Below are 120,057 nucleotides of genomic sequence, written 5' to 3'. Positions count from 1 at the left end.
AGTCCAGTAACTTTTCTTCCTTTTGCAGGTTCGAGACCAACTCGTTGAAGGTGAATCCTCACCGCGAAGGCGTAATCTTCGCCGTGCCAAAGCAATGCGACCACGTTTGGACTCCCCACAGCAACGCCAAACCCCTCGCCTGCATATCGTTGCCGCTGTTAAACCCCCAATGACTTTGGCAATGTGACATTTCAAAAATAAAATAAATAAATAAAAACAATCGGTCCAGGCGGTCCGGTTCGGTCCGGTTCCTCCCTTGGAACAGGGAACTAGACCGCCCGAACAGCAGTTCCATTTTAAGGAACCGGGAACCGAACCAACACTCCCAGGAACCCGACCAAACCGACCGGTTCGATCCGGTCCAATCAGTCCATCTTACTCACCCTAATCGTTACGTATATATAAAGGATTGATTCCTGTAAAAATGACTGCTCACAAAGATATTTTGAAAGAAATTACGACAGAAAATGATGTACTCAGCTCGTAAAAGAAAATGATGAACCGAAATCTAAGGTAATTTTTTAAGAATATTTTTATTTATCAATCATTTTCTTGCATTAATTAACTATTTAAGATCGCATAATGAGTATCCAATTTTTGTTGTTTGAGCTTTTTTGTTTTTGGGAAAAAAACCACCAAAAACCCCAAACTTTATCACCTGTGACACATTTATCCCGAACTTTTTTTTGTGACACCAAAAACCCCAAACTTTGTTATTTGTGACACATTTACCCCAATGCATTTAGTCCATGGGCATTTTCGTCTTTTTTGCTTTTTCTTTTTTTTTTTCTTTTTTTCTTCCTTTCCGGCGAGGGCTGCCCTCGCCGGCGTCGGGCGAGGGCTGCCATTGCTCGACGCCGCGAGGGCCGCCCTCGCCGGATCTGGCGAGGGCCGCCCTCGCTCGACGCCGGCGAGGGCCCCCCTCGCCGGAAAGGAAAAAAAAAAGAAAAAGCAAAAAAGACGAAAATGCCCATGGACTAAATGCATTGGGGTATATGTGTCACAAATAGTAAAGTTTGGGGTTTTTTGTGTCACAAAAAAAAGTTCGGGGTAAATGTGTCACAGGTGGCAAAGTTTGGGGTTTTTGGTGGTTTTTTCCCTTTGTTTTTTGAGGCATTTTTCTTTCTACTCAATTGTTTTTGTTCACATTAGTATTTTATTTGTTACATTGTTTTATATATTATCGACAATCATTTATTCTGACATTTATATATCAGTTAATTTATTTTTCTCCATCTTCCGTATTTTCTCTCTTTTTTTATGGCAACCCGGGGTAAGTGACGGACTTCTTTTAAGATAAATGAGATGAAAATATACATTTACTCTTTAAAAACCATGTGTATTGCACAAACAAATGGAGAATATAACGGAGAGTTAACCGCAATAATAAAATGAAAAGCTCAAGGGAGTAATGGGTAAACAATCAAAAGTTTAGTGGCAAACGGTACTGCCCCCAAAATTAGGATCACTTTTGCAAAATTTTTCCACAAATCCATTCTGCGATGTTAGATTCCTGAAACGCTCGTAAGGAGATTAGGGTGTATTATTCGGGTACATTGGGAGTGCAAAAATATGAGGAACCCGAACTTATATATACTAATTCCAAACTCTCAAATTTTCCATTAATGTCACTCAGGAACCACAAAAAGGTAAAGTTCCATAATTTAGTGGGAGCCCAGGACAATTTGCGACCTAACATAACACTAACAGAAACGTTGCCAATTTAGAAAGAGGCACAGGAAGGCCCAATAGTGGCAATTTCTCGTCCTGTAACCTAAACTCGCGAGTCTGACTGTTCAACTTTTATAAGCTATCTGAAAGATTCTTTCCTCTGTCCCTGAGACGTTGGGCCAATTATCACTGATTGTATTGACCTCTTGGCTTTTTTTGAGAGTTTAAAATTGGTCATCTACACCCATGACTCAAATAAATTAACAGACTGAGTTGTAAAGGCGTCAAGATATAAGACCCTTCCTCGAAACTGGATTTCTAACCCTCCCTTCTTCTTTTTGAGAAATTCTGTATTGTAATACTCCTTACTTTTATAACTAAATTCGAATTTAATAGAATGATATCTCTATTTTGACCCAAAAAAAAAAAAAAACTTAGACTCGCGAGTCTTCTATTTTGGCCGTGAGAGCACGGAAAATCTGCCATCGAAATGACAAATGATTTGTATCGGAGCAATTGAACACGAAATAATGCCACGTAAGTCTTCCTTCCTTCCACTTGTTAATCTAATCCGATTGTAAAAAATCTAGCTTTCGTGGATATTACGTGGACACCGATTTCTTTTTAATTTACAAATATCTCTCTGAATTCTCCGCACCGTCGCTGCCTCCTCCCGAGAAAAATCAATCCCCTGTTCTTGACCGATCTTGGGCCGACTTTACACGTGTCCCAATCCCTGCACGTGTCAGATTCTATTCTAAAAAAATAACTTTTTAAGACAATAATGATCTCGGATAACGTCGTTCTTAGCCCGGGTGATGACCTGACCTTATCCATTGGCACCAATCATTTGACTCCATTAGCACGTGTTGATAATCTTCACACGTTCCTAATCATAAAATTCCGAACTGAACACGCGTTTGAGATAACGATTTAGCAATGGAAACATGGTTTGAGTTTTATAGCTGTACTCGTCTCAACATTTTCGCGTAAGGTCGGATTGATGGAAACGAAACCTTAATCTGTTGAGATAAAGGGCATTAAAGGTCCCTGAACTTTTTTCAAATTGTTCGATGGTGTTCTCGAACTTTTTATTATGTGGAATTGGGTCTCTAAGTTATAATTTTTTATTGTTCAACTTGGTCGTTTCGACAAAATTATGGACGAAAATGCTAACCTGATATCCTGCACTATGTTTGAGAAAATATTGAAAATAACAAATATTGAAAAAAAAAATAAGAAAATGAAGGAAATCTAGGGAGGTGGCGCGCCGGTGCAGTCGCCAAACCCGAGCAATTACTGGTCAGGGGTCGCCAGACCTCAATGACCTCGGGCTAGATTTGGTCTTGATTAGGATCTCGCGACCTCAATCAGGACAAGGGCCTAATATGGCCCTTGCACGGGACTCGCTTTGGCTTTTCAAGAAAATAGAAATATGCTAATATTGTATCGAATTAGCACGGAACTTGTACGTAAGCAATTATGCAGGAGAAAATATTCAATATAACTTTGGTGTAACGTTACTTATACAATAGCCCACTCATTATGTGACGCGTGTCAATTATATATTTTTTACTTTTTTTTCCTTCTTTTTCTTTTTTCTTTCTTTGTCATCTTCCTTTCACTCCATCGGGACGACGACAAACAAACTCAAACTCAAACTCGCGGTCACCTCACCGCTATCTCAATCCTCCGTCCATTACCACCTTGTGGCCTTCCGCCGCCATAGCACCATCCTTACTTCTGCCCTCAACCGCCAATGAGATCCTCATTTTTCCCAATCCCTTCCCACGGATCTCCACCACTAAAGCCTTCTACTCTCAGCCAATGGCCCCCGGTCTCCAATCTCCACTAGCCCGGTAGCAGGTCGAGCTCGGCCAACAAAATTGAGCCTCAAATTTTGGATCTAAGCTCGAGCGAGCCCTAGATTCGGGATCTAGAGCTCAACTCGACCTTGAACCAACCCAGATTCGAAGTCGACCAGTGTTGGCAGTAGCCATAGCTGGACTTTTTGGGTCTATGGCCATCGTTGATCACCACTGGATGAGTTCTCACGATGAGGATTTGATGGAAGAGAGAAATGGGGATTGGGGGTGTGAGGGGGACTGCCGGGAGTCATCCTCGCTTGGAGGAGAGCTATTGGATCATTGGGACGAGGTGGAGGCGGTTGGACGAGAGAGAGAGAGAGCAGAGCTAGGGCTACTCAGTCGCGAGTCGAGAGGGACGGGAGCGAGTTGGGAGGAAGGGAGGGAGGGAGAGAGCGGGGAGAGAGGCTTCCAAATTAGGCGAGCCAACATTGACACGGGTCGCACAACGAGTGAATGGACTATTGCGTAATCGACGTGGAGAATTGGTTTGGAAGAACTCGTGAACCCACGACGCACCTTCCATTCTTTATACGAAACGCGTGCCTAGAAAAGCATAGACATCGAATTAGAAAAATCAATTTACAATGCAAAGGAGATGCCTTATCACATCAGGTGACCCGCCCACGATACCGCACCGTCCAATTCGACGAAGCGAGAGGCAAAGGGGTCGCCTTCAAACACGCCAGCCCCCCACCTCCTTTCTATCCATACGTCTTCTTTACACATCATGTCCACATCTCTCTCTCTCTCTCTCTCTCTCTCTATCTCTTCTGTTTCACCGCTTTCGTTATCGACGAACATACCAGGAAAAGGCCAAATCCGAACCCTTTCGAACCCTTCCCCCGCTTTCGCATCCGCTTTCTCTCTATAAAATTCAAGCTTTCTCTCTCTTTCTCGTCACTGACCATCTCCATCGCCGGAAGGAAGATTCCGCAGAGAACGAGGAAATCAACTCCATCGCCCATTTGCCCCGCGCGTGTAATCGGAGCTCTTTCAGCCGCAGGCCGCGTCCTCCGCTTCGGTCGAGGGATCGGGGCGAGTTCGGATTTTTGAAAGTTCGTCGTTCTTGAAAAGAGCCCTGCACCGTTACGTTAAACCCAAGCTTTCGCTTTTTGCGTTCTCTCTCTACCGACTGCTCCGCGTGGGTGGGTGGGTGGGTGCGTTTCGTTAGCTAAGTTTAGCTCTCTTCAGGTGCAGGTAAGGAGGTGCTTCGCGTTGGGTTTCTCTTCCCTTTTTTCTCGTTTTTATTTTTTTTTCTGGGCGGTGGATGCTTTGGGATTCCTAGTGTGTGTGTGTGTGTGTGAGAGAGGAAGGGGCTAAAGTGTGAATAGGAATCGGTTCCGGGTTTGTCCGTGCCGTGTTGAGGCAGGTGATGAGGGTAGTTCGGACTTCTGAGGCACTGAGGCGTTTGTTTGGCCTTTTTTCGGTTTCCGATGCAGTTGAATGATGTAGGATCTTGAACGGACTCCTTGCATGGTTATGGTGTTTTGATCGCCGGTCCGATATGCACATCTTGGTGCCGAAAGAGGTTTGGGGAGGGAGGGAGAGTTGGCATTTTAAGGGTATCCTTGGGGATGTTAGTCTGATCTTAAGATTTTTCGAACTGTCATTCGTTTGGCAGTTTTATCGCCCGAGAGTTTGGTTGATGGACTCGAGCGACATCGTGACTCGGTTCTTGTTGATAACTAGAGGACTAGCATGGTGTTGTTTTTCCCTTTTGTCAAAATGATGGGATCCCCTGCTGCTTTCCTTTTCTTTTGCCGCTATCTCGTGTGATTAAGGATGTGCCGTTCCAATCATTTCCCGAATCATCGGAGCAGGTCGCTCTCATCTGGGGTCGTTATGGACAGTGTGTCAGGTGATGACTTGGCATGTTCGTTAGAGATTAGTTATGCCGGGATTCGATAACTCTGGAAATTACATCTTTTATGTAGGATCTGGTGAACAGCAAGGGGCACAGTCGCGTCGTTAGAATTTGATGTTGCAATGTGGTTGTTGATCGCAGAATGCAATGTAGTCTATTTAGGTTTCGCCAAGAAGTTTGATAGCAAACAAAGCTGTGTGGCTTTTTTTAACTAAGAAACAGGAGCCAAGGTGAACGCTGATGCAGATTCACCTAATTAAATAAGTTCTTTGCAAGAAGAGCAACACAAAAAGAAGAAAAGAAAGAAAAGAAAAGGAAGAAAAAAAACTTATTCTCAAAATTGTGCAGAGAAACAAGAAACAACTTTTTTTTACTTCTTGTTTCTTTTCCAAAACTGTTTCTCGGCACAAATATTTGCAAAAATATGCCTGGAACAAAAAGTTTACCAAACGCATTTCTGTTCCCAAACTATTTCTGGGAACAAAAGAACAGAAATTTTTACTGTTTTGCACGTTACCAAACGAGCCCTAAGCATCATGGCGTCGCCACTCGACCACAAACACCCTCACTCGTGAATTCTCACGACGCTAACTCCATCCGCCAAATCCAAATACATAGACCACAACTCGATTCAAGGGTCGCTCAGATTTGATAGAGTCACGTTTGCTTTTGAAAATCATGGCAAGCAAGCATGATGGAGAAGAACATTAAAAGTGTCAAAAATTATATACGACGTTCATTTTGGTGCCAAAATTTTTTTTTCGGATCACTTAAGTGCCGATTTTTTTAAAAACGATCACTTAAGTGTCAACTCTGATCAGGTTCGCCGGAAATCTGACATGATCATTTTTTATTAATTTCTCAATCCAATGTGGCTCGCCGGAGTGCCCAATAAGCAAATAACCCTAAACGACGTGGTTTTTCTCATAAATATAATCCCTAATTTAATTTTTTTTTGTTTGGAACCCTAAATCGATTATTTTTTGTCGGAAGAACCCTAAATTTTCACGTTCTTGGATGCGCTCTGCTCTCACGGAAATCAATCAGACGGACTGGTGGTGACCGGCGACGGAGACTAGACGCTAACAGATTTTGCTTCGCTTTGCCCTCTTCGCAGCGCGTGTCCATTTCCACCATGAGATCACCAAGAAGAAAGAGAGATTTTCAAGATCCCCAAAGTGGCTGATTCCCTTGCGGCAGCCAAGTCCGCAAAATCGCAGAAATCGGCCTCTAAAAACCCTAATCCGGTGAGTAATTGCTCCTCCCAGGAACAAGATTCGAGATCGGAAGTCTTTTTTGGCGAAGAGGAACGCAAGGAAAGGGGAATCCAAATATAAACGAGCGGCCTTTGCAGAACGAGATGGGCGAGGCCAAATCTGGACGAGCGGCTTGTGAGCGACGCATGCCCGTCCCTAACCGTTGTCGGCGTCGTCCGGCCAGATCTGGTCGGCTCGATTAGTGCCGGCGACTCGGCTGGTGGCAACGATGAGGGAGGGGCAAAAGTCGAACTCCGATGATTCGTGGGAGCAAGTAGCGCCATTGTTGCAGAGAGGAGCTTAGAGAGAGAGAGAGAGAGAGAGAGAGAGTAACTGAGGAGAGAGATGAAGAGATAAAAAAATGTCCATATTTTCTTTTCTTCTTCGTGGGACAGCAGACAAAGAGCCAACGTGGACTTGTCTTTTAATAAAAATTGCCAACTCATATTAATTTTTTTAATATAATTGCCACGTAATATTTTTGGCCGGAAATTCTCACCATTGACACTTAAGTGAGTTAACGAAAACTTTTGACACTAAAGTGAGCGCTACACATAATTTTTGGCACTTTTAGTATCATTCTCCCGCAAGCGTGTTAACCTCTACTATAAGTAGTGTTCCTTCTCTTTTTCGTTTCCTTGACTATTTGTTGGGGCTCTGTCCGTTTAATCGTTAGAGCTATCACAAGACAGTCTTGGACATTGGTAATCTGTCGCAAGGCATCAACGGTGCCCAACATTGCTTAAAACTAGGGAAGCTCGATGAACGTGGATTTGAGTTTGGTCCAAGGCCCATATGCGTGAGTAGACATGGTTCAACCCCTCCCTCAAATTAGGGGGAAATTATTTGAATTTGGGGCAAGTATAAGTTTGCCTATGAACCTTCAATTGTTACAAAGTATCACTGAACTCTCATTTCTGTTATCGCCATTGACACTCCATTATATTTGGGAAAATGACACAAATGGATTCTAAACTTTTGCCGAATGTGTAATGTCATTTTTAAACTTTTAAGATGTTTAATGCGGTCTATGAATATTTGATACATATTCAATTTAGTCCCTAAACTATATGGAAATTTTCAATGTTGTCCTTTCATTAATTCAAGTTCAAGGATAATATTGAAATTTTCATATAATTCAGGAACTAGATTAATACGTACCAAAAGTTTAGGGACTACATTAAACAAATTAAAAATTCAAGAACGGCATTGAACATGCGACCAAAATTCAAGAACCATTTGTGTAATTATCCTCTATTTATTCAGTTGGCATGTGCAATGCAATGGCTTTTAAAATTTTGCAGGAAATCTTTCTTTTGCCCTTAATTGATGTAGAAAATTAAAAACATAGAAAATGGAAAAAATATATATATTAATGTTATAATAATCGAAATTAAATATCGACAATAACATTAAATCTTTAATTGGGCCGATCGCCGACAGGCGTCGCCCTTCTCACCACGCCCAGACGTTGTTCGATGAAATCCCCCAGCGAGCAAAGGGATGTGGAGTCTTCAAACTCATCCTTTTTGGAGCTTGAGGCAGTGAGGGACGTGGAAGCCTGTGCCAGGAACGTGATACCCACGACATGGGTGTTTCCGTCCTTCTAACTTTTAAGGGTGTGTATGGAGCCAATATTAGGAGTGTATTTAGCGCCGCCCTAAATAATGTCGCCGGTCTATTTCGTAGGTTTTAGTTTTACATCTACACGATGTTATATAGGATGTGGAAGGGGTGTGAATAGTAAATTGGCGATGCTACTCCTTGATGAATTTGCAATGAATTTTTTTATCTTCTTTCTATCGATTCAACGCTTTACTGCTTTTCGCCTACAAATCAACTATTATCTCTGGGAAAAAATCTAAAAATGTATCAAGTGAAGTGGATTTGAATAGTGAAATAGTGATGAAGCAGGTTGAGGATTTTTTTTTCGTTTGTAATTTCAGACTTCACTTATTATATTCTTAGTTATAGTTATACCATTAAAGATTTGGGTTAATACTACAAAAAATTCCAAAATGGTACACTCGTGCCGCATTTACCACAACTAATTTTCATGTTACAAAAAACTCCAAACCGGTATGGTCACATCACATTTACTCCAAATCAATTGTCGTATAAAAAAAATCTCAAATTGGTACATTCGAGCCACATTTACCTCAAACTGGTGAAGAGATCCCAAAGTTTGGGGTAAATATGGCACGGATGTATTAGTTTGGAGTGAATGTGGCACAGGTGTATCAGTCTGCGATTTTTTGTGTCATGACAATTAGTTTGGGGGTAAATGTTGCACGGATATATCAATTTGGGGTTTTTCATGACACGAAAAATAGTTTGTGGTAAATGTGACATGGGTATACCAGTTTATGATTTTTTGTGGTATTAGTCCTAAACATTTTGCCATTGTTTTAAAAAAAATTATATATTAGATGAACTTTTGGATTATACGAAAGTTGTCTTACTTCTTGATCGGGGTTGCAGAAGTTTGATTACTTTCATATGTCACACTTTTTGGTAAATGTGTTCATACTCTTAGTATTCCTACCCTAAAGTTTTTATTCCCATGCATATTGCAGCGCAATATTTTTTTTTATTAAGGTGGAATGAGCAGTATGGAGTTATCGATTGCATTTGTCCTCTGAAGATAGTCGGTTGATTTTTTTTTCGAATTTGAAAAACTAGATAGTATAATATCATTTTATTCGTGGCAAAACCCAAATAGTATATGGTGACGTGGCTTTTAGAGTTTAGATTGGAAAGTATGCAGCCACTGATATTTTTTTCTTCTTACGGCGATTCTCCAGCCAAAAAATGAAGCCCTACTAATTGACAAGGTAAAAGATGATTAGTGTAATGAAAAGCCTGCTACATAAGAACTTTAGCTTTAAATATAACTACATTCTTCTCCTTTTTAATTGCGTATATTGCTCGAATTGGAAAGCGAAAGACGATTGGAAGAGTTATGGAAGGAATGATGTGGATTTTCATTCTGATTTTTACTTGGATGAGGGCAATGTTCCACGGCTGGAACTGCTGAGTAGTTGGAGGATCAGGTCTCCAGTTTTTACTAATGATAATGTCTATGAAATTGCTGTTGTTTTGCGATAAAAAGTCGATTTTTTAGAATAAAATGTCAGACTCTTCCACTGCTGGTGTTTTGCAATGAAAAATGATGTTTTTAGAATGACAATTTGTGGAATTTGTTAGGTTAGAAAAATCATGTCCTGCCTCTAAACAAGCTTGGCTTGTTATTGTGGACACAGCCTAGTCTTTAACACCGACAGAGAGGCTGAAATAAGGCCAACTGCACTTCTTTTCAAATATCAAATGTACTACCAAGAACAAAAGACTGCAGCCCAGAATGCTTGTGGCCTTAACACTATCATTGCCACATCTTATACACTCGAATATAGAAAACAAACTCCATCTCTTGATCTTAAATTGAAGAGTATCATAACAACAAAAGGTACTAGAACATTATCATACTTCCAACTCTTTAAACAGCTACTTCTGGTTGATTTTCCTCTTTCTTGGAGTTCTTGTTGATCCAACACTTCCAATGTCCTCCGAATGCTCCACCGCTTGTTTCCATTTCTCTTGCTTCTTTTTCATAATGTCTTCCTTTTGCTGCTGGACGAAAGAAATGCATGCTATAAAAATCAAATTTCAAATCTTTACATAACAACTCGTTTACAACCATAAAGCTGTACCTCTATTCCCACTATAGTGATAAATATGCGAGTTGCACTCTCTACCTTCTTAGCATTGACCAAAACATTGTTGGTATCTCTTAGTAGAGAAATGACTCGACTGCCTTCCCATCCAGGCTATTAAGAACCAAACAATGCTCAAGTTAAAATGGCTCTTATAATCGTTCAAGTGCATAGCCAGTTACTTAAAAGTAAGGTTGAAAGTACCTTTTGAGTGGTGACATTGTTATGATGCATCTTTTTGACTAGTTGGTTGGCTTCTCTTTGTCAGACTATCTCCTCATCATGTTCATTTAAGAAAAATAAAGTTAGAAAAAAAAGACCGCCACAGAGACCAGAAACACAAAATGAATAAACCTTACCTTCTCCTTTTGTTTCCATGGACAATTTCTTGAGTTGTGGCCTCGCTTGAAGCACAAATGGCATGTGATTTTTGTGCCTTGTATTGACACTTTGAATCCATTTTTGGATTCTCCTTCCTCTGTTATTCTCGTATCTTTAGGCCTACCAGGCATAATCCGAGGCGTTGGTGCGTCCTAAGCTTCTCTATCACTGGAAGGCCAAACGAGTGAACGGTGCACATTATTACCTGATGCCAAATGAGTAAACTGATTTTTAGACCTCCTACTGTTAGTACACTTAGTATCCAATTGGATATAATGCAAGCTGCAATAGAATTTCGACAAATAACATTTCAAGGGGAAAAAGAGAAAAAAAAAACATGGGCAACTCGTCGAAAAGACAGGTCAAGAAAAGTTTAAGCATAGGAAGTGCAGCAAGCAAAACTAATCAAAGTGCAACAGGGATAATAAGTAATCTGAGCACAGAAAGACTGCTCCAAATACTGACAAGGGACATGACAAATTATAGGGCATTTGTTTTTGCAAAACAAATGGTCAATTGGATTCCAAAATTGCATGTTCATGATAGCTGAACCTTTGTTACAATTGAGCTTCAATATCCCAAATAGAGCGCAATCTCAAATGCACATCACTGGACTCTGGCGACCTTGTTCTTCACACCAGAAAAATTTTCAAATTTGGTATTAACAGCAACCTCTATCATTTTGACAGCAAAATCAACTGCAATAAGATCTCAACCTCTCAAAACTTTGATTCCAAGACTTCCAACCGCAGTGGGTACAACCATGCCAAGCCAACTCTGACAGCAGCTTCCCAAAGTAACAACCTCTAAGTTCTTTATTAACCCAACAAAATTTAGCAGCCAAACAGAATAGCTTCAAAACCTGAATCACAACTACTCTCTGTGAATAAGACTCCAAAAGACCTCCATGCAGGTGCCAATTATTATACCAAATTGAAATACAATCGTCCAAATTATTGGGCACTATATCTGACTAATTGGCTGGACTTTCAGTATTTCAAAAACATCTTAACGGACAGTTTCAGCTCTGCAATGCTTCTGTTGATCGTAATCAGGGCAATGTGGGATAAAAATAGGCGAACATCCTTCACCTTTCCAAGGATGCATTGTCAGCGTTTGGAGCAGTCCAAGAAACATCGAGTTCGGATCCTTTGATGATTTTGTTTCCTTTTAGAAGAGCCTTTCCAAAGCTCCTTTGGATGATTCAGCATTTACATCACAATTGGTGGAATAATAACTAAATCCTGCCAGTGAATAAAATGAAATGAATCTAGCAACTAACATCAACAAACTACTAATAATACCCCAACGTTTACAGATCTTTGTTTGTCAAACTCAATATGAATTTTCTTTTTCAACTCTTTCAATCCAACTGATAGGCATCTAACATCAACAATTACAGAAGCTTTGATCAAGTTGTATAGTGAATTCAACTTAAGTTGCTTGTTTTTTTGGATATATAGTATGATTCTTTCCCTAACATTATGATTTGTTCACATATCAAAAAATGAATGCAAGACAGTTTTGTAATGGCATGTAGGATAAAGGAAAGTTTCCTCAGGAAACTTATGAAAACGCTTCCTGTGTTTTTTTTTTCCAGCAAGTAAACGCACTAATAAGAGCTTATCCATAATATAAGGGATCATTTCACAGTGCAGCCCATTATGTCAAAATACATTCTCGTTCCTGTCTGCCATCTTGATCATTTACTCGACTCAAAAGTTCTGGTAAAGATGGCATTACTAACTCTACAAACAGTACGAAGTATTCTTTGGGCTAATCTATTATTTGCCTTGGACTTTTAGGCATATCCTGGATTCAAAGCAAATGAACATGGATCCATAGTCGGCAAAATTCGAGTTGCAATTTTCTCGATCGATCCAAATAATTCACAATGGTTTTGCTTTTGGCCTAGTTCCTAGTTAATTCACAACCACACCACTAGGAGAAAAGTCTGTTCTTGCATTTATTGTTTCTCGACCGAAACGATTACCTTAATCGGTTAATGCAAACAATTTCGTGATAAAATGTGTGGAACACAATGGCTGGACAAATTTTGTCCCAAGCCAATAGCATATGCATACTAAGGGATGCCCTCTCGACATGTTCCTTTTGCATAGTAAATTCATTCTTAACCGTGCCTTAGAAACATGCAGTCATGAACTGCATGGTGATCGCAGAGAAAACTAAAAGCCAATATCATGAGCTCCATATAGGGTCATTCATTTAGCATTTCTTGACCTATACGATTACCTTTGCATGCGCCTGTATACATCAGTTTTTACTCAGTAATTCCAGCATTCCAAAATCTATCGAACGAGGAGAATCTTTATTTCTCTGCATAGGATTAAGAATCTTACCCGAAGGCTAATGAAAAATGATGCACTTAGAAGGCCTTTTGATCTATTTCCATTACTGGCATGATGAGCGTAAACATTTTGCCGAAGCACGCATTAACTTCCACGACATTTTCCCCATAGATTCCTTGAATTCAAGTAAGAAAACAATATCACTGTCCTAGGAAATACAATGCAAAGGTAATAAATCTTAAAAGAAATTGCAAACAGGAAATACAAATGAAAATTGGGTTACAGATCTCAAAAGAGAAAAGGTAGCTTACCTGCTTAATGTACCTTTGTCAGGAAATGTAGATCATCGTAACTATTCTGACTCATCCCATCGCAATATTCAAATTCTTTTCATGTATGATATGAGTCAAATGCTTCTTTCTCGTAATTTCGACAAATCCTTGTACTCGCTAATTCTGGTATTGTTTTGAGTGACTTGCATCCAGAAATGTCCAATAACATTAATTTCTCCAATTCCTCAAGCCCTTCAAGCTCAGTCAGTTTCTCACAATTTTGCAAAACCAGACTAATCAAGTTGGTACATAATGACAAATCAGGTAAGATCTCGATCGAGGAACATCCTGAGATATCAATATGTTTTAGAGACGAGTTTTCGCAAAATTCAATAGATAACTTCTTCAAACCCTTGGATTTTGAAAGGTCCAGCCTCTGAATTAAAATGCACTCAGAGATATCTATCTCTTCCAAGGACTTCAACCTATCAAGGCCTTGAATATCAACCAAGTTTTCGCAATGTCCAGCATTGAATATCTTCAGACCTTCGGATTTTGAAAGGTCCAGCCTCTGAATTAAAGTGCACTTAGAGATATCTATCTTTTCCAAGGACTTCAACCTATCGAGGCCTTGAATATCAACCAAGTTTTCGCAATATCTAGCATTGAATATCTTCAAACCCTCGGATTTTGGAAGGTCCAGCCTCGTAATTGAAGTGCATCCACATATATCTATTTTTTCCAAGGACTCCAACCTATCGAGACCTTGAATTTCAACCAAGTTTTTGCATTCTACAGCATAGAATATCTTTAGACCCTCGGATTTTGAAAGGTCCAGCCTTTCGATTGAAGTGCACTGAGAGATATTTATTTCTTCTAAGGACTCCAACCAATCGAGACCTTGTATTTCAACCAAGTTTTTGCATTCTTCAGCATTGAATATCTTTAGACCCTTGGATTTTGGAAGGTCCAGCCTCTCAATTAGAGTGCAACAAAAGATCTTTATTTCTTCCAGGGACTTCAACCTATCAAGGCCTTGAATATCAACCAAGTTTTTGCAACATCCAACATTGAATATCTTTAAGCCCTCGGATTTTGAAAGGTCCAGCCTTTCGATTGAAGTGCACCAACAGATATTTATTTCTTCCAAGGACTCCAACCTATCGAGACCTTGAATTTCAACCAAGTTTTTGCATTCTTCAGCACTGAATATCTTTAGACCCTCGGATTTTGGAAGGTCTAGCCTCGTAATTGAAGTGCATTTACATATATCTATTTTTGCCAAGGACTCCAACGTATCAAGACTTTGAATTTCAACCAAGTTTTCGCAATCAAAAACATTGAATATCTTTAGACCCTTGGATTTTGAAAGGTCCAGCCTTTCAATTGAATGGCACCAAGAGATATCTATTCCTTCCAAGGACTCCGACCTATCGAGGCCTTGAATTTCAACTAACTTTTCACAATCTCGAGCAATTAATTTCTTTAGACCCTTGGATTTTGGAAGGTCGAGCCTTTCAATTGAAGGACAATCTACGATTTCCAAGCTTTCCAAACATTTCAAATTGTCAAGACCTCGAATTTCAAGTATAAGATCGCAATACTTGACCGATAATGTCCTCAGATGACTAAATAGCGAAACGTTCAGTGTCTTGATACGCCCGCAAGAAGAGATTTCCAAGATATCCAATTCGAAGGGAGTGTTTAGTGCGGAGGGATGCTCCCAGAAGTGCTCGAGAATTGGGCAAGAATAAAGTTGTAGCACCTTGAGATGGGTTAGGTTGGAAAGTGAAGTCAATTTGCGACTTTGACAGGAGACGCCCAAATGTGTTAAGCTGGAAGGAAGCACCGGCAGCGATTGGAGCTTATCGCAAGAATACAAATATAGGCATTGCAGGGAAGAAAGATTACGGATGCTTTTCGGCAGTTCCCCTCCCAGTTGATAGCAATTTGCAGCATCTAAAACTCGGAGCTTTGTCAGCCTCCCAATACTATTGGGTAATTCTTTTACCTTAGTGCTTCTAATATTCAGAATTTCTAGATTCTGCAAATCCCCAATGCTGTTTGGTAATTGCCTTATTCCACTGCCGTCTAGACAGAGTTCCTCCAGTGCTCCTAATTTACCCAGTTCTGTTGGCAGCCTCTCGAGCCTCTTACAAAAAGTAAGGTCGAGATATTTTAGCTTCGTTGCCATCTGATAAAAAATATTATAAGTGTCGAAAGGTTAGCTCAGAGTGATTATGATTCAAAAGAAAAGAAAAATAGACTTGTTCTTCCATCTTACCATGATGGAACTCCATCCTTGCCATTCATCTGAAATCTCACTATGCGACATATCAAGTACAACTAATTCCTTTAGATGAAAATTGTTTGCTTCAAAAGTCAAGGGACAATTCCGCCATTGAAGCCATTTTAACTTCTTAAATGAATCCTTAAAATCTCCATTAAAATGTGCCCCTCTCGCTTCAAGGAACCTTAGATTCCTTAACTTCTTGAATTGTTGGCCCCCAAAGCCTCCTGAGCGGTTTGCGGTAAGATAAATGGCCTCAATCTTTTCTGTTCCCTGTAAGTAAGAATCAATGTTCATTAACACTATTTATATCCAATTAAAATAATCTGATATCATTGTTCATATCGCTATTAACATGCATCGATGTCTTTTAGAGACTAGCAAAGTGAACATATGATTCCTTCCTTAGCCAATAAACTGTATTCCTTCCATATTAGATATCCAAATGAACTATAATCACGTAGAGACATGGTTATTGTAATAATTGTGACAATTGGGAAAAACAAACTTCTCTTAAAATAAAGAAAATTTAACCTTATAAAGTCCTTTTCTTTTCCCTTTTCTTATGTATTTTCGTGTATATTACCCGACTTTGCTACTTACAATTAAAATAAAATATAACTGTTTTTGTTTTTGCCATTGGATTCGTAACTCATTATGAGTAACTAAACTTGTGATAGGTAGTTATATTAATATTTTCCGATGTGATTTTTCTTTTATTGATAGTAACTTGAAATAATAATTATATTTATGCTCTCTATTATTGTTAGCATATATTATTAATTGAAATTTTCTAGTATAATAAACAATCCTTATTTAACAACTTTGCTTTAATTTAAAATAATTCATTAATAAAAATACAAAGTCATTTTTTAATTATGAATTTTGAAGCTATTCTAGGTTTCATGGAATAGCTATTAGTTCCTTGGGCCCCTAGGAATAGTTATTCCTGATTTGAGAGAACAACTATTTCTAATCCATTTTTGAATCAATGGAACGAATAATTGCTTCATCAGAATAGATTTGAAATATTTCTAATCCAAATGTGCAGCAAGCTTTCACCAAGAAAAATCACTCATGCATGAGAAGTTTACAAGTAATACAGAAATTTCATGGATTTCTAAATCCGGGTCAGTTTCTCCGAACTAGAAAAATGTTTTAATTGTACTTCACAATGTTGTACAAGATTTCATGGATACACAGGGGAGAATGACATAATTAGCAGAGAATGGATTAGATCTCAACACCTGATAGGAATTCAAGAGAAGAGTAGTTATAACAAAAGGAAGCAACTTCCAAGAGAAGTAATCATGCTCAGATTAGTCATTTCCCTGATAAACGTCTCTCTTAAAATATTAAAGAAATCCTATCTATCATCAAAATTCTTTGTCTTCAAGGGTGTAATTTTTTAATCTTCAATAATCTATCGACAGAGTTTGAGTATACTCATGGCTAAATCTCATAAACAAGCCCGACCGTTTGTATTTGGGGCAAAAGTAATACAATCTTTCAAACTTTCCAAAAAAAAAAAGCCTAACCTTTTACATCTAGGACAAAAATAACACAACTTTGCGAACATACCAAAAAAAGACTCAACCTTTTATCGTGGAACAAAACGGAAACCGTTACAAGTTCTGTCCAAAATCATCATCAAATCACCATAGACACCCTACATGGCTCATTGTGCTGACACAAAAACGACGTCATTTTTTTTATTTATACTCTTTGTTACCAAATTTTTAGCATTTTGTAAATGTCTTTTGTGGTCATGATTAAAGGGGTTCATTGTGAATGTCAGTACCATGAGCAATGTAGGATGACGCTTGGCGACTTACGGTGAGAATAGACATAATTTGTGACGTGCGTCAATGTTTTTATCCTACAAATGAAAGGTTGAGTTTTTATCTGGGATGCTTGAAAAGTTATGTTATTTTCATCCTACGTGCAAAAGATTAGGCTTCTTTTTAGGATTTTTTAAGGTTGTATTATTTTTGTTCCTGGTTCTAAAGCTTGTGCCCTTTTTTATTTGGATGTATACTCACTAATATCCAAGGAGTGTGTTATGAATGTGTTTCAATTATGCTTTAAATGTCTTTCATTTTTTGTTTATTTGTAAGTCGTCCTAGTGCTCATGTCCATGCTTCGCACTTCACATGCTTTTTTTTTTTTTTTATCAAAGTTGATTGTACCTTTAGATAACACATGAAGATAAATTTATATATTTTGATTAAACGTGGGAATAAACTTAAAAGAAGATCTTGTATCAGTTTTATCAAAACTACTTTGATTTAAACGTAATGAACCCAACAAAAATACTGAAATAATTACGTCAAATAATGTGCCTTTTTAGTTATAAAAGTTAGTCATAACAATTTATTTAGATATAAAATTTACAGCGTATTAATTTTTCTTGTGGTTATTTTAGCTTATTTATGATGTAATACAAAAGACATAATAAATAGACATTAGCTTTGACATTGCTAGTACTTGAGATTATAAATAGGTTGCACGTTGAAAACACAAACAAGTGCTAGTCTTTTGAGCAACTTACTTTGAATCAAACTGAATGACGTATTCAAAGTAATAGAATACAATCACATACTTAATTATATACAAAATAGAATTTTAGAGTATTTATCTCTGGGACTTTTTATGTGGAAAAAATAAGACATTTCTCTTTTTAATGGTCATTGCGTGAAGTACGCTTAACGTTATGTATGTCTATACATGTTCCTGTTCTATCATGTGAATTTTGGTAAAAAGAGCAATTCCTAACCTAATATAACATAAAATAAAATACCCCTTCCATTCTCAATTAGGGTATAACGATTGAAATTTCATAAAACATGCGGGCACGATTACGCCAATTGTATTAATTCTAACACCGGGAGATTTGAATTCTATGATTTATATATCCTAAGTAGTTATTGTTCACAGTAGCATAGTCAAGTTATTTGTTACACGTGTCAAGGACGTAACCCAATCAATTATATAAATTCAGATTTTTTCAAAGTAGAATACCCCTATCAAGTATCTAATAAATTTTAAAGTACCTCATTCTTGGAAAAAACTTCGTAATGTACACTTATATAAGAAAAATCTCAGATAAGATGCAGCACTTACTAAGAGAGGGTAACCTCCTAATTTCTAATCATGTCAATGAAACGATATGAGGAAAATAATATTAGAAAGTTCTCTGTTCACTAGAGCAAGCACTAAGTAGAGGACCAACCTCACTTTGACAGTAGAACACGGACTAAGGGAACAAAAGAAAAGAAACGGTTACCTCATCTTCTTCCTCTAGTATTTTCAAGACTTCCTCGGAGTCCCATAACCTACTGCGATTCCGAGGCTCCTTCTTGTCTTCCTGGCGGACAATTTCTCGACCAAAATCTCGCAATTGGTCATGCATTCTAAGCTCATGATTCTCTCCGACTTTTATTAATGACCTTAATCTCAATACTACAATGCCTTGCTTTGGGTAAAGTTCACAAGCGTCCCACATGTAGGATGCGATTCTCAAGTCAGTGCCAATGAAAAAACAAGCAATATCCAGAAAAATCTGTTGTTGTTCATAATCTAAAGCGTCATAACTTATCCTTAGCTTTTCTTGCACTTCCTTAGGAGGGACATTTCTTAATTTTCTTAACGTATCTGTCCATACCACTAGCTCTTTATCGCACAAAAATGAACCTACAACCTTTAGAGATAAGGGAAGCCCTCCGGTAGCGGACACAACCTTACGAGTAAGGTCCTCAAATTCCTTTGGAGGAGCGTCCCTTCGAAACGCATGTCTACTAAACAGAATCAAAGAGCTATCCCCATCCATTTCCTCATGTTCATACTGGTAGTCCACCTTAGCATTGTCAAGAATACTTTTGTTTCGGGTGGTAATAATGATCATACTTCCTGAAGAAAACCAGTTATGCTTTCCAGCCAAAGCCTTCAATTGATCGTCATCATCCACATCATCGAGAAGAATGAGCACTTTCTTACCTACAAACTTGGATGAAATGAACTTAATCCCTTCATCCTTATTGGAAACTTGATTTTTTGGATTCAATATATCAGAGATTAATTGATTTTGCAAGTAGTCAAGTCCTTTACCCTTACATGACTCCCTTATATCAGCAATGAAGCTACAATGCTCAAATTGATTGGATAGCTTGTTGTAGATGGTTTTAGCAAGAGTAGTCTTACCAATGCCTCCCATTCCGTGGATGACAACAAATAGGGTGGCATGAGAATTATTATCGACAAATTCCATAACCTTCTTCATATGACTATCAATTCCGACCAAATTCTCAGGAAGAACCAACTCAAACTTTTCCTTCAGCTCGAATAACACTTGTTGAACAACTGATTTTACCAATTTTGCTTCATACCTATCAAATGTGACAAGAGTTCAAATACATGGCAATAGCAATTTTATATTGTTTAACTAATGATAACACAGCAAAAAAAAAATCGGAGGATAAATCGGAAAACTTAAAGAATTGTTTTTGCCACACCATCATATATTATCTTACACACTAAGATTAAAGCGGGAAATGGTGGTGGTTGCTTCACATGGCGTGCCCCATCCCATTATTACTCTGACATCATTTATTAAGCCATAAGAAACTTGAGGGTGTCACTATGAATCTTGAATATTACATGGATTATGGATTTGAATTAAAGTTTAAACTTGTTGTTTGTTAAAGACATCAGAGTTGATTTGGTCGTGACATTGAAAACTTTCTATAGCGTTTGAGTAGGCAAAAATCCAATAAGCAATCGTCATATCTACCAATGACATATTTCTTTCGTAAAAATAATTTACAGCAACTAATTAACGACATTAATAATGTAACAAATGTAACTTGGGAAGATAAAGAATTAAGGCTTTGACAATCAACTTGCACGGTACATGATGTTACGAGTTTTGATCAGGAACCACCAATAAGTTGTACTATTAATCTCAAATAAATACGTAATTAGAAAAGTTTATGATGAAGATTAATGTAGCTTATACTATAAACTAGAAAAAAAAAAGGCACAACATAACCAAATTTTTGGATATAAGAGTAAAAATTCATTTTAAAAAATCTTATATTATTCAAGTGAATGTGGTCATAACTATTAAAATCTATAGTTAGATTGGTCGATGTCATTAAATTAATTCTAAAAAAAGAATTAACTTATGGAACTCATGCATCGTAGGATCTTACTGCTAGCAAGATCTTACTGCTTTTTTTTCTTTAGAAAAAGAAAGAAAGAAGAAAAATGAAGCAGGTAGGAACGAGAACAACCAGAAAACACCCATACAAATTAAAAGAAAGTAGAGAATGCTTTCGGGAAAGATTTTACCCATTGGCGAATTTGGCGTCCCATCCGCTCAGTAAACCGACGTCAGTGAGCGCTTGCTTCCATTTCTCCAAAATCGTTGGGTCGGAACCCCTCTTACGCGAACGGCTTTCACGTTCATGAAATTTGTCTCCAAAAGTCCCGATTTGATGTCGCACATCAGCTGGTTCCACTTTGAAAAATATGGGCAACACTATATGCCCCGTGCTACTATTTTTGCACTCCATTATTTGAACCAGTTCATCAAGGCACCAACTGCTCTCACCATAATTCACGGAGAGAATGGGGATCAGGATCTTACTGTTCTCGATAGCTTCCAAAAGATCTGGTCCGATCTTCTTGCCTTTGCGGAGCTCTTTTTCGTCTTTGAAAGCATGAATTCCGGCATTGATTAGCCCTTCGGAGAGGTGACTCGTGAAGCCTTTTCGAGTATCTCGACCTCTGAAGCTCAAGAACACATCGTAACGGTTTCCAGTCGGCGCGGTCGACGACCTAGATGCACCATTGTTAGTTTCTGTCGAAGACGAAGTAGATCCACCAGCATTAGTTCCCGTTGGTGCAGTCAACGAACCAGATGCGCTAGTATCAGCATCTTCTGCTTTCCCACACACGCTAGCTTTCTTCCTATTGAGACGATGCATTTCGTCTTTGCTCTGACTCTGTCCTGGGTTTTTGCTTTCAAGTCTGACGGAGAAGAAAACCAGAATGCCTCTCAGGAAATACGAGATGCCTGCCTAGGAAGAAGACAATATGTGAGGAATAAGGATGCAGAACAATGGAAAGAAAGAAAACCAAAGGAAATAGACAAGTGCTGTTAAAATTTCAATACCCAAGTGTTGGAGAAGATGAAAAGTGGGGAGAGAGAGAGAGAGAGAGAGAGCTTCAAGTTGCAGAGCGGTTTCTCACTTGCCAAATAAGAAAAAAAGTAAGAGTTGGCCTGAACTGCACGTGACAAGCAATGAGTGCGGTCGCATGTTTCCAGAAAATGTGGTCAAAATAGACAGCGTTAGTCCCAGTGCTTTGCACCGTTGAACTTTCCTTTTTTTTGTTAATTTATTTTCCACAAGAAAAAGGTATTTTGGTGTATATATATAAGCTTTTGATCCCACTTGAAATTTTGCCCACTCACTTTGAGCTTATTACATATTGTAATATAAGATGGATAAACTCCATTTTATGATTGAAATGTTGTATTATCAACAATCACTTATGCGAAAAAAAATTTATCGCAACATATGTCAAGGATCATAAGTAATATATATGTTTCTTTTTTATTTCATTTGGCACCCATCTCTGTCCTTAATTTCGTAAGGAAATTAAAATGCCTTTATTCTTTTGGTTTTACTTTATTCTTGAAAACATCAAAGAGCAACCAAAAGTATCACATTAGTGACATTATGCATACATGGTAAGATTTTCTTGTTTATCGTGAAAGATGATGTAAGTTATGACCATAAATGTCGAAAAAAAGTACTTACTTGCAAGTCTTGGTCTGAATAGGAAAATGTTAGTTTTAGAAGTCTTAGCTTGAGGGGAAAAATTTTACATATAAAGTCTTTGGACAGAAACTCTAAATTGATCCATTTTACTTATTCATCGAATCTACGAAAATGGACATCATAAAGTTGAAAGGTCGGGACACTTTCCAAGAAAATTACGATTCCATGACATTCTAATGCATAACTGAAAGTTCATATTCCCCATGATAATGTTGACAGTGTAGGACAATTTTAATAGCAAGCGGAAAGCTCAAGATTGTCTAGAATATTAGCTTAAAGAGATGGAAAATTCACTTTTTTCTAAAAATGTTTGTTTTTTTTTTTGAAAAAAAAAAAGAAATGAGAGTTGTCCAAATTTCCACTCTAGTATAATTATTCCCACCTATGAATGCTAGTACCCAATCATTTACTAAAACACATTTATAATTATTCCCACCTATGAATGCTAGTGCCCAATCATTTAGAGCACATTTAAACCCATAGTTTTCAACTACTTATTTTTTTCCTACATCTGCCTTACTTTTTCTAGCTATAAATTTCTTGTTGAAATTAGAAAAAATAAAGCTTAAATAGTCAAAGTAAATATGATTATTATTGTAGCTAACGAAGATGACTACTTTTCAAAATATATATTTAATGAGTACCTTGATTATAGTCATCACATATATACACACACATTGTCAATCTCACCGATGGATCCTCTTTTAAAGAATATAACTGTAATTTCATGAGGCAATAAATCAAGAACATAGTTCTCAAGCTCAATTCTCACCCTCTCAAACCCTCTAATCCACAATTTCCATGAGAAAGCCCTAACTGGCATTTCTTCAAACAACGGAAGACGACGTAGCCGAAACAGTGCAATCCCGAAAGAGCAGATCTAAAGCAAATTAGGGACCAAAAACAAGGCAGCAAATGAGATCTAGGATTCAGGAAACCACGTTGGGGACAACGGCCGAGTCAACCATGCTGTGGGGGGAGACGACGTAGCCGAAACAGTGCAATCCCGAAAGAGCAGATCTAAAGCAAATTAGGGACCAAAAACAAGGCAGCAAATGAGATCTAGGATTCAGGAAACCACGTTGGGGACAACGTCCGAGTCAACTATGATGTGGGGGGACGAGGACGAGTTACCTTGTGATCTGACTCGGAGGCGAGAGCGGAGGAGAGCAGGACGAGAGGGAAGAGAGAGAGGAGAGAGAGAGGGATCGGCGGATGGGAACCACGGCGGTCGCCGGTGAGAGTCTGACTTGAGGGTTGGGAGTCGAGGCGTTCTCGTTCTCGTTCTCTCTGTACCTGAGCTTCCGCATCAACAAAAGAGATTTGCAGGTAGCTTGGGTTGGGTTAGGTAAAAATGTAGACCCATTTAAAACACATTTAATATCTGCATTTAATTGAGCTTTACAGCTCAAACCCATAATAACCCATTCATTAATAATAGGTCAACCCACATCGGACCCATTTCATCAAAAATAGGTTTAAAAATGGGTCATCAGCCTATTTTGACACCTCTAAATTGGTAAGTTATCCCCTTAAATGCCACCAAAACGTTTCTCCTTGCAAGTCTTGGTCTAAATTAGAAAACAATAATTTTATAAGTCTTAGTTTGAGGGGGAAAATTTTGCATCTAAAGTCTTTGGATCTGAATTGATCCACTGTACTCACTCATCATATCTACGATATGGACATCCTCCTTCAATTTCTAATTTAAATTGATAAAGTTGAAAGTTCAGGACATTTTCCAAGAAAGTTACGATTCCATGACATTTTAATACAGAAATGAAAGATTATACTCCCCATGATAAAGTTGAAAGTTCATCTTAAATGATAAGAATTTGTTAAAAATTAATGAATATAGCCATCTTAATATAACTAAATAAGATATTTTAACAAAAATAATAAACACAAATTTTATAAAATGGAAAAGGCATCAATAACAAAAAGGTCAAATGACAAAGTTGGTTAGTTGTTATTAGGGGTGATCGGTTCCCGGTCCAGTCTGGTCCCATCCCGGAACCGGGAACCGGACCGGAGGGACCGATTCTCAATTTTCGGAACTGTAGACCGGACCGGAGGGACTTAGAACTGGACCAGACCGGACCGCCGGTCTGGTCCAATGGAACCGGTCGAGAAGGAGGCAGGGAGGTTTGTGCTGGTTTCTCTTAAGGATCACTACGCGAAGAAGGCACTCACGGGAAGACTCAGAAAATTGACGAAGGAAAACGTGCACACAGAGAAGGCCTCCACTACTGCAATTCTCGCATTCAAAGAACGACTGGGACTGACATGGGGCTTTCTTCTCTCCTCTTCTCAACAAAGAGAGCTCGTATGTTTCACTAATGGAAACGCCAAAAAGAAAAGTCCAGTAACTTTTCTTCCTTTCGCAGGTTCGAGACCAACTCGTTGAAGGTGAATCCTCACCGCGAAGGCGTAATCTTCGTCGTGCCAACGCGATACGACCACGTTTGGACTACCCACAGCAACGCCAAACCCCTCGCCTGCAAATCGTTGCCGCTGTTGAACCCCCAATGACTTTTGGCAATGTGACATTTAAAAAATAAAATAAATAAATAAAAACAATCGGTCCGGGCGGTCCGGTTAGGTCCGGTTCCTCTCTTGGAACCGGGAACTAGACCGCCCGAACAGCGGTTCCATTTTAAGGAACCGGGAACCGAACCGACACTCCCGGGAATCCGACCAAACCGACCGGTTCGGTCCGGTCCAATCGGTCTATCTTACTCACCCCTAATCGTTATGTATATATAAAGGATTGATTCCTGTAAAAATGATTGCTCACAAAGATATTTTGAAAGAAATTACGGTAGAAAATGATGTACTCAACTCATAAAAGAAAATGATGAACCAAATCTAAGGTAATTTTTTAAGAATATTTTTATTTACCAATCATTTTCTTGCATTAATTAACTATTTAAGATCGCATAATGAGTATCCAATTTTTGTTGTTTGAGCTTTTTTGTTTTTTGAGGCATTTTTCTTTCTACTCAATTGTTTTTGTTCACATTAGTATTTTATTTGTTACACTGTTTTATATATTATCGACAATCATTTATTCTGACATTTATATATCAGTTAATTTATTTTTCTCCATCTTCCGTATTTTCTCTCTTTTTTTTATGGCAACCCAGGTAAGTGACGGACTTCTTTTAAGATAAATGAGATGAAAATATACATTTACTCTTTAAAAACCATGTGTATTGCACAAACAAATGGAGAATGTAACGGAGAGTTAACCGCAATAATAAAATGAAAAGCTGAAGGGAGTAATGGGTAAACAATCGAAAGTTTAGAGGCAAACGGTGCTGCCCCCAAAGTTAGGATCACTTTTGCGTAATTTTTCCACAAATCCATTCTGCGATGTCAGATTCCTGAAACGCTCGTAAGGAGAATAGGGTGTATTATTCGGGCAGACTGGGAGTGCAAAAATACGAGGAACCCGAACTTATATATACTAATTCCAAACTCTCAAATTTTCCATTAATGTTACTCGGGAACCACAAGAAGGTAAAGTTCCATACTTTAGCGTGAGCCCAAGACAATTTGCGACCTAACACAACACTAACAGAAATGTTGCCAATTTAGAAAGAGGTGTTGGAAGTAGGGGTGAGCATAATCCGGATGGGTGATTTCCATCCTAGAATCGGGAACCGCCCACTAAAGACCGGTTTCGAAAAATTGAAATCGGTAACAGCCCGTTGGTTCCATGGATACACCCGGAAACCAGACCGTTGGTCCGGTCCCATTCCCGGACAGGTCCATGGAACCTGTCCCACTAGCCAAGGACGGAGATGGAGATGGAGAGTCGGAGACAGTGAGGTGAGCATTGACCGAGAAGAGTGAGAGAGTGAGAGTGAGCGTGAGGCGAAAGCAAAAGAAGGTATTTCTCGGCTCAATGTGAGGCTATAAATGTCGAGCGGGTTAGGTTTAGTTTAAAGAGTTACGATTTTCTTTGTTTAAAAAAATAAAAATTAAATAAATATATTATATTTATTATTATATTATCGGTTCGATCCAAGTGGGCGAGCGGCCGGTTCCACGCTTGAAACCGGAAACTGGATCGATACCCACTAGTTCCCAAAAATTGCTCATTCCGGGCGATCCGGAAAAGCTTCCAATTCTTTTGCATTCCCCTAGCAAGACGGCCCATTAGCGGCAATTTCTCTATTTTGGCCGCGTGAGCACGGAAAATCGGCCATCGAAATGACAAATGATTTGTATCGGTGCGATGGAACACGAAACAATGCCACGTAAGTCTTCCTTCCTTCCCCACTCGTTAATCTAATCCGATTGTCAAAAATCCAGCTTTCGTGGATATTAGGTGGACACCGATTTTTTTTTAATTTACAATATCTCTCTAAATTCTCATCACCGTCCCTGTCTCCTCCCGAGAAAAATCAATCCCTCTTCTTGACCGATCTTGGGCCGACTTTACACGTGTCGCAATCCCTACACGTGTCAAATTCTATTCTAAGAAATAACTTTTGTAAGACAATAATCATCTCGGATAACGTCGTTCTTAGCCCGGGTGATGACCTGACCTTATCCATTGGCACCAATCATTTGACTCCGTTAGCACGTGTTGATAATCTTCACACGTTCCTAATTACAAAATTCCGAACTGAACACGCGTTTAAGATAACGATTTGGCAATGGAAACATGGTTTGAGTTTTATAGCTGTACTCGTCTCGACATTTTCGCGTAAGGTCGGATTGATAGAAACGAAACCTTTAATCTGTTGAGATAAAGGGCATTAAAGGTCCCTGAACTTTTTTCAAATTGTTCGATTACGTCCTCGAACTTTTTATTCTGTGGAATTGGGTCTCTAAATTATACTTTTTTACCGTTCAACTTGGTCGTTTCGTCAAAATTATGGACGAAAATGCTAGCCTGATATCCTGCACTATGTTTAAGAAAATATTGAAAATAACAATTATTGAAAAAAAAAAAAGAAAACAAGGAAATCTAGGGAGGTGGCGCACCAATGCAGTCGCCTAACCAGAGCAATTATTGGTCGGGGATCACCAGACCTTGATGACCTCGGGCTAGATTTGGTCTTGACTAGGATCTCGCGACGTCGACCAGGACAAGGGCCTAATATGGCCCTTGCAAGGGACTCGCTTTGACTTTTCAAGAAAATAGAAATATGCTAATATTTTATCGAATTAGCACAAGAAACTTGTACGTAAGCAATTATGCAGGAGAAAATATTACATATAACTTTGGTGCAACGTTACTTATACAGTAGCCCACTCATTGTGCGACACTTGTCAATTATATATTTTTTTACTTTTTCTTCCCTCTTTTTTTCTTTTTTCTTTTTTTTATCATCTTCCTTTCACTCCATCGGGACGACGACAAACAAACTCAATTCAAACTCGCGATCACCTCACTGCCATCTCAATCCTCTGTTCATCACCACCTCGTGGCCTTCCGCCACCATAGCACCATCCTTACTTCCGCCCTCAACCGCCAATGAGATCCTTAATTTTCCCAACCCCTTCCCACATATCTCCACCACTAAAGCCTCTACTCTCGGCCAATGGCCCCTGGCCTCCAATCTCCACTAGCCCGGTAGCAGCTCGAGCTCGACCAATAAAATTGAGCCTCAAATTTTGGATCTAAGCTCGAGCGAGCCCTAGATTCGGGATCTGGAGCTCAGCTCGACCTCGAATCATCCCAGATTCAAGGTCGACCAATGTTGGCAATAGCAATAGCTGGATTTTTTAGGTCTACGGCCGTCGTTGGCTGCCAATGGACAAGTTCTCGCGATGAAGATTTGACGAAAGAGAGACATGGGGATTGGGGGCGTGAGGGGGAACACTGGGAGCCGTCCTCGCTTGGAGGAGAGCTGGTGGATCATTGGAAAGAGGCGGAGACGGTTGGACGAGAGAGAGAGAGAGCAAAGCTAGGGCTTCTCAGTCGCGAGTCGGGAGGGAGGGAGAGAGAGACTTCCAAATTAGGTTGGCCGACATCAACACGCATCGCACAGCGAATGAACTGACTATTGCGTAATCGACGTGGGGAATTGGTTTGGAAGAACTCGTGAACCTACGACGCCCCTTCCATTCTTCACACGAAACGCGTGCCTAGAAAAGCATAGACATTGAATTAGAAAGATCAATTTACAATGCAAGAGATGGCTTATCATATCAGGTGACCCTTCCACGATACCGCACCGTCCAATTCGACGAAGCGGGAGGCAAAGAGGTCGCCTTCAAACACGCCAGCCCCCCCACCTCCTTTCTATCCATACATCTTCTTTACACATCATGTCCACATCTCTTTCTCTCTCGCCTGTTTTCACTGCTTTCGTAATCGACGAACGTACCAGGAAAAGGCCAAATCCGAACCCTCTGGAAACCCTCCCCCGACCTTTCGCATTCACGTTCTCTCTCTCTTAATTTCTCTCTCTGTCTTTCTCGTCCCTGACCATCTCCATCGCCGGAAGGAAGATTCTGCAGAGAACGAGGAAATTCACTCCATCGCCCATTTGCCCCGCGTGTGTAATCGGAGCTTTCAGCTGCAGGCCGCGTCGTCCGCTTCGGTCGAGGGATCGGGCGAGTTCGGATTTTGTAAGTTCGTTGTTCTTGAAAAGAGCCCTGTACCGTTACGTTGAACCCAGCTTTTGCTTTTTGCTTTTTTCGGATTTTAAAATCGAAATACGTGGTAGATAACGTGGAATTATTGATTTGATTTAATACCACCAAAAACCCCAAACTGGTACACGTGTGACAATTTTACCCTGAACATACCACAAAAAACCCCAAACTGGTACATACGTGACAATTTTACCCTTAATATTATTTTTTATTTTTTCGAATTTTTATTAATTTTTTTGTTTTGTTTTTTTTTTTTTCTTCATCTTCAACCTCTGGCCGGTCGCCGGACCGGCGACTGGCCGAAGGCGGCGAGGGCCGCCCTCGCCGGCGTCGGGCGAGGGCGACCCTCGCCTGAGTGGGGCAAGGGCTGCCCTCGCCGGATCTGGGCGAGGGCGACCCTCGCTGCGTCGGGCGAGGGCCGTCCTCGCCCACCCAGGCGAGGTCGGCCCTGCCCGACTCAGCGAGGGTCGCCGCCGACGCCGGCGAGGATGACCCTCGCCGGACGCCGGCGAGGGCCGCCCTCGCCGGATCCGGTGAGGGCGGCCCTCGCTTGAGTCGGGCGAGGGCGGCCCTCGCCTGCGGTCGGCGGGGCCGACCTCGTCGGCTTCCGCCTTTGGCCGGTCGCCGGTCCGGCGACCGGCCAGAGGTTGAAGATGAAGAAAAAAAAAAAGAAAAGAAAAGAAAAGAAAAAATAAAAAAAATTCGAAAAATAAAATATATTATTAAAAAATTATTAGTTCGGGGTAAAATTGTTACAGGTGTACCAGTTTGAGGTTTTTCGTGGTCAAAAAAATAGTTTAGGGTAAATTTGTCACGAGTTTACCAGTTTGGAGTAAAATTGTCACAGGTGTTCTAGTTTGGGGTTTTTTGTGGTAAAAAAAAAGTTTGGGGTAAAATAGTCACAAGTGTACCAGTTTGGGGTTTTTGGTGATAAAAAAAAAAGTTCGGGGTAAAATTGTCACATATGTACCAGTTTAGGGTTTTTGGTGGTATTAACCCTATTGATTTAGGCATTTGCCCATCGATAGGAACACTCACAAAAATAATTACTTGAGGATATTTTGGGAAAGAAAACGATTGTGATTCCTAAAAAGCATAGATACTAATTTTTATTAGTGAGCTATAAAGAGTTTCAAATATCAACGGCTGACGTAAATTTTTTTTCTCCTAGCCGGACAAGTCATATGGATATTGTGTTTTTAGTACAAAAGTGCTGAGCCTACTTTTAACAGTTTCATATAGAGACATCCCGTTTATAGTTAATTTATCAAAAAACCCTCTATTAATTTATCCATACTCACGTTTATCTTCTTCCTGATTTGTCTCTGAATTAAGGAGAAGATTGTAGCTTCACGACATTGATGCTGCACTCCGACCATCAAGGCATTGCCAGCCCGACCATAGACACCCTCACTCGCAAAGTGCCGCGACGCTAACTCCCTCTACCAAACCCAAACACGTAGACCAAATGACCCAGTCCAAGGGTACCCCAGATTTGATATAGTTGTGTTTGATTTTGAGCTGCTCCATCATAATTGAAACAAAAAAAAAGGGGGGTTTGGTAGGCATTTCTTGAGAAATTTAGCATTTTCATCTTGAAGTCAACTGGTCGGTGGAAAATTAGCAACATGGCATAATCATGGCCAGCCAGCATGACCCCCTCCACTATGAGCAGTTTTTTTTTTTCTTTTTGCCTTCTCCAAACTTTTTTTTAGGTTCTCTCGATTTGATCATTAAAGCCACCACAAGACGGCTTTGGACAATGCACCAATAGTGACCGACATCGTTAAAGATTAGTGACTGTCCACGAACGAGGATTGAATTTGGTCCGAGACCCATTTGTGAGTGGTTCAACCCTTTCCACTTCATCAGGATGGAATTACACGAAACCCCTCTGAATCTTTGGGGAAGCTTGTCCCCGAATTTTCTATTATTACACATTACCTCCTGAACTTTCATTTTGTTACAACTGTTAACACACCGTAATTTTTTCCGTTAACCTAAAAGGTAAAAGTATTTTTCATCTCATTTTTTAAAGAAAATCTCTCTTGTACCCTTAATTGGTGTAAAACAAATGAAAAATATAGAGAAATGAAGAAAAATAAATAGCTTATGATAATGAGAATCGAAAAAATAAATATCTGTAGTGATATTAAATGATACTAATTTGTTAACATTTAAAAAATATAGCCACCTAATAGCTTAATAAGAAATTTTGAGAAATATAAAAACCAACAACTAAATAAAAAGAAATTAACCGGTGCACGTGTGTGGTGGCTAGCACATGTCGCCCCCAGGGTTGACCTCCCGGCTGTCGGCCGTGCGGGGGTTCCCTGGATCATCAAAAAAAAAAAACAACTAAATAAAAAGAGAAAAGGTCTTGATAACAAAAGGATAATACGACAAAAATTGATTAATCGTTATGTATATTTAAAGAGCTAATTAATGTAAATATGATCGATTAACAAAAGAATTTTATATGGAGAGTAATCAATCCCTTGCAAAATGTGTCACTTTAAGAGGGAATCATTAAAGAAGAGCTTTACATTCGCGCACGCCGAACGTATATATGACGGGCATCTTGAATGAAAAGCGCCTTTGCATCTTTAATTACTCAAAAATTTCAAAAATCATCTTGGTTTTTAGATGAGTTTGCAAATTGGAACCTTTTCGGTTGCAAAGGCACACATAACTTGCTCCATTTACGGCTCATTCATTATTTTTTCCCCCCTTTAACCCCGAAAGACCAATTGCGGAACTAATTTTTTCAGCCTAAATCATATGAAATAACGAGGTATTGCTTTCTTTGTGCAAGCTGCTCTCACCTAATCATCTCAAATAGCAACCTCGTACTATCTTGCTAGTCCTACATATTTGCTTTTGTGAGTTTGGGCTATATTATATGTGGTAGATTTTCTCAATCTTCAAAATCTGTGACACGAAAAGGATATACATATAGTCGGGCCAAATGCTTTATTGATCTATCCGCACTCACACGTATCTTCTTCCTGGTTTGCCTTTGAATCAAGAAGAATACTGTAGCTTCACGACGTTGATGTTGCACTCTAAGCATCACAATGTCGCTGCCCAACCACAAACACACTCACTCGTGCATTCTCACGACGCTAACTCCATCCGCCAAATCCAAATGCATAGACCACGACTCGATTCGAGGGTCGCTCAGATTTAGTAGAGTCATGTTTGATTTTGAAATTCTAGTTATGATTGAAACAAAGGGTTTGATGAGCATTTCTCTTGCTCGAGAAATTTCTCTCCAACGGTTAAAGAGTGCAATCTGATTTTGGAGTCAATTTGTCGGTGGAAAATCGACAACACTATATAATCATGGCCAGCAAGCATGGTATTGGTAACCTCCACTAAAATTGGTGTTCCTTCTCTTTTTCCTTTCTTTAACTATTTTTTAGGGCTCTGTCCGTTTAATCACTAGAGCTATCACAAGACAGTCTTGGACATTGGTAATCTGTCGCAAGGCATCATCATTGCCCAACATTGCTTAAAACTGGGGAATGTCGATGAACGTGGATTGAGTTTGGTCCAAGGCCCATCTGAGTAAGTAAACATGGTTCAACCCCTCCCTCAAATTAGGGGAAATTTACCTGAATTTGGGGTAAGTATGAGTTTGCCTCTGAACTTTCAATTGTTATAGCCGTTAACGCTCCATTATTTTTTTGAGAAAATGACACAAATGGGTCTTGAATTTTTCCCAAATGTGCAATGTTGTCCCTGAACTTTTAATTTATTTAATGTGGTATTTGAACGTTTGATACATGTATAATTTTAGTTCTTGAACTGGATGACAATTTTTCAATATTGTCCTTTGATGTGGACATCGAACCCTATCGAGGAGGAGGTGCTAGGGACCCGTTGTTTTATCCGCTAGGCCCGATCACTCGAGCGAGAGCGAAGGAATTCAAACAAGCTGTCGGCATCATGGTTCAAGATATTTGGAATGGAGACAATCTGGATTCGAAACTTGAAGATTCTGAAGCTCCTTGGCGCAACATGATTACTCTTGGTCCAGCGAATTCCAAAGGAGCTTAGAATTGACAAACTCCGAATTAGCTCAAATTTGGATAAACACTTGGAAACGGGCCGCTGATCAATACTCACTACTTAAGTAGTGATTGATGATGTTTTTTAGCGATTTGGAGTCGTTTAGATGAACTTTTAGGCCTTTTTCCATTTTTGGACGAATTTTAGCAATTAAGGTTATTTTTGTAATTTTAATCCTAGTAGGATTAGGATTAGGGTTAGCACCCTATGTAAGGTTGCTTATAGATTTCTAAGAGGCAGAGACAGAATTTTATATAGAGAAGTTTTCTTCTTGAGTTCTCTTGAGGACTAGATCTTATCAAGGCTCCCTTGTGGCGATCGAAATTCAACTTATCGAGCAAGATCGCGAATTCTCTTATTCGTGGCGTTATAGCGTGGATTGGTTGACACAGGTTCGTCAACAAGTCGCGTTCATACCGAGATTACCAATCACAGGTTCGATTGGGGGTCGAGGACAGCAATTCGTAACTCAAAGATCTTCGTAGAACGATCATCTTCCGCACAGATTCATATCATCTGGTATCAGAGCTAGTTCTACAAGGTCTAGTTATCCTACTTTTATTGCTTTTCATTCATCAATCTAGGGTTTATAGAAACTAGGGTTTATAGAATTAGGGTTTCGTTATTAATCGAATTAGGGTTCTGAATTTGTTCTTGCTGTGATTTCAATTTTGATTTAGGGTTTTCGGTCCTAGTTGTTTTTTTTATATTGTACTTGAGTTCGTAAAAAAAAAACCAAAAAAAAAGCCAAAAAAAAAGAATTCTGCAAAAAAAAAAAACCAAAAAAAAAATCGGCCAAAAAAAAAAGTTTCGGCAAAAAAAAAATAAAAATTTCAAGAGGACGACTCGTTTGTTTTTATCATTGATAGTTGGACCGAATAGAAGAAAAAAAAATTTATGTAGTAGAAATTGAATCTGAATCCGAATTTAGCGAAAATTTGCTGAATTACTGAGTTGAGCAGTATATTGCTGAATTTGATCTTGCTTGGTGGTTTATCGATTGTTGTGAGGAGCTTGTGAGACTGGATTCAAGTCTGAAAAAAAGAGCTTGCTAGAAGGAAACGAGAGGTAAAAGGCAAGAGTGTGTGAGTCTAATTGAGGGAAGAAAAAACCGAAATTGAGTTAAACACGAGAGGAGTGACAAACACTTTGAGCGGAAAACGTGAGGGAGTGACTAGTGAGATTTCTTTTATCTCTAACATTTTCTTGCAGGTTTAAAAAAAAATGTCAGGCTCAGGCCAGGGAAGTGTGAATCAAAGGGAGGATCGCACTCATCCAAGGGATGATGCGATTCTAGCAGGCATCCAGCAATTGAGTTTACAAATTGAAGCACTTAGCAACAGAGTTGCAAGATGTGAGACGAGACTTGAAGATGACCGAGAGCCACCACGAGGAAGGCCACAAAATCAGCGAGAGGAGCCTAGGGCACAACCTAGATGGCAGCGGCAATTTGATGATGCATATGTGTCCGATACAGAAGATGATCGAGATGGTAGGTTTGAGAGGAGAAACGGACGCCAAGGATTTAGACGTCGAGAAGATGATGAGTTTGGCAACATCAAAATGAAGATTCCATCTTTTCAAGGAAAGAATGATCCTGATGCATATCTAGAATGGGAGAAACGGATGGAGATGGTATTTGATTGCCAGCGATATTCGGAGCTTAAAAAGGTAAAAATTACAGCTGTTGAATTCACTGATTATGCTATAATTTGGTGGGATCAACTTGTGACTAGCAGGAGATGCAATGGTGAAAGACCAATAGAAACGTGGGATGAGATGAAAGCAGTGATGAGGAGGCGCTTTATACCTAGTCATTACCACAGAGACTTGTTCCATAAGCTGCAAAATCTCACACAAGGCAATAGGAGTGTGGAAGAATACCATAAAAAGATGGAGATTGCTATAATCCGTGCTAATGTGGTGGAAGACCGTGAGGCCACAATGTCACGATTTTTGTGTGGTTTGAGCCGAGATATAGCAAGGGTGGTAGAGCTGCAACACTACGTTGAATTGGAGGAATTAGTGGACAAAGCCATCAAAGTTGAGAGGCAATTGAAGCTGGACCGAAATTACAAGAGTAGTGGAGGTTCAAGCTCGAATTGGAAGTCTAATTGGAAGAGAGACGAGAAGCCGAATTGGAAGGGAAATAATATCAAGATTGAAACTTTGAAGGAGAAGGAGAATGATGGCAAAGTTGGTTCGAATCCGGCTTCAGGTAAAACTGAAAACCCTAACACTAAGACTCGTGATATTAAATGTTTCAAGTGTTTGGGCAGGGGTCATATGGCAAATCAGTGCCCTAATAGGAGGGTGATGATCATGACTGGACATAATGATGTTGAATCAGAAAGTGAGAGGGAGGAAGAGGATGATGACATGCCACCATTGGAGGATTGTAGTGATGTTGAGATGCCAGCAAAGGGTGAATTGATGGTGGTTAGGCGTTCTCTTAGTGTTCAAGTCAAAGAGGAGGAGCATCACCAGCAACGCGATAACTTGTTCCATACAAGATGCTTGGTGAATGGTAAGATTTGTAGCTTGATTGTTGATGGAGGTAGTTGTACAAATGTAGCAAGTTGTACCATGGTGGAGAAGTTGGAAATGAAGACTACGAAGCATCCAAGACCATATAGATTGCAGTGGTTGAATGATAGTGGTGAAGTAAAAGTATCGAAGCAAGTCCGAGTTCCATTTGAGATAGGGCGATATAAGGATGAGGTGATGTGTGATGTTATACCTATGCAAGCAGGGCATCTTTTACTTGGTAGGCCATAGCAGTATGATCGAAAGGTACATCATGACGGGTACACTAACCGATATTCATTGGTGATGAATCAGAAGACATACACATTGGTGCCAATGACACCTACTGAGGTGTATGAAGATCAATTGAAACTACAACGTGAGGCTGAGAGAGAGAAAAAGTGATAAAACCGAGGGCCTGCATGGAAACTCTGAGACGCAAGTAAAAGGAGAGGAAGATAAGAGTAGAGTGGTAAAAACCGAGAGAAAAGGAGAGAGAAAAGAAAAGAGAGAAAAGAATTTATATGCAAAATCGAGCGAAGTGAGGAGAGCTTTGATTCTGGACCGACCGATACTTGTACTTTTGTACAAGGAGGCACTGTTTACTACTAACGAACTTGACTCGAATTTGCCAAGTTCTGTCGTGTCTTTGTTGCAGGAATTTGAAGATGTCTTTCCTGATGAGCTTCCTGGAGGTTTACCACCGATTCGAGGCATAGAGCATCAAATCGATTTGATTCCTGGTGCACCATTGCCTAACCGACCCGCATATCGAAGCAATCCTGAAGAGACAAAGGAACTTCGGCAGCAAGTTAGCGAATTACTAAAGCAAGGATATGTAAGAGAGTCTCTTAGCCCGTGTGCTGTTCCTGTTTTGTTGGTGCCAAAGAAGGATGGGTCTTGGCGAATGTGTGTTGATCGCCGAGCAATCAATAACATAACGGTAAAGTATCGACATCCTATTCCTAGGCTAGATGACATGTTGGATGAATTGCATGGAGCTTGCATATTTACTAAAATTGATCTGAAAAGTGGTTATCATCAAATTAGGATGAAAGAGGGGGATGAATGGAAAACTGCATTTAAGACCAAGTACGGGTTGTATGAGTGGTTAGTCATGCCATTCGGGTTAACTAATGCACCTAGTACTTTCATGCGACTTATGAATCATGTTCTGCGTGCTTTTATTGGTCGATTTGTAGTTGTCTATTTTAATGATATCTTGATATATAGTCGAAGCCTTGATGACCATATTAAGCATGTGCGAGCTGTTTTGCAGGTTTTAAGGGCTGAGCAATTATATGCTAACCTAAAGAAGTGTTGTTTTGTAACTGACAAATTAGTATTTCTAGGCTTTGTTATTGGTGCTGATGGAATACAGGTTGATGAAGAAAAGGTAAAAGCAATCCGTGAATGGCCGACACCTAAGACAGTAGGAGAGGTGCGCAGCTTTCATGGTTTAGCCAGTTTCTATCGTAGATTTGTAAAAGATTTCAGCACCATCGCCGCACCTTTAACCGAGGTTATCAAGAAGCACGTGGGTTTCACATGGGGAGAAGAGCAAGAGAGAGCATTCAATATGTTAAAGGATAAGTTGACTAATGCTCCTTTGTTATCTTTACCGAATTTCAGTACTACTTTTGAGATAGAATGCGATACTTCTGATACAGGAATTGGAGCTGTGTTGATGCAAGGAGGACGTCCTATAGCGTATTTTAGCGAGAAGTTAAGCGGAGCGACATTGAATTATCCGACTTACGATAAGGAAATGTATGCTTTGGTGTGAGCTTTGGAGACCTGGCAACATTACTTGTGGCCAAAAGAGTTTGTGATCTACACCGACCACGAGACCTTAAAATACTTGAGGGGGCAGCAAAAGTTGAACAAAAGACATGCCAAATGGATGGAGTTCATTGAGACTTTTCCATATCTAATCAAGTACAAAAAAGGTAAGGAAAATGTGGTAGCCGATGCACTTTCTCGAAGGTACGCAATTCTAACTACTCTAGGAGCAAAGTGTCTAGGTTTTGAGCATATCAAAGGTTTATACACTGACGATGATGATTTTGGAAGAGTATTTGAAGCTTGTGAGCATGCTGCGTTTGAAAAGTTTTATAGACATAATGGATATCTCTTTCGTGAAAATAAGTTGTGTTTGCCTAGATGCTCTTTGCGCGAGTTGTTAGTACGAGAGGCACATAGTGGTGGTTTAATGGGGCATTTTGGAATCAATAAAACTTATGAAGTGCTGCATGAACATTTTTTTTGGCCACACATGAAACGAGATGTCACACGAGTTTGTGAGAGATGTATCGCATGTAAGCGGGCTAAGTCTACGATTAAACCACATGGTTTGTATACACCTTTGCCTATCCCGACGCATCCTTGGGTTGATATCTCTATGGATTTTATATTAGGATTGCCTAGATCTAAGCATGGCAAGGATTATATTTTTGTGGTTGTTGATTGATTTTCAAAGATGGCTCATTTTATACCTTGTCATAAATCTGATGATGCATCGAATGTTGCTGAATTGTTCTTTCGTGAGGTTGTGGTTTTGCATGGCATGCCTAGGTCCATTGTTTCTGATCGAGATACTAAATGTCTAAGCTACTTTTGGAAGACATTGTGGAAGAAGTTAAGTACACAACTTTTATTCTCTACTACTTGTCATCCACAAAATGATGGTCAAACTGAAGTAGTTAATAGGACTTTAGGGACATTATTGCGTGCTATCATTAAAAAGAACATTAAGTCTTGGGAAGATTGTTTACTGCATGTTGAGTTTGCTTATAATAGGAGCGTGCATTCTGCTACTAAATTCACACCGTTTGAGGTTGTTTATGGTTTTAATCCCTTAACTCCGTTAGATTTAACCCCTTTGCCTGTTGCTAAGCGTGTGGATTTAGATGGTGCTAAGAAAGCTGAATTTGTGAAGACTTTGCATGAGAAGACGCGGCTGAATATTGAGCTTAAGACAGAGCAGTATGCAAAGCAAGCCAACAAAGGGCGCAAGAAAGTAGTGTTTGAGCCCGGTGATTAGGTTTGGGTTCATATGTGCACAGAGCGTTTCCCCAAACAGCGACTCTCTAAATTGCTACCGCGAGGGGATTGACCATTTATGGTATTGGAAAGAGTCGACGATAATGCTTACAAGCTTGACCTTCCAGGTGAGTATGGTATTAGTGCTACTTTCAATGTTTCTGATTTGACTCTTTTTGATGCAGACGCTGATTTGAGGGCAAATCCTTTGCACGGGGGAGGGAATGATGTGGACATCGAACCCTATCGAGGAGGAGGTGCTAGGGACCCGTTGTTCTATCCGCTAGGCCCGATCACTCGAGCGAGAGCGAAGGAATTCAAACAAGCTGTCGACATCATGGTTCAAGATATTTGGAATGGAGACAATCTGGATTCGAAACTTGAAGATTCGAAGCTCCTTGGCGCAACATGATTACTCTTGGTCATGAATTCCAAAGGAGCTTAGAATTGACAAACTCCGAATTGGCTCAAATTTGGATGGACGCTTGGAAACGGGCCGCTGATCAATACACACTACTTTAGTAGTGAGTGATGATGTTTTTTAGCGATTTGGAGTCGTTTAGATGAACTTTTAGGCCTTTTTCCATTTTTGGACGAATTTTAGCAATTAAGGTTATTTTTGTAATTTTAATCCTAGTAGGATTAGGATTAGGGTTAGCACCCTATATAAGGTTGCTTATAGATTTCTAAGAGGCAGAGACAGAATTTTATATAGAGAAGTTTTCTTCTTAAGTTCTCTTGAGGACTAGATTTTATCAATACTCCCTTGTGGCGATCGAAATTCAACTTATCGAGCAAGATCGCGAATTCTCTTGTTCGTGGCGTTATAGCGTGGATTGGTTGACACAGGTTCGTCAACAGGTCGCGTTCATACCGAGATTACCAATCACAGGTTCGATTGGGGGTCAAGGTCAGCAATTCGTAACTCAAAGATCTTTGTAGAACGATCATCTTCCGCACAGATTCATATCATCCTTTCATTAATTCAAGCCCATGGACAACATTGAATATTTTCATATAATTTGAGGACTAGATTAAACATTACATAAACTTTAGGGACCATATTGAACAAATTAAAAATTTAGGGACGGCATTATACATTATTTCGTTAGCATGTGCAATGTACATGGCTTTAAAAAAAAATCTAATTTTTGTAGGAAAAATCTCTTTCATCCTTAATTAATGTGGAAAATGAAAAACATAGAAAGTGGAAAAAATATATATTAATGTACTAATAATCGAAATTAAATATCGACAATAATATTAAATGATAAGAATTTGTTAAAAATTAATGAATATAGCCATCTTAATATAACTAAATAACATATTTTGACAAAAATAATAAACAAAAATTTTATAAAAATGGAAAAGGCCTCAATAACAGAAAGGTCAAATGAAAAATTTGGTTAGTCATTATGTATAACATAAAGGGTTGATTCATGTGAAAGTGAGCGCTCAACAAAGATATTTTGAAAGAAATTATAACGGAAAATGATATCCTCGACTCATAAAAGAAAATGATGAACCGAAATCTAAAATAATTTTTTAAGAATTTTTTTATTTATCAATCATTTTCTGGAATTAATTAACTATTTAAAGTCACATAATGAGTATTCAATTTTTGTTGTTTGACCTCTTTGTTTTTGAGGAATTTTCCCTTTCTACTTACTTGTTTTTGTTTATGTTAACATATTTTATTTGTTACATTGTGTTATATCTTATTGACAGTCATTTTTCTGGAATTTATATATTAGTTAATTTAATTTTCTCCATCTTCTGTATCTTTTCATTTTTTTAACGGAAACCAGGGGTAAAAGACGGATTTCTTTTTAGAAAAATGAGATGCAAATATACACTCACTCCTTAAAAATCATTATATTACACAAACAAATGGAGAATACAACCAAGAGTTAACTGCCGCAATAAAATGAGAGCTCAAGGGAGTAACGGGTAACAATCGAAAGATTAGAGGCAAACATTACTATCCCCAAAGTTAGGATCACTTTTGCGTAAATTTTTCCACAAATTCATTCTGCGATGCTAGATTCCTGAAACGTTTGTAAGGAGATTAGGGTGTATTATTCGGGTACATTGGGAGTGCAAAAATATGAGGAACCCGAACTTATATATACTAATTCCAAACTCTCAAATTTTCCATTAATGTCACTCAGGAACCACAAAAAGGTAAAGTCCCATAATTTAGTGTGAGCCCAAGACAATTTGCGACCTAACATAACACTAACAGAAACGTTGCCAATTTAGAAAGAGGCGCAGGAAGGCCCATTAGTGGCAATTTCTCGTCCCGTAACCTAAACTCGCGAGTCTGACTGTTCAACTTTTATAAGCTATCTGAAAGATTCTTCCCTCTGTCCTTGAGATGTTGGGCCAATTATCACTAATTGTATTGACCTCTTGGCTTTTTTTGAGAGTTTAAAATTGGTCATCTACACCCATGACTCAAGTAAATTAACAGACTGAGTTGTAAATGAGTCAAAATATAATACCCTTCCTCGAAATTGGATTTCTAATCCTCCCTTCTTCTTTTTGAGAAATTCTGTATTGTAATACTCCTTACTTTTATAACTAAATTCGAGTTTAATGGAATGATATCTCTATTTTGATCCAAAAAAAAAAAACCTAGACTCGCGAGTCTTCTATTTTGGCGGTGAGAGCACGGAAAATCTGCCATCGAAATGACAAATGATTTGTATCGGTGCGATTGAACACGAAATAATGCCACGTAAGTCTTCCTTCCTTCCCGCTCGTTAATCTAATCCGATTGTCTAAAATCCAGCCTTGGTGGATATTACGTGGACACCGATCTTTTTTTAATTTACAACATCTCTCTGAATTCTCATCACCGTCCCTGTCTCCTCCCGAGAAAAATCAATCCCCCGTTCTTGACCGATCTTGGGCCGACTTTACACGTGTCCCAATCCCTGCACGTGTCAGATTCTATTCTAAAAAATAACTTTTTAAGACAATAATCGTCTCGGATAACATCGTTCTTAACCCGGGTGATGACCTGACCTTATCCCATTGGCACCAATCATTTGACTCCATTAGCACGTGTTGATAATCTTCACACGTTCCTAATTATAAAATTACGAACTAAACACGCATTTAAGATAACGATTTAGCAATGGAAACATAGTTTGAGTTTATAATTGTACTCGTCTCAACATTTTCGCGTAAGGTCGGATTGATGGAAATGAAACCTTAATCTGTTGAGATAAAGGGCATTAAAGGTCCCAGAACTTTTTTCAAATTGTTCGATCGTGTCCTCGAACTTTTTATTATGTGGAATTGGGTCTCTAAGTTATATTTTTTTATTGTTCAACTTGGTCGTTTCGTCAAAATTATGGACGAAAATGCTAACCTGATATCCTGCACTATGTTTAAGATAATAGTGAAAATAACAAATATTGAAAGAAAAAAAAGAAAACAGGGAAATCTAGGGCGGTGGCACACCGGTGCGGTCGCCTATCCCGAGCAATTACTGGTCGGGGGTCGCGAGACCTCGGGGAAAATTATTCATCCGATTTATGTTAGAAATTCTACAAGGACTGAATATCCCGATTTTGCATGGACAAACAAAACTCATGCGTAATCAGAACCTAATGCGGAAACTTGAAAAATTCTTTATTAACCACCAGACATTGATTATCCTCCTCGCCCCCGAGTCCCCCGTCCCCCGCGCCGCCGGCCTCCGCCCCCTCCCCAGCCGCCACCCCTTCCTCGGCTCCCCCGAGCCCCTCGTCGCCTGCCTCTCCCCCTCCCGCCGCGACTTCGTCATCCAGCTCGCCTCCTCCGATTCCGACCTCTCCGCAGACCCCATCGCCGCCCTACCGCGAGAACGCACGCCATCTCCACCGCACTCAGAAGAGAATCGCAAAAACTCAAAAGGCCTACCGAGTCAAAAGCCGGAGGAAGCGAGCGACCGGCGAGGACCAGATCCAACACTCGAAACCTACAGGCGACGCGAGCGAGCGGCGGACACCGCCGTCGCCGGCGGACGCGCAGCCCCCTACGCATGCGGACACATACAGAAGCATATCATGGAGAGCGAGAGAAACCACGCGCGAGATAGAGAGAGAGAGAGACGGGGAGAGGGGAGGGAGGGGGGAGGAAGGGAAGCGAACCATCGCTGTCCTTGTCGAACAAGCTGAAGGCCTCCTTGAACTCGAAGATCTGGTCGTCGGTGAGCTGATCCGCCATCTCAAAACCTTCCTCCCTCCCTCCTCCTCCTCCTTCCGAAATGCGAACAGCGAACAGAGAACGCGAAACAGAGGAGAGAGAAAGAGAGCGCTAGAGAGAGAGAGAGAGAGAGGGTGGGAAGAGCTTTCGTGAATCTTACGAAGAAGACGAGGCTGAAGTCGACGCCTGCGGCGGCGGTGGTGGCGGGCTCGTCGACGACGCGAAGTCCTCCTGCTGCGGCAACAACGATGCTGGGACGACGGGCGCAGAAGGCGGTGATGCCGCGGCGGCGGTTGAATCGTTGAGGCTGGGGCGGTGATGCACGGGGTGCTGCAGGGAAAATGATGAATTCGGGATCCGCAACAATGGCCTCTCTCTCTCTCTCTATCTCTATCTCTGAATTCATTGTTTGAAACACAAAACCCGCCCCGATATGACCCGATCCGATCGTGTAGCTTTATCTTATTCGGGTCTTGTCTCGGGTCGGGTCGAACAAATATGTCCAATATTTGGATCGGGTCGGGTATCATGAAAACCCGACCCGTTGACACCCCTACTAGCAAGAAGGCCCATTATCGGCAATTTCTTGTCCCGTAACCTAAACTCGCGAGTCTTCTATTTTGGCCGTGAGAGCACGGAAAATCTGCCATCGAAATGACAAATGATTTGTATCGGAGCGATTGAACACGAAACAATGCCACGTAAGTCTTCCTTCCTTCCCACTCGTTAATCTAATCCGATTGTCAAAAATCCAGCTTTGGTGGATATTACGTGGACACCGATTTTTTTTAATTTACAATATCTCTCTAAATTCTCATCACCGTCCCTGTCTCCTCCCGAGAAAAATCAATCCCTCTTCTTGACCGATCTTGGGCCGACTTTACACGTGTCGCAATCCCTACACGTGTCAAATTCTATTCTAAGAAATAACTTTGTAAGACAATAATCATCTCGGATAACGTCGTTCTTAGCCCGGGTGATGACCTGACCTTATCCATTGGCACCAATCATTTGACTCCGTTAGCACGTGTTGATAATCTTCGCACGTTCCTAATTATGAAATTCCGAACTGAACACGCGTTTGAGATAACGATTTAGCAATGGAAACATGGTTTGAGTTTTATAGCTGTACTCGTCTCGACATTTTTGGGTAAGGTCGGATTGATGGAAATGAAACCTTAATCTGTTGAGATAAAGGGCAATAAAGGTCCCTGAACTTTTTTCAAATTGTTCGATCGTGTCCTCGAACTTTTTATTTTGTGGAATTGGGTCTCTAAGTTATATTTTTTTATTGTTCAACTTGGTCGTTTCGTCAAAATTATGGACGAAAATGCTAACCTGATATCCTGCACTATGTTTGAGAAAATATTGAAAATAACAAATATTGAAAAAAAAATAAGAAAACAGGGAAATCTAGGGAGGTGGCGCACCGGTGCGATTGCCTGACCCGAGCAATTATTGGTCGGGGGTCGTGAGACCTCGTTGACCTCGGGCTAGATTTGGTCTTGATTAGGATCTTGTGACCTCGACCAGGATAAGGGCCTAATATGGCCCTTGCAAGGGACTCGCTTTGACTTTTCAAGAAAATAGAAATATGCTAATATTTTATCGAATTAGCACGAAACTTGTACGTGAGCAATTATGCAAGAGAAAATATTCAATATAACTTTAGTGTAACGTTATTTATACAATAGCCTACTCATTATGCGATGCGTGTCAATTATATATTTTTAACTTTTTCTTCCTTCTTTTTCTTTTTTCTTTCTTTGTCATCTTCCTTTCACTCCATCGGGACGACGACAAACAAACTCAAACTCAAACTCGCGGTCACCTCACCGCCATCTCAATCCTCCGTCCATTACCACCTCGTGGCCTTCCGCCGCCATAGCACCATCCTTACTTCCGCCCTCAACCGCCAATGAGATCCTCATTTTTCCCAATCCCTTCCCACGGATCTCCACCACTAAAGCCTTCTACTCTCAGCCAATGGCCCCCGGCCTCCAATCTCCACTAGCCCGGTAGCAGCTCGAGGTCGGCCAACAAAATTGAGCCTCAAATCTTGGATCTAAGCTCGAGCGAGCCCTAGATTCGGGATCTAGAGCTCAACTCGACCTCGAATCAACTCAGATTCGAGGTCGACCAATGTTGGGGGTAGCCATAGCTGGATTTTTTAGGTCTATGGCCGTCGTCGATCTCCACTAGACGAGTTCTCACAATGAGGATTTGATGGAAGAGAGACATGGGGATTGGGGGTGTGAGGGGGACTGCTGAGAGTCATCCTCGCTTGGAGGAGAGCTATTGGATCATTGGGACGAGGCGGAGGCGGTTGGACGAGAGAGAGAGAGAGCAGAGCTAGGGCTACTCAGTCGCGAGTTGGGAGGGACGGGAGCGAGTCGGGAGGAAGGGAGGGAGGGAGGGAGCAGAGAGAGAGAGAGAGACTTCCAAATTAGGTGGGCCGACATCGACACGCGTCGCACAGCGAGTGAACTGGCTATTGCGTGATCGACGTGGGGAATTGGTTTGTAAGAACTCGTGAACCTACGACGCCCCTTCCATTCTTCACACGAAACGCGTGCCTAGAAAAGCGTAGACATTGAATTAGAAAAATCTAATTTACAATGCAAGAGATGCCTTATCACATCAGATGACCCTTCCACGATACCGCACCGTCCAATTCGACGAAGCGAGAGGCAAAGAGGTCGCCTTCAAACACTCCTTTCTATCCATACATCTTCTTTACACATCATGTCCACATCTCTTTCTCTCTCCCCTGTTTTCACTGCTTTCGTAATCGACGAACGTGCCAGGAAAAGGCCAAATCCGAACCCTCTGGAAACTGGAAACCCTCCCCCCCTTTCGCGTTCGCGTTCGCGTTCTCTCTCTATAAAATTCAAGCTTCCTCTCTTCCTCTCTTCCTCTCTTTCTCTATCTTTCTCATCACTGACCATCTCCATCGCGGGAAGGAAGATTTCGCAGGGAACGAGGAAATCACTCCATCGCCCATTTGCCCCGTGCGTGTAATCGGAGCTTTCAGCTGCAGGCCGCGTCTTCCGCTTCGGTCGAGGGATCGGGGGGCGAGTTCCGATTTTGAAAGTTCGTTGTTCTTTAAAAGAGCCCTGTACCGTTACGTTAAACCCAGCTTTTGCTTTTGCGTTCTCTCTACCGACGGCTCCGCGTGGGTGGGTGCGTGCGTTTCGTTACCTAAGTTTAGCTCTCTTCAGGTGGAGGTAAGGGGGCGCTTCGCGTTGGGTTTCTCTTCCTTTTTTTCTCGTTTTTATTTTTATTTTCCTGGGCGGTGGATGCTTTGGGATTCCTAGTGTGTCTGAAAGAGGAAGGGGCTAATTGTGAATAGGAATCGGTTCTGGGTTTGTCCGTGCCGTGTTGAGGCGGGTGATGAGGGTAGTTCGGAGGCATTGAGGCGCTTGTTTGGTCTTTTTTGCGATTTCCGATGCAGTTGAATGATGTAGGAGCTTGAACGGACTGCTTGTGTAGCTATGGCGTTGTTATCACCGGTCCAATATGCACATCTTGGTGCTGGAAGAGGTTTTTCTTAAGTTGGCACTTAATGGGTATCGTTGTAGATGTTAGTCTGCTCTTGTGATTTTCGAACCGCCATTCGTTTGGCAGTTTTATCGCCTTGAGATTTTGGCTGATTAACTTGAGCAACATCGTGTGGCTCGATTCTTGTCGGTAACTTAGAGGACTAGCATGGTGTTGTGTTTTCCCTTTGTCGAAATGAAGGAATCCCCTGCTGCTTTCGGTTCTTTTGCCGCTATCTCGTGCGATCAAGGATGTGCCATGCCAATCCAATCATTTCCCGAATCATTGGAGCAGGTGACACTCGTCCGGGTTCGTTATGGACAATGTGTCAGGTGATTGACTTGGCACGTACGAATAGATTAGCTATGCTGGGACTCGATAACTCTGGAAATTCCTTCTTTTATGTAGGATCTGGTGAAAAAGCTTGGCGCGCAGTAGCGTTGTTAGAATTCGAGGTTGCAATTTGGTCGTTGGTCACAGAATGCAGTGTAGTGTATTCAGGTTTCACCAAGCAGTTCGATAGTGAACGAAGCTGTGTGGCTTCCGTTAACTGAGAAACAGGAGCCAAGGTGAACGCTGGCGAATACCCTAATTAAATAAGTTCCTTGCAAGAAGATGATGAGGAGAATCAACTCACCTCCCTTCTGCACGGGATATTATCTATTTCCTATGGCTGGCCTTGTCTGATGATTCGATTCTCAAAGTGAAGAATGTTAATGACGGTTAAGATGTGAAAGCCAGCCTTTTCATCTTTTATAGGATGTAGTTTTCTCCCTTCAGGAGTCCTTGGAAATTTGGTATTTAGGGGAAGATGGAGTGGATCCAATTGCTTTGCATGCTTTCCTCTTTTCTACATATGACTGACTGCAGCGGTTTTTCCCCCATTTTTCCTGCCCCGGAAATTTTACTGGACAACGTAGAATCCAAACTTCACGAGACTGAACGATAAACATATCAAATGATATATAAGCCAACTTGAGGGTATTTGTTTAGTTGGAAGAGCCTTCTGACTGCAAAAGTAAAATGAGCTTCAGTACAGTCGAAAGTCTTAAGGCTTGAGTTATTAGCAGTTCTCAAAGAAAGCTTCAAGCAGAATTGCAGAAGGAGGTAGTATATCCTTGATGGACTAGTTTGCTCTTACAATCTTTCACCTTATTCTGTTATCTAACTACGTTTAAGAGCATTTAATCGTGTGATTTGTTGGCTTTCACCAGAGATTGGCTCGTTGATGGTCGTTTCTGGTATAGTTTGTTCCAGACTTCAAGGAATCAGTGATCATGACACACAATTCCTTATTATCCACTGCTGGATGCCCTGGAGTTCCTCAATGCTTCGCTTATGTTATTAGATGGGATTTTTTTAGATCTACTTGTTTCGATGATTCCTTCTGTTGGAGCACTGCTGATTGGAGCTGTTCGACATGCATTGGACTGTCTTGATGCCGATATCAAATGGTCTTGAGCCTTGTAGCAGAAATCAATGTTGCAGTGTCTCCTTGCTTGACTGGCCAAGTAAAATTCTTAGGAGGTTATGGAATGTAGCTAAGTTTGCTCATATCTGCAGGTGCTTCATCGCTAGCTTCTAGGTAGTTGGTAGTCTCAGCAGAGTCAAATAAAAATGGGTGAAGTAGCTATTGAACAGCAAGGGTTTCAACAGTTTGATGCGGAAAACCTTCAGCATGTCTTCTATAAAGAGAGTCAGACAGACAATGAGTTCACAGTCCTTCAGCAGATGAATGGGGAACCGATGCCTGTCGAGAAAACTAAAGATGATGCTAGTGCTACCGAGTTGCTAGAGAGAGGGTACTTGCAGTATGGGTAATGTCCGGCTCTTTCTTGAGCAGTATTCCTTCAATTTTAATTCCTGTCAACTTTCAGTTAATATCAAAGTTGCTACTGCTGCAGATGTCCTCATTACCGTCGAAGGTGCCGCATTAGAGCCCCCTGTTGCAACGAGATTTTTGATTGCCGTCACTGTCATAATGATGCAAAGGTGATTCTTTGTGCCCCTCATAGACTTAAGTATGCTTGATAACTTCCTTTATTATGACATGAAGAGGGTCGCTAGATATCTAGGAGATACTTTAGAGTGAGCTTAGCTGATTAACTTTTCACTTGCCATATACTAGAGAATGATCGTTAACCAAAATGTAAGTACCACTTCAGCTGCTTGTAGGTTTTGGGCTCTAGTGACATGAGTTATCTTAAGATGAGATTGCATTCTAACTCGTTGTTAACTTTGAAGTGTGTGTGCTTATATTGTGATATGTGCGGTTTCCCATTATTGTATGACGGATATCTGCGGAAGTTGCCCCTGATATTCTCTCGAAGTTAATTGACTTAATAATGGCATCAGAGTTTCTTTGCATCATAAATGAAAGTCGCCATGTGGATTGAGTTTGGATAAGTAGTCTAGTATATGGTAAATCTGACAAATTATATGATTCTTCAATCTTCTACCTATAGACATGCTCTTCATTACATGTCATACTGTTCTCTTATGTGCAGAACAATATCAATGTAAACCAAAAGGAGCGACATGAGTTGCCTCGCCATCAAGTTCAACAGGTGGATGCTATTAAATTTCTGGCATGTTTAAATACTGACTTATTACTCGATGTTCCCATTAACCTACTTTTTTTGTTTCAGGTTGTATGTTCACTCTGCGGTACTGAACAAGAGGTAAGTTTAAACATTCTATACTTCATTACCAATTTTGGTTGCACTAAGAGCTTTTCAAAGGAGGTAAAAAATGTGAAGTTGTTTGGAAAGACTAGCCAAAAATGAGCTGCAGTGCAGTATCGCACTTTGCCATCAATATGTTAGGTTTTGAAGATGTTGATTCTCAAGCTTTGGTTCCCATGTTCACAGGTCCGGCAGGTGTGCATCAACTGTGGTGTTTGCATGGGGAAGTACTTTTGTGGGACTTGTAAGCTTTTCGACGATGATGTGAGTCAAATCTTTTTTATCTGGCTGCTCAATTTCTTTTGTGCGTCTAGGACAGTGACATTGGTCGAGTCTCTCTTTATGTCAGAAGTAGTCTCTTTCTGCCCTCTCCCCCTAGCAAATAGCATAAAAATGCTGTATAATGCGCAAGCATGTGAAAAAGGAAGTTTCTTATTTGCATTTTACAGATTGTCAAAAGTGTGAGGTGTTATATCCTGCAGTGGAGACGGTATGATCACATGGACCTGATATCTTACTTTATTTTTTCTGCAGACATCCAAAAAGCAGTATCATTGTAATGGATGTGGCATTTGCAGGTATGGCAACCGTTAACCTTAATACAGTGTCAAAGCGGTTATCCTTGTGACTAATGGAAGTTTTTTGGTATCTCAATGCATGGCATCACTATTCGCCAATTAAATCTCACGGTGGGCAGTGTTAGTTATTGTGAGAAAATAAGAACAAATCATTAACATTTGGCACAAGGAGACTGGTCAGAGTAGATGAAAATGTCATGTTTCGAGAGAACCTAAAATTTATTCACAAATAATAGCTAGATGACTAGATATGATATGTCTGATCAAAAAAAAAAAAGACTAGATATGATATGAGTCTATGACCCGAACTAGTAGTTTCAGGATGTATAGATGAAATTTGTGGATGCATCTCATTTTCTGTCCATCATCACCCTTGGAGAAGATTATTGGCTTCTTCTAGGAATTTATATTTCAGTTTATACAGAAGTCCCCCCTTCCTTCTGGATGTTGTTCCCATCATTTCTTTGTCGTTGACGATCTCGCAAGTTTGGTACAACGCTAACTGTATTTCCTTTCTCAGAATTGGGGGGCGAGAGAATTTCTTCCACTGTTACAAGTGTGGTAAGCTTCACTTATCCTGTGCTTGCGCCAGCATAAATAGTAATAGAAAGAGCTGTAGCTAATCTGCTTCACTAATTGTCATGTTGTACAGGTTGCTGCTATTCAATCTTGCTGAAAAACAGCCATCCTTGCGTGGAAGGAGCGATGCATCATGACTGTCCTGTTTGCTTTGAGGTAAATCTCTGTGATTTAATGGTTACTATGTGTGCATTGCAATGAATGTATAAATTGAAAGCGGTGGAAATGGTGATGTGCAGTTTCTATTTGATTCGAGAAATGACGTGACAGCCTTGCCTTGCGGACACACAATTCACAAGAACTGCTTAAAAGAGATGAGAGAACATCACCAGTGAGTATCTGGAGGCTTGTCATGTACTTAAGTTCTTGGGCTCGACTTTTCTTCATACCTGTTTTAATTTGGTGATTATTGCAATAGGTATGCTTGCCCGATCTGCTCGAAGTCCGTGTGTGATATGTCAAAGGTTTGGGAGAAATTTGACATGGAGATTGCAGCCACGCCAATGCCAGAGCCTTATCAAAACAAGATGGTGGGTGTAGGAGAACTCGGCATATTTATCTATTCCTTCTTAAGGCTATGTTAGTCTAGTCAAGTTCCGTGATTAGCAAAGAACTGCTGCTGAAAGTTGTTTGCTGTTCAACAGGTCTGGATCCTCTGCAACGACTGCGGGAAAACATCTCGAGTCCAATTCCATGTAGTCGCTCAGAAATGCGCCCATTGCAAGTCCTATAATACTCGCCAAACACGTGGCTGACCATGTCACTTGGATTAAGAAATTGTGATGTTCACCAATGTCCTTACACCAGGCTGTGAAGTCGGATGTCCATAGAGTCGGGTCGCTTGTGAGGTGTGCTAGATATGCCAGATGATCAAGCGAATTGAATCTTGAGGGGGTCTCGACCTTCCTTTTTCTTGTCCTCTCCAAAATCTTTTCCTGGGTTTGTTTCTTCGAATCATGGAAATGAATGAATGTGGAGTTGCTCTCCTACTCTTCTTGTTGCATCTTATTGGTTCCCTAGCTTTTTCCATTGCTTTATGGTGTTTTTATCTTGCAAACGGTAGCTGTAGTATTAGCAGTATATCATCTGAGCAGTGCACATCTATGGAGGGAGGCCATCCTGCAGACAACGGCACGAGGTATGCTATCCGCGAAAGGGATCGAGCGCCTCATGATACAATCTCTCCTAAGGAATTGTATTGTTTCTTTACGAAGTGCTATGTCTTGGGGGGAGTGTCGGCTTAATATCACCCGGCGAGCTTCGAACGTTTGGTCGGTCCGTAAGCTCAGAAAGAAAACAGCTAGTACTTGACATTTACCTGAGTATAATGGCAAATGATCTTATATGAAATTGAGCCGCCGCCGGGACGTGGCTTCTAATGCCAGTGTTTGCTCATCTTCATATTTCTTTAATTCTAGGATACAAGACGAACCTACAAATCATACCGTCGGATAACCATTTTAAACAAAGTAAGGCACTTGAGATTCGATTTGTGATTAAAGGGTCAAATTACTTACAAGTTTAAACAAAGTCGACACTTGAGATTTGATTTGTGATTAAAGGATGAAAGTTACGAACGTGGAGGTAAAATGAAAGGTACCCAAGAGATTTCAACAAGGGGCTTCACGTTCCGATAGATCGAAGAAATCCTACGAGTCCTCGCCGCGTTTTGTGGACCACGACGTCATTTCGGACAAAACTTGTTCAGGCTCAATTTGGACCCAAGTGCTAGACCATGGTCCGCTAGTTTCGTGACAAGGGCCTCGCTCGGGTCGATTTCGAACAGGACAACTTTCACTGTCCGTGTTTCTTTTCTGAGGGAATCCTTGGGCAATTTTCAGCTGCCTACCTCTCTTGTTTTCTCTTTCGTCGCAAGACTTTTCGGGCGTGGAGTTTTTGTCTCGAGCTATAAAGAAGAATCCGAGATGTTACAAGACCCGCAAAAGCTTTTTGTTCGCTTCCTGGTCAAGAGGGGACAAGATTTGAATTCAACGAGAACAAGCAGTGGCGGTCCTCTCTTGTATCTTGTTGGTTACGACTGAGACCCGTCACAATCTCCTTTTCTCCAGAATATATTCTTGTCTCGCCCTCGGTCTAGAACATCACCACACGGACATTGGCGTGCACGGCATATTTTGGCGGGTTGCACAGTCGAAAATGTTAGCCTAAGATCGATAGGACTGCGTCCGTCGGAGGCCTAATTGTCATCCGATGATGGCGGTCTGTCTATAAACTGTGAAACCGCATATGTCAAAACCACTTATGTTGGAGGAAGTGTGTCATTCATCCAGACCAAGATATGCACGAAGAAGAAACACCAACATTCGAATCGAATGCCATTAAAAGAAATCCATGATTAGCTTTGTTCCTTAGGATTTTCGTAACATGAGTTTGAACTTCCATCGACAGAGAGTCAGAGAGTGAGCCGAAACCATGCCGACACCAGCAAATTTGTTAATGAAACTATGAAGGCGAGTTTATATTGTTGAAGGTAAAAAGCTCAAGTTCATTTGGATGCTCATACAGGGACTCTGATATTCCTTTAGAGGGACAGAAAATTGGGGAGCCATGACAATCGGCATACCAACCCCTTTCTTTGGAATAAAATGACAACAACAAAAGCAAGAAAACAAAAATATGTCTCAATTATTTCTCAATGCCGAAAGAAGACTCCCCACCACCTATACCACCAAGTTTAGAAGCACAAAGCAGTGAAAACGGACGCAATGTACAAAAAGGTTTTGATTGATGATCATCCATGGCTGCAGATAAAATGAACATGGAAACAGCTCTTTGTGAACGGACGATCTGCATGGCTAACAGTGGAGGAGACGGTGATGGGAAGCGGCTTTGCTTACTCGGTTTCTTCGAGGCCGGTCTCAAAAAGGTTGCCATGGCCATTGTACGAATCAGATGAGTCCCCGGGAGCTGTAGCATTCGCGGTTTTCTCCATTTCCTCATCGATCATGATCTCTGCTGAACGGCATTCTGAACTGCAAAATGCTTTCTCGCCTCTGCATGGAAGATAAAAGACAAATATATCAGTTCAAGTAATTACTTCTATTAGACAAGCACTCAAGCAATTCATATGCACTACTTGGGGAAATATATACAAAGCTCTCAATGAATGGTAGAATGATTATCAAACCTGTACATGTAGATATCTTTTCCCTCTTCCAGAATCTTCTTGCAGGTGAAGCAGAAGCTCAAGAAGTTGTCTGATGGATGCATTGCCAGAGTCTCAGAAGTCTTACTCAGCAAACTCAGCCGATTGTTCTGAATGGTCTCATGAAGATCCATTGTCCCATTAGATTGGCATTCCAAAATGCAGTCACCAAAAATGTGGGTTGTTTTCTTGTTAGGGCCATGTAAGGTTACACATGTATAGTCCTCGGAGAGCTCAATCTCGCTCTTCGGGAGAGAACCGATGAGTCCATTGACTCCATTTCCAGAGCCAGGTGACATCGACAAGGAACTCTGGTTAGCATGCAAAAGGTCGTTTGATTTCAGATTCAATCCGCTCAATTCGGAAGAAGAATTCACCAAAATGCAAGAATTCAGAGAACACGACCGGGTTTTCCCAAAGGGTTCAGTATCTTGAGGGTCAACTCCGATCTCAAAAACAACATCGGAGCTAATATCACAGAGGGGAGATTTCAAACGGGTATGAGGGAACGCGTAATTCTTTGGCAGCGACTTAGCTGCCTCAACGGGACGAGTACTTGTGTCAAAGTTCGGATTTTTAAGCCTCATCTGGGGACCGAAAAGAATGGTCTTGCCATCCGATGACTGAAGAACTTTTCCAGGCAATGCTTTAGCATTATGATCAAGAGAATACACAATGCTTAAGCCCACTTTATTACAATCCCAAATTTTTTTGTGTCGAGGTGATTTAGGGGACTTGTTAGGGTTGGTCAGAGTTAAGAATGCCTTGAAATCAAGAGGAGAGGTAGGACTATTGGCTGACTCAGACTCTGATAGTCTCTTAGGGGTCAAACCCACAAAAATGCCAGGGAGATTGAACAAGGTATTGCTTTTAGAATTCAAATCAAGCTCACAATCAGGATTAGCAACTGCTCTTTGACCCATCTGGTGATCTTTCAGCACCGACCTGGCCCTCTTTCCCAGCATTATTATCCCAAGAAACGTCCCAAAAAGCCCCACTGCTTCGAATCACCAGGAACAGATTATCTGCATCATGATGAAATGTGTTTGAATTAGTGAGTCATTGGGCATTGAGAGAGAGAGAGAGAGAGAGAGAGAGAGAGAGAGAGAGAGAGAGAGAGAGAGAGAGAGAGAGAGAGAGTATTTCCCCCCTTTTGGCCACATTAGTAATGGAAAAGGGCGAGCAAAAGAAACCTCAACGGGGGAAAAAGACCCACCTTGAATCACCAGTAAAACCTCAACAACATGACAATGAAGGGGTTGCAGAAGAAGAAGTGAGGCATTCGAAACTATGCAATAGATAAATCAAAACGATCATTTTAGTCGGAAATTACGTAAAAAAGATGTTCAGACGTTTCAACCCACATCAAATAGAAGGACTCTCAAATATTTTCTCGTCTTTTTTCCCAGAAACAGTACATGGCCTTGAAGGTAGAAAAGATCAAACCCACAAAAAGGAAAAAACAAAAACGATGCCCTCCAGCTTAAACTTATACTCACTCAGTCATTTTCTCTATAGCTATGAGAGAAATCTAAGAACAGCATTGCAACAAAGACTTTTCTTTTTGGGTCAAAGCAGCAGCAAAGACAATTAACCAGGATGAAAGTGAACCAAGAAAGGGAAAGAAGAGCTGCCCATGGACAAGAACACCAAAAAACTTCACACCTCATGCATATGCATCTGGACATTCCAAGAAACTCTGTAGCATGATCTGTTAAACAAAAGGGAATAATCGACCAAGGAAACAGTGAAAAGAAAAACCCACCTGGGTATTCCGTTCTTTTTTCTCTTTTCCCTTCCTTCTTCCAGGAGCTTCTCCAGAGATGATAATGTTCAGAGAGAAGAAGGAGAAGAAGAAGGACGATGGACAAGAAGACCCAAATGCAGCTAAAACCGTGTTCTTGTGAAGCACTCGTGTGCTTGTGAGAACACTTGTACTGCACTCCTCCCTCCCTCTCTCTCTCTCTCTCTCTCTCTCTCTCTCCGAAATGTGCCTCATATTCAGCGAACCTGTGAGCTTGTCATATACTCTCCTCTCTCTCTCTCCTCTCTCTCCTCTCTCTCTCATTCGATCATTCATTTCGTATGTGCGTGCAATACACCGTAGTTTGACCACAGGACTACGCGTGTCCGTATCCTACAGAGCATCTGTAATTACTAAAACAAGAGACAGGAGGATCCATCCCTCCTGTTCGCCATCTCATTGCTTGGCTGGTTTCTAATTACCACTCTTCTTTCCTCTTCCAATATCGGGATTTTCCCTTTCTCGTCCAATTCATTAGCCAGAGAAACCCATTTCAAATGAATCGAGATTCCGAGTAGAAAGCCCGAGACTTTTTACTTTTCGAAGACGCGATGGAACAACATCAACAGGATGAAATTTTTCCATTGAAAACCACCCGTGTCTCTTCCCTCCGTATGCATGGCATTTATTGAACGCGGATATCTTAATTTTACTTGCAATAGGGTTAATATAATAAAAAAAACCCTAAACTGATATACGTGTGATAAATTCATCCCCCGTTAATTTTCGTTAAATTTTACCGTCAAATTACTGAGTTGGATAACACATTAGATTTACAAGTTTGTGGTTTTTCGTGGTTCAAATCCAATTTAACGAATGGTAAATTTTTCGCAAGTGTACTGACTTGGGGTTTTTGCTGTCAAAAAATTAGTTTTTGGTAAATTTGTCGTAAGTGTATTGATTTTTGGTTTTTTGTAGTCGAAAAATTAGTTTGAGATAAATTTATCACAAATATATCAGTTTGAGATTTTTCGTGGTATTAACCTAATGAAAAATTGAAAAATTGAAAACTCTTTTTTTTTTTTTTTTGCTAAATGAAAAATTGAAAACTCTTGGATGCATGCATGTGTGGCCGAACCGGAGCGAGAGACTCAGGATGGTGTGGACAAATGGCATTTCTGCCTTTTCTAATAAAGGCAGCAAATAAAGTAGTTCAGTCTTTTGAGAGAGAGAGAGAGATTCTTTTTATATTTTTTTTCCAATTTCTTTTTCTCTTTGAAAAATTAAATGAGAAGTCTTTTGAAGGGGGGGCCATCGCAAAACGACAAAGCGTAGGTGAGAGAGAGAGAGATGTTTTATTTTTATTTTATTTCTATTTTCTTTTCCTCCTTCGAAAATTAAATGGAAAAGCTTTTTCTGAAGGGCGAGTCATCGCAAAACGACAAAGCGTACGTGGTAAAACGCCTCCCAATCATGCAACTGACAAACGGCCACGGCCGTCTCCGACTTAACGACGTTTGGTTCATTTCGGGTTTTGTTTTTTTTGTCATCTTCCGCGCCCGGTAAGGAAATTCCGCATTTACCCCTCGCCCGCCACCTCTCCCTTTCTTTTTCTTTTTCCTCTTTTTTCCATGAGAAAAGCCGAAAAGCTGAATTACAATGGATATTATTTTTTAATTTTTTTGGAAAAATCAAAGCTTTTTTTTTTTTTCCCAACATGGGTCGTGGGTGGTAGTGGCACGGTGGCAAAAATGCGTTCCTCGTCTTTAACATGCGATCATCTGCATGCAAAATGTTTAGAACAAAGGGATGCGGTTGGATGATCCATGGCTTGGGTACTCTCGCCATTTTCATTTTCTTAGAGCGTGTATGGAATCAAGATAAGGGTGAATTGAAAGCGGCGTGCGTATTGACATGGACACAATTTCATAGAAATCGAGGAAGAGAGATGTTGAGGGCGAAAATCAATTAAAGACATCCCAAAACATATTTTTGGGAGAACCGAAACTAGCTAGATCGTATAAAATTAGTAACTTACTTTCAATACCCCCGTTAGGTCGAGGAAAATGCGGAAGTAACGCTTACCGAATTATTTATGGATATTTAGGTCCGCTGTTGGTGTGTAAACAAAGTTACACATTCACTCTTCAATGGTCGACAGGTGAAAGAATTCGATTAGAGAACTAACCATCGACATACATGTTACTCTTCTAACAATGAATGTATAACGAATTTTCGGCACCAGCAATGGATTGAATTTATTACCACTACTAAAGGAGAGATTGCCTTTTATGGTCTCTCTCCCTCTTAAATGCTAGTTCTTCTTACTATATAACTTTGAATTATAGAAGAGGATGTTCACAACCTATGTATAATCTAACCGCAAATGCATATTACCCCATCTCGATTCTCAACTATCCTCTTCATTTATAAAACGAGACAATAAGGTTGAAGTCATCGTCCCTTATTTCTAAAAGAAACGGTTTATATCCTCAAATACGAGTATGGACTCGCTCCGTAATTACAATAATGTAGCTTTCACTTCAATACATGAGCCATAACATGTATTGCTATAGTGATCCAAATGGCCACGTGCCAAAAAAATATAGGAGGTATCGATCTAATGAAAATTAATCTCTAGCGAATTAGTTGTATTTAGGTCATGCATTATTGTACGTGCAGGCACGTCACACAAAAACACTTGGGACTGGAATAACATCTAATGACATAATCATATTGGGGACATATATAGTTAGCATTTTCTTGCATAAGATATTCAAGAACCAATCGATTTTCATTACAAAAAAAGGGGAAGAATGACACTAAGTATCGAAAGTTATGTACGGCGCTCACTTAAATGTCAAAAGTTTTTTTTCGAATTACTTACGTGCTAATTTTATAAAAATAAATATCACTTAAGTGCCAACTCTAATCAAGATTGTCGGAAATCAAACGTGGCCATATTTTATTAATTTCTCCGATGACATGGCTTGCCGGCGTGCATATTTACTAAAAATCTCTGTGAGAGAGTCCGGAGATCTTTCTTCCCGGGTGTCGCCGCAGGCAACATGATTGGGGGGTGCGAGATGGTTCTCCTCATCGAGAAGCCGCTCGGCATTGTGGACGTGAGCCCCCCGCGCACGCTGCCTCATGCTGCCCAAGGCGCAACTCTAGGCCAAGTTTCTTAGGAAGGCTGAGAAGGAAGCGCTCAAGACGCGGGACGAGAACGGGGCATCGACGAAGATGAAGGTCTTGCTGCTAGGGCCTTCGGGCGAGACTTGCCGCTTGTGCCTGATAAGGTTGGACGGTGTACCACTTGGTAGGGCAAGGATGGGTCGACATCGTGGCAAGGAACGGATTGAAGAAGGTTCGAGTCGTCCGGCTGTATCCGTGTTGGATCGGGTCGAGTCTTTGTTTCGCACTCGTAAGCCCTTGACGAGGCGGTCTGGAGGATGTGACAACGTTTGGCTACTGCAAAACACGGGAGGTCGAACTCATGGAAAAGATTACTCAAGTAACGGCTTGCGTCGTGAAACAGGGCTGAACAGAGTAGATTGGAGTCGAGATTGTCCAAGGCAGATTCGGTGATTCCAGGAGACATCGTTGTATATACGAGTGTCGTCGGGGATAAGGGTGCGAGAATGGAGCATACCATCATGTGGGTCTCTAGCGAAAGGCACGAAAGTAAAGATAAACGTCAAAACAGGGGCTCCTCGGGTCTGTTTCCGCGGGGGGCAATTTAAAGCAAAACCGGCACTTCTTTGGCCGTCAATGAGGTGCGGGACGGACGTTTGACGCTTTGGGAGTGGGTGAACGGAGAATCAAGACTAATAGGTGAGCTCTTAAAAGGCGAAAATAGAAGACACGAAGACAGGGCCTCTTGGCCAAGCTCGCTGGAGACAATACGGGGTGGTCCGCTGATGGGTTGTCGGAGGTGGCGATGCGTCGCAAATAACCAAGGCGCTGGTAGACCACTGTGGCAGTCTTGAGTGAGTGAAGATTAATGGTTGAAGGTTGGCCATGGGGAGATCGTCCCCCCTCTCCAAAAGGAGACTCTTCGTTTTTATTTTCCTCCTCTCTATTCCGTTTATTCACCTTAAACACCAGTACGCTTCAGCAACTTCTCTTCTTCCACATGCACTAGTGCCCATGCCTCTGTTTTTGTTTTTTCCTTATTTCCATAAGCCAAGCCAAGCCAAGGTCTTCTCTCTCTTTCACTTCTCTTCTTGTTTAGTCAAATCTAGACAAGCGGCGTTTCGAGACTGATACGGATGAGCAGCTCGCGAGCGACGCCAATGCTTGTCCGTGACCGTTGTCGGAATCGTTCGGTTAGATCAGGCGGCGACTCCGCTGATGGCAAGATGGGGGAGGGGCGGAGGTCAGGCTTGGAGGGAGGGGATGACTAGACGGGTTTTTCGGGCAAGAGCGGCCGGAGGCGTGCCGGAGAGGGAGAGGGCCGACGCCATTGTTGTGGAGAGGGCGAGCTTAGAGAGAGGGTAGGGAGGAGAGAGGAGAAGAAAAAAAAATTGCCAATATTTTCCTTTCTTCTTCATGGGAAAGCAGCCAAGGAAGCCCACGTGGAATAATTTTAGAAAAAAAAGCCAACTCATTTTAATTTTTTAATTATAATTGCCACGTAATATTTTTGATTGGGAAATCTTGTCGTTAGCACTTAAGTGATCGTTTTTTCTCCGATTTGACACTTAAGTGAGTCGGCGGAAATTTTTTGCACTAAAGTGAGCGCCGTACACAACTTTTGACACTTCTGGTGTCCTTCTTCCCAAACAAACCAATGAAACATCAAATTTGTCCCATTTGCTAAATGTTGTCCCAAAGAAACTAAATTTTTTAGCGAAAAAAGTTCGTTGTTCAAGAAATGCCATTGATAGTAACAATTTGTTTCTACAAATAAAAATTGGGTTGGTGGTCCTGACCACTTTTGAGTCCCAATGATGCACTTTCGCTTTATTTCACTGCTCTGCTAAAAGGGAGAATAATCCCCACTTCCAACCCCATGCCTTGAATGGCTCATCGGCAGCTATGATCAATGCCATCAGGTCTGCCCACATTTTATTTTCTGACTCATGAAGGACAATTTTGAAAAAAAAAAAAACAATTTAGTAGCGTCAATGAGCATATTCTGGTCGGGCAAAGAGTTATTTTTTCACAAATATTTTAGGATCTTACTAACAAGTGCGCCGAAGTATTAATTATGCTGATTAAATGTGGATATCATAATCTTCAAGAGAGTTTATAAATAGAACAAGAACACACTAGTAAAGTTACTTACTCCAAATGGAAGATTTAAGGTTTTCAAAGTATAGTTAATAAGACTCGACGAATACCTAGAAATACTCTTTTATCAATTTTCAATTTTTGTAAAAGGGTGGTTGTCGCGTGCGCATCGATTAATCTTACCAACTTTAATGTTAGGACACCCGTTAACTTTTCTTGGCTTAGCAATGAAATCACCTAAGTACTAATTGGTGAAAGTATATGATTATGGTCCTAAACTCTGATTATTTTTTTCATTGCTTTTTGACCCGATTCTTGGGATGAAAAATTACCCCGTGAATCACATGCTGTGTTTCTTGCTTTAGGTATTTATTCACTTATTTAATTATTTTTCTATTGAGTGTATCTTGCCTAATCAATTGCTCTTATTTTCAATGTAGGGCAACTTTTTACCTCCAAATTCAACACTTGCATCACGGGCAAATAGTCCTCAATTATTATTCACTTTTATTTTTTCTTTGTAAAGTGACCAGGAGAACACTTTACTTGAGTACATTCAAAAAATGTGTTGTACTTGCAACTTGTAATATTTTAGTTATATGCAAAGCAAAAGCTTCTTGCTAGACACTTTTTTCTTTTTATAATGTTTACATCCTTTTAAGACTGTTGATTAACGTCGTACTTGATAGGCGTGAAATTAAAAAAAGATTAGTGTTTATTATTAAGAAGGGAAAAGGCCACAAAAATTTTCAAACTTTGCCTACCACGACACATTTACCCTAAATTATTTTTTGTGACACCAAAAACCCCAAACTTGTACTATCCTGACACATTTATTCCAAACTTTCTCCTGTGACATTAAAAATCATAAATTTATACATATGTGACACATTTATTCCAAACTTTTTTTTGTAACCAAAATTTTGAGATAAATATATTATACGGATACAAATTTAGGGTTTTTGATGTCACAAGAAGAAGTTTGGAGTAAAGTTTGGGATAAAGTTTGGGGTAAATGTGTCATATAGGTATATATTTTGAGTTTTTTTTGGTGTCTTTTACCCTTGAACGATATTATATAGATACCGCATAAAACATTTTCATTATGTTATTGACATTTATTTAGCCAAAGAAGTAACATTTATTAGAACACGCCATCGCCGTAGCGGTCGTCGAGTCGACCCTCATCGTTCAACCTCTCGACCCTTTCATGTGCCCCGTCAGCGAAGAGCCACATTTGACTGGACCCAGTTGACTAGAACTAACCCCGAGAGTTATCACACACTCCCTCTAATTTATCCTTTTGTTCACCTTAACGAACAGTGACCCTTGACTTCTCCGTGCTACGAAAGCGAAGGATTGGTGGGGGGTACTCGTCACATGTGTTGGAGGGTGCGTGGGTTTCGTGTTGCAGATTGGGTGACATGAAATGAGATCCGCATGGAACGTGTGTATACGTAAAAGATGCGATTTCAATTGTAAAAACCGCGTCGTATCGGATGCTTTCAAACGTTATTATTCGGCATTGTCCTAATTGCACTTACTTGGGCACGAGAAGATACTTGCACGATTTTTGTCATAGCTAATACAACCACTCGACATGGGGCTAGAAGAAAGTATGTAAAACACATCCGCTAGTCTTAGCACGGATAACCCGCCTTTAGATTACATTTTTTTTGGTGATTTAGCATTAACTTCTCTCGAGTATTTTTTATATTTGGAAACTTTAGATAAGCTAAACTAATTAAATAAAAATAGAATAGAATAGCATGACTCATAGACAAAATTATTTCCATTGTAACTAGTAGAGCTTCCAATTATTAAAATTTAATGCAGCTTCTCGAAAGCAAAAATATTTATTTAGCGTATCATTTGACACGATGTAAAGCTTAAAAAGGTTGTGCTTAATTGAGATCCCTTGGGATACATAATTAGATTTATATTCCGAGTGTCATGGTATCTTTAGTGGTGAATTGAGTTAATTATCCTTATATTAACATGATCTCGAGAAGGTAAGAGAACCCCAAACGTAAATAAAACAAAGAGCACTAGATTCCAAATAGACGGAGAAAAAGAAAGAAAGATATCAACCAATTATAGCCCAACTGCATGAAAGTGAAAAGTCAATATGGCCATACATACGTTTACATGTACATATACATATACATATTATATTAGAGAACAGAAGAATTTACTCCATCCCTTTGTCCATAAATGAGGATTCACTGAATGGTGAATTGAGAAATGTGACGGGGCCACTGAAAAGATGGGAAATGTGAAGAGTGAACAGCAACTGATCCTTGCACCCACATTGGACTTGTTTTTTTTTTTTAATATAAAATAATGCAGCAGTCTGGGGGCTGCCACTCATCTACCTGACAAAAAGTAAATGACATCGCACTAATTAATCATTAAATTATTATTTTTAAATTAATTTAACTATCGAATTAAAGAAATCCTCCAACTGGGTTTCTTTATAAAAAAAGCTTCCTAACCCCACCACAAGTTCCCAAAAATTCCAACCGTGCGGGGGAATTAAATTGTTAAAAATAATCAGCAATTCACTATTTTAATATGTTAGGCCCCGGCACATTAGCCTAGTCTAAGATATGGTCTATATGCGAAAGTATATGACTTGAGCATTTAGTAATCATCACATGACAAAAAATACTTAATTAGATTGCGATCTATTTGCTAGGATCCCAGGTGACAGAGGATTGACTAAAGGGGAGGAAAATGATCTGTTTTTGTAGGGTAGCAGAATCTGTCCGCCGATCGGTCTTTTTATTATTATTATTATTAATTGGAGATTTATTAATATGGCTAAGCACATGATGTTTGGTGTCTCTATAAGTTTCTCTAATCAGATTGTGTTTTTCACCAAATCATTGAGTGAAAATGGGGTTTGCCCACTCTAATCACAATGGTATAAGCATGTCTTGTTTACTTCGAACTCATCATAAAACGCATTAAAAGCGAATAAATTCAAGACACAACGATGTATATATTATTTAAGAAATAGAGTCGTTTAAGTGGGAAACTATTGGGTTTTTTATTCCGAAATGAGAGTGCGAAAGTTTACACAAGCATAGGGCTACTTTCACTTGTACAATTAGGGACGTAGATGGTTGATAGAATGATGTTTGTCCATTTGCCATATCATGTCTTGAATGAAATTTAGATATGTCTGAATTTTCTTTCGATTAAATCGATATTTTCCATATAATGCCTAAATAGTTGATGAATGATCTTTTTTTTAGGGTTAATACCACCAAAAATCACAAATTGGTACGCGTGTGACAATTTTACCTCGAACTATTTTTTTGACCACCAAAAACCCCAAACTGGCACACCTGTGATAATTTTACCCCGAACATACCACAAAAAATCCCAAACTGATACACTTGTGACAATTTTACCCTGAACATACCACAAAAAATCCTAAACTGGTACACATGTGACAATTTTACCCTGAACTAAAATATTAATATTATTTTTTATTTTTTTGAATTTTTTCGAATTTTTTTGTTTTTTCTTTTCTTTTTTTTTTCTTCATCTTCAACCATTGACCGGCGAGGTCGGCCCCGCCGGCTGCTGGCGAGGGCCGCCCTCGCCGGCGTCGGGCGAGGGCCGCTCTCGCTCGATGACGGCGAGGGCCGCCCTCACTTGAGTCATGCGAGGGCGGCCCTCGCCGGCGTCGAAGCGGAGGCTGTCCTCGCCCGCCCGGGCGAGGGCGACCCTCACCCACGCCGCGGGGCCGGCCTCGCTGGCGGGCGGGCGAGGGGCCCCTCACCCGGCTCCGGCCCCAGCGAGCGGCCCTCGCTTTGAGTCGGGCGAGGGCGGCCCTCGCCCGCGCCGGCGAGGTCGAGCCTCGCCAGCAACCGGCGGGGCCGACCTCGCCGGCTTCCGCCTCTGGCCGGTCGCCGGTCCGGCGACTGGCTAGAGGTTGAAGATGAAGAAAAAAAAAAGAAAAGAAAAGAAAAGAAAAAATAAAAAAAATTAATAAAAAAATTCGAAAAATTTAAAAATTATTAGTTTAGGGTAAAATTGTCACAGGTGTACCAGTTTGGGGTTTTTCGTGGTCAAAAAAATAGTTTAGGGTAAATTTGTCACGGATTTACCAGTTTGGAGTAAAATTATCACATGTGTACTAGTTTGGGATTTTTAGTGATAAAAAAAAAGTTTGAGGTAAAATTGTCACAGGTATACCAGTTTGGGATTTTTGGTGGTAAAAAAAAAATTTGGGATAAAATTATCACACGCGTACCAGTTTGGGGTTTTTGATGATATTAACCCTAAAATAAAACGTGTAAAACAAGGAATAAAAAGTAGGGGACAGACAGACATCAGTAGCAGTCTTAACCATGGGGAGCTTCAAGCGAACGGGCTGCTTCTCCGACAAATCAGTGGGAATTATATCTACCTACGCAAATTACGCACAGAGACTATTACAAGACAATCCCATTGAAACAAAGGATTCAACAGCTCCCTGGATAAATGTGAGGAAGTAGTAGGAATAACTCCAATTTCGTTACTTTTCTCCATTTTTAAACAGTCAAGCATGCTTCCGAAGATAAACTCAAGTCTATTTCCGTAATTACTTCCGACATCCAAGAAAAAGCACTGAGCCGTTCGATTTCCCAAATAGAGAAGTAAGAATCCTAACGGTATCATGCCCTCACATTACCTCGGATTTCTCAGAAACGTGATCGAAGACAGCTTGGTCGAAAGGCCTGACGGTGACCAAGTCGTAGCTCTTGAGAACGGGGTTCGCGGAGTTCTGGACCTGAGCCTGGGAGACGGTCTCGGCAAAGACGGTCAGGCGCGTGTACCGGCGGAAGGCGAGGGGGAGGGGGAGGCTGAGGAGGCTGTGGTGGAGGGAGACGGACGAGGAGAGCAAGGTGGGGTCCTTGAGGAGCGCAGAGAGGGAGAGGAGGGGGTGGAGCAGTGGTCGCGATTGTACACGACTGCCACTCATCGAGCGGTTGTAGGTGACGCCGTCGTAGCCGACCTCCATCGCCTTGGTCGCAATTTCAACGCAGTTGGCCTTGTTGGACGGTGAAGGAGAGGCGTCGTAGGTTTAGCAGCAGTCAGGCATGCAGTGCAATACTTTTAATTTGCAGGGTTTTAAGTGCTCAGCGAGAAGCTTTCTTCGTCTGTCCAAGCGGGCGAAGGGAACAAGAAGATCAGAAGACGGGCAATACGACGTCGCTTTGTCACGGTCGGACCCGGTTGGGTCCGATCCAATTGGCCTGGATTGGGCACGACTGATTCGGATCGGGCTTCGTAACTGAATAGCCTTGTCCGAAGCTGCCCAAAATTTGGCTTGAGCGAGCCTAGAGGGCAATGATCATGTTTAGTCTCGATCACATTGAAATGATGTCCACATTTTACGCCATAGTTAATCTCATGTCTTCGCTGATGATCATTGTAAATCTGCACCTATTCTCGAGACCAATCCTTTCTTTCGAACATATTTTGCTCCTGTCGCGTTTGGTACTTGTCATCAAATGTAAACTCAAATACGTTATACACTGAGAATATAAGATGGCTTCTAAGATTTTATCGATCTCGTTTGCAGAGCAATCCCCAGCAAGAGGCGCAAGTCCGTGTAATCTGCTAAGCATTTGAGGACCGGATCCTTTATTCTGTCACGAATGCTGAAGTTTAGCATCAACACCCACTGTGCCGAAAGGCCAGGAACCCAACCTGTAAAAGAAATATGTCCCGGGCTCATAGGGTCCACACCGGCATATATGTCATAGCATAGTGGGTTGGTCATGTTCGGTATTAAGCCCGCCGCATCTCTCCAGGTGTGGCTACTGTCAACGAATTGTAGCGATCGGAAGTGAGCCTCTTTCCCGAACCTCTCTGCGGGGAGTGTCGGCTCCTATGACTATGCAGTTCTGTCTGTATTCACGATCTCTCCACCCGGATCCATTCGGTTGGCGCTCGTGCTCAGGGTGGTGAAGAGAGCAGAAGGCCACTATCCCACATGCACACCTTGTACTTGCAGCCACCAAATCGGCATCGCTTCACCCTGAAAGAGACCGCGGCGTTTATGGGCCAGTTAGAGTTGCTATCGAGATGACTCCCTCTTGAGACTCTAGTCTTCTACAGAGTGGGAAGGAGTTTGACACATATATAAATAGAAATTGATTAAGTGCAATCGCAAATGCTCCTTTATTGCTTTTGAGTAAGACCAGTAAAGACGATACATCTGCTGCTGAACATTTACAATGTCACTTCCCTTTGACATGGCACTCATAAGGGTAGTTGGTATCGCTGTATCATCACAAGTGCATGCGATATTTTGGACAGTGGGACGAAAATCTGGGACGCCCATAGTAGAAATGGACTCCATGTGCACCAGACTTGTCCTCATCGATGTGTAAATCATAGCATTGAGGCCTGGGTCACATACTTGACGACATTCTCTCCATTTCTCTCGTTGAAACTGGCATCGATGAACTTAAGATTACGGTAGAATGATGCTTTTCCGAAGCCTTCAAAAGGAAAATGGCCGCTCCCCATTTGCGTTGCTGTATGATGACCATCCGGTTGTGTATTGATCATCTCTCCACCCCCAAAGTATTTCAGAAGCTCCTTCATCTTGAGAAGTGAATATTTCTCTGGGCTAGTATCCCAAATCGACATCCGTGATGGGTAGCCACCAATCCCCACTATCTTGATTCTGAAATTGTCCCTTTGGTCAAGAGAAAGTATGTGCATGTATTTCTTTTGAATAGATAAGTTCTACAAGTAGAAGGAAGTGGAGACAGTCAATGATAGGCTATGCATTTCAGCCTGAGGGTGTTTTATGTCACCTGAAAGATGGCTCTCAACTTCTCATTACCTTGATTATGGATACATATATGACATGTTGGCCACTATAGATGGAGATAGGTTGAATAGAAGATCCTAGAGCGACTTTACGATCGACTTGCACAAACCTAGGACATTCAAGATTGTAACAACCAGTGTCTTCATAGTCATCGACCTGGAATCCATCCAAAATAGACATGCCAAGTTTGTGTCCTTAATCTTGCGAGTTATAAGTTTTGAAATTATTAAAGAACTCACAATCCAACTGTAACGTCCTTACCTCGAGGTTATTAGCGCGACGTCCCGTTCATTATTATCTTTGACTAAGCACAAGCGGAAGCAATTAATTCGGGACAATCACAATCAGGACAAACAACGGGGTTATGACAAGCATTATGAGCAAACCTTATATTAATATGTAACATCTGATTATTAAACACATGCGGTAACGTGTATAAACAATTCCCAAACATAATAACAGTTGGAAATCACGAAAAGCATAACAGGCAAGACACATTATTGCCATTTTACTTAAATATATTTTACAAGCTCTTTTTCCACGGGCCGTCCACACACAAATCATATCACAAGTGAAGGCCGAGGTTAATCCTAGCTCCTCTATGTCATCCTCTGTCTTACGGACCTAAAAAGAGAAAAAACAACGGGGAGTGAGTCAGGGAGATTCAATGAGTAAATTCACTAATACTCGTGCAGGATGATGCCTTGTTGTCGTACTAATGCATACAAATACTTTCCCCGCCTTATGTCGATGACAAATCAATAGCAAAGACTTTGACCTTGCCCTTGTTATGTTCACATGGAAACTCACCTTTATTCGGTCACATAAATTCGGCTTATCAATAAGCATACATACCAGCACACATATAGACTTCATTTATCACATACCGGCACACATATAAGATTCATGTATCGTTATCCTGGCTCAATTAGGGCATCCCGGCTCAACCGAGGCATCCAGCTTCATGCTAGGCATCTTGGCTCAACCAAGGCATTCCAGTTTAACCGAGGCATCCCGGGGCTAGCTCACCCGAGGCATCCGAGCTCAACTCAGGCATCCTAACTCAACTAGGGCATCCCGGCGCTAGTTTACCGAGGCATCACCGCCAATGCTATGTGATAATGGTCTTCTTATTTTATTTAGCGATCACACATCATGGGTCACACAAGCCGGTTTATTATCTTGATTTCATTAGTCCATGCAATCAAGCCCAAAGGCGTGCAATGCTTGTGTAATCATGATCTCTAGAACATTCGCCTATCATGCGGATCGCGGTCGACGGCACGTGGTTCAGTCCGCCATGTCGAACGCCGGCTCGGAGCCGAACTTGGCTTGGATCTATACATCTCAATGTAAACCTGCACCAAGCCGAACTCGTCTCGTGACGCCACAACATGAGTACGAGATTATACGACACCCCGTTTCGTGACTCGTACGTGCCTTGACTTACGATTATGAAACAGAATAAGAAACATTCATGCAAACATTGAGCATCACAGACACGGTCCCTACTTGAGCCAAACTCATAACACCATGTCCTATCCTCTTATAAATCAACAACCATGGATGAGAACATCAAGCATGGTAACAAGCGATGCGTGCAACATCGAGACAAATAACAACACGCAAGTCTCAACAAAGGCTCGGGTGGGAACTCAAGCCAACAACGCATCATAACTTCCTATCCCGAGATTAGAAAATCCACTTACATGCCGCGTTCCAACCACGTAGCACACTGTCCTATTCAAGTGTTAGGGAATTCACTCACCTATAATCACCTATAATCATAAGAAACGTCTACTGCGGTCGGCGGTGGCAAATGGCGAGAGAGAGAGAGAGAAGTGTTTGGCGTGAGGGTGAGAGATGAGAGAGAGGCGTGAGAATGAGAGATGAAAGAGGAAGAGGAAGTGTGTGTGTGGGGTAACTAAGGGAGGGAAACTAAGCCTATTTATTGTTCCCCAAGTTTTGGCCACTTGCTCACCAAGCTTTGATCAACTTGTTCATCAAGATTTGACCAACTTGCTCACCAAGCTTTGATCAACTTGCTCACCAAGTTTTGCTTTCTAGAACCCTCATTCTTGTCTCTCGTTTCCCTCTCAGTTTCCCCCTTCGTGTGACCTCCAATCAAAGCATAGCATAGCTCATTTGAAAGCTCAGGATGAGCACATTAAATCACCAGAAGACATCATGTTGAGATTCCAACGTTCTCATATAGAAATTGATGAATCTGTGAAATCTGACAAAACCGGCAGTTTTGTACTGTTCACGAAATCGGACTTGAAAACATAGTAAATGGACTCCAAAAATTCTCAAATTTGGATATGTTATAAAAAATACCTTAAAAAACATTTTCCATGAAGAACAAAAAATCTGAATCTTTTTGTAAACAAAACTTTTAATAGCTCAAAGACAGAATAAAAACAGTTCGTTGGAACAGAATATTTGCTTTTCAAAGTAAGCTCTTTCCAGTATCCAAATCATCTCCAAAAATTCCCAAATTTATGTATGTTATAGAGAAAGAAGTTCTCAACAACTTTTATAAATAAATTTTGTTCAAATTCGGCCCAGAAAAGTTTGTAGAAAATCGAGAAAGTGTGAATATCACAGAAATACCCATTATTTGCAGTTTTACACGGTCCGAAATTAGGCTATCGTACCACTCATATCAAGCCCAAAAATTCTGAAATGAAAGTATGTAAAACTTCAATATGTTTGGAGAAACTTTTAAGATAGGAAGTGTTTGAAAATTCGGATCACAAAAGTCTCCACAAAAATAACAAAATGAAGGGGTACAGATGATCCGAATCTGGATTTTCCAGAACAAGAGTAAAATTTGCTCTGATTGGAAAACCACCAAACTTAAACCATAGCCATTTCTCAGGGACTGAAATTGAGGATGCTACACCAATATACGAAAGCCCTTGTCCATTTGCCGAAACTAGAACCTTTATCTACCTAGAACAAAGAAGGGGTTAAAGAGCTTTGTGGAACTAGTAAGCATGGTCAATTTCAGTTGTATTATTGTTTGAAATTATGATGCAATGCGAGTGCTCAAATCATTGATATAAGAAGTGGTAAGTGATTAACCTTTATGTTTGAGAGTTGGAGATTCGTTGAATTTAATGGAAATTAGGTAAGTTCTTATCTTGGTTATCTAGGAAGTAATGGGAATTCAATATTAAGTGATGATCTTTTGAGTGATAAGTTCTTTATTAAGATTTGTGGTTTAAAGATAAGTTCTAGTTTGGAAACCAATGATGCTAGAGACAACTATGGGAAAATTCGTTGGAAGACAATTGAGGTTGGAATTTAAAGAAGTGGATCTTTATCTTAGTGCTACGATTGTAAGTACACGATAATCATTTTAATATGATGATGTTATGAGTCATGTCTTCGGTGCATTACAAGTTAATTGTCCCATGATGCTAAATGACCAATTTTTGAAATAACGTGATTAATGATCTAACTCGACGTGTTAGTAAGAATATGAGAAGTATTTGAAGGTTTTTATACAGTAAATAAGAGTTGATTTGCATAAATCTTCAAGTCGATGATGTGATATTCTTGAGAATGAGGTTGATTAATGGAATAGGCAATTGATGTATGATATGAGATTGATCAACGGAATTTGATCATTGATATATGATTCGATGTTGTTGATTTATGTTAGTTTTTCTGATAAGTGTAAATTTTGTGGAAAGATATAACCCACTTTTGTTATTGTAAGTACACGAAATATGGTATTTGAGAGTAATGAGTATTTAAGTATTTTACTTTTCATGTGACCGCATATTTCACTGTTCTTTTTGATCATATGCATATGAACTTCTACTGAAAGGAAATAACTTATATGTTGTACTTATATTATCTATCGGATTTGGGATTATTGAGTTTATGGTATTGGTTTGTAAGTATGCACATTAGATGCTTGACTTGCTTAGAAGAGTTATGTACTACTCATTAAGTTGTGGTTGCTCCCTCCATTCATTCCAATCCTTTTTAGGTTATTTAGTTAGTGGCTAATAGGACATGAATGATATCTACAGGGAATTTTGATAGTTAAATTTTGGATATGAGTTGAAATAGTTTGATACATTGCCTAAAGTGATATTTGTTGGGTTTAGTTGAGTTGGAAGTGTACATGAACTTTTGATGGATTGTAGAAACTTTGATCCTTTCACCAACTTGCTAGTTGACCATACATACATACATACATACATACATACACACATAAGAACAATACTAATGAAATTAAGATAAACGAAATTCTTCGACCAACACATATATAATGCTCCATTCAACAATAGTACCCTGATTGAATCATCATCAATCTTCACTGGATTAGGTAATACTGTGGAGGCCACTAGAGGATCCGCATTGAAATAGATCAACTTATGACCAGTATGTTATATTCACATAATGAAGCCTTCTATCATCAATCTTTTTTCTAAGATTCATTTCCATGGAACGAGGAAAGCAGGTCCTTTATTCATGCAGTCTATACATTTGGGAATTTGTTAACATATCATTTTCTTGAATTCCTTCTGTGACATTCCGAATTTCGACCTAGTTTTGGAATTTATAAAGCGTGTATTTCGTCAGTGTGCTTATGGTAAAATCTCGCCCGGAACTGATCACTCTTGGGTTATTTTTTTAATTTGAGATTTCGCTAAAATCGCACTTGATCGAATTTGGCCGTTATTTAAAGCCCGAACTTTGGTGTCAAATTTCTCGGAGTTTTGTGATGAATTTAATTGGACGGTGTCGATATTATTGTGGTCAGCGTCGATATTGCCCGGGATTGGTGAAAAGTGAAATTTGGACCGGGTGCAGATTTGGACTAGTAGATCTACCTCTTAGTGTATTTTAGTTAGTATTTTTTGCCCTTTTTCCTAATTTTATAATTAGGATTTTTCGTGGACCGTCGGATCGATTTCGGGTTTGAACGTGGGTTGTTGGATCGCACTCGATGTGGTTGACTTTTCCCTCTCTCTCTCTCTCTCTCTCTCTCTCTCCCCTCTGCCGCGCGTCCCTTCCACCCCTTTGCCCCAAGCACGTCCCCTCTCTCTCTCTCCTCCTTCTTTTCTTCTTCCTTTTTCTTTCTCTTTTCTTCTTCCTCTCTTCTTCTTCTTGGCCGAGCTCCTGCTTTTTGCTTCTTGCTGCTCACCACCCGATCGCTGCTCACCCAGCCGTAGCTCGCCGCCTGCCTTGCGCCGTTGCTTGCCCACGAACGCCGCACCGCTGCCGGCCGCGCCATCGCCGCCTCGACCCCCCCTCCTTCCCCTTCCCCTGTTTTTCCTTTGCCTCGACTCGCCCCTGTTCCGCCTCCCTCACGACCGCCGCGCGCCGCAGTTCTGGATGCCATTACCCCCATCGGCTCGCCACCACCACCCCAGCTTTCCCCCTCAAGCTGCCGTCGCCCCCGCTGCTCCGGCAACGACGCGGCTGCCTCTGCTTCGCCCCTGTTCTGGACGAGCCTGTCGCCGTCGCCGCCCAGCAGCTGCTCGTCTCGTCGCCGTCGTCGCCATACAGCCCAACTCGCCGGCCGTTTTCCTGCTCGCCTGGCCGAGCCCATCGCTGCCGTCGTCGCCGCCGCCATCGCACGTCGCCACCGCAGTGTCGCCCAACTAGCTGGCCGGCTCGCTCACCAGCCAGCCAGGTCGCTCGCCCAGCTCGCCGGCCGCCTGCTCGGGCTGTGACCGAGCACTCCTGGCCGTCCCTACCGTGGTCGGACTGCCCCGGCCGTAGCTGAGCCCGTTGCCCGCGCACCTGGCCACCTTCCCGGCCATGGCCAAGCCGGCCAACCGCTTGCCCATCGTGCCCAGCCGTCGCCCGTCCGCCTGGCCGAGCACCTCGCTCGTGGTCGAGAGTCCCGAGCCATGGCCGAGGACCGTGCCGAGGCCTTGCTCGTTGGCCGGCCGCTGTACCCTCGCCCGCGCCGAGCCGCCACTGTCCCGACCGGGCCATTTTGGCTCCTTGCCGATTTTCTCCGGGCCAAACCTAGGTAAGTGACTCCCTAAACCCTACTTAGTATAATGGGTATTATTAGACTTGTTTAGGGATTGCTTAGTGTCGGTTTGATGGCTAAGTTAGGGCCCAATGTGAGGATTGCATGTGGCTAGTTCTTAGACTAAATTGTGGTGACTTTTGGGGTCATTTGGTGGCTGTTCATGGCTGGTTTGTTGTGCAATTTGTGAGTGAAATTCTATGCTCAAGAGCGGTCGACTCGTGTTGGTTTGTGGTTTGAACGTAGCCGGCTTGAATGACGGAATTGTGAGCTATTGTAGTGAATTTATGATTTGGAATTGGGCACTTGAAACGTGTTAGATTGGTATTGACGAATTGTGTTGTGGCGTGTGTGCATGAGGAATGTCTTGAGGCGTGGTTACGCGGGACTGAGCCCGGATTGATTGGAAGGCTGCCAACCTGAGGCGTGATTACGCGGATCGAGGAAAATGTCCAGAGGCGTGGTTACGCGGGATTGAGCCCAGATTGATCAGAGGGCTGCCAACCTGAGGCGTGATTATGCGGGTGTGGCTAGAAAGGCAAGAAATGACTTGAGGTGTGGTTACGCGGGTCGAGAGAAATGTCCTGAGGCGTGATTACGCGGGACTGAGCCCGGATTGATCGGAGGGCTGAGCCTGAGGCGTGTTGATGCGGGCTGTGAGAATGGACCTGAGGCGTGTTGACGCGGGTCGTGGATAGTTGCTCGGCCACGTATGCAAAATGTGTTTGGTTAAATTGAGTGAATGTACGTGGTTATGGCGCTCGACTGTTTATGTTATGTTCTTGAGTTATTATTGCATTGTGGTGATTTAACTAATATGCAGAGTTGGCACTTGATTTAAGGCGAGGTAAGTATGTTTGTGTGGATTCGAGTGTGTTGGCTGTTAGATTGCATGTTAGACTCGTCTGGGTATGCATTGGCCTAGGTGGGGTATAGGTTGTCTGCTTATTGAGATTTATTCTCATTGCTGTAGTGCAAACCATTTCAGATCCCCAACCCCGACTTTGATCATGCCGCTGCCTCGGCGTTTTGGGGTCCCTATGCATACAGTGCATGAGAAGACCGAGTACCCGGTAGGTCCAAACGAGACTTACATTAGGCACCTTACTTCAGTCTGGGTAGATGTGGGCTTAGTGGACGTGCCACACTTACCTGGCCTGGTTCTATCGTGATGGGTTGGAGCTAGTAGGCCCAATCCGGGGTTTTGAGGGACAACAACACGGTAACGAGGATGCCGTCGATTGGGAGCCCGAGGACATGTATGCTCCTTACGATGAGACTCAAGACACCGAAGAGCCCTCGGAGAACCTTGGTCCCGAACCCGAGCCCGTACCAGAACCGGTAGCGCCTACGGATCCCGAGCTCGAGGAGGAATTTGAAGAGCCCGAGCCTGAGCTAGAGCCCGTGCCAGAGCCCTTGGAGTCCGAGCACGAGGAAGAGCCGATCGAGATCAACTTTGACACGGAGTCGGAGTCTTCAGGGTCCGATTTAGATTGGGCACCGTAGAAGCGTTTGGGTGCCGGGCTTAGAAGCTTTTTGGTAGAGCCCTTTTTGTGCAGCTATCTAGCTTACCCTGCCACCTGTCCCTTTTTGATGATGATGGTGGATGTAACCCTAGGAGCCTAATGTCTGACTGATTTCCATTATTATGAAATTATTATTTTGTGCTATCCTTCTGTCATTATCTTTTGTCTGGGTTGTTTTTATTTCGCTTCCGCTTGTGTATTTATGTGGGCATCTCGTTTGGGTCGGCGACGCGTCCTCGGACGTTGCGTTCGATACGACCGCCGTAGGGGTGTCGCGAGCCTGTTAGGGTCCGGGGCGTGACACCCGCAGTTGATTTGTTATCAGAGCAAGGTCAGCTCAATTTAAGTTAGTTGAAGCCTAGAGTGATAAGGAGCGATGACTTTGGGGTAGCCAGTTAGGGAGACTCGTGTGCCATGCGTACCCCAGACTGTGTGATTGTGGTTGCTGAGTGATCTTATGCATTAATGTGCGAAGTGCAGGTGCGTCAGGATTTGAGGTAAGTGCACGAACCTTGTTGACTGCGATTGAGTGCTGTTTGTGATTGGCTATGTCACGCCTCGAACCCTATCGAGCTCGCGACATCCCTCTTTGATCAAATTAGTGCGACGTCCCAGGAAAAACGTCGCCGACCCAAACGATCACATCAGAGTTTGCACACGGCGAAAACCAGAACATAAACCCTGATAGTAAAATCATGGGGTAATAGGGAGAGATAATTCACCAAGCCACCAAACATAACATTACACATCCATTAGTCACTTCTAGCAGTCACCAAATTTACATCAACCTATAATACACATACAAACTCGCTTCTCCGGGTCACGTCATCAACTCCAAAAAGGTTAGTAGTCTGGGTATATTCTATTTCCAAAATGGGACACTTCAAAAAGCTTGGCTACCCCTAGTCTAGCCCCTACGCCCTGTAGACGGCGTCCATTCCGATTCGATCTCCCCAGAATCCAAATATGAATCCTCCTCAGGCACGTGCTCCTCTGAAGACTCGGAGTCTGCCTCGATCTCGATCGGGTTATCCTCATTCCCCGACTCTAATGGCATCTCAATCCGTTCCTCGGATTCAGACTCTTCCTGCAAATTTTCCTTATGCTCCTTCCCTGGTTCTTCCTCTGGCTCTACCCCTAAGTCTACCCAGACTTCGGTCGTATGTTTGATCCAAGCCAAATTGTCGTCTACCGAATACTCTACAACTGAATGCTTGGTGTGCATTGGTATACCAAAACGCTGCGGCGGCGGCGGTAGTAGATTCATGGCTCAGGGCGAGGTTCTGAAATAATTTGGTTAAACAACCATGAGATAACTCTCAATAAGTTGACAGCCTAAACCCCACTTAAGCTACCACGTATCTCCAGACAAGTCCAAACAAACAATCATTCAACACATACGAATCACGCACAAAATTGCACTTACCTGGGCACAACCTGAACATTAGTCTCAAATACACGAAATTCAAACCACATACGCATTCCAAGCCATTCTCATGCCCAACAGCACATGTCGTACACACAACAATTCCGAACCCCACATTTCACACTCATTCATGCACTATCACACCATTTTAATTTTCCATCTCTTTCCTCGGCCCGCGTAAACACGCCTCAGGCCCCACATTCCTATCGCGACCCGCGTAAACACGCCTCAGGCCCGATCTCACTTTCCACTTGCCACATCACACAATCCTATCGCGACTCGCGTAAACACGCCTCAGGCCCGATCACATTCTCACTTGCCACATCACACATTCTTATCGCAACCCGCGTAAACACGCCTCAGGCCCGATCACATTCTCACTTATCACATCACACTTTTCACTTTCAATTTCTTTCCACGGCCTGCGTAAACACGCCTCAGGCTCAACATTCGTATCACGACCCGCGTAAACACGCCTCAGGCCGGTTCAATTCCCCGCGTAAACACGCCTCAGGGATTAAGTGATCACGCGAACATGCCAACACGCCATATTTTATCTGTACCCCGTGTAAACATGCCTCAGGGCTTTTTAGTGATCATACGCACATCACACGCCTCAAAATCTCACACGTTCACATACTCGAACATTAATTAAATGCACCCAATTCAATCATTTCAATTCAGCCCCTAGAACATCCAAACACACATTCAGGCATCAATTCCAGTCACAAGGGCAGCAACTATTCAATCTCGACACCCCCACCATTCCGCTCATAAAACTGAACATCCATAGAATCAGGGTAAATCTGGGCAGTTTACACAGTGACCGAAATCCCATCAAAATAAATAGTAAACGAACTCCAAAAATTCTAAATTTTGGATATATCATAAAAAAATATCTTGATAAACATTTTTTATGAAGAACACGAAATCCGGTTCAATCTGCAACCATGCCTTTTTGTCCCTCGAAATCAGACCAAAATCAGTTCGCTCTAACGGACTATTTTGTCCTCAAAATACATTTCTTTCAACACCCAAATCACCTTGAAAAGCTTTGAAATTTTTATATGTCATAGAAAAGAAAGTCGCCAACAACTTTTGTGAAAGAAGTTTATTAAAAATAGATCTGGAAAATTTTATAAAAATTCGGCAAGACAAGAAGGTCGGGATGAACAGTGTTCCGGGTAGTTTTAAGACGGTCTGAAAATGGGTTTTCGTGCGACCCAAATGGCCTCCAAAAATTCCAAATTTAAAATATGTTATATTTCAAGATGTTGGGAGCAACTTTCATGAAGATCAAATTTGGCCAACAAAATTCTCCAAAAAAAATAGTAAATCGGATGGGTACAGTAGTCACGAATCCGAGTTTTGAATTAAACAACCAAGATTCAAGTTCTAGCTCACACCCATGGATCTCCAACCCACAAAACTCATTCCCAGATGTCTAATCCAACATGCAACAGCCACTAACAGCCGTGATCAGCCACCAACAACCACGATCAGCACCCTAATCAACCCCTAAACTACCCTAAATCACGTCTAAACGAGTCCGTTAATACCCGATATCCTAAATAGGGTTTAGATTGTAACTTACTTGAAATTTCCAAGCAAGCACAACCTATCCAAGGGCGACAAGGCGGCTGGAATGTGGCGGCTACGGCGGTCCGGCTGAACGGCGGCGATCGGCTACGGCGGCGGTGGCTTGCTTAGCCGGCTAGTCACGTCCAAGGGAGGGAGAGAGAGATCGCCGAGAGGGAGAGAGAGAGAGTGTGAGCCGTGAGAGAGAGAGAGGGAGAGAGAGAAAATGGTTTATATACTCCAATAATTGTCCCCCTTTTTGCAAAATGACCATCTTGCCCCTCTCTCTACTTTTCAATCGACGGCCACGATTCGTTCTTATCTTGAGATCAATGGCCGAGATCGAATCTTTTCAAAAAATATCCAAGGGTAAAATGGGAATTTTTCAAAAAGTCCAAGGGCAAAATTGTCCAAAAATTGCCATTTCTAAAGTGAGGGTGAAATGACCAAAATGCCCTTCCCCATTTACACTTGGCCTTAACAAAGTCTCAAGGGTAAAACGGTCATTTTCCATTTCTCGGACGATTCTAAGGCTGAACATGCTAATAACAACGTCGTCCAAATGATCTGTCGTAACTTTCTAAATTTCCAATGCCCAACTTGGTCTCTAATTAATGACTAAATTTTAAATAACGTAACTTGAGCGTATCTCAGACTAACGGGTGGCTTTTGGGGAAATTCGCACTTTTGACCCGTGGCCGATACTGAATCAAGCCGCGTTCAAGTTCACTCGGGTCGTGACGACCTCGGTTGTCACTTAATTGCGAGGATCGATCGCTAGTTCCGACGGGCACGATCGTTCGGTATAGTTTTAGGGTCATTCGTCAGTTCATCTCGTGGTCAAGCGGAATCACCTGCGATCCACTATTATGACAGTGGCGAACTGATCCCTAACTATTCTTGGATCGGCCTGCATTGGCTCAAAATGTCACCTCGACAATTCTATGGTCGAAAGTCAGTTCACGATCGAGTTTCTTTGGTCTCGCGAATTTAAATCCCCAATTAGCCTTTCCCTAACGGTTAGTATCCCAGGAATGATCAGTTCCGGACGAGATCTAACTACAAGTACGTTCATAAAATCATTCATTTCATAAATTCCAAGTGGGCAAAATTTCAGAATGTCACAGGCTACCTGCTTGGTGAATTGTTGTTGTGATTCATTGCCTAGGGCTTTAGATTGGTATAGTTGGCCTAGGTCTTTAATTTCTGAGTGGAATTATAGCAGGTAGGCGAGTGTGAGATCCCATGAGAATGAGTAGCCGAGGAAGAGGTCGAGGTCGAGGTCGAGGTCGCGTGGCTTCGCAAGCTGGAGTTGTGGAGGATCCCCGGGTGGATGGAATTCTGAGGGCACTACAAGAAGTCGGGATTTTAATGGGTAGATAGACTGAAGAGCGGAATGCTACTGTCGCTGCTACTGCTGAGGTTGCTGTTGCCGCTGCCAACGAAGCCAATGGGAATAATGGAAACAATAGGAACCACGAGAATAGTGGGCACCCCGCTCAGGGCCAAGTGCAGGCAAACAGGCCGATGTCTAAGCTAGTTGAGCAGTTTTTGAAGTTGAAACCTCCGAGGTTTGATGGTAGAGTTAATACTGAGGCTGCACCTCGATGGGTGGAAGAGCTAGAAAAAGCTTTCGAAGTCCTGGGATGCACTGAAGAGGAAAAAGTAACCCTAGTAGTATATCAGCTTCAGGAAAATGCAAGCGACTGGTGGAGAGCCACAAGAGGCCAAGTGTTCCCTGCTGGTACTGCTCCGACTTGGACTGTCTTTACTGAGACTTTTAACGGTAAGTATTTCTCGAAAAGTGCCCGAGAGTAGAAGCTGGCAGAATTCATGAGACTTTGCCAGGGTCAGACATTGGTAGACCAATATGAGCCCGAGTTCGCAAGGCTGTCCAAGTTTGCCCCAAGAATGGTAGAGGATCCAGTGGACAAGGCCAAGAGGTTCCGAGATGGACTGAAGCCGGTCCTCCGCAATCAGATGATCTCACTGAACTTGAGAGGATATCATGAGATTTATGACCGGGCTCAAGCAATTGAGCGTGATTTGATGGATCGGGCTGTCGCCTCTGGATCGTGGCAGGCCCCGGCTTGGGACAACCGTCGTTTTAGGAAGAGACCTATGACGGGAAATAATCATTTTGTCTCTCCTATACAAAGAAATATCGGGAAGTCTAATCGCTTTCAGAACACCCCGTGTAGGTTATGTGGAGGGAGACATGGGAATGGACCTTGCCCAAATAGGGGAGGAGCGTGTTTTCAATGTGGCGAAAGGGGCCATCAGATGAAGGACTGTCCCAACAACAGGCAGGCTAAGTTGCTTGCACTCTTGCCACCACCGCCCCGGAATGAAAATCAATTTGAAGCTATCCTGCCGGCTAATCAGAATAGGCCGCCGGCCCAAGGATGAATATATGCAATGGCGAGGAGGGAAGCTGAGGACGCGCCTGGCATGGTCACAGGTACGGTCTCTCTTTGTGATCATGCTGCATATGTTTTATTTGATCAAGGGGCGTCGCATTCATTTATATCTGAATAATTCGTTAAATTATCTGGAGTTGAGCCGAAACCACTTGAAGTTATGCTGTGTGTGACTATCCCGTTGAATGATAAAGTGCTGATTGCGTTTGGATGCCCTAATTGTAAGATAGCGATTGGTGATAGGGAAGAAAGGATAGATTTGGCGGTTTTAGCTATGTATGACTTTGATGTGATTGTCGGTATGGACTGGTTAGTTAAACAGAAAGCTGTAATGGACTGTAGTAACAGAGTGATCCAATTTAATCCGGTTGGACATCCTAGATTCGAATTTGTGGAAAACCAAGGGGGAACCTCGATCCCTTGGATCTCGTCACTTGAGGTGACTAAGTTGTTAGACGAAGGGTGCCAAGGATTTCTTGCGAATGTAGTTGATTCGATGGCGCCGAGGCTAGAAGACATAGCCGTGGTGTGCAATTTCCCCGATGTCTTTCCTCATGAATTGCCGGGATTGCCACCTGATAGAGAATTGGAGTTTGTGGTCGAGTTGGCCCTCGATACGAAACCGATCTCGAAAGCGTCCTATAGGATGTCGTTGTCAGAATTGAAGGAATTGAAAGTTCAGATGCAAGAGCTACCGGATAAGGGCTTTATTTGCCCGAGTACGTCTCCATGGGGAGCGCCAGTGTTATTCGTGAGAAAGAAGGATGGGTATTTGAGGTTGTGCATTGACTATAGACAGTTAAATCAGGTGACCATTAAGAATAAGTATCCACTACCAAGGATAGACGACCTGTTTGATTAGCTGCAAGGAGCATCGATATTTTCTAAGATCAACTTGAGGACAGGTTACCATCAACTGAGGATTAAGAAAGAGGATATATCAAAAACGGCATTTTGGACGAGGTATGGGCACTATGAGTTTACAGTAATGCCGTTCGGATTGACTAACGCCCCTACAGCCTTCATGGATTTGATGAATCGGGTGTTCAAGGAATTCCTGGATCAGTTTGTAATCGTGTTTATAGACGATATCTTGGTATACTCACAGAGTTCCGCCGAGCACGAGTTACATTTGGAAAAAGTTCTACGGACTTTAAGGGAACATGCACTTTATGCTAAGTTCAGTAAGTGCGAATTCTGGCTTCATCGAGTGGCGTTCTTAGGACATGTGGTATCCGAGAAAGGAATTGCAGTGGATCCGACGAAGATTGAAGCCATCACGAATTGGCCGAGACCAACAACAGTAACCGAGGTTCGGAGCTTCTTAGGTCTAGCAGGTTATGACAGACACTTCGTGGAATGGTTTTCGGCATTAGCGATACCGTTGACGCGGTTACTAAAGAAGGAGACAAGGTTTGAATAAACGGATACGTGTGAAAGGAGTTTCCAAGAGTTAAAGCAGAGGTTGACGACTGCGCCAGTGTTGACAATCCCGTCAGGTCCAAGAGGATATGAGATCTACAGTGATGCGTCACTAAGGGGATTGGGATGCGTGCTAATGCAACACGGAAGAGTAGTGGCATACGCATCGCGACAATTGAGACCGCATGAGCTGAATTATTCGACTCACGACTTGGAACTGGCCGTGATTATCTTCGCTCTTAAGATTTGGAGGCACTACTTGTATGGGGAGAAATTTCAGATTTATACGGACCGTCAAAGTTTAAGGTACTTGTTCTCCCAAAAGGAATTGAACATGAGACAACGTCGTTAGATGGAACTCCTCAAGAACTATGACTGCGATATTCTGTATCACCCTAGAAAAGCTAATAAAGTAGCGGATGCACTGAGCTGGAAATCAAGCATCGCGCATATGATGGTCAAGGAATGGACTCTGTTGGAGGGAGTTCAGGATTCGGAGTTTAAGTTGGAAGTGAGTCATGTCTCAAGTTTGCTTGCAGCATTGAGGATTGAACCGGAAATCCAGACTAAGATTAAGGCTTTACAATCGACGGACCCGGAGATTAAGAAGATTCTGAAAATGGATGTCACAAAAAGGAAATCGGACTTTCAGATACCCGAGGATAGGATTCTGAAGTTCCGCGGACGGTTGTGTGTGCCCGGTGATGCAGAACTAAAGGAAGAAATTTTGTCAGAAGCCCACCGTAGCAATTACAGTATTCACCCGGATAGTACGAAGATGTATCAGAACTTGCGACGGTATTATTGATGGAACGGCATGAAAGTGGATGTAGCCAAGCACGTGGCTAAATGTTTAACATGCCAACAAGTGAAGGCGCAACATTGCAAACCGGGTGGAATGTTGCAACCATTAGAAATCCCTGAGTGGAAATGGGAACACGTCACGATGGACTTTGTAATGGGATTATTGAGGAGCCAGAGGGGTCAAAATTCAATTTAGGTGGTAGTCGATCGATTGACAAAGTCAGCACATTTTCTGCCGGTGCGAAAGAACTTCGCCTTGGAAAGGTATGCCGAGATATACGTGCGACAAATAGTCCGTCTGCACGGAGTGCCAGTGACGATTACTTCAGACCATAATCCTAAGTTTACTGCCGCTTTTTGAAAAAGTCTTCATATGGCATTAGGAACGAAGTTACAGTTTAGCACGGCCTATCATCCCCAAACGGATGGCCAGTCTAAAAGGACGATTCAGACCTTGGAAGATATGCTACGGGCATGTGTATTGGATTTTAAGGGTAGTTGGGAGGAACAGTTGTATATGGTTGAGTTTGCCTACAACAATAGCTATCAACAGAGTATCAAAATGGCACCATTTGAAACGCTGTATAGCAGAGCTTGCAGAACACCAGTTTATTGGGATGAAGTTGGTGAGAGGAGCACCACGGGTCCAGAGTTAGTTCAACAGTCAGTCGAAACAGTCAAGGTGATTCAGGATAGGCTTAAGACCGCTCAGAGCCGCTAAAAGAATTATGCAGACCAAAGACGTAGGCCTTTGGAATTTCAAGTGGGGGACCACGTTTTCCTCAAAGTATCGCCGATGAGAGGATTGTCACGGTTTGGCAAGAAAGAGAAGTTGAGCCTGAGGGACGTGAGCCCATTCGAGATCTTAGAGAGAATTGGTATTTTGGCCTATCGTCTCGCACTACCGCCGAATTTGTCCCAAGTTCACAATGTGTTTCACGTGTTTATGTTAAGGAAATACGAACCGGATTCAACCCACGTGCTGAATTATGAAGAAATAGATGTGGACGACAGAGTGTCGTACGTGGAAAAGCCAGTAAGGATCGAGGACAAAATGGAACGAGTGTTGCGGAATAAGACAATTGTGATGGTCAAAGTAATTTGGGAGCATCATGGAACTGAAGGTGCGACATGAGAAAGCGAAGAGTTGATGCGACATCAATACCACCATTTGTTCAAATAATTGGATTGAGTTGTAAATTTCGAGGACTAAATTTTTGTAATGAGGGAAGAATTGTGATATTCCGAATTTCAACTCAGTTTTGGGATTTATAAAGCGTGTATTTCGTCAGTGTGCTTATAGTAAAATCTCGTCCGGAATTGATCACTTTTGGGTTATTTTTTTAATTTGAGATTTCGCTAGAATCGCACTCGATCGAATTTGGCCGTTATTTAGAGCCCGAAATTTGGTGTCGAATTTCTCGGAGTTTCGTGATAAATTTAATTAGACGGTGTTGATATTATTGTGGCCAACGTCGATATTGCCCGGGATTGGTGAAAAGTAAAATTTGGACCGGGTGCAGATTTGGACTAGTAGACCTCCATCTTAGTGTATTTTAGTTAGTGTTTTTTGCCCTTTTTCCTAATTTTATAATTAGGGTTTTTCGTGGACCGTCGGATCGATTTCGGGTTTGAACGTAGGCCGTTGGATCGCACTCGATGGGGTTGACTTTTCCCTCTCTCTCTCTCTCTCTCCCCTTTGCCGCGCATCCCTTCCCCCCTGCCCCATGCACGTCCCCTCCCCCCCTCACGCTAACGTCCCCTCTCTCTCTCTCCTCCTTCTTTTCTTCTTCCTTTTTCTTTCTCCTTTCTTCTTCCTCTCTTCTTCTTCTCGGCCAGGCTCCTGCTTTTTGCTTCTTGCTGCTCATCGCCCGACCGCTGCTCACCCAGTTGCAGCTTGCCGCCCGCCTTACGCCGTCGCTTGCCCACGATTGCCGCGCCGCCGCCGGCCGCGCCATCGCCGCCGCGACCCCCTCTCTCCGTCCCCTTCCCCTATTTTTCCTTCGCCTCGACTCTCCCCTGTTCCGCCTCGCCCACGATCGCCGCGCGCCACCGTTTCGGACGCTATTGCCCCCATCGGCTCGCCGCCACCACCCCAGCTTTCCCCTCCCCAAGCCGCCGTCGCCCCTGCTGCTTCGGCGACGACGCGGCTGCCTATACTTCGCCCCCTGTTCCAACCGAGCCTGTCGCCATCGCCGGCCAGCAGCCGCTCGTCCCGTTGCCATCGTCGCCGTGCAGCCTAGCTCGCCGGCCGTTCTACTGCTCGCTTGGCCTTGCCTGTCGCCACCGTCTTCGCCGCCGCCGTCACTCGTCGCCACTGCCGTGCTGCCAAGCTAGCCGGCCGGCTCGCTCACCAGCCAGCCAGGCCACTCGCCCAGCTCGCCTGGCCGCTCGCCCAGCTCGCCTGGCCGCTCGCCGACCGCCTGGCCGCTCGCCGACCGCCTGTCCGGGCCGTGACCGAGCATGCCTGGCCGTGACCGAGCATGCATGGCCGTCCCTGTTGTGGCCAGACTGCCCCGGCCGTGGCCGAGCCCGTCGCCTGCGCACCTGGCTGCCGTCCCGACCGTGGCCGAGCCCGCCCAGTCGCTCGCCCGTCGTGCCCAATTGTTGCCCGTTCGCCTGACCGAGCGCCTCGCCCTTGGCCGAGATTCCCGGGCCGTGGCCGAGGATAGTGCTGAGGCCTTGCCCGTTGGCCGGCCGCTGCGCCCTTGCCCGCGCCGAGCCGCCACTGCCCTGATCGGGCCATTTTGGTCCCTTGTCGATTTTCCCTGGGCCAAACCTAGGTGAGTGACTCCCTAAACCCTACTTAGTATAATGGGTATTATTAGACTTGTTTAGGGATTGCTTAGTGTCGGCTTGATGGCTAAGTTAAGGCCTGATGTGAGGATTGCATGTGGCTAGTTCTTAGACTAAATTGTGGTGACTTTTAGGGTCATTTGGTGGCTGTTCATGGCTGGTTTGTTGTGGCATTTGTGAGTGAAATTCTATGCTCGAGAGTGGTCGACTCGTGTTGGTTTGTGGTTTGAACGTGGCCGGCTTGAATGACGGAATTGTGAGCTATTGTAGTGAGTTTATGATTTGGAATTGGGCACTTGAAACGTGTTAGATTGGTATTGGCAAATTGTGTTGTGGTGTGTGTGCATGAGGAATGTCCTGAGGTGTGGTTACGCGGGACTGAGCCCGGATTGATCGGAGGGCTGCCAACCTGAGGCGTGGTTATGCGGGTGTAGCTAGAAAGACAAGAAATGACCTGAGGCGTGGTTACACGGGTCGAGGAAAATGTCCAGAGGTGTGGTTACGCGGGATTGAGCCCGGAATGATCGGAGGGCTGCCAACCTGAGGCGTGGTTACGCGGGTGTGGCTAGAAAGGTAAGAAATGACCTGAGGCGTGGTTACGCGGGTCGAGAGAAATGTCCTGAGGTGTGGTTATGCGGGACTGAGCTCGGATTGATCGGAGGGCTAAGCCTGATGCATGTTGACGCTGGCTGTGAGAATAGACCTGAGGCTTGTCGACGCGGGTCGTGAATAGTTGCTCGGCCACGTATGCGAAATGTGTTTGGTTAAATTGAGTGAATGTACGTGGTTATAGCGCTTGAGTGTTTATGTTATGTTCTTGAGTTATTATTGTATTGTGGTGATTTTAACTAATATGTAGAGTTGGCACTTGATTTAAGGCGAGGTAAGTATGTTTGTGTGGATTCGAGTGTGTTGGCTGTTAGATTGCATGTTAGACTCGTCTGGGTACGCATTGGCCTAGGTAGGGTATAGGTTATCTGCTTATTGAGATTTATTCTCATTGATGTAGTGCAAACCATTTCAAATCCCCAACCCCGACCTTGATCATGCCGCTGCCTCGGCGTTTTGGGGTCCCTATGCATACAGTGCATGAAGAGACAGAGTACCCGGTAGGTCCGAACGAGACTTACATTAGGCACCTTACTTCAGTCTGGGTAGATGTGGGCTTAGCGGACTTGCAACGCCACACTTACCTGGCCTGGTTCTATCGTGATGGGTTGGAGCTAGTGGGCCCAATCCGGGGTTTTGAGGGACAACAACACGGCAACGAGGATGCTGTCGATTGGGAGCCCGAGGACGTGTATGCTTATGACGATGAGATTCATGACACCGAAGAGCCCTCGGAGAACCTTGGTCCCGAACCCGAGCCCGTACCAGAACCGGTAGCGCCTACGGATCCCGAGCTCGAGGAGGAATTTGAAGAGCCCGAGCCTGAGCTAGAGCCCGTGCCAGAGCCCTTGGAGTTCGAGCACGAGGAAGAGCCGATCGAGATCAACTTTGACACGGAGTCGGAGTCTTCAGGGTCCAATTCAGATTGGGCACCGTAGAAGCGTTTGGGTGCCGGGCTTAGAAGCTTTTTGGTAGAGCTCTTTTTGTGCAGCTAGCTAGCTTACCCTGTCACTTGTCCCTTTTTGATGATGATGGTGGATGTAACCCTAGGAGCCTAATGTCTGACTGATTTCCATTGTTATGAAATTATTGTTTTGTGCTATCCCTTTGTCATTATCTTTTGTCTGGGTTGTTTTTATTTCGCTTCCGCTTGCGTATTTATGTGGCCATCTTGTTTGGGTCGGCGAAGCGTCCTGGGACGTCGCGTTCGATACGACCGCCGTAGGGGTGTCACGAGCCCGTTAGGGTCCGGGGCGTGACACCGTCCTTGTAATCAAACAATGTCCAAGGATGAAGATTAAAGAATGCAAAGAATTATTAATGGGCTAGACCTTATTCCCAAGTCAAAGGAAAATTACAATGGATTCTCGAGAATAAATCAAGGGAACAATCGAGGATAGCCCTTGTATCCCATAATTTTCCTCATATACATCATATACTTTTCTATAGAGCAATTATGGACTCTAGAGGAAGTCCATTGCTCATAGTTATTATAATCAAATTACCCAACCTCTAAATCTTGGAAAATAGAAATAGAGGAGTCCCCTCATATACATATGTATGCCTTAATTCAAATCATCCTACTAATCATCGGTAAAAGTTTATCTTACATTAATCATCATCAGTAATAACAGATAAAGTAAGATTTTTAGTTATAATGAAGAATGTTTCTTGTTTGAGCATGATTTTCTATTGAACTGGAGACAGTAGTTGTTAATGCTTTTCTGCACATGCAAGCAATGCTTTTGATTGACATTCGAACTTATTACTACGATCTCAATTCCCAGAGAAGGCTTTCAAATATCAATGGTTTTATTTGATTTCATTCAACAGATGAAGTTAATTTTCATAAGAGTATCGCCATATCTTGTCATATTTTTTAGCGTTGTAATCAATTTTATGTCTAATAGTTAATTATTTGTAGCAAATGTAATATTTAAGTAGAGAATACACCTTGTCCATAGTGAGCACTTTTATTTAGGTAAAAAGAAGGAGTTGTAATAAAAAAGTGTAATTATGGCCAAATACTCTCTTTCTAAAATGATTACCAGTTCATAAGTGACTTTAACAACATTAAGTACATCAAAACACCTAGCAGTACTTCCTTCAAAAGCACTGGTGTACTCACTACTAAACACTTGACATAGCCATTTTTATTAGGTACGAAAAAAAGGAAAGCTTGTTATTATATGTTCACTAATTTGCACCTTCAGTTGAAAATCCGGGGCTCCCATAAAGGAAATGGACTCTGAAAGTGGGTCTGCCCACGTTGAGCAGTAATTCATATCATTTAGGTCTTGTCACATGCTTCTCGAGATTCATCGGGTCTCTCTCAATGAATCCGTCGTCGATGAATTTAAGAGTGCGGAAATAGGACACCCCTCCATAGCCTTCAGAAGGGAAATGGTCGCTCCCCATTTGCGTTGACGTAGGCCCACCACTCGGTGAATCGTAGGCTATCTCTCCGCCCCAATCAATTGATCAGCAGGGCCTCTTAGAGAAGTGAAGATTTTCAAGGGCCAAAATCCCACTTCCATGTCCGCAATGCTCAGCTCCCACTATCCAGTATAATAATTCTGAAATACTTTTGTTAAAAGAGAGAAGACTCGAAAATATCCCGTGTATAATTACCCAAAAGATTTTTCTGTTACCTTTGTAATCTTTATTGGTATGTCACATTGCTCTCCACCGTAGGTGGAAACTGGTTGAACCGCAGTGCCTAGAGCAATCTGCTGATCTGTTTGCATGAATCCTCTGCATTTGTGATTATAGTAACCTGTTTCCTTATAGCCATCAATCTAAAGTCCACCCAAGAAAAGCATGTCAATGTTTGATATGTTTGTGAAAGTTTTGTGAATTGTAAGTGGTCAGAAGAGTTAAGAACTCATTGTCCAGTATATGAAAATCTCTATCTGCCCGCTATCACTCTGTTCTCTATTAACCTATAATAAAAACACAAACCCCTTATCTTTTAAATATACACACATTTAGAATGCCAATCATGCGAAAATCTTCAAATTCGATCATTTTAAGTTCTTACCAACCATCCGGCCTCCGCATTGTTCACTTCCTCATCCGGTATCCCAAATCAACATCCGCAATGTGCAACCACCAATCCCAAGTGTCTTGATTCTGAAATTATCCCTTTGGTCAAGAGATAGAAGACTGAAAGTATGTGCACGTATTTCTTTGAATAGATAAGTTCTACAAGCAGAAGGAAATGAGACATAGTCAGGGATAAGCAATGCATTTCAGCCTGAGGTTGTTTTATGTCACTTGAAAGATTGGCTCTGAACTTCCCATTACCTTGATTATGGATACATATATGTCATGTTGTTGTCCACTTTAGATGGAGATAGGTTGATTAAGAGATCCTAGAGCGACTTTACGATCGACTTGCACAGACCCAGGACATTCAAGATTGTAACAACTAGTGTCTTAATAGTCATCAGCCTAGATCCCTCCAAAATAGACACGTCAAGTTCTAGTCTTGAATCTTGTAAGTTATAAGTTTTGAAATTATTAAAGAACTCACAATCCAATATATGAAGGCCCTCGTCCATCTGCAGAAACTAGAACCTTTATCTACTTGAGACAAAGAAGAAGTTAAAGAACTTTGTGGAACTAGTAGGCATGGTCAATTTCAATTGTATTATTGTTTGAAATTATGATGCAATGCAAGTGCTTATATCATTGATGTAAGAAGTGGTAAGTGATGAACCTTTATGTTTGAGATTTGGAAATTTGTTGAATTTAATGGAAAATAGATAAGTTATTGTCTTGGTTATCTAGGAAGTAATGGGAATCAATATTAAGTGATGATCTTTTAAGTAATAAATTCTTTATTAAGATTTGGGGTTTAAAGATACTGTTGAGTATGTCTTGAATTCTCTATGGGCTTGGGCAAATGCTAGGTCTTGGAGTAATATAAATATTTTTTTTCTCAAACTAATAGGTTAAAAGAAGTTAAGACAGAAAGAATCTTAGGTTTTTTAGCCTCCATTTGTAATCCTTAAAATTATTATAGTTGATTTTACTTCTCCTCTCCCCGTGGTTTTTCCTTTAAGGATTTTCCATGTAAATTTGTATGTTATATATTCTTCTCAGAGTTTTAATTTCGTTATAGTTTACGCATCGGTCATAACAATTTGATATCAAAGCCTTAGGGTTTTTCGATCTTCTAGTTATGACTTCAAGTTCAACAATGAAATTTGATATTAAGAAGTTTGATGGGAGCAATAGTTTCAACGTATGGCAGGTTCGTATGTTGGTTGTTCTTACGCAACAAGGTTTGAAGAAAACTCTGTTTGGGAAAGGAAAAAAACCAATTGGCACGTCAAATGAAACTTAGGAAGAATTGGATGAAAAAGCTTTGTCTGCTATTCAGTTGTGTCTCATGAATGAAATTTTACAAGAGCTACTAAATCTAAAAACAGCTTTAGGTTTATGGACAAAATTGGAGAGTATTTTTTTGACAAAATCCTTCACCAATCGATAGAGGCTCAAGCAACGACTCTTCGCTCTTCGTACGGCTAAAAATGCTTCTCTTAAATTTCATATTTCTAATTTCAATGCTAACATCTTTGAATTAAAAAGTATGGATGTTAAGATTGAATAGGAGGATCAAGCTCTTTTATTGCTAGTTTCACTACCTCCTCTTATAAAAATTTTAGAGAGACCATGATTATTGGTAGAGAAATTATCGATCTTAATGATGTCAAGACTAGTCTTCTAAATAAGCAGAAACTAGGTACATAATTGAATTTTAAAGGCAGTAATGATCATGGGGCTGGTTTGGTTACTAGAGAAAAATCTGATGAAAGAAGAAATGGTAGCAAGAGTAGATCAAAATCGTGGCATAAGGATTTGACTTGCAATTATTGTAAGTCTAAGGGACATGTCAAGATAAATTGTCCAAAACTGAAGAAAAAGTAGCAAAGAGAAAATAATCTCAATCAGTAATATCAAGGGAATGCAAATCGGCAGAACTACCATTATAGACAGAATCAAGGAAACGAAAATCCCGCTTAAGTTGGTGTTGCTGAAGAAGAAAATGAAGATTGGTTATTGGTTGTAGATGATAAAGACAAATTCAATGATAATTGGATTCTTGATTTAGGTTGTTCGTATCACATGTATCTTAATTGTGATTGGTTCTCCACATATAAGAGATATAATGGTGGAGTTATTCTAATGGGAACAACACTAAATGCAAAGCAATTGGGATTGTGACTATTAGCATTAAGATGCACTACGGCATGATCAGAATCTTGGAAATTGTTAGACACGTTCCTGATTTGAAGAAGAACCTTATATCTTTGGGTACACTTGATGCTAACGGTTGTAAGTATAGAGTTGAATGTGGAGTTATGAAAATTATGAGAGGTTTACTTCTATTAATGAAATATGTGAAAACCGGCACTTTGTATTAGCTTCAAGGCACTTTGTATCACCTGCAGTCTCATCTTCTATGACAGAATTATACAACACTAAATTATGGCATATGAAGTGACACTCCTATAGGATATTTTGTATCAGCTGCAAGGAACTTATGTGTTTTCACCTACCATTGAACACAACTCCATTCAAGTTTTTCTTGCATTAGTTGTTATGCATGATTTAGCGTTAGAATAACTCGATGTAAAAATAACTTTCTTGCATCGTGAACTTGAAGAGAAAACATATATGGGTTAACTAGAGGGTTTTCTGTTTGAAGGTAAGGTCGATCATGTTTGTCTATTGAAAAAATCTATATATGGCTTGAAGCAATCACCTAGATAGTGGTATAAAATGTTTGATTCATTTATGGTGCAACTTGGCTATTGTAGGAGCAAATTTGATAGTTGTGTATATCCGTGCAAATTTCTAAGTAGCTCTTTTATTTATCTGTTATTATATGTTGATGACACGTCGATTGCAATAAAAGATATAGTTAAGCACTGAATTTGATATGAAGGATTTAGGCACAATGAAGAAAATCCTAGGCATGGAAATTTGACAAGATCAAAAAAGGGAAATTTATATCTCTCCCAGAAAGCTACATTGAGAAGGAGTTAGATAATTTTGGCATGAAAGATACCAAACCAGTAAGTATTCCTCTTGCTGCTCATTTTAGATTATTAGCTAGTTTATGTCCACAAACTGATGAGGATATAAAATATATGTAACATGTTCCATACTCTAGTGCAGTTGGTAGCCTTAGTATGCCATGGTTTGTACTTGACCCAACATTTCAATTACTATCAGCGTGGTAAGTAGATATCTATCATGCCCAGGAAAAACTCATTGGCAAGCCATGAAGTTGATTTTGAAATATTTGAAGGGTACTTCTGATTATGGTCTAGAGTTTGGGAAAACTAGTGACACTCTTATAGGATATTTTGATTCTGATTATGCTAGTCACATTGATAAGAGGGATCTTTGACTGGGTACATCGTTACTATTGGAGGTTGTGTAGTCAATTGGAAAGCTACTTTACGGCATACGATTACTTTGTCTACTACAAAGGCAGAGTTTATGGCTTCAAAAGCAGTTAAAGAGGCTATATGGTTAAAAGGCTTATTTGGAGAGCTTTATGTGGATCATGGTGTGACAGTTGTCCATTGTGGTAGTCAGAGTACGATATATCTTACTAAAGATTATATGTATCATGAGAGGAGAAAGCACATTGATGTGCAATATGATTTTATTTGACACATTCTTGCTAATGGCTATATTAAGGCCTTGAAAATTGGTACAGAAAATAATCCAGCTAATATGTTGACAAAAGCCTTGCCTATTGTCAAATTCAAACATTTCTTTCATTTGGTTAATGTTTGCTGCAATTGAGTTTTACTCTAGTGGGGGGAAAAGATATTTTGCTGCGTAGGTCTAATTCAAGCCAAGGTGGAGATTTGTTACGTATGTCTTGGATTCTCTATGGGCTTGGGCCAATGCTAGGGCTTGGGGATAATATAAACATTATTTTTCTCAAGTTATTAGGTTAAAAGAAGTTGATACATAAAGTCTTAGATTTTTGAGCTACCTTTTGTAATCCTTGAATTTCTATAGTGGATTTTGCTTCTCCTCTTCCTGTGATTTTTCTCGTAAGGATTTTCCACGTAAATTTCTATGTTCTTTATTGTTCTTCATTTTAATGTCATTATAGTTTCCGTATTAATCATAACAGATAAGCTCTAGTTTGGAAACCACTTATGCTAGAGACAACTTTGGGAAATTGCCTTTACAGACAATTGAGGTTAGAATTTAAAGAAGTGGATCTTTATCTTAGTGCTACGATTGTAAGTACACAATAATCATTTTAATATGAAGATGTCATGAACCATGTCTTAGGTGTATTACGAGTTAATTGTCCTGTGATGCTAAACGAACAAATTTTAAAATAACGCAATTAATGATCTCACTCGACGTGTTAGCGAGAATATGAGAAGTATTTGAAGGTTTTTATACAAAAAATAAGAGTTGATTTGCACAAATCTTTGAGTTGATGATGTGATATTCTTGAGCGTGAGATTGATCCATGGAATAGACAATTGATATGTCATATGAGATTGATTAACGGAATTTGATCATTGATATATAATTCGATGTCATTGATTTAAATTAGTTTTTCTAATACGTGTAAAGTTTTGTGGAAAGAACCCACTTTTGTTATTGTACGTTTACAAAATACAGTATTTGAGAATAATGAGTATTTCGGTATATTACTTTTCATGTGACCACGTATTTCACTGTTCATTTTGATCGTATGCATATGAACTTTTACTGAAAGGAAAAAACTTATGTGTTATATTATATATCAGATTTGCGATTATTGAGTTTATGGTATTGGTTTTGTAAATATGCATAGTGGATGCTCGATCTGCTTATAAGAGATATATACTACTCATTGAGCTGTGGTTGCTCACTTCATTCATTCCAATCCTTTTATGGTTCATTAGTTAGCGGCTAATAGAACGTGAACAATATCGACATGGATTTTGGTAGTTGAATTTTGTGTATGAGTTGAAATAGTCTGATACATTGTCTAAAGTGATATTTGTTGGGTTTAGTTAAGCCGAAAGTGTATATGGATGGTTGATGGATTGCAGAAACTCTTATTCTTTAACCAACTTGCTGGTTGACCAGACATACACACACATATATCTAAGAACAATACTAATGAAATTAAGATAAACAAATTCTTCGACCTACATATATATAATGTGTCATTCAACCAGCATACCCTATTTAAATCATCACCAATCTTCACCGGATCAGGCAATATTGTGGAGGTCTCTAGAGGATGTGTCGGATTTCAATTCCTAAATTTCAATTCCAATTAGGAATGGAAATCTTTCGGGATAAGTACAGCTCCGTTTTAATGTTGTGTATTTGGAATTATTGTTTTGTGCTATCCCTTCGTCATATTTTACTGTCTGGGTTGTTTTATTTCGCTTCCGCTTGCTTAGTTCGTTTGGGTCGGCGACGCGTCCTGGGACGTCGCGTTCAATACGACCGTGGAAGGGGTGTCGCGAGCCCGTTGGGGTTCGGGGCGTGACATCCCCGTTGATTTGGTATCAGAGCAAGGTCAGCTCGATCCAAGTGGTCGAAATCTGGAGTGATAAGGAGCGATGACTTCGGGGTAGCCAGTTAGGGAAATTCGTGTGCAATGCGTACCCCAGACTGTGTGATTGTGATTTGCTAAGTGATTTTTATGCAATAATGTGTGAGGTGCAGGTGCGTCGGGACTTGAGGTAAGTGCACGAACTCGGTTGACTGAGATTGAGTGCTGTATGTGATTGGCTGCCTGCTTAGTGAATTATTGTTGTGATTCACTGCCTAGAGCTTAGACTGGTATAGTTGGCCTAGGTTTTTAATTCCTGCGTGGAACTTAGCAGGTGAGCGTTTGTGAGAATCGGTAAGATGAGCAGTCAAGGTCGAGGTCGAGGTAGAGGTCGAGGTCGAGGTAGAGGTCGAGGTCGCGTAGCCCCGTTAGCTGGAGTTGTGGAGGATAATAGGGTGGATGAAATCTGGAGAGCGCTAGAAGAAGCAGGAAAAATTATCGGGTAGACAGACGGGGGAAAGAAGTGCTACTGTCGCCGCTGCCGCTGCAGCTGCCAGCGAGATTGTTGGGAATAATGGAGATCAGGGGAATAATGTGATTGGTGGAAATCCTGGTCCAGTGCGAGTAAATGCGATCAGGCCAATGTCCAAGCTGGTCGAGCAGTTTCTGAGGTTGAAACCCCCAAAGTTTGATGGGAGAGGTGATCCCGAGGCTGCACCAAGATGGGTAGAAGAGCTAGAGAAAGCTTTTGAGGTGCTGGGGTGTACTGAGGAAGAGAAGGTAACGCTAGCAGTCTACCAACTTCAGGAAAATGCCAGCGATTGATGGAGAGCCACCAGAGGTCAAGTGTTCCCCGCTGGTATTGCCCCAAATTAGACCGTTTTTACCGAGACCTTCAACGGCAAGTATTTCTCGGAAAGTGCCCGAGAACAGAAACTGGCAGAATTCATGAGACTCCGTCAAGGTCAGAGGTCGGTAGATCAGTATGAAGCCGAGTTTGCAAGGCTGTCCAAATTTGCCCCCAGAATAGTGGAGGACCCAATGGACAAAGCTAGGAGGTTCCGGGATGAGCTGAAACCGGACCTTCGCAGTCAGATGATCTCATTGAACTTGAGGGGCTATAACGAGATATATGAAAGGGCCTAGGCAATTGAGCGAGATCAAACGGATCGGGCTGCCGCTTCTGGATCGCGGTATGCCCCGGCTAGGGACGACCGTCAACTTGGGAAAAGACCCATGGCAGGAAATAGTCGCTTTGTCCCTTCCGTTCGGAGGAATATTGGGAAGCCAAACCGTTATCAGAACGCCCCGTGTAGGCTATGTGGAGGAAGGCACGGGAATGGACCTTGCCCAAATAGGGGCAGAGTATGTTTTACATGTGGTGGAAGGGGCCACCAGATGAGGGAATGTCCTGAACAATAGGCGGGCACCGGGTCACTCGCACTCTGCCGCCGCCGCCGCCACCCCGAAATGGGAATCGGTTCTGACTATCCACCCGGCCAATCGAAATAGGCCGCCGGCCCAAGGACGGGTATATGCAATGGCAAGGAGGGAGGCTCAGGACGCGCCTGGCGTGGTCACAGGTACGGTCTCTCTCTGTGATCATGCTGCATATGCCTTGTTTGATCCGGGGGCGTCGCATTCATTTATATCTGAGCAGTTCGTTAAATTATCTGGGATTGAGCCAAAACCGCTTGATGTTATGCTGTGTGTGACTACTCCGCTGAATGATAAAGTACTGATTTTGTTGGGATGTCCCGATTGTAAGATAGTGATCGGTGATAGGGAAGAAAGGATAGATTTTGCGGTTTTATCTATGCATGACTTTGATGTGATTGTCGGTATGGACTGGCTAGTCAAACAGAGAGCTGTTATGGATTGTAGTAGCAGGGTGATCCAATTTAATCCGGTTGGACATCCTAGATTTGAGTTTGTGGGAAACCGAGGAGGAACCTCGATCCCTTGGATTTCGTCGCTCGAGGTAGCCAAGCTTCTGGATGAAGGGTGCCAAGGATTTCTGGCAAATGTAGTTGATTCGACGGCTGGAGAGCCGAGGCTAGAAGATATAGCCGTGGTGTGCAATTTTCCCGATGTCTTTCCTCAGGAATTGCCGGGACTGCCACCTGATAGAGAAGTGGAGTTCGTGATTGAGTTAGCCCCAGGGACGAAACCAATCTCTAAAGCGCCCTATAGGATGTCACTGTCTGAATTGAAGGAATTGAAGGTCCAAATGCAGGAGTTGCTAGATAGAGGCTTTATCCGCCCGAGTGCGTCTCCATGGGGAGCACCGGTGTTATTCGTGAGAAAGAAAGATGGATCTTTGAGATTGTGCATAGACTACAGACAGTTAAATCAGGTGACCATTAAGAATAAGTACCCACTACCAAGGATAGATGACCTATTTGATCAGTTGCAAGGAGCATCGATGTTTTCAAAGATCGACTTGAGGATGGGGTACCATCAACTGAGGATTAAAAAGGAGGATATCCCAAAGACGGCATTCAGGACGAGGTATGGGCACTATGAATTCACGGTAATGCCGTTTGGACTGACTAATGCCCCTGCTGCTTTTATGGACTTAATGAATCGGGTATTCAAGGAGTTTTTGGATCAGTTCGTCATCGTCTTCATAGATGATATTTTGGTGTATTTAAAGAGCCCCGAGGAACATGAGGTACACTTGGAAAAGGTTCTACGAACGTTAAGAGAGCATGCACTGTATGCTAAGTTTAGCAAGTGCGAGTTTTGGCTGAACCGAGTAGCATTTCTTGGTCATGTAATTTCCGGAGAAGGAATCTCCGGGGATCTGGCAAAGATTGAAGCAGTGATGGATTGGCCGAGACTGACGACGGTTACTGAGGTTCGAAGCTTCTTAGGACTGGCAGGTTACTATAGACGATTTGTGGAAAGATTCTCAGCAATAGCCACTCCATTGACAATGTTGCTTAAGAAGGAGACTAAGTTTGAATGGACGGAGAAGTGCGAAGAGAGCTTTCAGGAGTTGAAGCAGAGATTAACGACTGCGCCAGTGCTAACGATCCTTTCAGGACCGGGAGGATATGAGATTTATAGCGATGCTTCGCTCAAAGGATTGGGATGCGTGCTAATGCAACATGGAAGGGTGGTTGCTTATGCATCGCGTCAGTTAAGGCCTCATGAGATGAACTACCCAACTCACGACTTGGAATTGGCAGCAATTGTTTTCGCACTTAAGATTTGGAGGCACTATTTATATGGAGAAAGGTTCCAAATTTATACGGACCATCAGAGCCTCAAGTATTTATTTTCGCAGAAAGAATTGAATATGAGGCAAAGGCGTTGGATGGAGCTTTTGAAGGACTATGACTGTGATATTTTGTATAATCCCGGAAAAGCCAACCGGGTAGCGGATGCCTTAAGCCGGAAATCGAGCATCACGCAATTAATAGTCAAAGAGTGGATTTTATTAGAAGAAGCGCGAGACTCAGAGTTTAAGTTCGAGGTAAGACGCCTCTCCAGTTTGGTGGCATTGTTAAGGATTGAACCGGAAGTGCAAACCAAGATTAAGGCGTTACAGTCTACGGACCCTGAGATTCAGAAAATTCTGGAGATGGATGGCACTAAGAGGAAACCGGACTTCCAAACGTCCAAGGACGGAATTCTTAAGTTTCGAGGACGGTTGTGCGTGCCCGATGATTTGGAGCTTAAGGAAGAGATTTTATCGGAAGCTCATAGGAGCAATTATAGCATTCATCCGGGCAGCACGAAGATGTACCAGAATCTCCGACAGCACTATTGGTGGAACGGAATGAAAGCGGATGTGGCCAGGCATGTGGCTAAGTGCTTGACGTGCCAACAAGTGAAGGCACATTATTGTAAGCCCGGTGGGATGTTGCAGCCGTTGGAAATCCAAGAATGGAAATGGGAACATATTACAATGGATTTTGTAACGGGATTGCCAAGGAGCCAGACGGGACACGACTCTATTTGGGTGATAGTGGACAGATTAACCAAGTCAGCGCACTTCCTGGCAGTGCGAAAGGATTTTGAACTAGAAAGATATGCAGATTTATATGTACGGCAGGTAGTCCGATTGCATGGAGTACCGGTATCGATCACTTCGGACCGTGATCCCCGGTTTACTGCGAATTTTTGGAAAAGTCTGCAATTAGCCATGGGGACTAAGTTGCAATTCAGTACGGCCTATCATCCTCAGACGGACGGACGGCCAGTCTGAAAGGACGATTCAGACATTGGAAGACATGCTGCGAGCATGTGTTTTGGATTTTAAAGGTGGTTGGGAGGAACAGCTGCATTTGGTCGAATTCGCCTACAATAACAGCTTTCAGCAGAGTATTGGGATGGGGCCGTTTGAAGCACTTTATGGCAGAGCGTGTAGAACACCGTTGTGTTGGGATGAAGTGGAAGAAAGAAGTATAACGGGTCCAGAGTTGGTTCAACAGTCGTAGAAACAGTAAAGATTATCCGGGAAAGGCTAAGAACAGCTCAGAGCCGTCAGAAAAGTTACGCAGACCGAAGATGTAGACCGTTGGAGTTTCGAGTTGGCGACCATGTGTTTCTTAAGGTCTCGCCGATGAGAGGACTATCTCGGTTTGGCAAGAAAGGGAAACTAAGTCCAAGGTATATAGGCCCATTCGAGATTTTGGAAAGGATTGGGATGTTGGCATATCGTCTCGCCTTGCCGCCGAATTTGTCACAAGTTCATAACGTCCTCCACGTGTCAATGTTAAGAAAGTATGAACCGGACCCGACCCACGTGCTGAACTACGAGGAAATAGACGTGGACGACAGAGTGTCGTACGTGGAAAAGCCAGTTCGGATCGAGGACAGAATGGAGGGAGTGTTGCGGAACAAGACAATTCCGATGGTTAAAGTGATTTGGGAACACCATGGAACCGAAGGTGCGACGTGGGAAAGTGAAGAGTTGATGCGACACCAGTACCCCCGTTTGTTTGAATAGTTGGGTTGGATTGTAAATTTCGAGGACGAAATTTTTGTAAGGGAGGAAGAGTTGTGACATTCCGAATTTCGGCCCATAGTTGGGATTTATAAAACGTGTAATTCGTCAGTGTGCTTATAGTAAAATCTCGCCCGGGAACTGATCACTCTCGGTTATTGTTTTAAAATTGAGATTTCGCTAGAATCGCGCTCGATCGAATTTGGCCGTTATTTAGAGCCCAAACTTTGGTGTCGAATTTCTGGGAGTTCCGGGACGAAATAAATTGGACGGTGTCGATATTATTGTGGCTAGCCTCGAGATTACCCGGGATATGTGAAAAGTGGATTTTTGACCGGGTGCGGATTTGGACTAGTAGACCTCCCTCGTAGTGTGTTTTGGGTTATTTTCTTTTGGCTTTTTTTTCCTATATTATTAATTAGGATTTTCGTGGGCCGTTAGATCGTTTTCGAGTTCGAATCGTGACCGTTGGATCGCGATAATTACTTTCTTTCTCTCTCTCTCTCTCTCTCTCCGGTCACCCTCCCCCTTGCGTACGTTTGGCCCCCCTTGTCAGACTCATCCACTTCTCTCTCTCTCCTTCTTTCTCTTTTTCTTTTTCCTTCTCTCTCCTTCTTCTTCCTTCTTCCTTCTTCCTTCGTCGACCCCGACTGGTTCTGCTTCTGCCTTTGCTCGTCCGACCAGTCGCCGCCGACCGCCCTTCGCCGTCCGCCTCGCGCTACCGTCGCCCGACCGAGCCGTGGCGCCGCTCGTCGCCCAGCGACCGCCGCTGTCGGCCCGCTGTCCCGCCTTGTTGCCGGCTCTGTCCGCGTTCACACAGCAAGGAAGAAGAACTACGCCAAGCTGAGTCCGCCGCGGCCAGGCTGGGCCCTCGCCCACCCGCCCGGCCTGTCCTCGGTCGCCCGGCCACCCGTGACGCCGCCGTGCACGCCTCCGACCGCCGCGCGACTCAGTCCCTCCCCTTTGTTTCTCTCTTCCCGTCCCTCCCCACAGTTTCGCCTCGACCGCCCAGCCAGCCGCTTGCGTCCGGCGAGTCCTAACCGCCGGCCGGTTCGTCCGGGCCGCTCGCTTAAGCACCGCCGCCCGGCCCGGTCGCCGCCGTGCCGCCCTTCGCCGCCGGTTTGTCCCTCTCCCTCGGCCCCGATCTCTATCTCTCTTTCGTCACCACCCCCCATCGACTCACCTTTCCTCCCCTCCAGCTCGTCGTCGCAGCGTCGCCGTCGCCGCCGTCACCACCGCGTCGCCGTCGTCGCCGCCGCATCCTCCGCCACCGCGTCGCCGTCGTCGCCGTGCCGCCGCCCTGTCGCCGTCGCCGCCGCAGCCCCGCCGACCAGCCAGCCCCGCCGGCCAGCCCAGTGCCGTGGCCGGGCCCGTCACCCGCTCGACCAAGGCCACTCGCCCGCTGCTCGGCCACTTGCCCGTCCCCGTTCGGCCGCTCGCTTTGTGCACCCGGCGCGTTGCCCGTTCAGCCGACTCGTCGCTCGGGCACGCCGCCCGTCCCGCCCGTGCGCCCCGGGCACGCCGTTCGGCCACCGCGCCCGTGCGCCAGGCACGCCAATCGGCCACCGTGCCCGTTGGCCCGTGCCCGCGCCTAGTTCGGCACTGTTCACCCGGGCCATTTTAGGCCCGAGCCGATTTTCTCCGGGCCAAAATCAAGTAAGTGACCTCCTATTCCTTATTTAGGACTATGGGTATTTTTAGACTTGTTTAGGATGTGCTTGGTACCGGGTTAGGAATTAAATTAGGCGTGGGCTAATTTGACTGATTGTGCTCAATTTGTGAATTATTATGGCGGAAATTGTGTGGCTAATTTAGTGATTGACTGAGATAAACAGCATGACTAAATTGTCATGGCGCTTGTGGGTGAATTGGATTAATTGAATGTGTTGACTTGAATGTCGGAATCGTGAGCTTGTGATTTGAAATTGGGATGATTGTGGGTGCATATTTGTGGCTATTGTGGTGAGTCAATGATTGGCTTATCGTGGCGGTTGTGAGTGGAATTGATAGCTGAATGTGACCGACTTGAAGGTCGGGTTGGTGGAATATTGTGGTGAGCATGCCTTGAATTTAATTGGTACGACTTGTGAAAATTGCGAATTGTGTTATGGTGCATGTGCATGAGAAAAGCCCGAATTGATCAGAGGGCTGCCAACCTGAGGCGTAGTTACGCGGGTGTGGCGAGAAAGGTTACGCGGGTCAATGGAAGGGGAAAAATGTCCTAAGGCGTGGTTACGCGGGACCGAGCCTGGCTTGATCTAAGGGCTGAGCCTGAGGCGCAGTGGCGCGGGCTGTGAGATTGGGCCTGAGGCGCAGTGGCGCGGGCAGTGTGAAAGGACCTGGGAGGTCGTGGAAAGTTGTTCGGCCACGTATGCGAGTTGAGTGTGATTGAATTGATTGGACTGGCTGATTGAATGTGTGATTGAATTGGTTGGATTGATTGAGTGCTAGTGTGGTTAGTGCTTGAGTGATAGTGATATGTTATTAGACTATTAATATTGCATTATCACGTTTAACTAACGTGCAGAGCATGCGTTTGATGGCGAGGTAAGTACAATGATGTGAATTTTATATGTTATGGGGCAGATTGCATGTACGACTTGTCTGGGTACGCATTGGCCTACGTGGGGTATAGGGGGTTGCTTATTGAGACTCGTTCTCACGGTTATTATATAACCATTTCAGATCCGCGACCATGAGTGACTGGAGACGCTGCAAGGGTATCTCGGAGATCAAGGACGGGTCAAGTTGCCTCATATTTTTGTGTGCCCCTCTTTTGTATAGCGAAGTAGGATATCCAACCACTACTCCGTTTTAATGTTGTGTATTTGGAATTATTGTTTTGTGCTATCCCTTCGTCATATTTTACTGTCTGGGTTGTTTTATTTCGCTTCCGCTTGCGTAGTTCGTTTGGGTCGGCGACGCGTCCTGGGACGTCGCGTTCAATACGACCGTGGAAGGGGTGTCGCGAGCCCGTTGGGGTTCGGGGCGTGACAATTACAAATTTAAAAAATCGATCACTTAAGTGCCATCGGCGATTTGTCTCACTGGAAAATCCAACGTGGATGTTGGTCATCCTACGTGGCATCGCCTGCGTTGACGTGGACAATTAATAAAAAAAAAATCCACATCGAAATGGAAAATTAATTAAAAAAATCCGCGTAGGACAATTTGTCAAGATTGTCACTCAAATAATCGATTTGACTTCGATGTGGCAATCAAGTAAGAGAAAAAAATTATAGCATTCAAGTGAATGCCATACGAAAGTTATAGCACTTTTGATGTCCTTATCTCAAGCATTTTTATTTATAAGTAAAAAGGTTGGGGAGGGCCAATCAATGCAGCTATCCCTCTGAACTTTACCATAAAGGTCCCACGTAGACAAATGTCTTGCATTAATTAATTCTTTATAAAATATATTAATAGAAGGGGGTACCATATATATAAAAGGGTTAATACTACGAAAAACCCTAAACTGGTACCTGTGACAATTTTACCCAAAACTAATTTTTTGATCATGAAAAACCTCAAACTGGTACACCTATGACAAATTTACCCCAAACTAATTTTTTGACTACTAAAAACCCCAAACTGGTACATTTATAACAAATTTACTTTCCGTTAGTTTCCGTTAAATTAGATTAATATCACGAAAAATCAAAAACCGATACACCTATGACAAATAGAGGGTAAAATATAAAACTGATATATATCAGTCAATTACCGTGTGTCATTTAACAAAATAATTTGATAGTAAAATTTAACGGAAATAAACTGAGGGTAAATTTGTCGCATGTATAGTTTGGAGTTTTTGATGATCAGAAAATTAGTTTTCGATAAAAATTGTCACAGGTGTATTAGTTTAGAGTTTTTCGTGGTATTAACCCTATAAAAAACTAGGTACTTCCCATGAATGAAGCCCATTGTATATAAAATCCAAAATAATTTTAAATTCAATTTTCAACAAAGGTTGAAATTAAAAATCATCAAAGCAATTATTATGTACTAATACATAAGTGGTATTCATAATAAATTACCTCCTTCGCCTCTCCTTTTTCCTAACCACCGTATGGGCCTTGACTCTAGAAACCTTTCATACTCCTTCCTTATTTTACTCGCATCAACTCAAATATAAATAAGTAGAATAGGTTTAAAATTTAAATGAACAATTATGTGAAAAGGATAAAAGCATAAAGGCTCACACATTTTCCATTCATTTTTTGACTTCTGATGCCTCCTATTACGTTAAATTGACCATAATATCTCTCGTAGGTCCCCGATTTAAGATTATTTTTTACCTTTTTTTTCTACTCTTTCTTTGGAAATTCTAATGCATTTAGAATTGACAAAACAATATGTATTTTCCAATGGTTTGATTGGATTGTCTTATAATACAATTACAATTGTCATAATTTTCTTGTCAACAACTAATTATTCCACATAATCAGCCATATTTTTCAATTTTGTCAATGCAGTCCTAAACTTTTGGGCAATATTTCAATGTAATCTTTCCCGTCACACCGAAAATCGCTAATGTGGCATCTAATCATCGCCAGTCATCCTAAGTGGCATGCTGACATGGACAATTTGTTGATTTCCACGTCATAATTTGCGACAACAATTGGCAGGAAAGATCACATTTAAATATCGCGCAAACGTGTAGGACTATATTAACAAAATTGGAAAGTTAAAACTGAAACAATAGGTTTAAAACTAAATTGATAATTTTCCCAAATATTTAAATAATTACTCCTTCAACTAACACATGTATAAGCTTTTTTGTGATAAGTACACTAAGAGTGTCATAATTTTCGTACGGCACTCACTTGAGTGCCACAAATTTGAAAAATCAATCACTTAAGTGCCATTGGCGATTTGCCTCGTCAGAAAATCCAATGTAGACGCCAATCATCCTACATGGCATCACTAGCATTGACGTGAACAATTAATAAAAAAATCAAAAATAAAAAGTTCCACGTCGGAATGGGAAATTAATAAAAAAATGTAAATAGGATGATTTGCCGGAAATGACACTCAAATGATCAACTTTACTCCAATGTGGCATTTAAATGAGCGAAAATAAAAGTTAAGGCACTCAGGGGAACACGATACGAAAGTTCTGGCACTCCTGCTATACTTAATCCGAAATCTTTCTCATTGAAATAGATCAACTTATAACCGATATGTTATATTGACATAATGAGGCCTTCTATCGTCAATCTTTCTTCTAAGATTCATTTCAATGGAACAAGGAAAGTAAGTCTTATGTTCATGCGGTCTATACATTTGGGAATTTATTAACATATCATTCCCGTGAATTGCTTCCTCATAATCAAACAATATTCAAGGATGAAGATTAAGGAATGCAGAGAATTATTAATGGGCTAGACCTTATTCACAATTCAAAGGAAAATTACAATGGATTCTTGAGAAAAAATCAAGGGAATAATCAAGGACAACCCTTGTATCCCATAATTTTCCTCGCATATGTCATTCCTTTCTGTAGAGCAATCATGGATTCTAGAGGAAGTCCAGTGCTCATAGTTATTATAATCAAATTATCCAACCGCAAATTCTTGGAAAATAGAAATAGAGGAGTCCCCCCATATACATTTGTATCCCTTAATGCAAATCATCCTACTGATCATCCGTAAAAGTTTGTCCTGCATTAACCACTATTAGTTATAATAGATGAAGTAAGATTTTTAGTTAAAATGAAGAATGTTTCTTGTGTGGGCATGATTTTCTATTGAACTGGAGATAGTAGTCATTAATGCTTTTCTGCATATGCAAGCAATGCTCGTGATTGGCATATGAAATTATTATGATCTCAATTCCCATAGAAGGCTTTCGGATATCAATGGTTTGATTTGATTTCCTTCAACAAATGAAGTTAACTTTCATACACAAGTATGCCATATATTGTCAGATTTTTTAGTCTTGTAATCAATTTTACATCTAATAGTTAATTATATGAAGTAAATGTAATATTTAAGTAGAGACTACACCTTGTCCATAGTGAACACTTATGTTTAGGGAAAAAGAAGGAGCTGTAATAAAAAAGTGTGATTATGGCCGACATTAAGTACATCAAACCACCTAGCAGTACTTCCTTCAAAAGCATTGGTGTACTCATTGCTAAACACTTGACAAAGCCATTTTCATTAGGGTATGAAAAAGAAAGAAAGCATGTTATCATATGCTCACTAAGTTGCACACTGAGCTGAAACTCCAGGGCCCCCATAATAGAAATGAACTCCAAAATTGGGTGTGCCCACGTTCAACAGTAAGTCATAGCATTCAGGTTTTGTGACAATCTTCTCGAGATTTTCAGGGTCTCTCTCAATAAATCCATCGTCGATGAATTTAAGAGTGCGGAAATAGGATGCCCTTCCATAGCCTTCAGAAGGGAAATGGCCGCTCCCCATTTCGGTTGACGTAGGCCTACCCGATACATCATTTGCTATCTCTCCACCCCAATCAATTTTATCAGCAGGGCCTCTCAAATAAGTGAAGTATTCCGGGAGCCAAAATCCTACTTCTGTGTCTGCAATGCTCAGCTCCCACCATCCAGCAAATTGATTCTGAAATACTTTTATTAAAAGACAGAAGGCTCGAAAATATTTCGTGTATATTTACCCAAAAGATTGTTCTATTACCTTCGTAATCTCTATAGGTATGTCATATTGTTGTCCACCATAGGTGGAAACTGGTTGAATCGGAGTTCCTAGAGATATATGCTCATTTGTTTGTACGAATCCTTTGCATCTGAGATTATAGCAGCCGCTTTCCTTATATCCATCACTCTAAAGTCCACCCAAAAAAAACATGTCAATGTTTGATATGTTTGTGTTAGTTTTGTGAATAATAAGCGGTCACAAGAGTTAAGAACTCACTGTCCAGTATACGAAAAACTCTGCCTGCCCGCTATCACTCAATTCTCTATTAACCTATAATAAAAACACCAACCACTTATCTTCTAAATCTACACACATTTAGAATGTCAATCATGCTTAAATCTTCAGATTCGATCATTCAAGTTCTTACCATCCATCCTGCCTCCACAGTATTAATATCCTCTTCGGGGCCTGCTGCGAGCCAAATTTGAGAGAAACTAACTTCTGAACCCACTACTTTAGGATTCCACAAATTAATAGTTGCACGAGCTCCGTTATAGCTGCCACCGGTCAAAGATACTATAGCATGCTGACCAATATAGAACAAACACATAAGGAAATGAAACTTAAGGATCAACGCATGAACAAAAGTTAAACTCAAAATCAACACCACAGTAAGTCATATCGTGATGTATTTGCACATACTTCATGTCCATCATCTGCATTGACGTCATTCCTGCTCAAATTGAGCCGCTTCATGCGTGGAGTCAACGGTTTAACATGATGATTGGTATGATTTTGTGGTCTTTTGATGGGGATCGTTCCTTCAGGGCATTTACCATATTTCCACCAAACTTGATTGAGCGCTCCATTCAATTTCTGATTTGAGCTTGGCTTTATCTATTCATAAACGTGTTAGCTTCAGCAATTGTTAAACAAGGTGGGCAAACATATCTAAGGTCGCATAACAATACTTCCGTCATAGAACAACCTAGATTTCTTGGACATCCTATAATATTCAAACAGCTTTCTCCTAGAACTACTCTATAATGGCCCTCATCATTAAGGTACTTGTACCATCATCACTGCACTCATTCATTTCTGCTTTTAATTGCAAATTTTGCATGGTAGGCACAGGATAGAATAACAGTGCAAGTTATAGGTCAAAAAATGAGAGGACAAAAACCTGTATGGAATAATTCTTTAGAAGCGGATGATCAAAAGCGGGTTGCTTGAAGAAGTCAACACAATCGATCACTTCACCAGTTTCATAACTCTGCAGTAGGTTCTCATACGTTATCTTACAAAGAGAACATATTTAAGAGAGAAAAATAAAGTTGAAATTGCAACGGGCAGAGTTTAGGAATGACCTCGATAGTTTTTACCGCTCCTTTAGGCTTATCAAACCATGTAACTTTGTTTGATACAAGGATCCTCGCTCGAGCACCCCCATCGCTTATCAGACTAATAATACTTATCATCAAAACCAACCATTTGGAAAGATGCATTCGTGGCCTTACCATTGCCATTGTAGAACAAACCAGAGTATTTTTTAGAATGAGACAAGACAATGTTCTTCCTTATATACACATAAATCATATCTCCTTGGCAGATCTGAAACCTGAATCTTAGTAATCATCATTAATAGCCTGCCGTGCATTACCATTTCCACTGGGAAAGAAAATGAATCTTCTTTTGGCAAGTATGGATTAGGTTTTTGCACATGAAAAGAAATGTTCAAGATTTGGTAATCGAAAGGAGATATACTTCAACAATTTATCCTTATCCTTCCATATATGAAAACGTAAAGAGAAAAAACAGGTCAATTTTTCGGCAAAAGTACACCACAAGTGCCATAACTTGTGTACGGCGATCACTTTGGTGCCATAACTTTTTTTCGGATCACTTTGGTGCCAAGTCGGAGGAAAAGAGATCACTTTAGTGCCAATTTGGCCGGAAATCCGACGTGGCATTTTTTATTAATTTTTTACGCCGATGTGGCTCGCCGGAGGCTGAGTTAGCGTGTACAGTCAGCATTTTTTATTTTAAATAATTTTTTTCAGCCTGTACAGTCAGCATTTTTAATTTTAAATATTTTTTTCCTTTTTTATTTCCTCTTTCCTTTTTCTTTTCTTTTCTTTTTTTTCTTTTCTCCCCTCGTCGGCCGGTTGCCAGTGGCCGGCCGGCCACCGGCGAAGCCTGGGAAGGGCTGGGCGAGGGCGGCCTTGCCCATGGCCGGCGAGGGGCGGCCGACCCTCGCCGGCGACAGGCGAGGCCGGCCCGCCGGCCCAGCGAGGCCACCCTCGCCGGCCCAGTGCGAGGATCGCCTCGCCCGACGCCGGGCGAGGCGACCCGCCGGGCGCCGAGCGAGGGTCGCCCACGCCCGAATCGCGAGGGCGACCCTCGTCCGCCCGGGCCGAGGGCTTCCTCGCCGGCACGGGCGAGGGTCGCCCACGCCCGACTCAGCGAGGGCGACCCGCCCGCCCAGTGCGAGGGCGACCCTCGCCGGCCCAGGCGAGGGCGACCCTCGCCGGCGTCGGGCGACCCTCGCCGGCGTCGGGCGACCCTCGCCCGCCCAGGCGAGGGCGAAGGCAGCCCTCGCCTGGGCTGGCGAGGGCCGGCCTCTCCTATCGTCGGCGAGGGTCGGCCGCCCCTTTCCGGCATTGGGCAAGGCCGCCCTCTCCTAGCCCTTCCCGGGCTTCGCCGGTGGCCAGCCGGCCACCGGCAACCGGCCGGCGAGGGGAGAAAAGAAAAAAAAGAAAAGAAAAGAAAAAGGAAATAAGAAAAAAAAAGGAAAAAAAATATTTAAAATAAAAAATGCTGACTGTATACGTTGACTCAGTCTCCGGCGAGCCACGTCGGCGTCAAAAATTAATAAAAAATGCCACGTCGGATTTCCGGCCAAATTGGCACTAAAGTGATCTTTTTTCCTCCGACTTGGCACCAAAGTGATCGCCGTACACAAATTATGGCACTTGTGGTGTACTTTTGCCTCAATTTTTCTATGTAAAAAATTCTCATTTTGAAGTGGCCATCAAAATGTCACATTGATGGCAAGTACACATACATACACTGTGACATTTTGAATTTCGACCCACTTTCGGGATCTATAAACTGATATTATCATCAATGCACTTTCTGTTATATCTCACTCGGAATTGACCATTCTTGAGAATACTAACCGTTAGGGAATGGCTAGTTAGGATTTCGGTACGCACGACCCAAGAACTCGAACCTGGATCGACACTTCGACCGTAAGGATTGACGAGGGGATATTTTGGGCCATTATAGGCCGATCCAAGAATGATTATGAAACAATTTAACAAATGTTATACGGCATAAGGACATTATTGGTGCCATAACTTGTGTACGGAGATCACTTTGGTGCCATAACTTTTTTTCGGATCACTTTGGTGCCAACTTTTTTGAAAAACGATCACTTTAGTGCTAATGCTGACATGGCCGCCGAAAATCTGACGTGGCTCTTTTTTTATTAATTTTCGATGCTGACATGGCTCACCGGAAATCTGACATGGCTCGCCGGAAATCTGACGTGGCTCTTTTTTTTGCCGGAATTTTGGCCGGAGTCACTAAAGTGATCTTTTTTCTCCGATTTTGGCACCAAAGTGATCCGAAAAAAAGTTATGGCACCAAAGTGATCTCCGTACACAAGTTATGACACCAATAGTGTCCTTTTGCCAATGTTATACAATTGAGTCACGGGTGATTCCGTTTAATCGTTGTATGCATTCCGAACGTTCCAAAATCAATTTCTAACGATCGTGTCATTCGGAACTAATGATTGACCCTCGTAATTACATGACAACCGAAGTCACCATGGCTTGAGTAAACTTAAACATGGATTGATATCAAATCAACCACGGGTCGACACACGTAAACCCTAAAAGCCGCCCGTTAGTTTGAGATACACAAAAGTCGCGTTTGATCGATTTTGGTCACGAATTGGAATCCGAACTTAGGTATCGAACTTTCAAGGATGTCAAAATTATTATATTGGATGACGCCGCATTAAGCTCGCTTTATTATCGGTTTGCTCAGAAATTCGCGAAAAAGGGAAATTTGGCTCGGAAATTGGAAAAGACGATTTTGCCCATGTGTGTTCTAGAGTATATTTGTTGAGTGGAAGGACGTAATGGTATTCCTACCCTAGTGGCTGAAAATTCTCTTGGACAACTTTGCCCTTGCCCTTTTTGGTTAATTACAAAAATGCCCTTCTAGAAACCTTTTTGCAAGATTTAATCTTGGCCTTTGGATGGAACTTGGAGAGCAAGGCTTGATCCTAGCCTTTAGATTTTTGCTTGGGCATCAAGAACACATCTCAACCCTTGATATTGATTGAAGTTTCAGCCCTCTTTCTCTCTCTCCTCACTTTCTCTCTTGTTCTCTCTCTCTCTTCATTTTTCTCTCTCATTCTCTCCCCCTCTTGGCCGTGAGCCTCACCACCACCCACCAGCACCTCAGCCCACGTCCCTTGGTCACCGTGGACCACCGTGAGCCAGCCCCAAGCCGCCGTTCACGCCTGGATCAGCCGCCGTTCGCCGGATCGCCGTTTGGCCACCGCCGTTCGCTGGAAATTCCAGATCTGGCCGTGGCTTGCTGCTGCTGTTTGGGCTTGGTTCTTAGCTTAAATTAGTGGTAAGTAACTCCCTAAACCTTGATTAGGTTAGTAGGTTACCAATGGATAGTGTTTCGGGGTTGTTAGGGTAATTTAGGGGTTATGGTAGATGCTGAATTGAGGATTTGTTGTTGGCTGGATTTGATGATTATGTGGCTGATTTGAATGTTAAGATAGGTAGATTAAGTGACTTGAGCTTGAGCATATGTTTAATGTTGTTAATTGTGCTTAATTTGGCTAATTATGATTGTTTAGTGGTTGTTTTAATTAAATTCGTGGGTTAGTCTTGTGGCTGCAATAATCATGTGGTAGAGGCTGAATTAGATGATTTGGACATTGATCATATGGCCCCCATTGATTCTAGATTGGTTAAGGTTAATTTTAGGGCTTAATTATCATGATTATGTGCTCATTTTGATCCTACAGTTTAGATTAAATTAGGATGTGATAAAATGAAATCATATGGCTTATTAGAGATTTGAAGTTGATCATGTGGCTTTGATTGACAATCGCATGGCTAATTAGTCGATTATGTGCCGATTAAAGGTTTAATGATGATCGTGTGGTGGATTAGTTGTTTAATGCCGATCGCATGGTTAAATGATTTAATCGTATGGTTAATTTATTTAATCATGGCTGAATAATTGACTGTGACTCGATCGTATGGTCGGAATGATGATTTCGTGGCCTAGAACGAAGATTGTATGGTTGAAATTGATGTTTCATGGTTGATCTCGTACTTGTTGAATAATCGTAGGATTTTAAAAGAGGATCATGTGGTTAATAATGGCTATTGTTGGCTTGGCATGGCATATCGTGATCATATATTGATGTTTGATACGAAAACAAGTGTGATTTATGGCATATTTATTCGTAGTAAATTGCACGTCATAAACACTTGCATTGGCTAATTAAGGAAGATTAAAATTGGCAATACGTGGTTGTTTACGTGTGTGGCCATGATGAGATCCGTCTAAGATGAGTTCTAGACGATACCCGGCGGAAGTTCGGATGTTGTCTGGTACTCGACTTATCGGGGGGGTTCGATGCTCCTAAATGGAATGCCGTCCGGTACCCGACTTGTCGGGGGGGTTCGATCCCGGATGTTGCCATGCCCAAAGTAGTGGGGTGATGCCTGGCTATGCCGGAAGACCGGCGGGAGTTCGGTGTGACCTATGGTGGGTCGTTAATAATCTGGACAACTTCGAGTATTTTGTGCATATAGAATGCTTTGCGCTTGATTATGGGATAAAATCATGAGGCACGGTATGGGACGGGCCGAAGTGATTTCATCTTATAATCGAGACTCGTGTGAATGATTGAGTATGTCTGGATTATTATTATTGCTGTTATGCATATTGATAGTATGCCATGGTTGTGATGCAATTTGAGACTTTGCATAGTATGTGGTACCATTGTTCGTTTGATAGGAACTTACCCTATTGGTTAGAATTGCATGATTAGGGTGCCGGAGGTACGTATTGCCCTAAGCGAGGCTTAGGTAGTTGCTTATTGAGAAGTGTTCTCATGGTTGTTTAACTAAACCATTTCAGACCCGCGACCAAGATTGATCCGGAGACGCTGCCAGGATACTACGGGGATTGAGGATAGGTCGAGTTACCCCGTCTTTTGAGTGCACCTTTTTGTAGAGGAGTTAAGCTTACCAACCACCCAATCCTTGTTGTTGTGCGTGGTTCGTAGATAGTGGCCTCGTAGAAGGCTTGCAAATATATGTGTTGTAATCGACGTTAAGTTTATAAAATAGTTTGTTGGTTTGTTTAAATTGTTTCTCTCTGTTATCCCGTTTGAATGTTTATTGAATGGAGTGTTCGTTTGGCTTCCGCATATATTCTCTTATTTCGATGGTAACGGGTCGGCGACGAATCCTGGGAGCTGCATTCTTAACGACCGCGGCGGGATGTTACGTGTTCGTAGGGTACGGGGCGTGACATACATACACACATACATACATACATACATACATACATACATACATACATACATACATACATACATACATACATACATACATACATACATACATACATACATACATACACATACACACACATACATACATACATACATACATACATACATACATACATACACACATACATACATACACACATACATACATACATACATACATACATACATACATACATACATACAATATATGCTAACAACAATGAGTGAAATTGCCTCGGTGGTGTTGTCACGCCCTCAACCCCAACGAGCATGCAACATCCCTCCGAGGTCGTCAAGTACGCGACATCCTAGGACTTGTCGCCGACCCAAACCGAAACGCTAACGAATAGCATAAGCGGAAGCAAATACAAACTCTCCATACAACGTACAATTTAACGGGATAGTCAGGAAAACACTTCACCTAAAAACCAGCAAGTCATTATAAGCTCACAAAGATAACCCAAGGAGGTTTACACAATTACAAGCCTCACACGAAGCCACGGATACAAAGGGAGGTTAACTTAAACTCCTCTACAACAGGGCATTCAAAATGATGATACATCCAATGCCCAACATCACCCCAAAACTCAGAACCGCACGTGATGACTACTCGTCATTCCAAGCCTGAAAAATGTTTAACAACGGGGGATGAGATAAATCTCAATAAGTAATTACCTAAGCCTCGCTTAGGCTAACGCATACCTCCGAACAATCCTAATCATGCAATACCGACATCCAACATGTCATAACAATCACAGGCGCCCTTACCTAGCCTCGGCACATACGCAAGCCCTGCACGTTAAAATCCCGCCATAACATGGCCAATTGCCCATCAAGCTTGTGCAAAGCAATTCATGGCATAATCAAGCAGAACATGGTTAATAATCCAGACGTGCTCATCAATTAACTCAGGCAAAGTATTCCCCAATGCAAATCATACTCATTAAGTCCAGATTATTAACGACGCCTTGGGCCACTGAACTCCCGCCGGTCTTCTAGCATAACCAGGCATCGTCTCGCTACGTCGGCGGTGACAACGTTGGGGATCGAACACCCCCCGACAAGCCGGGTACCCAACGGCATTCCACTTAGGAGCATCGATCCGGCCTCTACCGCGATCGGCATCGTTTGGGATCGAACACCCCCCGGCAACCCTGGGTACCAGACGGCATCTGAACTCCCGCCGGGCATCGTCTAGAACTCCCGCCTAGACGAAACGTGACGTGATCATGCACACACATTATCTACTCAATGCCAATTTTTATCTTTGTAAATTAGCCCAATGTCAACAAAATCCGTCAAAACGCCACGATAACACCGAATAATTCTCGAGAGAGAGAAAAACCGAGAATGTACAAAACCGGGTCCAAATCGGGCAGTTGTGCGGTGACCGAAATCCGTTTGAAATAAATAATAAATCAACTCCAAAAATTATGAAATTTGGACACGTTGTACAAAACATCTTGATAAACATTTTTCATGAGGACACGAAATCCAATTCTGACTATAAACGCATCGTTTTGACACTCAAAGCCGGACAGAACCCGGCTCGCTCGGACAGCCCCTCAAACCATCAAAATACAACTCATTCAATGCCAAGTCACTTTCGAAAGCTCTGGAATTTTTATACGTCATAGATACGGATGTTATTAACAATTTTTTTGAAGGAATTTTGTTGAAAAGAGGTCTGAAAAAATTTATAGAAAATCGGAAAGACCAGAAGGTCGGGTGAACAGTAAATCCGGCAGATTGAATTCGGTCCAAAAATGGACTTACGAATGACCCTAAATGATCTCCAAAAATTCCAGATTTAATTTATGTTATACTACAAGATGTTATGAGCAACTTTCATAAGAACACTTCCTCAAATTCGGCCCACACAAATCACAGCAAAAATAGCAAAATCCAGCGACGTAGCAACAACCTTACCGGAAATCAATCAACAAGCACCACCAAGCAAACCAAGCACAACTAGCCACTAAACCAACAATCCATAGCCCTAATCCACCTCTAAACGTGTTCATTAGTAATCCATTATCCTAACCAAGGCTTAGGGAGTACTTACTCAAGGTCTAAGCAAGATTTTCAAGTTAGGGAGCCTAACAAAGCAAAGTCAAGCCAAGCAAGCAGCAGCTGTTCCGGCGGATGCACGGGTGGCTCGGCGGCGGCGCTCACGGTGGCTGCGGGTGGCTGAGCAAGGGAGCTGGTCGATCTGGTGAGCAGCAGCAAGAAAAAGCAAGAAGCAAAGAAGCAAAATGAAGAAGAAAACAGCAGTAACAGAAGTGAAGAAGAAGCAGTAAAAGAGAAGAAGCGGCAGCGGCAGCAATGATGGACAGAAGCAGCACGTGAAGCAGCATGGGGCAGCATGGGTCAATGGTCAGCAAAGCACACGTGAAGGTGCAGCAAGAAATCAGCAGCAAGAGTAGAAACAACGTGAGGGAGTCAGCGGGCGTGAAGGAAGAGAGGAAGTCAGCGGGAAAGAAGGTCAGCCGGCGTGGAGGTTCGGCGGGGGAGGAGGAGAGGAGAGAGAGAGAGAGAGAGGGTTCAATCATTAACCCACAAAATATTGTCCAATTTTCCTTTTTCCAAAATTTCCGATCAACCCAATAATTGGCCACGTTTAATAAGACGACGTCCGATAAATTAGTCGTGAAAATCTTGAAACTTCGATACCCAGTTCGGATTCTAATTAATGGCAAAATTCAATCGAATGCGACTTTAGTGTATCTCGAACTAACGGGCGGTTTTTAGAAATTACGCGTATCGACTCGTGGCCGATTTGATATCGAGCCACATCTAAGTTTACTCGAGCCATGGCGACCTCGGTTGTCATGTAATTGTGAGGGTCAATCACTAGTTCCAAATGACGCGATCGTTCGGATTAGGTTTAGGATCGTTCGAAATTCATACAATGGCCAAGCGGAATCACCCGCGACCCAATTGCACGACATTTGCGAATCTTTCCATAACCATCCTTGGATCAGCTTTTGACGGCCCAAAATATTCCCTCGCCAATCCTTATGGTCGAAGTGTCAATCCATGGCCAAGTTCTTAGGTCTACGTACTTGATTCCTAGCTAGTCATTCCCTAACGATTAGTCTACTCGAGAGTGATCAATTCCGAGAGAGATTTCATTGAAAGCGCATTGAAGAAATATTCATTTCATAAATCCCGAAAATGGGTCGAAATTTAGAATGTCATAACTCTTCCCCCCTTACAAAAATTTCGTCCTCGAAATTTACAACCAAACTACACTACTCAAACAAATGGGGGTGTTGACGCCTCATGATTTCTTCACTTTCCCAAGTGGCTCCTTCCGTACCGTGATGCTGCCATACGACTTTAACTAATGTGATCGTCTTGTTTCTTAAAATCTGCTCCTTTCTGTCCTCAAGCCGGAAAGGTTTTTCCACATACGACACCCTATCGTCCACGTCTATTTCTTCATAATTCAACACGTGGGTCGGATCCGGTTCGTACTTCCTCAGCATAGACACGTGAAAAACGTTGTGAACTTGAGACAAATTCAGCGGCAAGACTAGTCGATAGGCCAGAGTTCCAATCTATTCTAATATCTCAAACGGACTTACGTACCTTAGACTCAACTTTCCTTTCTTGCCAAATCGGGACATTCCTCGCATTGGCAACACTTTAAGGAAGACATGATCTCCCACTTGAAATTTCAAAGGCCTACATCTCTGATCCGCATAACTTTTCTGACAACTCTGAGTGGTCTTAAGCCTGTCTCAGATGATCTTAACTGCCTCGATTGACTGCTGAACCAACTCTGGACCCGTTATACTCATTTCGCCAACCTCATCCTAACAAACTGGAGTTCTACACGCTCTGCCATACAACGCCTCAAACGGTGCCGTTCTGATACTCTGCTGATAACTGTTATTGTAGGTAAACTCGACGAGGTATAACTGTTCTTCCCAACCTCCTTTTAAGTCTATTACACAAGCTTGTAACATGTCCTCGAGCATCTGAATCGTCCTCTCAAACGGACTATCCGTCTGTGGATGATAGGCCATGTTATACTGCAGCTTCGTCCCTATAGCCGTCTGAAGACTTTTCCAAAAGGTTGCGGTAAACTTAGGATCTCTATCTGACGTAATTGTAACTGACACTCCATGAAGACAGACTATATGTCGCATATACAGCTCGACGTACCTATCCACTGCGAAATCTTTTCGCACTGCCAGAAAATATGCTGACTTAGTCAATCTGTCGACGATAACCCAAATTGAATCGTGGCATCTCTGGCTCCTTGGTAATCCCATGACGAAATCCATAGTAATGTGTTCCCATTTCCATTCAGGAATTTCCAATGGTCGCAACAATCCACCAGGCTTCCAATGTTACGCCTTCACTTGTTGGCACGTTAAACACTTGGCCACATGCTTAGCTACATCCACTTTCATTCTGTCCCACCAATAGTGCTAGCGTAAATTCTGATACATTTTTGTACTGCCCGGATGAATGCTATAGTTACTACGGTGAGCTTCTGCCAAGATTTCCTTCTTAAGTTCCGTGTCCTCGGGCACGTACAGTTGTCCATGAAACTTTAAAAATCCCATCCTTGAATACTTGAAAGTCGTTGTTCCTCTTAGTTGTAATTTACTCAAAATCTTTTGAATCTTATGGTCCGTAGATTATAACACCATAATCCTCGCTTGAATCTCCGATTTAATCCTTAAGGTAGCTAATAAACTTGAGAGGTGACTTAGCTCAAACTTGAATTCCGAATCTCACACCCCTTCAAGTAAAGTCCATTCTTTAACTATCATATGCGCGATGCTTGACTTTCAACTAAGTGCATCCGCCACTTTGTTGGCCTTTACGAGGTGATACAGAATGTCGCAATCATAGTCCTTAAGAAGTTCCATCCAGCGACGTTGTCTCATGTTCAATTCCTTTTGAGAAAATAAGTACTTTAGGCTCTGATGGTCCGTGTAGATTTGAAACCTTTCCCAACACAAATAACGCCTCCAAATCTTAAGTGCAAAGATGATAGCCGCAAGTTTCAAATCATACGTTGGGTAATTTAGCTCGTGAGGCCTCAATTGTCGCAATGCGCATGCAACCAACCTTCCATGATGCATTAACACGCATCCTAATCCCTTTAGCGATGCATCATTGTAGATTTCATATCCTCCGGGACCTGACGGTATTGTCAACACGGGTGCGGTAGTCAACTTGTGTTTAATCTCCTGAAAACTCCTCTCGCATTTATATGTCCATTCAAACCTTATTTCCTTCTTTAGTAGACGCGTCAAAGGAGTAGCTATCGTGGAGAACCTTTCCACGAATCTTCGATAATACCCTGCCAAGCCTAAGAAACCCAAAACCTCTGTCACTATCGTCGGTCTCGGCCAATTCGTAACTGCCTCAATCTTTGTTGAGTCCACTGAAATCCCATTCTCAGAAACCACGTGTCCAAGAAATGCTACCCGATTTAACCAGAACTCGCACTTACTAAACTTGACATAGAGTACGTGTTTTCTTAGGGTTCGTAGAACCATCCTTGGATGTTGCTCATGCTCCTTAGGGCTTTTCAAATATACCCAAAATGTCGTCGATGAAAACAATGACGAACTGATCCAGAAATTCCTTGAAAACCCGATTTGTTAAATCCATAAAGGCGGTTGGGGCATTAGTCAGTCCAAACGGTGTCACTGTAACTCGTAATGTCCATATCTCGTCCGACAGGCCGTTTTCGGTATATCCTCCTTCTTAATCCTTAGTTGATGGTAGCCCGTTCTTAAGTCTATTTTGGAGAATATCGAAGCCCCTTGCAGTTGATCGAACAAGTCATCTATTCTTGGTAACGGATACTTGTTCTTGACGGTCACTTGGTTCAACTGCCGATAGTCAATGCACAAGTGCAATGACCCATCTTTCTTCCTTATGAACAACACTGATGCTCCCCACGGCAACACACTCAGATGAATAAACCCCTTATCCATAAGTTCTTGCATTTAAACCTTCAATTCTTTCAACTCTGACAATGCCATCTTGTAGGGCGCTCGAGATATCGGCTCTGTTCCAAGAGCCAACTCAATCACAAATCCAACTTCTCTCTCAGGTGGTAATCCCGGCAATTCCTAAGGAAAGACATCGAGAAGATTACACACCTCGGTTATGTTCTCTAGCCTTGGTTCCTCAACCAACTAGTCAATCACAAGATAATTATCTTTCCACCTCTTAAAGACGAAGCCCAATCCATCAATTTTCAATCCCACGGTCTCCTAAAACAAGTCACCCCGGTTCTTTACAAAATCCGAAATTTCCAAGCGATAACTCATTCATCCAAATCTTGTCAAAGGATATCATCACCAATTCAGAAATTCATAAACTGATTACGTCTATTCACCATGAGCAATTATATGTCTTACATGACCATTCAATCTATAACTTCAAAAATTGCTTATAATACACCAAATATCATCACACATCGCATTTGGACCTCTAAGACAAATCCTTCGCTTCCTTCCCAGCCACACCGCACACCCTTCCTTGTGCCTACGGTCGGTCCTAGTTATTTTGCGGGGCAGCTCCCGCTTGATGTCCTACCCGCGATTGCTGTTGTTGCATTGGCGGCCTAGCTTGTCAGTTCGGGCAGTTTCTCACTTGATGACCATGTTGGCCACATCAAAAACATGCTCCAGGTCCATCTGGGCGAGGGCCATTCCCGTGCCTCCTTCCACAAGACCGACATGCGGCGTGGGAGTAGTAGTTCAGCTTTCCAAAGTTCTTCCTTACAGGAGGGATAAATCCCCTATTCCCAATCATAGGCTTCTTTCCAAAGTTCCTATTGTGTGACATTCGGAAATTTCGTAACAATATGTTTGTGACATTAGAAATTTTCTATGTTTGAAAATGATACTTAGATTTAAAGCTAAGTATTATTTTCGAGTTAGTATTCGTGCGGACGCGTAGGAATTTTTGTTGGATCGTATTTCGTGAAGCGCGGATTCGGAAACGTAATTGTACCGAGTTCAACGAATTTAAAATTTGTAAACGTTGTCATGTACGTTAATCGTAGTGCGGTATTAATTAAATTACCGTTGTCTTGGTAACTACCGGGTATTATTATTGATTAATCTTGGTTAGGTAATGTTATTGCCGTTCAGGAAAAGGGGGAAGATATCTTCTCAAAATATCCCTCTGGACTTTTCTTCTCTCACGTGACTATTGAAGGAAAAGTTGACCGAATGCCATTTGTCCCCTTGGGTTAGACACCTAAGCCTTGGGTAATCATTTTCCTTGGCCAATACTCCTACGATTAAGCCACTGATTTCTTCCACCTGGCCATGATGAAGAGATAAGGTGCCACATGTGAATACAATGAATTTACCCACCCCTTCGTATACTTTTCAGTTTTCATCTTCGTCTGGGTAATTACCGAAGATAATTTCACCCAAACTGACACTCTCTCCTTCAC

The 120,057-nt window shown here is 42.1% G+C and overlaps 7 protein-coding genes and 1 pseudogene across 13 annotated transcripts; 3 read left to right on the top strand and 5 right to left on the bottom strand.

Moving 5' to 3' along the window:
- Nucleotides 1-4,452: 4,452 nt before the first annotated feature.
- LOC115694242 (probable E3 ubiquitin-protein ligase RZFP34) lies at nt 4,453-51,310 on the top strand. Of its 6 annotated transcripts, none has more exons than XM_056306489.1 (12): nt 5,243-5,359; nt 46,761-47,573; nt 47,681-48,283; nt 48,371-48,458; nt 48,974-49,147; nt 49,337-49,414; nt 49,685-49,728; nt 50,249-50,289; nt 50,381-50,463; nt 50,547-50,638; nt 50,726-50,837; nt 50,952-51,310. In XM_056306489.1, the coding sequence occupies exons 3-12, from the start codon at nt 48,084-48,086 to the stop codon at nt 51,060-51,062; spliced, it is 1,023 nt and encodes a 340-aa protein (XP_056162464.1). In that variant the 5' UTR covers nt 5,243-5,359; nt 46,761-47,573; nt 47,681-48,083; the 3' UTR covers nt 51,063-51,310. The 6 variants fall into 6 exon arrangements, with proteins under 6 accessions (XP_056162465.1, XP_056162464.1, XP_056162466.1 ...); XM_030621363.2 differs by lacking the exon at nt 5,243-5,359 and having other exon boundaries at nt 46,198-47,573; nt 48,974-49,033; nt 49,115-49,147; XM_056306490.1 differs by lacking the exons at nt 5,243-5,359; nt 46,761-47,573 and adding an exon at nt 4,453-4,736 and having other exon boundaries at nt 48,030-48,283.
- LOC115694239 (disease resistance protein L6-like) lies at nt 9,955-20,082 on the bottom strand. The gene is made up of 5 exons (XM_056306493.1): nt 18,911-20,082; nt 15,619-15,897; nt 13,374-15,528; nt 13,114-13,270; nt 9,955-11,997 (listed from the first exon to the last, which is right to left on the bottom strand). The coding sequence occupies exons 1-3, from the start codon at nt 19,901-19,903 to the stop codon at nt 13,453-13,455; spliced, it is 3,348 nt and encodes a 1,115-aa protein (XP_056162468.1). The 5' UTR covers nt 19,904-20,082; the 3' UTR covers nt 9,955-11,997; nt 13,114-13,270; nt 13,374-13,452.
- LOC130136257 (uncharacterized) lies at nt 34,386-39,174 on the top strand (annotated as a pseudogene).
- Nucleotides 51,311-52,757: 1,447 nt separating the features above from the next.
- Nucleotides 52,758-55,466, bottom strand: LOC115694241 (FCS-Like Zinc finger 10-like). The gene is made up of 3 exons (XM_030621361.2): nt 55,239-55,466; nt 53,456-54,498; nt 52,758-53,321 (listed from the first exon to the last, which is right to left on the bottom strand). The coding sequence occupies exons 2-3, from the start codon at nt 54,436-54,438 to the stop codon at nt 53,162-53,164; spliced, it is 1,143 nt and encodes a 380-aa protein (XP_030477221.1). The 5' UTR covers nt 54,439-54,498; nt 55,239-55,466; the 3' UTR covers nt 52,758-53,161.
- Nucleotides 55,467-62,703: 7,237 nt separating this feature from the next.
- LOC115694247 (protein GAMETOPHYTE DEFECTIVE 1-like) lies at nt 62,704-65,584 on the bottom strand. The gene is made up of 2 exons (XM_056306539.1): nt 65,140-65,584; nt 62,704-62,827 (listed from the first exon to the last, which is right to left on the bottom strand). The coding sequence occupies exons 1-2, from the start codon at nt 65,467-65,469 to the stop codon at nt 62,783-62,785; spliced, it is 375 nt and encodes a 124-aa protein (XP_056162514.1). The 5' UTR covers nt 65,470-65,584; the 3' UTR covers nt 62,704-62,782.
- Nucleotides 65,585-66,611: 1,027 nt separating this feature from the next.
- Nucleotides 66,612-68,247, bottom strand: LOC130136274 (uncharacterized). Of its 2 annotated transcripts, none has more exons than XR_008815249.1 (2): nt 67,309-68,247; nt 66,612-67,146 (listed from the first exon to the last, which is right to left on the bottom strand). XR_008815249.1 is itself a non-coding variant. In XM_056306533.1 (2 exons), the coding sequence occupies exons 1-2, from the start codon at nt 67,474-67,476 to the stop codon at nt 66,849-66,851; spliced, it is 528 nt and encodes a 175-aa protein (XP_056162508.1). In that variant the 5' UTR covers nt 67,477-68,247; the 3' UTR covers nt 66,612-66,848. The 2 variants fall into 2 exon arrangements, 1 of the variants encoding a protein (XP_056162508.1); XM_056306533.1 differs by having other exon boundaries at nt 66,612-67,208.
- Nucleotides 68,248-79,360: 11,113 nt separating this feature from the next.
- LOC115694248 (uncharacterized) lies at nt 79,361-80,242 on the top strand. The gene is made up of 2 exons (XM_030621365.1): nt 79,361-79,619; nt 79,698-80,242. Exons 1-2 carry the CDS (start codon nt 79,361-79,363, stop codon nt 80,240-80,242), a joined length of 804 nt encoding a protein of 267 aa, XP_030477225.1.
- Nucleotides 80,243-106,270: 26,028 nt separating this feature from the next.
- LOC115666520 (uncharacterized) lies at nt 106,271-107,532 on the bottom strand. Its single transcript, XM_056306472.1, has 5 exons — nt 107,524-107,532; nt 107,190-107,279; nt 106,709-106,903; nt 106,434-106,592; nt 106,271-106,336 (listed from the first exon to the last, which is right to left on the bottom strand). Exons 1-5 carry the CDS (start codon nt 107,530-107,532, stop codon nt 106,271-106,273), a joined length of 519 nt encoding a protein of 172 aa, XP_056162447.1.
- Between the last annotated feature and the right edge of the window lie 12,525 nt (nt 107,533-120,057).

Source organism: Syzygium oleosum, unplaced genomic scaffold (assembly GCF_021117445.2).
Source record: "Syzygium oleosum isolate NSW1041296 unplaced genomic scaffold, Sole_v2.1 Sole_v2.44, whole genome shotgun sequence".
In the NCBI taxonomy this organism is placed as follows: domain Eukaryota; kingdom Viridiplantae; phylum Streptophyta; class Magnoliopsida; order Myrtales; family Myrtaceae; genus Syzygium; species Syzygium oleosum.
This window is presented reverse-complemented; position numbering and strand designations above follow the sequence as displayed.

Excerpts from the sequence above, each read along its gene's own strand:
- LOC115694242 (XM_056306490.1), top strand. The coding sequence starts at position 48,084 with ATGGGTGAAGTAGCTATTGAACAGCAAGGGTTTCAACAGTTTGATGCG. Across the intron at positions 48,459-48,973 it reads ACTGTCATAATGATGCAAAG|AACAATATCAATGTAAACCA; the intron begins GTGATTCTTTGT and ends TCTTATGTGCAG. Across the intron at positions 49,415-49,684 it reads GTAAGCTTTTCGACGATGAT|ACATCCAAAAAGCAGTATCA; the intron begins GTGAGTCAAATC and ends TTTTTTCTGCAG.
- LOC115694239 (XM_056306493.1), bottom strand. The coding sequence starts at position 19,903 with ATGAAGAAGGTTATGGAATTTGTCGATAATAATTCTCATGCCACCCTA. Across the intron at positions 15,898-18,910 it reads TACTAGAGGAAGAAGATGAG|GGAACAGAAAAGATTGAGGC; the intron begins GTAACCGTTTCT and ends TCTTACTTACAG. Across the intron at positions 15,529-15,618 it reads AAGGATGGAGTTCCATCATG|ATGGCAACGAAGCTAAAATA; the intron begins GTAAGATGGAAG and ends ATTTTTTATCAG.
- LOC115694247 (XM_056306539.1), bottom strand. The coding sequence starts at position 65,469 with ATGGAGGTCGGCTACGACGGCGTCACCTACAACCGCTCGATGAGTGGC. Across the intron at positions 62,828-65,139 it reads ACGTTTCTGAGAAATCCGAG|GTAGATGAGTGGCAGCCCCC; the intron begins GTAATGTGAGGG and ends ACTTTTTGTCAG.
- LOC115694248 (XM_030621365.1), top strand. The coding sequence starts at position 79,361 with ATGTCTAAGCTAGTTGAGCAGTTTTTGAAGTTGAAACCTCCGAGGTTT. Across the intron at positions 79,620-79,697 it reads CTTTACTGAGACTTTTAACG|ACCAATATGAGCCCGAGTTC; the intron begins GTAAGTATTTCT and ends AGACATTGGTAG.
- LOC115694241 (XM_030621361.2), bottom strand. The coding sequence starts at position 54,438 with ATGCTGGGAAAGAGGGCCAGGTCGGTGCTGAAAGATCACCAGATGGGT. Across the intron at positions 53,322-53,455 it reads AAAGATATCTACATGTACAG|AGGCGAGAAAGCATTTTGCA; the intron begins GTTTGATAATCA and ends TCTTCCATGCAG.
- LOC115666520 (XM_056306472.1), bottom strand. Across the intron at positions 106,904-107,189 it reads TAAAGAATTATTCCATACAG|ATAAAGCCAAGCTCAAATCA; the intron begins GTTTTTGTCCTC and ends GTTTATGAATAG. Across the intron at positions 106,337-106,433 it reads CTGTGGAGGCAGGATGGATG|GTTAATAGAGAATTGAGTGA; the intron begins GTAAGAACTTGA and ends TTTTTATTATAG.
- LOC130136274 (XM_056306533.1), bottom strand. The coding sequence starts at position 67,476 with ATGTCTATTTTGGATGGATTCCAGGTCGATGACTATGAAGACACTGGT. Across the intron at positions 67,209-67,308 it reads TATATGTATCCATAATCAAG|AACTTATCTATTCAAAAGAA; the intron begins GTAATGAGAAGT and ends TTCTACTTGTAG.